The following is a 130,189-nucleotide window of genomic DNA, read 5'->3' on the forward strand; positions in this document are numbered from 1 at the left end:
GTCATTTAAATAAAAATTTTATCATTGTTTTTTGTGTGTGTGCTGGTACTAGGCCTGGGAGCTGTCTTTTAGCTAATTTTCCACTCAAGGCTGTCACTACCATTTGAGCCACAGATCCTTTATTGACTTGGTGGTTAATTGGAGATGAGTCTCACAGACTTTCATGTCCAGGCTATCTTGGAGCTGCTCCTCAGCCTCCTGAGTAGCTAGGATTACTGGCATGAGCCACCTGGCCCACACTTGGATCTTACTGTGGCTTGGTAGATGCCCCCCAGTACTGCTTGCTTCTATGTTTCCTGTGCTGTATACTTCCCTGAGTCAGGAGGGCAAGGTGTTTTTTAATAATGATTCTTAAGATTTTGTTATTACGAAGGTGGTGTACAAGGGGCTTACAGTTACATAAGTCAGATAAAGAGTACATTTCTGAGGCTGGGAAAGTGGCTCAGTGGTAGAGTGCTTACCTTGCATGCATGAGGCCCTGGGTTCGATTCCTCAGCACCACATAAGCAGAAAAAACAGCACACGCTGGACCCTCACCTGCCAAGCTGCGCGAGCAGGCCGAGGTACCACGCCGCGGCTGTGCTGACCAATCGGCGTGCGCTGCGGCTCCCTGCTCGCTCCTGATAGGCTTCGGCGTCCGTCCGTAAAGGGGCGGGGCCGTGGCAAGGAAGAGCTGTCCAATTGGCACACTCTGCGCTCCCTGAGCTCTCGCGATAGGCTCCGGCGTCTGTCTGTCAGGCGGGTTTGGGGCGGGGTGGGGACAGTGGGGGCGGCGGCCGGACGGGCGCTGAGTTCCGGGCGCGCGGAGACCGTTGGGTGAGGCGATGCGGGCGCGGGCGCGGGCGTGGGTCCGGGTCCGGGTCAGGGTTCGGTCCGAGTTCCGCGCAGGTCCTGGCCGCGCTTCGCGGTGGAGTCCGGACCGGGGCGGCGGGCGGGAGGGCGGGCCCGGGGCAGCCGCCGTCCGGGGGATTTCTCAGAGCCGTGGAGCCGGAAACTGAAAGTTCGCGACGCCCGAGGCCGGCGGCGGCTCGGGCTCGGCCTGGGGCCACGCCTGGGGTCGTCGCTTGCGGGGCCACGGCCGGGAGTCCGTGGCCCCGGGGTAGCGCGCGGAGATCTAGTGACGGCCGCGGGCCCGGGCCCTGCCTGCGCCCTGCTGCCTGCCTGCGCCCTGCTGCCTGCCTGCACCCTGCTGCCTGCCTGCGCCCTGCTGCCTGCCTGCGCCCTGCTGCCTGCCTGCGCCCTGCTGCCTGCCTGCGCCCTGCTGCCTGCCTGCGCCCTGCTGCCTGCCTGCGCCCTGCTGCCTGCCTGCGCCCTGCTGCCTGCCTGCCTGAGCCCTGCCTGCCTCCTGCCTCCTCCCTCGAGCCCTGCCTGCCTCCTGCCTGAGCCCTGCCTGAGCCCTGCCTGCCTCCTGCCTGAGCCCTGCCTGAGCCCTGCCTGCCTCCTGCCTCCTGCCTCCTGTCTGAGCCCTGCCTGAGCCCTGCCTGCCTCCTGCCTGAGCCCTGCCTCCTGCCTGAGCCCTGCCTGCCTCCTGCCTTCTGCCTGAGCCCTGCCTGCCTCCTGCCTCCTGCCTGAGCCCTGCCTGCCTCCTGCCTCCTGCCTGAGCCCTGCCTGCCTCCTGCCTCCTGTCTGAGCCCTGCCTGCCTCCTGCCTGAGCCCTGCCTGCCTCCTGTCTGAGCCCTGCCTGCCTCCTGCCTCCTGCCTGAGCCCTGCCTGAGCCCTGCCTGCCTCCTGCCTGAGCCCTGCCTGCCTCCTGCCTCCTGCCTGAGCCCTGCCTGCCTCCTGCCTCCTGCCTGAGCCCTGCCTGCCTCCTGCCTCCTGCCTGAGCCCTGCCTGCCTCCTGCCTCCTGCCTGAGCCCTGCCTGCCTCCTGCCTCCTGCCTGCCTCCTGCCTGAGCCCTGCCTGCCTCCTGCCTGAGCCCTGCCTGCCTCCTGCCTGAGCCCTGCCTGCCTCCTGCCTGAGCCCTGCCTGCCTCCTGCCTGAGCCCTGCCTGCCTCCTGCCTCCTGTCTGAGCCCTGCCTGCCTCCTGCCTCCTGTCTGAGCCCTGCCTGCCTCCTGCCTCCTGCCTGAGCCCTACCTGAGCCCTGCCTGCCTCCTGCCTGAGCCCTGCCTGCCTCCTGCCTGAGCCCTGCCTGCCTCCTGCCTGAGCCCTGCCTGCCTCCTGCCTGAGCCCTGCCTGCCTCCTGCCTCCTGTCTGAGCCCTGCCTGCGCCTGGACTGCCTCCTGTCTTGCCTCCTCTCCTGCCTCCTGCCTCCCCACTGCCCCCTGCCTGTGCCCTTTCTGTGCTCTGTCTGCCCCCTGCCTGTGCCATGACTGCCCTGCCTGCCTCCCCATTGCCCCCTGCCTCTGCCGTGACTGTGCCCAGCCTGCCTGTGCCTGGCCTGGGCTCTGTCTCCTCTCCCCATTGTGAACCCGGATATCTCAGGCCTCTGCCACGCCCCTAGACCCCTCCTCACCCCAACCCCAGTCATCTCCCTGGCCCACTGGCTTATGGCTCTGTAGCTGTAGACTCAGGTCTCTTCCTCCTGCAGGACTTGCTGGAGCCTGGGCTCCCCTGCACACGAGCCCCCAGCTGCACATACCCCTTATCTATGCCCTTTCCTTTCTGCTCTCCAGCCCCTCCCTGCTCTCCAGCTGTTTCTCTGCAAACTGCCTAAATGTCCGGGGTCAGTCTGGCCCCATGGCTTCTTCCCCAGGTAGAAGCCTGTGAAGTAGGGACCAGGACAGTCTCTCTGGGCCTGGATGTGCACATGATGAGTGTTGGAGCACCCAGGTGGTTGCTGGTACACAGACAGGCTGGGATCCAAAGGCAAAGCGGAGGGGCTGACTGCCAGGATGATGACCCGGCTGTGGTGGCAGGCTCTAAATACATTTGACCACTTAGATGATGGCAGGATCAGGGTCGATTTGAATATGCAGCTTGCTGACTGGAAGTCATCAGTCCCTGGCTCCCAGACTCCCCAGAGGGCACATACAAGGGCCACATCTCACCAGTGAGGGCTGTGGTAATAAGTGATCTGAGTGTGGGTGGGTGGGCGCATGCGTGTGTGGACGCGAATGTGCATGTGGTCCTGGAGCTGGTCCTGGCCTCTTTTGCTCAAGGCTAGTGCTCTTCCACTTGAGCCACCACTTCACTTTAGCTTTTTTTGGTAGTTTAGTGGAGATGTGACTTTTCCCGTCCCTGCTAGCTCCAAAGTGCAATTCTCAGATCTCAGCTTTTTTTTTGGCTGGTGGTGGGGCCTGAACTCTGGGCCTGGGCGCTGTCCCTCAGCTCTTCAGCTCAAGGCAGGCTAACACTCTACCACTTGAGCTACAGCGTCACTTCCAGCTTCTTCTGCTTATGTGGTGCTGAGGAATGGAACCCAGGGCCTCATGCATGCATACATGCAAGGCAAGCGCTCTACCACTGAGCCACCTTCCCAGCCCAGATCTCAGCCTCTTGAGTAGCTAGGATTACAGGTGCAAGCCACTGGTGCCCAGCTGAAGTTAGTTCTTAGATAGAGGCTCAAGTAATCCAAAATTGCTGTTTGAATCTGTGTGCGCTCACACACCTGTGTCAATACTGGGGCTTGAATTCTGGGCTTGGAAGCTTTCCCTTCATTTTTTCACTCAAGGCTAGTGCCTTACCACTTGAGCTACAGCTCCACTTTTGCCTTTGGAGACTGATTGGAGATAGCCTCATGGATTTTCTTGTCTGGGTGACTTAAATAGCAGTGCTCAGATCTCAGCCTCCTGAGTAGCTAGGATTACAGGTGTCAGTCACTGGTGCCTGGCTTTGACTCTTTTTAAAAATAGCCTTGTTGCCGTGTACTTTACACAACATAGCATCACTGTGGACTGGATTTTTTTTTTCTTTTCTTTTTTGGGGTCCGGTCGTGGGGCCTGAACTCTGGGCCTGGGCGCTGTCCCTCAGCTCTTCAGCTCAAGGCTAGCACTCTTACACTTGAGCCACAGCACCACTTCCGGCTTTTTTCTTACGTGGTGCTGAGGAATCGAACCCAGGGCCTCGAGCATGCAAGGCAAGTGCTCTACCACTGAGCCACCTTCCCAGCCCCTGTGGACTGGATTTTAAACAAGAAGAGCCTAAGGATTGTTCTTCATCAGCCTTTGTGAGCAGGCGGAATGCTGGGTGTTTTCATCTAAGCAGGTGGCTAAGTGCTCTCTTCTCTCCCGTCCCCTGGGGAGGCCCGTCGCTGGTTCTTTTGCCTAGTATTGATAGCTGCCCCTACTGCCCTTCCTGTTGTCCCTTCTCCCAGACCTCTGTCACCGCAGGCTTCATGGTGTCTTGCTGCCCAGGCTTTTTGCCTGCCCAGCCACACATGCAGTGTGGGGGCCATGTCCACCTTCCCAGCACTCCTGATGCCCAGCAGGAGCCCGGGAATGCCCACGTCCTTGCCGTGAGTACAGTGAAGGCCGCCTTCCTGCCCCAGCCTTGCTGGCCCCTTGCATGCTTCAGAGTGGGCATATTCATAATATTCCTAAGGAATATTTAGACTACACCCAGATGTTCGTTTGGAGTTCCTGAAGCCATAGCTGCTCACCTGTAGCTGTCATTTTGTGACTTTTGCAGCACCCAGAGAGTCTCTTCCAACTTCCCCTCTGATATTTTACTTCTCATCCGCTCCCAGGGTCAGATTTGGGCTTTGTGTCTGACATGGCTCATTGTCAGGAATGGAGCACAGGTTCAGTGGCAGGAAACTGACAAAGTGTATAGAGGGGAGCAGGATCTGGAAAGGAAAATTGTCACAGGCCCCACACATGGTTCAGGCTAAAGTGCACAGCCTCCTGTCAAAACCTGCTCTTAGGTGGATGTGGTGGTACATGCCTGCAATCCCAGCAACCTAGGAGATAGAAGACAGAGGACTATGAGTTCAAGGCCAGCTCTGGCAAAGTTATTGGGCTGAGGGCATGGCTCAAGTGGTAGCGCTCTTGCCTAACAAGTATGAGGTCTTGGTTCAGTGCCCAGTACCAGCAAAGCAAAACAAATCCCAGAAAGCAGCAAAAGTAAAAGCTTATTCTTGCCAAATGTGATGACACAAGCCTGTAATCTAGGCTCTTAGGAAGCAGGAGGACAAGTTCTCAGCCATCCTGGACTATATAATCAAGTTCCAGGCCAGCCTGAGCTGTACAAGGAGACCCTGTCCCAATCCCTCCCGCTTGCCCAAACCACTCGAGATTTCTGTCAGTGTTAATATAAGGAGACTATTGTAGAGAAACAGGCATGGGGGTACAGTAATTACAGATTTCACTGTTCTTTGTAGTCGTTGAGAATCAAGACTCCAGTGTATACTTTTGCTCACTCATGCTGTCTTGGGGCCAGACGTGAGTGTGTGTGTGTATACATCGCCTCCAGCCTCGCCTGAGCTGCCTCTCCTCCCTCAAAGGTTACCACCTTAGCTTCTATCCCAGATTAGTTTTGCCTGTCCTTGAACCCTGTATAACTGAATGCTGTTTTATTAACCACATCATTAACTAATGCTGTCCTAAGTATTCCTAAATATGGCACTTAGCACAAGTGCTGTGTGGTTTGCCTCTGGAACAAATGTAATCAGGGTGCCTGTGAGAATATACACTGTATAATGGACAGCTCGTCCAAAGGGGGCAGGATTGTAGTGTTTTTTTTGTTTTGTTTTTGTCAGTCATGGGGCTTGAACTCTGGGCTTGGGCGCTGTCCCTCGCTTCAGCTCAAGGCAAGGGCTCTACCACTTGAACCACAGCGCCTTCCGGTTTTCTAGTGCTTTATTGGAGATAAGAGTGTCACAGACGAGCCGGGCGCTGGTGGCTCACGCCTGTAATCCTAGCTACTCAGGAGGCTGAGATCTGAGGATCGCGGTTCAAAGCCAGCCCGGGCAGGAGAGACCGTGAGACTCCTATCTCCAATAAACCACCAGAAAACCGGAAGTGGCGCTGTAGCTCAAGTGGTAGAGCGCTCGCCTTGAGCTGAAGAGCTGAGGGACAGCGCCCAGGCCCAGAGTTCAAGCCCCACGACCGACAAAAAAAAAAAAAAAAGAGTGTCACAGACTTTCCTGCCTGGGCTGGCTTGGAACCTCGATCCTCAGATCTCAGCCTCCTGAGTAGCTAGGATTACAGGCGTGAGCCACCGGCACCTGGCTTGAGGCAGGATTGTTGTAGTAAAGCTGACCTAGAACCTGCAGGACTGCGGTTCACTTCGGGGCTGGACATTAAAGTCACCTAACCTTTCACCCCTTAGTGTGTGCTGAAAGGTGGAGCCGAGGCCATCTGACCCTCACAAATGTCCACACCTGCAGTGGCTGGGGTGGCTGCCTGCACGGAGCCTCATGTGCTGTGCATGGCAGGCAGCCCCACCTGGCCAGGCCTGAGAGCCTGTGTTGGTGCAGGCGGCACTGCATTGTCTGTGCAAGCTGAGGCTTGTCCTCGGCTTTCTCACGTAAGGCTGGCTATTCTAGCGCTGGAGCCACAGCTCCGCCTCAGCTTAATGGATAAGTCTCACATACTTTTCTGCCTGGGCTGTCTTCAAACTTCAGTCCTCAGATCTCAGCCTCCTGAATCTAGGCTTACAGGCTTGAGCCACTGCTTACATTGGTTTTAGTATTGGGTTTTGTTCTGTTTTGGCATAGTACTGTCAAGTTTTCATGATGTATTTTAGTAGTCTTTTTTTTTTGGGGGGGGGGGGTCTGGTCTTGGAGCCTGAACTCTGAGCCTGGGCCTTGTCCCTCAGCTCTTCAGCTCAAGGCTAGCGCTCTACCACTTGAGCCACAGCACCACTTCCAGCTTTTTTTTCTTTTTGCTTATGTGGTGCTGAGGAATCGAACCCAGGGCCTCATGCATGCAAGGCAAGCACTCTACCACTGAGCCACCTTCCCAGCCCTTAGTAGTCTTTTTGTGTGTATTTGCCAGTACTGAACTCAGGGCCTCCTGTTCTTGCTAGCCTTTTCCGCTTGCCTTTTTCATTCATGGCTGGGGTTTTACCCCTTGAGCCATGCCTCCAGTTCTAGCTTTTTGCTGCTTTTTCTTTGTGTTGTCGGTCATGGTGCTTGAACTCAAAGCCTGGATGCTGTCCTTGAGCTTTTTTGCTCCACGAATGCTCTACCACTTTGACCACAGCACCACTTTCAGTTTTCTGGTGGCTAATTGGAGATAAGAGTCTCACAGACTTTCCTTCCCAGGCTGGCTTTGAACTGTGATCCTCAGATCTGAGTCTCGTGAGTTGGATTGCAGGTGTGAGCTACTGGCTCAGTACAGTCTTTCTTGAGACTCAGATCCAAGTTTTAGAAGGCCTTTTTGCACTGAGAATCTCAAAGTGCAGAATGGGCTGTGGTGGGTCCCTGGGGTCAGTTACCTGATGGCCGTAGTGACCCCAGCTCCTCTCTGTCTGAGTCAGCAGCAGGGGTGCCTCTCCACTGATCCATGTTACTGACGGCAGGATGGCAGGGGCAGAGTTGGAGGCCCTGCCCTGTGTGTGATTTCTTTTTTTGGGGGGGGGTCTGGTTGTGGGGCCTGAGCTCTGGGCCTGGGCGCTGTCCCTCAGCAATTCAGCTCAAGGCTAGCACTCTACCACTTGAGCCACCGTGCCACTACCGGCTTTTTTTTTCTTTTTGCTTTATATGGTGCTGAGGAATTGAACCCAGGGCCACATGCATGCAAGGCAAGCACTCTACCACTGAGCCACCTTCCCAGCCCCTTTGTTGTTGTTGGTTTTTTTTTTTTTTTGGGTCCGGTCATGGGGACTGAACTCTGGGCCTGGGCGCTGTCCCTCAGCTCTTCAGCTCAAGGCTAGTGCTCTACCACTTGAGCCACAGCTCCACTTCCGGCTTTTTTCTTTTTGCTTATGTGGTGCTGAGGAATCGAACCCAGAGCCTCAAGCATGCAAGGCAAGCGCTCTACCACTGAGCCACCTTCCCAGCCCCTGTTGTTGTTTTTTAACCACTCAAGTTCCTCTTTTTTTTTTTTTTTTTTTTTTTTTTTGTGGGTCGTGGGGCTTGAACTCTGGGCTTGGGCGCTGTTCTTGTGCTCTTCAGCTCAAGGCGAGTGCTCTACCACTTGAGCCACAGCACCACTTCTGGTTTTCTAGCAGTTTATTGGAGATAAGAGTCTCACGAACCTTCCTGCCCAGGCTGGCTTTGAACCTCAATCCTCAGATCTCAGCCTCCTGAGTAGCTAGGATGACAGACATGAGCCACTGGCGCCCGGCAAGTTCCTCTATTTTGACAGGAGTTTAGCTTGATGAATGGAGGAGTTAAGGGGAAAGCCTGTAAGAGGCACTGCAGGGAATGGAGGAAGAAGGTCACCAGTTCCTCCCGTCCAAGCATAGCTGTCCTCAGGTTGCAGTCCTGGATTTCTTTTTTTTTTTTTTTTTTTTTTTCTTTTTGGGTCTGATCATGGGGCCTGAACTCTGAGCCTGGGCCTTGTCCCTCAGCTCTTCAGCTCAAGGCTAGTGCTCTACCACTTGAGCCACAGCACCATTTCCGGCTTTTTTTTTCTTTTTGCTTATGTGGTCCTGAGGAATCGAACCCAGGCCCTCATGCATGCAAGGCAAGTGCTCTACCACTGAGCCACCTTCCCAGCCCCTGTCCTGGATTTCTTTACATTCTGGGTTGTTTTTGTTTTTGTTTTGGTCAGTCATGGGGCTTGAACTCTGGGCCTGTGTGCTGTCCCTCAGCTCTTCAGCTCAAGGCAAGTGCTCTACCACTTGAGCTACAGTGCCACTTCCGGTTTTCTAGTGGTTTATTGGAGATAGGAGTCTCACGGTCTTTCCTGCCCGGGCTGGCTTTGAACTGCAATCCTCAGATCTCAGCCTCCTGAGTAGCTAGGATTACAGGCGTGAGCCACCAGTGCCCGGCTATGGGTTGTTTTTTGTTGTTGTTGTTTTTGTTTTTTCTGTGGTTCTGTCATTCCTAGCTCTATATTCTATTCCCTTCTTATTTTATTTTTATTTATTTATCTTTTGTTGGTTGTGGGGCTTGAACTTGAAGCCTGGGCGCTGTCCCTCAGCTCTTCAGCTCAAGATGAGCCACAGTGCAGTTTTCTGGTGGTTTTTTTTGGAGGTAAGAATCTCATGGACTTTCTTGCCCAGGCTGGCTTCAAACCGTGATCCTCAGATCTCAGCCTCCTGAGTAGCTGGGATGACAGGTGTGAGCCACTAGTACCCAGCTAGGGAGATTTTTCTTTTTACATCTTCACAGGTCTGTATGTTCCAGTCAGACTCTTCTACTACACTTCTTGCCCCGTCTCCCTAGAAAGCATCGCCAGCAGGTTTAATTGTTCCTTTTTTGGGGGTGGGGGTGGGCGGGGAGGTCCTAGGGCTTGAACTCAGGGCCTGGGAGCTGTCTCTGAGCTTTTGTGCTCAAGGATAGCGCTCTACCACTTGAGCCACAGCTCTACTTCTAGCTTTTTGGGGTGGTTAATTGGAAACAAGAATCTCCTAGACTTTCCTGCCTGGGGTGTTTTCAAACCACAGACCTCCGATCTCAGCCTCCTGAGTAGCTAGAATTACAGGTATGAGCCACTGGTGCCTGGCTTTGTTTCGTTTGTAACAGTTGGAGATCATGCATTTCCACAGTATTCAGCCTCCTTCCTCCGCCTGGCCAGCCCAGCCCCCTCCTCATCCCCCCCTCTTCTGTTTTTGAGACCTGTGGACATTGCAGGAGTTTGCTCAGAGCATCCTGAGAGCTGCTGCCTTGTCTCCACAAGGCTTCCCTAACTCACTGTTCTGAGTGCCAGGTGTCTACACGTGTTTGTTGAGGGAACAAACAATAGCAGTGCCATTGTCCCTGAGCACGTGGGACTGGCTCAGTGCTTAGGACTACACTGATGTGCCCCGAAAGGGACTGTGTGGAGTCACACAGTCCTTTTTATCTCCAGGCGTGTCCTTGGGTGCCTGAGGTCCTTCGTGAGCACCAGGGCACAGACGTGTGCGGTGTGGGCTGAGGACGGTGTGTGTAAGGAAGGGCCCAGCGCTGTGGGGGTTGGGGGCAGAGGACAGCAGTAGGGCCCGCACAGTGGAGGGCCCTCGGCTGGCTTCCCTCTGAACGTAGCTGGACTCTGGGTGAGGGGCGCATTTTGCGTGGCTGTGGAGGAGAGCAGGGGCGGGGTGGCTGCAGTCTCTTCCAGTGCGTCTGGCTGATTGGGAATATTCAGAGCCTCTGGGGCTGCAAGTGGCCCAGTGATGGAGAAGCCCACTTTCTGGGAGAATGTCCAGAGCAGAGGCCAGGGAGTAACGGAGAGACCTCAGCATCCAGCCTCCCAGCTCCATCTGGGCTTGGCCGGTCACGCCTGCCATGAGAGGTCTCACTTCCCAAGCCAGCAGCGCTGGACCCAGTGCCGCAGTGCCGTGTCAGCCTGCCCGGTCCTGAGGGCCTGCGGCCTGCGCCTGTGCTCTGGCGGCTGACCGGGCCCTGAGCCCCATGAGGACGCTCTGCTGACTTGAACCTCGGGAAGACAGCAGGCCAGGCAGCCCAGTGGCCCGCATCCTCTGCCCTCCCCTCTGCTCAGGAGCCTACAGCCAGACAACAGGCACTTCTGTTCCATGTTCCCAAGGCACTCGCTTGCACATACGTGTACACACATATGCACCCATGAGCTCTCCTTCGGGGACTGAGCTCCCTTTTTTGGTCATGGATAGCACGGAGAGCCCCCCAGCTGTCCCCTTGTCCAGGACTAGCCTGCTTTTCTCTGTGAAATATGGCTCAGTTCCTAATCGAGGCTGGGAAGGAGCCCTGGCAGGAAACGGTACGGCCCCAGCCGGGGGGGGCGGGGGGGCCACGGCGAGCACGAAAGGAGAAGGGAGGCTGTCAGGTGGCGCAGCACACTTCAGGAGCTAAGTCTTACTCCAGTCTGCAGTCAGTGCTGGGCAGGATCGCGGGGTGAGCCTGCTTGTCTCCTTGCAGGTACCATGCTACATCTTGGGGACATCCGGGCCTCTCCACGTCCACACTACCATCCAGTTGTGTTTCTCATTCAAGTCTGCTCTCCTGGCACCCGGGACACAATGCCCCTGCCCTCGTGGGCCCGGTGCACAGGCACTGGCCTCACTTCAGCTAGGAGCTCCCAGACACGGGGGAGGGAGGCAGGGAGGTGGAGGAGGGAGCTGAAGCCCCAGGCAGAGGCCTAAGGTCGTAATTTGGAGATCTGCAGTTGGCTGTCTGCTCTGCTCTCTCTCCCTGTAGAGGAGGTATACTTGTGGCATCCTTTTTTTTCTTCTTTCTTCTTTGGTGCTAATTTGGGGGCTTGAACTCAGGACCTGGGCGCTGTCCCAGAGCTTTTCCAGTCAAGGCTAGCACTCTACCACTTTAAGCCACAGTGCCACTTCTGGTTTTCTGATGGTTAATTGGAGATAAGTCTCATGAACTTTCCTGCCTGGGCTGGCTTTGAACCTTGATCCTCTGATATCAGCCTCCTGAGTAGCTAGGATTACAGGTGTGAGCCACCAGCACGAGGTGAGTTATGGCATTCTTAGGCCTTAATGGATATTGCTGGCGGATCTGAGACCGGATTTGTGTCTTTGAGGAGGATACCTAGCATGCAAGGTGGCTGTTGTGCTCTCTCTGCTCTGTCAGAAGGTCTTAATGTCCTTGCTCATCAGCCTGAACCCTGAGCAGCCCTCTCTTCCTCCTGGTGCACGTGGAAGAGAGAAGCCTGCTGTGTGATCACTTTGGAGGTGGACAAGGAAGCCAGTCTGTGCTGGAGAGTGAGGAGGGGTCCTGGAGTGAGGAAGAGCAGGATGGGCATGGGTGGAGGTAGCCCCGCTGGCTGGGCTGGCCGTGATTCGCAGCAGCAGGAATGGGCCATAGGAGTGAGTGTGCTGGCGAGGATCGTCAGGGCGGGGCCAGCATGCAGAGGGACTCTGCAGCTGTGTCCAGTGTGGAGCAGGTGGGGAAGAGGACAGCAGATGGGGAGCTCAGTGTCTACAGACCAACTGGCTGGGTCCCCTGCCACATGTGGCCTTCTCATAGTGTTCTCTAGGACCCCAAGGAACTGGAAGGTGGGCTTCTACCCTGCTAGCTTCCTGTGCTGTGATGTAGAAGTCACCCTGTCCCCAGAGTGGGTGTTGAAGGAACCATGGGCTCAGGATGGAGGACGCTGGCCACCGGTGCTGGCAGGAGGGCTCTTAGCCAGGGCGCATGCCAGCGGTCAGGAGCCTGATGGTGTTGGTTGCCACCCTTGCTGTGCCTCTTCCCACACGTGAAGCAGGAGACTGGACTAGTCTGTTACTGGGGCTGCCCAAGTTCTGGAGTCTGTTTTCTCAGCCCCTCGTCTGTAGGTCCGTGTCTTAGCCCAGACTCCCATCAGTTGCCTGCTGGTGGGCTTCATTTGCTTTGTTTTCTTCTGGAGGATTTATCCTGAATGGAGAAGTGACGGGCCTGTGCTCTTCCCTAGGGCTTTGTGGTGTGTGGGGGACCAGTTCTCATGGCTGCAGCCAGCGTGACACCCCCTGGCTCCCTAGACCTGCTGCAGCCAGGCTTCTCCAAGACCCTCCTGGGGACCAAGCTAGAGGCCAAGTACCTGTGCTCAGCCTGCAGGAACGTGCTACGGAGGCCCTTCCAGGCCCAGTGCGGCCACCGCTACTGCTCCTTTTGTCTCTCCAGCATCCTCAGGTGCGCAGGGCCACCTGCTGGGGCGGGGGGGCGGGGCTGTGAGAGCAGCACTGACCACAAGAGTGGCCCCAGGAACTAGTCCTCCCTGGCTTAGCACAAACCAAGAGGGTAAATGAATCACTTAGCATACTGGTTTTGGACATGTGGAGTCAAGTGCACAATATCAGTCGGGGTAGTCCCAGTTGGCAATGTGGCACAGGAAGAGACGCGTGGCCCCTCCAGGCTGCTCTGTGTGGCTGGGGTGTCACCTGAAGCCATCTGCTGAGTGAGTGCCTGCCGTGAGTGGTGGGAGAGGGTGAGCCGCCTGCCCACCCGCAGCGGGCCTGCGGCGGGGGGGGGGGGGGGGGGGGGAGGACAGGCACTCCCAGGTGTTTCCCCGGCATGTCTTGGAGAACAGGCATCTTGCTCACAATTAGAAGGAAGGGACTGAGGCAGCTCAGCCATAGAATGCCTGCTTGGCATGGGTGAGACCATGTTCAATCCCTAACTGGGGTAAAGGAAAAAGAAGAAAGAACGACTTGGCCTTGGCAATTCAAGTCCCCTCCCCCAAAACTTTTTCAGTATTTGCATATTCTTATCTGTTTGAAAGCATTCAAATAGCATACAAGTGACATATGCTTGTTGGTTTTATGAAAGATGGTACGGAGTTGGGTTGTGGACTGAGCAGATGGTGTCAGTTTTCTCTGCAGCAGATTTTGCAGTGGGTTTCTTTTTCTTTGTTCCCACCAGCTCTGGGCCTCAGAATTGTGCTGCCTGTGTCCATGAGGGCATCTACGAAGAAGGCATTTCTATTTTAGAAAGCAGCTCGGTAAGTGCAGTGTCTTGAAGCTAAAATGTCAGAATGCACAGAAAATGTTTTGAAGTTTTCATCAATACTGGTGAGGCTAGAAATTGCCTCTTAGCAGACCTGTTACTGTGCTGGACATTGACTTTGAGCAAACGTGAATATTTAGGTTTATAGAAATGGTACCAGAGTAGATGTGACATTTAGCGGGGCAGGTGGGGGGGGCCCGTCCCTCAGAGTCATCCCGCCTGTGCCTCTCAAGCCTGCCCACGGCAGCGTGGGTCATTCTTGGGGTGTTCTTGGTGGGGCTCGGGCTGGTATAACCCTAGGACAATCCTCTCCCCAGGCCTTTCCAGATAATGCTGCCCGCAGGGAGGTGGAGAGCCTGCCAGCCGTCTGTCCCAGTGATGGGTGCACCTGGAAGGGGACCCTGAAGGAATATGAGGTAAAGATGGGGTGTCTGCCCTGGCACGGCTCACTCCGCAGCCTGCAGGCGGCTTGGGGGCTGAGTCCCTAGCCGCAGAGGCTCTGCTCCCTGGAGCAGTTCCAACCTGGGCCCTGCTCTGCCTCATGTTGCTGGGAGCGGCCTGAGCCTGGGGTGGAGGAAGAGGTGCGGCAGGTGGTGAGGTGGAGGACTCATCCAGAGCCTGGCCCTCCCCTCTGCGCCTCAGTTTTCTCAACACACCGGGTGTGGTAAGGATGGGAGGTGCAGGGTACTGCCCAGAGGGGGCGCCGCGCCCGCTCGGTAGCAGGTGTCCGGGAGTGGAGGGCACACCACCTTGGCGCTGAGAACTGCGTCTTCCATGCTCGGCGGGGTTTTTCTGTTACTCCACAGGGGTCTCTTACTGTGAACACGGCACACTTGTCTGTGGTCACGGAAAGTGTTTTGGCCAGCAATAGAGGTAGCCAACCTTGTGGGATTCGTCTGTGCCAGCCAGGCTGGCTTGTGCCCTGTGCCAGAGTATTGGGAATGTCAGCCTGAGCCTCGTGTCTCCTGTAGACATCTGCAACTAAACCTGTAGCCCAGGACAGAACGGCTAGCTCAGGCTCCTGCCGTCTACCACGGTATTTGCTCTTCTTTCTCCTCTCAATAAATGACCTTCAAAAAGTTGACTTAAGCCAGCCCCCAGTGGCTCGCGCCTCTAATCTAGCTACTCAGGGGGCTGAGATCTGAGGATTGCAGTTAAAAGCCAGCCTGGGCAGGAAAGCCCATGAGACTTTTTTTGTTTTGTTTTGTGTTTTGGTCAGTCGTCAGGCTTGAACTTTGGGTCTGGGCGCTGTCCCTCAGCTCTTAGCTCAAGGCTAGTGCTTTACCACCTGAGCCATAGCGCCACGTCAGGTTTTCTAGTGGTTTATTAGAAATAAGAGTCTTGGGCTGGGAAGTTGGCTCCATGGTAGAGCACTTGCCTTGCATGCCTGAGGCCCTGGGTTCGATTCCTCAGCACCACATAAGCAAAAAGAAAAAAGCCGGAAGTGGCGCTGTGGCTCAAGTGGTAGAGTGCTAGCCTTGAGCTGAAGAGCTGAGGGACAGTGCCCAGGCCCAGAGTTCAGGCCCCACGACCGGACCCCCCCCAAAAAAAAAATAGAAATAAGAGTCTCATGGACTTTCCTGCCTGGACTGGCTTTGAACCACCATCCTTGGATCTCAGCCTCCTGAGTAGCTAGGATCACAGGCGTGAGCCACCGGCGTCCAGCCAAAAAATGGTTTCTTGAACAGATGCTTGCACAGGAATGTCTGCAGCAAGCAACACCATTCAGTGGCCTAACAGTGGAAACAGCCTTCCCTTCCTGCCACATGGGATCCATCCACAGGGCAGGAAGGGAAGTCTTGACGCCCACTGTGGTAGGTAGGTCCATGGTGATGTCCATGTGCTGGATCAGTAAGCCAATCACAGAGGGCTCAGTCGGCTCAGTCCTCAGATCTGTAGAGATAGCTGTAGAGTGGTGGGGGTTGGGGACTGTTGGTGGGTGCAGAGTTGTAAATTGGGATCTGGAAGTGGGGAGGGACCTGGATGCCATCCCACGGAGCTGTAAAAAGCTGCTTGCTTGGAACCCTGGTTCCCTGCCTAGCGGAGGTCCCAGGCCAGGGCCCGGGAGACAGGTGCCTTTGTGCCCAGGGGGTGTGAGGCGGACCCTGGGGAATGGGGACTGGAATGACTGATCTTGTTAAGTGTGGCCGGCCAGACTTGGCTTGTTGAACCGCTTCGTAGTCTCAGGCCCTGGGTTTCATATCACCAGAGCGCACCTTTGGCTGTACCTGGGGCAGTGTAGAGCTGTACCTTCCCCTGGCATCCTGAGGAGACCGCCTGGGCTGGTGACGAGGGCTCCCCCGGGCAGGTGCAAGGGACCGAGGGCGGGCACCCTATGGCAGTTTCTAGCTTCAGTCTCTGGGTTCCTCTGGGGTCTCTTCCTCCTGAAAGATGTGGTCCTTGAGGTCAGGAGCTGTGTGGGCCTCTGGCTGAGGGCCAGGGACTGCAGCCAAGCCATGTTCCAGGCATGCAGGGCGGAAAGTCCCTGGCTGCGCCCTTTGAGCACTCTGGAAAGTCCCTGAGAAGAGTTGCGGGGGAGGGGCCGGGCTGGGGGAGCGGCTCTGCTGTGACCTGATTCTGCTGGTCAAACGTCTAGCTGGGGGCGAATGGCGCTGGCGGGCGCGCGGACATTGGAGGCAGCTGGCGCCACCTCTGCAGAGTTCCTGCCTGGTCTCCTCTTGCTGTGTCCACATCTGTTCACTCTTGGACTATTTCTGTGAAAACCAGTGCTAAGGCTAAAGATTTTTTTCTTTGTATTTAAATGGAAAAGTTTGAAAAAAATCGTATTTGGGTTTTGGTTTTGTTTTTCCTTTGTGGTAATGACTTTCCTTCCAAGAATGGAATTGTTTGTCTGTCTGTTTCTGTGTGTGCTAGTTTGGAGGCTTGAGCTCAGAGCCTGGGAACTGCCTCGGAGCGTTTGAGTTAAAAGCTAGCACTCTAGCCGGGCGCTGGTGGCTCACGCCTGTAATCCTAGCTACTCAGGAGGCTGAGATCTGAGGATCGCGGTTCAAAGCCAGCCCGGGCAGGAGAGACCGTGAGACTCCTATCTCCAATAAACCACCAGAAAACCGGAAGTGGCGCTGTAGCTCAAGTGGTAGAGCACTCGCCTTGAGCTGAAGAGCTGAGGGACAGCGCCCAGGTCCAGAGTTCAAGCCCCAAGACCGACAAAAAAAAAAAAAAAAAAAAAAAAGCTAGCACTCTACCACTTGGCCACAAGCTCACTTCCAGCTTTTTTGGTAGTTAATTGAAAATAAGAGTCTCACGGACTTTCCTGCCCGGGCTGGCTTTGAACCATGATCCTCAGCTCTCAGTCTCCTGAGTAGCTAGGATTACAGGTGTGAGCCACCATCACCCAGAAAGAAGAGAATCTAGAACGTCTCTAGATTACCTGTAAAGAGTCTCTAGTAGAACAGGTTCTGTGGTTGATTCCTTGGGCTGTGGGTAGAGTGTGTGGGGCCGAGGGCATCCAGGCCTGTGCCAGTGATTGCACCAGCGAGTTGCAGCCGGCATTCCTGGGAGATTCGAAGTTGCAACAGCTGTGTGTGCTTAAAACATTACACTTCATTTCTAGTGGAACAAATACCAGTTTCTCTGAATTGTTTCTGCTGGGGTTGGGACTGAAGTTCATTATCTGAATGGAGCAATGCGAGTATATCTGCTGCCCACCTGTCCTGGGTTCAGCTGGGGATTTCCAGTGTCTGGGTTCCTTTTAGGCAAATACAAGCTATCATGCCATTGCATATGGATATATATATATATATATATATATATATATATATATATATGTGTGTGTGTGTGTGTGTGTATATATAATATATAGATATAGATATTAGTATAGCAGATTGAACACAGGGATGTGTGCTAAGCAAGTGCTCTACCAGTAAGCTATATGCCCAATCTTTAGTCTTGAAATTTTTTTTTTTTTTTTTTTTTTTTGCTAACCCGGGAGTTTGAACTCAGGGTCTGAGCCCTGTCCCTGAACCTTTTTTTTTTTTTTGGGGGGGGGGTCCAGTTGTGGGGCCTGAACTCTGGGCCTGGGCGCTGTCCCTCAGCTCTTCAGCTCAAGGCTAGCGCTCTACCACTTGAGCCACAGCGCCACTTCCAGCTTTTTTCTTTTTGCTTATGTGGTGCTGAGGAATCAAACCCAGGGCCTCATGCATGCAAGGCAAGCGCTCTACCACTGAGCCACCTTCCCAGCCCCGTCCCTGAACCTTTTTATGCTCAAGGCTAGCACCCTACCCCTTGAAGCGTAGCACCACTTCTTACTTTTTTTGAGTAGTTTATTGGAGATAAGAGTCTCACAGACTTTCTTGCCCTCACTGGCTTTGAACCACAGTCCTTAGATCTTAGCCTTCTGAGTAGCTAGGAGCCACAGGTGCCCATCAAGTCTTGAGTATTGTTAAAGTTTGTTGTTTTTTCTGTCTGTTATGGCTTGAAGTCAGGGCCTGGGCACTGTCCCTGAGCTCTTTTGCTTAAGGCTAATGCTCTACCACTTGGAGCCACAGCTTGACTTCCAGTTTTTGAGTGGTTAATGGGAGACTTTTCTGCCTGGGCTGGCTTTGAACCACAATCCTCAGATCTCAGCCTCCCGAGTAGCTAGGATGACAGGCGTGAGCCACCGGCGCCCGGCTGCCACTGGCTTTTTCTGTGTATGTGGTACTAAGGAATCTAACCCAGGGCCTTATCCATGCTAGGCAAGCATTCTACCACTACGCCACCCTCCAACCCCAGCTAGTAAAGTTTTAAAGAATACTTCTTTTGTTTTTGTTTGTGGAGCTTGAACTCAGAGCCAGGGCACTGCCCCTGAGCTCTTTTGCTCAAAGCTAGCTCTCTACAACTTTGAGCTACAGCATTACTTCCTAAAGAATACCTTTTTGTTGTTGGTAGTGGTCATGGGGCTTGACCTCTGGGCCTGGGTACTGTCCCTGAGCTCTTCAGCTTAAGGCAAGAGCTCTACCACTTGAGCCACTACACCGCTTCTGGTTTTCTGGTGGTTAATTGGAGATACGCGTCTCATGGACTTTCCTGTTTAGGCTGGCTTTGAACTGTGATCCTCAGATCTCAGCCTTCTGAGTAGTTAGGATTATCGGTGTGAGCCACGATGCCTGGCTAGAATACCTTTTTATTTAGCTATTTGTGCTTTGTTTTGTTTTTTGTTGTTTTTTTTTTTTTAACTCTGGGCCTGGGCACTGTCCCTCAGCTCTTCAGCTCAAGGCTAGCGCTCTACCACTTAAGCCATAGCGCCACTTCCAGCTTTTTTTTTTTTTTTTTTTTTTGCTTTATGTGGTGCTGAGGAATCAAACCCAGGGCCTCATGCATGCAAGGCAAGCCTCTACCACTGAGCCACCTTCCTGGCCCCTTGTGCTTTGGTTTTTACGTGCCATAAACTATTAGGCACCAGTCAGTCCTGGGACCGGCCCCTCTGGCCTGCTGCGGTGAGGTGCTTCTAGCTCCTGCGCCTCCAGGCTTGGGATCAGGGCTTCTGTCTGCCCACAGAGCACTGCCCTTGGGCACAAGGGCGCTTCTCCCCCAAGCAGCGGGCACCCCTCATCCGGCCCCCACCCCCAGCTTCCCAGCACTTGAGCAAGGACCCTTCTCCTTTCTGCTGGACTTCTCCATAGTCCAGGAGTTCCTGACCTGCAGCACTGACCCTCCCAGGGGGCCCTACAGAGGACCCCCTCCCAGCCCCAGCAACTCACTTCCCCACCCCGCCTGAGGACAGCCTGTGTCCCTGAGCACGCCTTTGCTCCTGCCCCAGGCCTCATCCTGCACTCACTGAGCTGAGCTGAGCCAGGCCTGCTGGCTGGAGGTTTCTAGGGAGTGAGGGGTTTCCAGGTGTGGGGAGGGCGGTGGGGCTGCACCACACCGCATCCCCCTGGGGTGCTCAGCAGAGCACCAGCCATCAGGACGCCAAGTGCTGTGCGCTCTTCACCACAGCTTCCAGAGCCAACTCACAAAGCTCCTTCACCTCTCATCCCTCTGGCAACCACTCTTCTCTCTCTGCCGGCCTTCACCTCTTGCTGTGTTGGTTTCTTTTTTTTTTTTTTTTTGGGGGGGGGGTCCGGTCGTGGGCCTGAACTCTGGTCCTGGGCGCTGTCCCTCACCTCTTCGGCTCAAGGCAAGCGCTCCACCACTGAGCCACCTTCCCAGCCCATGCTGTGTTGGTTTCTGACCCGGCCCCGGCCCCCGCCCGTGGCTGGGCTGGAAGGCCTCGGGGGCTGTGTGGTCTCTTCCTGTTCAGCCAGCCAGTGCAGCGCCCTCTGCGGGCAGCAGTTCCCTGCTGCTGTCTGAGCACATCCCGGATCTGCACTACCTTCCTGGTGCCTGTCACCCCGTTCCGTTCGTCACTGCCGTGGCTCTCCAGCCTCAGTCTGTTTCACACAGCCTGATAGGACTTGAAGGACTCTCTCCTCAGATCTCAGCCTCCTGAGTAGCTAGGAGGACGGGTGTGAGCCACGGCGCCCGGCTTGAAGGACTCGTTCTTGTGGGCTCTCTGTCCACACCCCTCGTGGTGGGCAGCGCCCGGGAGCCTGGCTTCCAGGGTCCTGATGGGTTCACTCACTTTCCCTCCGCATCCTTGTTTCTGCTGCCCTGGATTTCCCTGAGATGTTCTATGGGCCTACTTTGTCTGACCTTTATCTGCAACTTGGGGTACCTGCCTTCCTTGGCTCATGTTTTGGGTGCCTTTTCCTGCATAGTTTCACGTCCACCGAGCTGTGTCTCCTGGCCCGTGAGGGCTTCCCCGCGTCGGTGGGATGGATAGGGGGACGTGTGAACACTCACGGCCTGCCCCATCCTCGTCCTTGTCCGCTTGCGGCCCGGGGGCTCCAGGCAGCCTCTCCTTGCTGCTCCGGTTGCCCCTGCCTGTTCCCACACATAGATCTCTTCAGATGCCTGGCCGTGTTTGTAAGCAGCTCTCCTGAGCCCGGCACGGGCACCCTGGCCGTCCACGTCTTGTGATTCCTGGCGACTCTGCCCAGGATTCCAGGTGCTGGAAGCAAGGGTAGCCACTTCCATCCGTCTCTGTCTCCGGCACACTCTGCTTCCCACACCGCTGCCCCTCGGCAGGACTGGCGGGACCCTCCGCACAGCTGGGGCACGCCGTGGGTTCTCAGTTGGGAGCTGGCGTGGAGGGCTCCGACACGGCGTGCGTTCAGCTGCTCGGAAGCAGGGCGGCCTTGGGGGGCAGTGTCCACGCAAAGACCAGCTGCAATGGCATAGTCCCTTGGCTTCATCTGGGGCAGGCAGAGTCACTGTCAGGGCAAGAAGAGGGGGACCCACTCCCCTGTCTGCCCCTCTGATCTGTCTGTGGAGCGAGGTCTCGGTATAGGTGGCAGGAGCCCGTGGCATCTGCGTGCGCACTGCAGACACCTCCTCCTTTCGCTGCCAGAGCTGCCACGAAGGACTCTGCCCGTTCCTGCTGACGGAGTGTCCCGCCTGCAAAGGCCTCGTCCGTCTGTGCGAGAGGGAGCGCCATGCTGAGGAGGAGTGTCCCGAGCGGCGCCTGCGCTGCCCCCACTGCCAGGCCCCCTGCAGCCACGCCGGCATGGAGGTACACCGCCTGGCCCCGCACACCTGCCACCTCCCAGCATGAGCCCTGCCCAGAGCGGGGGGGGGGGGGGGGGGGAGCGGGGAGGGACTAGCCTTTCACCACGCGAAGTCACGCAGCACCGGGGCTCACGCCTCTCACCCAGCTACTCAGGAGGCTGAGATCAGAGGATCACAGCCCAGGCAAGAAAGTCCAGAAGACTCTTTATCTCCTTAACTACCAAAAAAAAGCCAGAGGTGGATCTTTGGTTCAAGTGGTAGAGTGCTAGATTTGAGCAGTAAAACCCAGGAACAGCACCTAGGCCCCCCAAGTTTAGGCTCCAGGACCAATACTTTAAAAAGTCTTATTACCTGGACACAACAGCCCATGCCTATAATACTAGTTACTTGAGAGGGTGAGATCAGGAGGATCCCATGTTGAGGCCAGCCAGGGCAAAAATGTCATCAGGACCTCCCCTCAGCCAGTGGAAAGCTGGTTTGAACAGCTTGGTGCAGTGACATACTGAGCGGGCCAGCTGTGTGGGAGGTGTAAGTGGGGGGATTGAAAAACAATGAAAGCAAAAAAAGACTCAGGTGTGGCTGAGGTGGTAGGTCACATGCCTAGTGAACTGCAACCACCAAGAAGCCCACCAAAAGCACAGTTTAGAAAAGTTTACACGTGGGGCTGGGAAGGTGGCTCAGTGGTAGAGCGCTTGCCTTGCATGCATGAGGCCCTGGGTTCGATTCCTCAGCACCACATAAGCAAAAAGAAAAAAGCCGGAAGTGGCACTATGACTCAAGTGGTAGAGCACTAGCCTTGAGCTGAAGAGCTGAGGGACAGCGCCCAGGCCCAGAGTTCAGGCCCCACGACCAACAAAAAAAAAAAAAAGTTTACATGTGCAGATGGTGAGTGAGGAAGGTCCTGCGAAGCCCCAGCTGGAGTGGGCAGTTGGTAAAGAGGGTGACTGGTGTGGGCATGAACAGCTCAGAACCTGTTCACTCCTAAAGGGCACAGAGTTCGTGCTTCTGACCACTCCTAGCTTTCCATTGCTGTACCATGCCCCCGAGATACTCCTGCACCAGGTCCCTGAGATAGACACTCACCTCCTACACCAAGCACCTGAGATAGACACTCACCTCCTACACCAAGCATCTGAGATAGACACTCACCTCCTACACCAAGCACCCAAGATAGACACTCACCTCCTACACCAAGTACCCAAGATAGACACTCACCTCCTACACCAAGTACCCGAGATAGACACTCACCTCCTACACCAAGCACCCGAGATAGACACTCACCTCCTACACCCCCACCTGAGATAGACACTCACCTCCTACACCAACCACCTGAGATAGACACTCACCTCCTACACCTAGCACCCGAGATAGAAACACCTCCTACACCAAGCACCCGAGATACATACTCACCTCCTACACCAAGCACCCGAGATAGACACTCACCTCCTACACCAAGCGTCTGAGATAGACACTCACCTCCTACACCAAGCGTCTGAGATAGAAACTCACCTCCTAAACCAAGCGTCTGAGATAGACACTCACCTCCTACACCAAGCACCTGAGATAGATACTCACCTCCTACACCAAGCACCCGCGATAGACACTCACCGCCTACACCAAGCACCCGAGATAGACACTCACCTCCTACACCAAGCATCTGAGATAGATACCTCCTACACCAAGCACCCGAGATAGATACTCACCTCCTACACCAAGCACCCGAGATAGACACTCACCTCCTACACCAAGTACCTGAGATAGATACTCACCTCCTACACCAAGCACCCGAGATAGACACTCACCTCCTACACCAAGCGTCTGAGATAGACACTCACCTCCTACACCAAGCGTCTGAGATAGAAACTCACCTCCTAAACCAAGCGTCTGAGATAGACACTCACCTCCTACACCAAGCACCTGAGATAGATACTCACCTCCTACACCAAGCACCCGAGATAGACACTCACCGCCTACACCAAGCACCCGAGATAGACACTCACCTCCTACACCAAGCATCTGAGATAGATACTCACCTCCTACACCAAGCACCCGAGATAGATACTCACCTCCTACACCAAGCACCCGAGATAGACACTCACCTCCTACACCAAGTACCTGAGATAGATACTCACCTCCTACACCAAGCACCCGAGATAGACACTCACCTCCTACACCAAGCATCTGAGATAGACACTCACCTCCTACACCAAGCACCCGAGATAGACACTCACCTCCTACACCAAGCACCCGAGATACTCACCTCCTACACCAAGCACCCGAGATAGACACTCACCTCCTACACCAAGCACCCGAGATACATATTCACCTCCTACACCAAGCACCCGAGATAGACACTCACCGCCTACACCAAACACCCGAGATACATACTCACCTCATACACCAAGCACCCGTGATAGACACTCACCTCCTACACCAAGCACCCGAGATAGACACTCACCGCCTACACCAAGCACCCAAGATACATACTCACCTCCTACACCAAGCAACCGCGATAGACACTCACCTCCTACACCAAGCACCCGAGATAGACACTCACCTCCTACACCAAGCACCCGCGATAGACACTCACCTCCTACACCAAGCACCCGAGATAGACACTCACCTCCTACACCAAGCACCCGCGATAGACACTCACCTCCTACACCAAGCACCCGAGATAGACACTCACCTCCTACACCAAGCACCCGAGATAGACACTCACCTCCTACACCAAGCACCCGAGATAGACACTCACCTCCTACACCACGTACCTAGATAGATACTCACCTCCTACACCAAGCATCTGAGATAGACACTCACCTCCTACACCAAGCACCTGAGATAGACACTCACCTCCTAGACCAAGCACCTGAGATAGATACTCACCTCCTACACCAAGCACCTGAGATAGACACTCACCTCCTGCACCAAGCACCCGAGATACATACTCACCTCCTACACCAAGCACCCGAGATAGACACTCACCTCCTACACCAAGCACCCAAGATAGACATTCACCTCCTACACCAAGCACCTGAGATAGACATTCACCTCCTACACCAAGCACCTGAGATAGACACTCACCTCCTACACCAAGCATCTGAGATAGATACTCACCTCCTACACCAAGCACCTGAGATAGATACTCACCTCCTACACCAAGCATCTGAGATAGACACTCACCTCCTACACCAAGCATCTGAGATAGACACTCACCTCCTACACCAAGCACCCGAGATAGACACTCACCTCCTACACCAAGCACCCGAGATACATACTCACCTCCTACACCAAGCACCCGAGATAGACACTCACCGCCTACACCAAGCACCCGAGATACATACTCACCTCCTACACCAAGCACCCGCGATAGACACTCACCTCCTACACCAAGCACCCGAGATAGACACTCACCTCCTACACCAAGCACCCGAGATAGACACTCACCTCCTACACCAAGCACCCGAGATAGACACTCACCGCCTACACCAAGCACCCGAGATAGACAGTCACCTCCTACACCAAGCACCTGAGATAGACACTCACCTCCTAGACCAAGCACCTGAGATAGACACTCACCTCCTACACCAAGCACCTGAGATAGACACTCACCTCCTACACCAAGCACCCGAGATAGACACTCATCTCCTACACCAAGCACCCGAGATACATACTCACCTCCTACACCAAGCACCCGAGAAAGACACTTACCGCCTACACCAAGCACCCGAGATACATACTCACCTCCTACACCAAGCACCCGCGATAGACACTCACCTCCTACACCAAGCACCCGAGATAGACACTCACCTCCTACACCAAGCACCTGAGATAGACACTCACCTCCTACACCAAGCGTCTAAGGTAGACACTCACCTCCTACACCAAGCACCTGAGATACTCACCTCCTACACCAAGCACCTGAGATACTCACCTCCTACACCAAGCACCCGCGATAGACACTCACCTCCTACACCAAGCACCTGAGATATACACTCACCTCCTACACCAAGCACCTGAGATAGATACTCACCTCCTACACCAGGCATCTGAGATAGACACTCACCTCCTACACCAAGCACCTGAGATAGATACTCACCTCCTACACCACGTACCTAGATAGATACTCACCTCCTACACCAAGCACCTGAGATAGACACTCACCTCCTACACCAAGCGTCTGAGATAGACACTCACCTCCTACACCAAGCGTCTGAGATAGACACTCACCTCCTACACCAAGCATCTGAGATAGATACTCACCTCCTACACCAAGCACCTGAGATAGATACTCACCTCCTAACCAAGCACCTGAGATAGATACTCACCTCCTACACCACGTACCTGAGATAGACACTCACCTCCTACACCACGTACCTGAGATAGACACTCACCTCCTACACCAAGCACCTGAGATAGATACTCACCTCCTACACCAAGCACCCGCGATAGACACTCACCTCCTACACCAAGCACCTGAGATATACACTCACCTCCTACACCAAGCATCTGAGATAGACACTCACCTCCTACACCAAGCACCTGAGATAGATACTCACCTCCTACACCACGTACCTAGATAGATACTCACCTCCTACACCAAGCGTCTGAGATAGACACTCACCTCCTACACCAAGCATCTGAGATAGATACCTCCTACACCAAGCATCTGAGATAGACACTCACCTCCTACACCAAGCATCTGAGATAGATACTCACCTCCTACACCAAGCACCTGAGATAGATACTCACCTCCTAACCAAGCACCTGAGATAGATACTCACCTCCTACACCACGTACCTGAGATAGACACTCACCTCCTACACCACGTACCTGAGATAGACACTCACCTCCTACACCAAGCGTCTAAGGTAGACACTCACCTCCTACACCAAGCACCTGAGATACTCACCTCCTACACCAAGCACCTGAGATACTCACCTCCTACACCAAGCACCTGAGATAGACACTCACCTCCTATACCAAGTACCTGAGATAGACACTCACCTCCTACACCAAGCACCTGAGATAGACACTCACCTCCTACACCAAACATCTGAGATAGATACTCACCTCCTACACCAAGCACCTGAGATAGATACTCACCTCCTACACCAAGCATCTGAGATAGATACTTACCTCCTACACCAAGCACCCGAGATAGATACTCACCTCCTACACCAAGCACCCGAGATAGACACTTACCTCCTACACCAAGCATCCGAGATAGACACTCACCTCCTACACCAAGCACCTGAGATAGACACTCACCTCCTACACCAAGCATCTGAGATAGATACTTACCTCCTACACCAAGCACCCGCGATAGACACTCACCTCCTACACCAAGCACCCGAGATAGACACTCACCTCCTACACCAAGCACCCGAGATAGACACTCACCTCCTACACCTAGCACCCGAGATAGAAACTCACCTCCTACACCAAGCACCCGAGATAGACACTCACCTCCTACACCAAGCACCCGAGATAGAAACTTACCTCCTACACCAAGCATCTGAGATAGACACTCACCTCCTACACCAAACATCTGAGATAGACACTCACCTCCTACACCAAGCACCTGAGATACTCACCTCCTACACCAAGCACCTGAGATAGACACTCACCTCCTACACCAAGCATCTGAGATAGATACTCACCTCCTACACCAAGTACTCAAGATAGATACTCGCCTCCTCCACCAAGTACTCAAGATAGATACTCACCTCCTACACCAGGTACTCAAGATAGACACCTCCTACACCAAGAACCTGAGATAGTCATATTCTACACCAAGCATCTGAGATAGATACTTACCTTCTATACCAAGTACCCAAGATAGATAGCCCTGAAGACAAGTTCACTTTAGCTCACCTTATGTCTGAGAAGAGAGAGAGAGAGAGATGAGGGAAGTGAGGTCCATGGTGCTCTCAGGGCCACCCCCTCAAAACCTAGAGCACTCCCCCCGGGCACTGCCCCCCAAAGACTCCCGTGACCCTCACCATGGGTGACTAAGCCTTTCTCACATGGGCCTTTGAGGGACACTAAGCCCAGCCGTAGCAACAAGTAACAGTAAGTGCTTGTGCATCACTTCCTGTCTTACGCTTCCTGTGGTCTGCTTATGCCTTCCTGCTCATAGAGTGACGTTGGGATTTACTGAAGACAGGCTCCCTCTCTGTGTTCATTGATGTGTCTCTGGGGTCACCCAGTCTGTGATGCTCCCCAGGGGTGGCGCTGTCACTGGGGCTTGCCTCCTGCTGCCCTTGCCGACTCCCCTAGGTATCCTCAGGGTGCTTCTCCGTCACGTGCACAGACCAGCGCCCGTCGCGGCTCAGGCGCTGCACCGCGCGCGGTGGAGCTGGAGCTCGTGTGCACGCCCGCGCAGCCGTGTGCATGCCTGGGGAGCTGTCAGCAGCCGGGGCCTGCTTAGCACAGCCATTGTCCCTCTCCAGTCAGGGGTGGCAGCGTGGTGACACTCCCTTCTTCAGGCTTCTGCAACGGCTCTGTCCTGTGTGCCCTGTGGTGGATGAGGAAGGAAGCCATCAGGTCTGAAGCTCTGGGGCCTGCAGGTGGCCACCCCGTGTTCTCCAGAGAGCACTGGCAGGGGCCACAAGTGTACCAGCTGCCCTGGGGTGTCAGCCCTGTGCGTCCCTGCCTCCCCTGCCCTGGGCCGCAGCTGGCGCCCTGCCTTGTGCTCTGACAGTGTCTCTTTTAGGCACATCGTGACATCTGCCCTGAGTTCCCACTGGCCTGCGACGGCTGCGGGAAGAGGGTCCCTCGGGATGAGGTAAGGCGGCTCTTCCTGTCTCTGAAGACTGGGTGCTGGGCGTGCTGGTGGTGGAGAGTGTGGGGCGTAGTAGGAATGGGTTGTGACCTTGTGCCCAGAGGGCAGCAGCATGAAGCAGAGGTTCCCTGCCGCTGGGCTGCAGGCAGGGTAGACGTGACGTGCCTGGTAGTGTGGCCATACTCGTGGAAACCCAGGGCCTTATGCACGCAGGAATAGCTCCACCCCAACATGTGATCATCCTGAAAGTTAAATTAAACGCATTGTTACTGATCTTGAGCTGAGAGTGTTGCAGCAACACATCTTCGTTCTGTGGAATCTGGCCCTGCCTGGACAGAGCCTGTGCCGCCCCCTGGAGGAGCTGTGCGGGACTGCATGCAAGAGCGTGCCCCTGGGCTGGGGGGCTGAAGGGGCAGGCGGCTCCATACTGCTCTGGACGTTGGGGTGAGGGTGACGCTGCTGGGGGGTGGCTTGTGCTCAAATGACAGCAGGCTGAGCCTTCAGCACGGGCTGCCTCCTTGCCTGGCTTCCGCTCAGGTTGGGGTCACTGTGCGGTGGGCAGAGGGGCGGGGCTTTCCTCTCCCCGTCGCAGGAGCCGGGTCCAGGCCGTGCTCTCCCTGACGGCCGTGTCCTTGCTGGGGACGAGCTGCCGTCCGTGCCAGGTGCCCTCTGCACCGGCGCGTGGCCGCGTGCTCTCTGTGGAGTGGAGTGGTGGCTGGTGTCTTTGCTGGCGGCCCTGTGCACCATGCCTGCGTTGGGTCTGGAGTGTGGGCCCGTCCCCCTCGAGGCTGCCCTGTAGTCATGGTTCGCTTCCTCACAGTGTGGACCTGACCACTTGTGACCTTGGCCTGCTGGGCTGGGGGAGAAGGGCCAGTGTTGAGGACTTGTTCTGTCCTTGCTTCCCTGGCTGACGCTGCCTGTGTGTGTGCACTGGCCCTGCAGCTCGTGTGTCTGCCAGGCTGCCTGGTGCAGGGAGGTGCTTGATCCTACTGGGCTGACCCCTCTCCGTGAACTTCTTGCTTGAGAACCTGCCAGGCTTTGGGGCCTGACCACGTTCTTGAGACCGAGGTGCCAGGATAACACTTTCAGTCGGCACGGACACCCTGTCACCCTGAGCTGGTGCCTGCACCCTCACCGCCTCACTTAACCACCCCACTGCCGACGGCACGGGCGGCGGGTCTGTCAAAGCTGTGGAAGTGGTTCTGTCCTCTGGGAGTGAGGAGGCCCGTCTCCACGAGGCCAGCATCTCTTGTGTGAACTCCAACCTGGTCCATGGGTGGGGTGGGAAGGGGCCTGGCCGACGCCCGCCCTCACGCCCATCTTCCTCCCCGCCAGCTCCAGGACCACATCAGGACATGTGGCAAATGCCCCGTCCCCTGCAGATTCCACGCCGTAGGCTGCTCCGAGGTGGTGAGTTCGGGGCTCCATGGGCTGGGTGGGCTCTGGGGCTGGGTGGGCTCCATGGACTCTGGGGCTGGGTGGGCTCTGGGGCTGGGTGGGCTCCGTGGACGCTGGGGCTGGGTGGGCTCCGTGGACTCTGGGGCTGGGTGGGCTCTGGGGCTTTGTGGCTCTGTGGGCTCTGTGGCTCTGTGGGCCAGGTGGGCTCTGTGGCTCTGTGGCTCTGTGGTTGGGTTGGCTCTGTGGCTCTGTGGCTCTGTGGGTTCTGTGGCTCTGTGGGTTCTGTGGCTCTGTGGTTGGGTTGGCTCTGTGGCTCTGTGGGTTCTGTGGCTCTGGGTTCTGTGGCTCTGTGGGCCAGGTGGGCTCTGTGGCTCCATGGACTCTGTGGCTCTGGGTTCTGTGGCTCTGGGTTCTGTGGCTCTGTGGCTCTGTGGTTGGGTGGGCTCTGTGGCTCTGTGGTTGGGTTGGCTCTGTGGCTCTGTGGGTTCTGTGGCTCTGTGGGTTCTGTGGCTCTGGGTTCTGTGGCTCTGTGGGTTCTGTGGTTGGGTGGGTGCTGTGGACCGCCTCTGTCGGGACGACGGAGGACACCTAGTGGAGGAACTGGAATAGGTGGGGAGATGGCAAACAGACAACTCACACACAAGAGGAGTGGATGCTGAGTGCGATTTAATGCGGAGGATAACAAACTTTTATAGCAAAAGTCTCCACGAGAAAGGACAAAAGGTTACACGATCTTGCTGCAGGGCTTCATTCTTGGGTGGTCACCAGCTGGTCGCCTGATAGGCACTTGTTTCCAGCTTTACCTCTATTTTTAAGAAATACAATGGGTTTCGATGTTTATCACCAATTAACCATTACTTTTTTCTATAGAGGCCTTACCTGTCCCATAAGATCTTTCCTGTTCCTTCTTTAATAGTAAGCACCAAGGAGGCCTAGATCTAGCAAGTCTCTTAGTAAATGAAAGAGAGTAATAGGAAGTTCTTTCTCCTAAGTAGTTTTCCCAGCAATTGCCATCCTTATCATACACACCTGTAAAAGGCTATGGATCTGGGGGAAGTCTCTGGGGTCCTCTAGATAATGGAGGATCCCACCATTTTCCTCTGATAAGCCATTGTCATCTTTTATCTACCAACCTTTTAGGAATCTTATTTAGCTTTTGGTCTAAATATCCCTCTACATCTTTCTTATCTACAGGATATCTATGTGAATCTATTGTATATGTTTTTATGATTAAAGGAAAGTCCCCAGTAGCCATACATTCTTTCTTTTCTAGCCATGCCTACAGCTTTTTGTAAATCTCTTACAAACAATTCCTTCTGCTGAAGTGACGTCATGAAACCCCCAAGACTTTTATATTTACTTATGACTTGTCTACTAGCCTCCATAAGAGGGGCTTTCAGGGTAGCACTTAACTCTGGTGAGTTAGTCATATTCTCAGGACACTCATCAGATGCTGGAGTCGTCAACACTCTTAAGAAAGAGCCTTGAATAAGGGAACGTTGAACATGAGTAAGTACAATGAGCAGCAGGAACAGTAAAAGATTAATAGGCGCTCTTATACAGTGAAGAAAAGAAAAGCAGGGACAGAAACACATCTTTCCCAGGGGCTTGCCAGCCTTTCCAGGAGGTAGGCCTCTTTGAAGCCCCATTCTCTGAGGTAGACTTCGGTGAAGTCCCATTCTCAGAGCTAGGTCTCTTTGAAGCCGCATTCTCTGAGGTAGACTTCGGTGAAGTCCCATTCTCAGAGATAGGTCTCTGTAAAGCCCCATTCTCAGGTCTGAAAGCAGGTTTCCCATGCTAAGCAGACTCCACCGGAGTAGGCGTGGCAGGTGGGCTCTGTGGCTCTGTAGGTTCTGTGGGTTCTGTGGTTGGGTGGCCTCTGTGGCTCTGTAGGTTCTGTGGCTGGGTGGGCTCTGGGTTCTGTGGCTCTGTGGGTTCTGTGGCTCTGTGGGTTCTGTGGCTCTGTGGGTCCTGTGGCTCTGTGGGTCCTGTGGTTGGGTGGCCTCTGTGGCTCTGTGGGTTCTGTGGCTCTGGGTTCTGTGGCTCTGGGTTCTGTGGCTCTGTGGGTCCTGTGGTTGGGTGGGCTCTGTGGCTCTGTGCGTTCTGTGGGTTCTGTGGCTCTGTGGGTTCTGTGGCTCTGTGGGTTCTGTGGCCGGGTAGGCTCCGTGGGCTGGGTGGGCTCTGTGGCTCTGTGGGTTCTGTGGCTGGGTGGGCTCTGTGGGTTCTGTGGCTCTGTGGCTCTGTGGGTTCTGTGGTTGGGTGGCCTCTGTGGCTCTGTGACTCTGGGTTCTGTGGCTCTGGGTTCTGTGGCTCTGTGGGTTCTGTGGCTCTGTGGGTTCTGTGGCTCTGTGGGTTCTGTGGCTCTGTGGGGTCTGTGGTTGGGTTGGCTCTGTGGCTCTGTGGGTTCTGTGGCTCTGTGGGGTCTGTGGCTCTGTGGGGTCTGTGGTTGGGTTGGCTCTGTGGGTTCTGTGGCTCTGTGGGTTCTGTGGCTCTGGGTTCTGTGGCTCTGTGGGTTCTGTGGCTCTGGGTTCTGTGGCTCTGTGGGTTCTGTGGCTCTGTGGGTTCTGTGGCTCTGTGGCTCTGGGTTCTGTGGCTCTGTGGCCTCTGTGGCTCTGGGTTCTGAAGCTCTGTGGGTCTGTGGTTGGGTGGGCTCTGTGGCTCTGGGTTCTGTGGCTCTGGGTTCTGTGGCTCTGTGGGTTCTGTGGCTCTGGGTTCTGTGGCTCTGTGGGTTCTGTGGCTCTGTGGGTTCTGTGGCTCTGTGGGTTCTGTGGCTCTGGGTTCTGTGGCTCTGTGGGTTCTGTGGCTCTGTGGCTCTGGGTTCTGTGGCCTCTGTGGCTCTGGGTTCTGAAGCTCTGTGGGTCTGTGGTTGGGTGGGCTCTGTGGCTCTGGGTTCTGTGGCTCTGTGGGCTCTGTGGCTCTGTGGGTTCTGTGGCTCTGTGGGTTCTGTGGCTCTGTGGGCTCTGTGGCTCTGTGGGTTCTGTGGCTCTGTGGGTTCTGTGGCTCTGTGGGTTCTGTGGCTCTGGGTTCTGTGGCTCTGTGGGTTCTGTGGCTCTGTGGGTTCTGTGGTTGGGTGGGCTCTGTGGGTTCTGTGGCTCTGTGGGTTCTGTGGCTCTGGGTTCTGTGGCCCTGTGGGTCCTGTGGTTGGGTGGCCTCTGTGGCTCTGTGGGGTCTGTGGCCGGGTAGGCTCCGTGGGCTGGGTGGCCTCTCTTCCCTGTTGTGTCTTGCTCATCACAGCCCCAACCGCTGCGTGCTGTCCTCTGCCCAGGTGGAGGTGGTCCTCTAAGCCGACTGCTGGTGCCTTTGCTGTGAGCCTAGATACTCAGTGGGCTGAGAGCTGAGGACTGAGGTTTTGTTTTGTTTTGTTTTGTTTTTTTGTGGGCTGAATTCTGGGCCTGGGCACTGTCCCTCAGCTCTTCAGCTCGACGAGTGCTCTACCACTTGAGCCACAGAGCCACTTCTAGCTTTTTTCTGCTTATATGGTACTGAGGAATTGAACCCAGGGCTTATGCATGCAAGGCAAGCACTGTACCACTGAGCCACCTTCCCAGCCTTTTTGTTGTTGTTGTTTTTGGTCATGGGTCTTGAACTCTGGGCCTGGGCGCTGTCCCTGAGCTCTTCAGCTCTAGGCAAACGCTCTACCACTTGAGCCACAGCGCCACCTCTTGTGGGACTCTTATCTATAGTTAACCACCAGAAAGCCAGAAGTGAAGATGTGGCTCAGATGTTAGACTGAGTCCTAGACCTAAATACCAGCAAAAATAAAATAAATTATAAAGTAAGGAAGTTATACAGGAGGCTTTTAAAAAGACGGTGGCAGCAGAAAAAGCCGAAAGTGGTGCTGTGGCTCAAGTGGTAGAGCGCTAGCCTTGAGCTGAAGAGCTGAGGGACAGCGCCCGGCTCAGAGTTCAGGCCCCACGACTGGACCAAAAATAAAAATAAAAAAATAAAAAAATGAAAAGACAGTGGCAGATTGGACACTGTCATGTAGACAGGAAGAATAACAGGCCGCACTGTTGCTCGGTGCTCCTGCATCCCGGAGCTCCTACATCCCGGAGCTCCTGCGTCCCAGAGCTCCTGCATCCCAGAGCTCCTACATCCCAGAGCTCCTGTGTCCCAGAGCTCCTGCATCCCAGAGCTCCTACATCCCAGAGCTCCTGCATCCCGGAGCTCCTGCATCCCGGAGCTCCTACATCCCAGAGCTCCTGTGTCCCAGAGCTCCTGCATCCCAGAGCTCCTACATCCCAGAGCTCCTGCATCCCGGAGCTCCTGCATCCCGGAGCTCCTGCATCCTGGAGTTCCTGCATCCCAGAGCTCCTGCATCCCAGAGCTCCTGCATCCCAGAGCTCCTACATCCCAGAGCTCCTGCATCCTGGTGCTCCTTGTCCCTTGGTGTATAAGGCCCTGGGCTGTCGGCATCTGGGCCAGCATGTGCTGTGTGTACCAGCGCTATGCTGTATGTACCAGCGCTGTGCTGTATGTACCAGCTCTGTGCTGCGTGTACCAGCTCTGTGCTGCATGTACCAGTGCTGTGCTGCGTGTGCCAGTGCTGTGCTGTGTGTACCAGCTCTGTGCTGCGTGTACCAGTGCTGTGCTGCGTGTGCCAGTGCTGTGCTGCGTTACCAGCGCTGTGCTGCGTGTACCAGCTCTGTGCTGCGTGTACCAGTGCTGTGCTGCGTGTACCAGCGCTGTGCTGCGTGTACCAGCTCTGTGCTGCGTGTGCCAGCGCTGTGCTGCGTGTACCAGCGCTGTGCTGCGTGTGCCAGCGCTGTGCTGCGTGTGCCAGCGCTGTGCTGCGTGTGCCAGCGCTGTGCTGTGTGTACCAGCGCTGTGCTGCGTGTGCCAGCGCTGTGCTGTGTGTACCAGCTCTGTGCTGCGTGTACCAGTGCTGTGCTGTATGTACCAGTGCTGTGCTGTGTGTACCAGTGCTGTGCTGCGTGTGCCAGCGCTGTGCTGTGTGTACCAGCTCTGTGCTGCGTGTACCAGTGCTGTGCTGTGTGTACCAGTGCTGTGCTGCGTGTGCCAGCGCTGTGCTGTGTGTACCAGTGCTGTATGTACCAGTGCTGTGCTGCGTGTACCAGCTCTGTGCTGCGTGTACCAGCGCTGTGCTGCGTGTGCCAGCGCTGTGCTGCGTGTGCCAGCGCTGTGCTGTGTGTACCAGTGCTGTATGTACCAGTGCTGTGCTGCGTGTACCAGCTCTGTGCTGCGTGTACCAGCGCTGTGCTGCGTGTGCCAGCGCTGTGCTGCGTGTGCCAGCGCTGTGCTGCGTGTGCCAGCGCTGTGCTGCGTGTGCCAGCGCTGTGCTACGTGTGCCAGCGCTGTGCTGCGTGTGCCAGCGCTGTGCTGCGTGTGCCAGCGCTGTGCTGCGTGTGCCAGCGCTGTGCTGCGTGTGCCAGCGCTGTGCTGCGTGTGCCAGCGCTGTGCTGCGTGTACCAGCGCTGTGCTGCGTGTGCCAGCTCTGTGCTGCGTGTGCCAGCGCTGTGCTGCGTGTGCCAGCGCTGTGCTGCGTGTGCCAGCGCTGTGCTGTGTGTATCAGCGTCTCGCTCTTGCCGTTTGTTTGCAGGCGGAGGCTGAGGACCTGCAGGAACACGAGGCACAGCGGCTGCGAGAGCACTTGGCACTGCTGCTCAGCTCACTGCTGGAGGCCCGCGCGCCCCCGGGGGCGCCCAGCCAGCTCGAGCCAGAGCTGCTGCAGCGGTGCCAGGCCCTGGAGCGGAAGATAGCCACCTTCGAGAACATCGTCTGTGTCTTAAACCGGGAAGTGGAGAGGGTGGCCATGACCACGGAGGCCTGTAGCCGACAGCACCGGCTAGACCAGGACAAGATTGAAGCCCTGACCAGCAAGGTCTGCACCTGTGGATGAAGCTGGCCGTGTCCACGCCCTCGAAGGCTCTGACCACTGCGTCCCTGAGGCCTGTGCTCTAAGATACCGCTGGGCATCACCAGGGCCGGGGCTGACGCCTCTTCCCGCTGGCCTGGCACAGTGCAGCTTCTGGGCCCGTGTCTCCTAGTGTCCATGCAGACCTGCAGCACACACCTTACCTGGGGGCTGAACCCAGGGACGCCTTAGGAGGCAGTGGAAATAGGCAGCCTCTGGAGACTGGCCAGTAGGGTGTGGGCTCAGGATCCACAGCATGGGGTGGGCACGAGCACCCTGTAAGAGCAGAGTGGTCTTGCCCGCAGGTCCAGCAGCTGGAGAGGAGCATCGGCCTCAAGGACTTGGCCATGGCTGACCTGGAGCAGAAGGTCCTGGAGTTGGAGGCGTCCACCTATGACGGGGTCTTCATCTGGAAGATCTCCGACTTCGCCAGGAAGCGCCAGGAAGCTGTAGCCGGCCGCACGCCTGCCATCTTCTCCCCAGGTACCCACAGAGCTCCCCACCTGCCTGCAGCCTGCTTTCCACCCAGGGCCCACATGGGGTGGCTCCCAGCCCAGGGCGGGCATGTTTCCTGACAGCGGACACAGAGCATCTGCCTCTCTGAGGTGAGTTGGGTAATGTATGACCTCTTAGGCAGGTAGGATTGGACACAAGAAACTGGTAGGTGGCAGGCTGGGTTACAGAGTGTCTTCATTGGCTTGGGGAGGGGCGGGGTGTGTGAGTGGCAGTAGAGTGGGTGGCAGGGGTGGACCAGCACAGCCATTGCTCTTAGATACCAGTTTTTGGGGTTTGGGGTTTTTTTTTTTTGGCAGTCATGGGGCTTGAACTCTGGGCCTGGGCGCTGTCCCTGCGCTCTTCAGCTCAAGGCAAGTGCTCTACTGCTTGAGCCACAGCGCCACTTCTGGTTTTCTGGTGGTTCATTGGAGATAAGAGTCTCATGGACTTTCCTGTCCGGGCTGGCTCTGAACCACGATCCTCAGATCTCAGCCTCCTGAGTAGCTAGGATGTCAGGCGTGAGCTGGTGCTCGCCGAGGTGTCAGCTTTACGGTGCTGGGGGCTGAGCTGAGCTGGCTTGCCCTGCTCCAGGCTGAGCTGGCGTCTGCTGGCGTCTGCTGGCGTCTGCTGGCAACAGCGGCCTGGGCTCTTCTCTCATTCCGGCTCCTCTGGGGGCCTGCGCCCCCCCCCCGGCTGCCGGGGCCTCCCGCCCCCTCCCTTCTGTCTGCAGAGGCCACTCACTGCAGCGCCAGGCCCTTGCCGTGGGCTGGGTCAGACTCCTTTCCCCGCTCCCTCATTTGTTCCAGACGCTTGGGTGCGTCTGTCTGGCGAGCCCTCGAGTGCGCGTTCTTGTGCGTGTGCCTGGGGGTGTGCTCTGGGATGGAGGCCGAGGCGTCGGAGGGTCTTCCCTGGTCTCCTCACGTGGCAGGCCCCCACACCCTGCCTGGCCTTTACCTTCCCTCGCACGTCCCCAGCCTTCTACACGAGCAAGTACGGCTACAAGATGTGTCTGCGGGTGTACCTAAACGGGGACGGCACGGGGCGCGGCACGCACCTCTCCCTCTTCTTTGTGGTGATGAAAGGCCCCAACGACGCCCTTCTCCGGTGGCCCTTCAACCAGAAGGTGTGAGAGCTCGCAGGCCGGGGCGCGGGCTCGGCCCGTCCAGCCCGGGCGTGCCCGGGCGTGCCGGACAGCGGTGCTGTGGCACGGGTGCTCCAGGGGGAAGCTGGCTCACGGACCCACTGGGACACAAGCGCCAGAACAGTCCCCAGCTGCGGGCTCGGCAGGGGCAACTGAGCTGAAAGCCGGGGTCTGCCGTGGCTGAGGACTTGGAGCTCCCAGTCCAGGGTGGGAGGACGGCCCCTTCCCTGCCTTCCTCACTCCGTGCCGGCTATGGCCCTGCTGCTGGCGGAGGAGAAAAAGCAGTTGGCAGAGGACAGAAGGCTCGGGGCCCGGGCTGGGCTGAACATGCCTCAGGACCTAGCGAGAAAGGTGTCTGTAGATGAACCCTGCACTCAGGCAGCAGAGCTGAGTTCTAGCAGGGGTTCTGGGTGCCCATTGGCAGGCGGTGCCCATCAGATGAGACAGAGTGGCTGGCGTGCCCAGATGCGGTGGGGGCCTGTGGCAGCCCGCCAGGGGCTGCCCGCGGCCTGAGGTTCGGGAGAGAGCCGTGGAGGGGCTGCCCGCGGCCTGAGGTTCGGGAGAGAGCCGTGGAGGGGCTGCCCGCGGCGCTGCGGTGCTCAGGCGCAGCCCCTCCCGGCTCCCCTCCTCACAGGTGACGCTGATGCTGCTGGATCAGGACAACCGGGAGCACGTGATCGACGCCTTCAGACCTGACGTGACCTCGTCCTCCTTCCAGCGGCCCGTCGGTGACATGAACATTGCCAGCGGCTGCCCTCTCTTCTGCCCCGTGTCCAAGATGGAGGCCAAGAACTCCTACGTACGCGACGACGCCGTCTTCATCAAAGCCATCGTGGACTTGACAGGGCTCTGACCGCCCCAGCCAGAAACAGCTGCGCAGCCAGAGCCCGCACTGGGCAAGACCCTGCTGGCCAAGGCGCCAGAGGCCTCGCCTGTGACCAAGCGCCCTGACACGGCGGAAGGAGCCGCCAGCAGGTTCCCAGCCGGCAGAGACCGTGGAGGCCCTGGAGGAGGTCCCGCACAGGCCTCTCGCCGCTCCCCTCGCCGGCCTCTGTGCAGGGAGGGCCGAGGGCAGCCAGAAAGTGGCCCTGCTCCCCTCTCGGAGACCGTGGGATGGTAGTGGGTGCTGCTGGGGAGAAGGGCCTGTGCCTGCAGAGTATGGCCCTAGAAAGAAGGGTGCTGAAACCCGGTGCTCACGGGCTGAGCTTCTGGCCAGCCTGTGACCAGCGCAGGGCTTGCTCAGCCCTCACCGTCAGGCTGAGGAGAAATCGTTAAATCGCCTCGCTGTCTTGGGTGTGGCGTCCGCCTGACACCAGGCCTCAGGTGGCTCCCACCTGGGCCACGGCAGCCCCCTGCCCTCTGCCCTCCTCCACCCACAGGACCGCTCTGTCCTGTCCCCGTGAGCGCCCCAGGCACCTGTGGGAGCAGCCGGGGCACACTGCAGTGTGCTCAGGGTGAGCAAGGCCTGTGCCCTGCGCGTGTGCAGGGGCGGCCCAGGGTCCTGGCAGGAAGGACCGGGAGGAAGCCGGGGCTCCCGCTTCCTTCCGCTGGCCGCTTGGGCATCTTCAGAGGTCACCTGATGGAACGAAGAGCAAGACCGTCCCCACGCAGGACTGCCGCAGCCCTGTTCTGCCTGGGCGTAAACTTGGGGGTGGTGTCTCCGTGTAGCAGTCGCACACAGAACGGCGGGCGGTTGACTGACCACTCACCCCGTGTGCTGGGCTCCCAGTGGACTTCCACTGCTGCAGGCATACTGACAGAGGAGACATCATCTTTCTCCTGAAAACGGTCTTCAAGTTCTTGAGGCCTTCCTGGCCCGCTGGCCCGCTGGGATGGAAGGTGCTGCCCCGTGCCAGGCTGTACCGGCCCTCGCGGCTGTCCTTGGCCTCCGTTGGGCTGTGTCCGGGTGTGCGTGGTCGCTGCTTGGGTTGCTGACGGTCTGTCATTTTGCTCATTTTGGATCTCTCCTGCTGTCTTCAGCTGTGAATGTTGGGTTTCCTCCAGGCTGGTACAGCTGGGTTGGATTTGTGAACTCTGTGTTGTAGAAAGGTTCTAAAGTTAGGATGTGGCCAGTTAACACTCTTAAATTTTGGTTTTCCATATAGTGGGTTTCTGAGTTTGGGAATTTATTCATGCCAATACTGGGGTTTGAATTTAGGGCCTTGCACTCTTGCTTAGGTTTTTTTGCATAAGGCTAGCACTCTATCACTTGAATCACAGATCTACTTCTGGCTTTTTGCTGGTTAATGGAGAGAAGAGAGTCTCTGACACTGTCTTTCCCAGGCTGGATTCAAACCATGATCCTCAGATCTCAGCCTCCTGAGTCGCTAGTATTACAGGCACGAGCTATCAGTGCCTGGCTTGAAGCTGGTAGATCAGACATCATCTTCATCCCCTTAGAAAGGATGGGAAGGGTCCGAGAGGGTAGGTAGCTCAGTGGTAGAGCACATACTTGGGCCCTTGGTTCAATCCCCAGCACCAGAAGAAATCAAAAGTGGAACTGAAACTTGTCACTCGCTCACAGGAACGCGGTCAGGGACAGCCACCGCGGATGGAGCCCCTTGCAGCTGGCACTGCTGGTGAGGCGGGCGCCCCACGCCCTGGCACCTGCAGGGACCCAGGTCAAGAGAATATGCTGAAAAGTGGGCGCGTGCCCCGGCCCCAGTGCCATGTGAAGAGCAGGCCCCGGGAAGCGGCATCTGCACCGACACTCCTGGGGGAGCGTCCCAGGGGACGGAGTCTCCCAGAAAGACCCCACGTGCAGGCCGCACCCCAGGGGGCGTTACGTACACAGACAGCTGCAAGTTTCCAGATCTCACAGACTGGCACTGGCACTCTGGTTTTAGGACATGTCAGCCCCTGTCCCGTCGCTCTTCCAGACAGCCGGGAACAAGTGTCTGGATACCTGTGTCACTCACTTGGGCTTCAAGCTTCATCAGCAGGATAGCATAGATCAGATTGTGTGTGTGTGTATGCGTGTGCTGGTACTGGGGCTTGAACTCAGGGCCTCACATTCTTGCTTAGCTTTTTTGATAAAGGCTAGCACTCTACCACTTAATCCTCACCTCCACTCTGGCTTTGTGCTGGTCAGTTGAAGAAGAGTCTCAAGTTGGTGTGTCTGGACTGGCTTCGAACTGCAGTTTTGAGGTCTCAGCCTCGATTATTGGTGTGAGGCACCAGCGTTGGCTGGCGTGGCTTTTTCCCTCTCAGCCGGTGCCCTACCCCTGTGCCACACCTCCAGTTGGCAGTTTGCTAATAGGTGGAAATAATCTTTCTGGTTTGTCTGTCTGGACTGGCTTCCGACGGCGTGAGCGCCCGTGCCCGGCAGGACTTGTCTGAGTGGCTAGGCGACACTGCATGTGTGGGGGACACTTGCTGACTGGTTGGCCTCCTGGCGGGCATCGGTGCCGTCTCCATCCCTGCTGCTGTGGAGACGCTGCGCATGTGCTCCACGGCTCCCAGGACTCGCTCCCTGGGAGCAGAACTGCTGGTTGTGCATTTCGTTTTCTAGAAATTGTCAAGTTCCGCTAGGTGAGGTGGTGCAGGCCCGGAACCCCCGCCCCGGGAGGCGCGAGGCCAGACGTCTCCCTGGCGAGCCTCGGTCTCCCTGGACACTCTTCAGACTCCCTGCTGCGGGGCCTGCACTCCGTCAGCAGCGCCGCCGTCTGCTCTCCCGCACCTCACATCACTCGGAATTTCAGTTCTGTCATACTGGGAACACTGGTCATTTTCAAGCATCCGGTGGCTGGGCCAGTGTGTGGTGATCTTTGCTCACAGATCCTCTGCTCTGCCTCCTGGTGGTGGTTGTCTTGAGAAAAAAATGCCCTTCAGCACTCTGTTGCTTTGTGTCTCAGACATTTTCTTCCAATAGAAGCATGGCACGGCGTTGCTAAGCTGGTCTTGCTCTGGCTTCAAACCTCCGGGGCCACCGTGCACTGCAACGAACCCATTTGATTTTAATTATGTATTTATTTAAAAGATAAGGTCTTGCAGAGTTGGTCTTAACATGTGTGTGTGTGTGTGTGTGTGTCTGTGTGTGCGCGTGCACACACACCAGTCCTGGGCTTGAACTCAGAGCCTGCACACTGTCTCTGAGCTATTCTGCTCAAGACTAGAGCTCTGCCACTTGAGCTATAGCTCTGCTTCTTACTTTTTGGTGGTTAATTGGAAGTACACGGACTTTCCTGCCCAGGCTGGCTTCAAATTGAGAGCCTCAGATCTCAGCCTCCTGAGTAGCTGGGATTATAGGTGTGAGCCACTGGCACTGGGTAGAGGCCACACAACTGGGATTGCGGTCATAAGACATCATGCCCAGCCCACTACTTGCCTCTTTTGCAGTCTGAGGCTGGGACTGAAATTGGGTACTTAATGCCTTTGCTTATCCGCTAGTGTTCTACCAGTTGAGCCACACCTCCAACCCCCTATCGCCCTGTCCGGATATCATGGTTATAGTAACTCAGGTTCCTCCAACTTTATTTTTAAGTTTCAAAACTGCTTTAGCTATTATTTGTTCCTCTGTGAAAACATACAAGTTTTAGAATCATCTTACCTATATCTATTTTTCAAAACTCCTAATAGGCCTATACAGTGGTTCCCTCCTGTAATGCCAGCCACTTGGTTTTGTTTGTTTTTTTAACCAGTCATGGTGCCTGAACTCTGGGCCTGGGCACTGTCCCTCAGCTCTTCAGCTCAAGGCTAGCGCTCTACCACTTGAGCCACAGAACCACTTCCAGCTTTTTCTGCTTATGTGGTGCTGAGGAATCGAACCCAGGGCCTCATGCATTCAAGGCAAGCACTCTACCACTGAGCCATCTTCCCAGCCCCAATGCCAGCCACTTGGTAGGCCGAGATCAGGAGAGTCACATTTTGAGATGAGCCTGGCAAAAAGTCTGCTGGCCTCCGTCGGCTGGGTGTGGACAGCCACAGTAGGAACTACAGATAGGATCATGATCCAGGGTAGCCTAGGCAGAACGTGGGGCCCTATGCAAAAAGTACTCCAAAGCTAGGTGCTGTGGCTCACGCCTATAATCCTAGCTACTCATAAGGCTGAGATCAGAGGATCAAATTATGAAGCCAGGCCTGGCAAGAAGTATGAGACTTTTATCTCCAACTAACCCCCAGAAAACCGGAGGTGGCGCTGTGGCTCAAAGTGGTAGAGTGCTAGCTTTGAGTGCAAAAAGCTCACGGACAACATCAGGCCTGGAGTTCAAAATCCACAACTGTGCACTCGTGCGTACACAACAGAGTAACCAGAGCCAAAAGGGCTGGAGGTATGGCTCAAGCAGAAGAGCACCTGCCTAGCAAGTGTGAAGTCCTGAGTTCAAACCCAAGTACTGAAGAACAAAGTTCCTGTTGGGCCTTCGTTGGAATTGCATCAAGTCCTCTCTTAGTGTTACTCTAAGTCCTCAGCCCGTGTGCCAGCTTGCCCTTCCCACCCAGCTATACCTCTTGGTGCTTCTCTAGTTAGGCCTGTGTGTGGTGTGCTGGTCTCTAGCTCCGGGGTAGGAGGTTTGCTGCATATGAACGAAAACAGCCGTGAGAGTTTGTTTTGCTTTTCCACCCTGGACTTTCTGCACACCCTGTTCCCCTGGCCCAGTCACCCTGGGCAGAGCCGCTCGGGCGCGTCCAGTGTTCCCGCTGTTCAGTGTGATGTCACTGGGCCTTTTGTTGCTCTGTTTTGATGCCACTGCCAGGCTGAGCCAGTTCCCTTCGCCATCACTGGTTTTGTCAACTGCCTTTTCTGTGTCACGTGACATCTTCTGTACTAACCACAGTAGTTGGTCTGTAGAGAGGAGCCAGCCTTGCGTTTCTGGAGTGGGCCCCACTCAGCCAGGGCCGGCTGCTGCTTTCATAGCATGCTGGGTTCCATGGCATTTTCTAGAGGGCCTCGCTCCTGTATTTCTCACGTGGGTGTGTCTGCAGTTGTCTTTTTGTTCCCTAGTCCCTTCTTACTTGTGGTTTCCCTGGCTAGAGGCTATTATCTTCATTTAACTGATGTCCAGAAATACGAAGTGGAAAACCCTAGAAATAAGTCGAAGGTTGCTGGGCGCTGGTGGCTCACGCTTCTAATCTTAGCTATTCAGGAGGCTGAGATCTAAGGATCGAGGTTCAAAGTCGGCCTGAGCAGGAAGGTCCTTGAGACTCTTCTCCAATAAACTACCAGAAAAATGGAAGTGGTGCTGTAGCTCAAGTGGTAGAGCACTTGCCTTGAGCTGAAGAGCTAAGGGACAACGCCCAGGTCCAGAGTTCAAGCCCCATGACCAACAACAACAACAAAAGTCAAATGTTTAAACTGTACCATTCTGAGTAGCATGATAAAATTCCTCACTGCCCTTTACCACCTTCTGTCTGCTGCACCAGATATGTGAGTCTGTACCCCGCTGGACAGGCTGCACTGTAGATGCTGCACTGGCCTCCCTCGGGAAGGCTAGCATGGGGTTTGAACTCAGGGCCTCGTGCTTGCCAGGCAGGCACTCGGTCACGGAGCTCAGGGCTCCTGCCCGCCAGGCAGGTACTGTGTCACTGAGCCACACCTCCAGTCCTTGGTTGCACTGGTCACTTTTGAGATTGGGTTTTGACTTTCCCCAGGTGTACCTAGGCTTTGATCTGCTATTTTAGGCTTCTCGTCACAGCTCGACTTCTGTTGAGTCTCCCAGACACCTACCAGGCTGGCCTGGAACCTCCTTGTACCCTCCTGTCTGGCCTGCCTTGTAGCTTAGTGTGGCATGCACAGCTGCTGGGGGGAGGGGCCTTGAACATACACCTGCCTGGGTTGGCCTCCAAGTCTGTGTGTGTGTGCGTGTGCATGCGTGCGTGTGTGTGTGTGTGTGTGTGTGTGTGTGTGTGTGTGTGTGTGGTCACAGGGCTTGAACTCAGGGTCTGGGTGCTGTCCCTAAGCTTTTTGTGGAAGGCTAGCACTCTGTCACTTTGAGTCACAACTCTACTTCCACTATTCTGGTGGCTAATTGGAGGTGTCTCACAGACTTTCCTGCCCTGGCTTTGAACCGTGATCCTCAGATCTCGGCCTCTTGTGTAGCTAGGATTACATGTGTGAGCCACTGGCACCTGGCTCCAACCACCATCTTACCATCCTCCAAAGTTGCCAGGGTTCCAGGCATGAGCCACAGTGCTCTTCTCCTTAGCTATCATACGCCATGGGGGTTTGTGCCCTGTCATCTTTATTTTACCAGAGATGGGCCCAGAATCTGCCGTCCTGGTGCAGAGACAACCGATCTGCCAGAGAGTGACGGGCAAAGGTGCAGCATCTGAGTATTTGTGAACAGAGCATGGCATTTATCGCCTGTGGTCTCAGGACAAGCCCTAGTGGAAAGAGGGACCCTGCTGTCTGACAGAGCTGATGGCAGGAGCGACCCGGTTGGTGTAAAAAGCACCTTACCGCTGGGATGTGGCTTTGGATCTGGGCAATGGGCGGAGTTGCGAGAATCTGGAAGGAGCCATGGGGACGTCCAGACAGATGTTTTTGGCAGTGGTCAAGTAGCTGTGAGCAAGACTTCAGTGGGGCTACTCAGCTCAGTAATGGAAGCAGCAAGGTGCTAGAAATGGGGCGGGGGGGGGGTGGTCCTGTCACAGAGGGCTGGCACCATGCAGCTGTGCACACATGCCCAACATCTGTATGGGAGGGAAAGAATCAGCAGCAAAGCACTCTGGATACTGGATGGTTTCTTTTACCTGCATAGATAGCAAAGTGGGAGCATAGGGAATTACTTAAGCACAGGATTTATCATTAGAAAGGTTCATAGAAGACCCTTAGCCTGCTGTGTGGTAGAGAAGGTAGGACATTGCCGGGGCACATCTCGGGTGTCTGCTGTGGACAGCTGCCTCCAGGACAGCACAGGGGAGGCCTGGAGAGCGGGGGTTTGCAGCTGAGGCAATTACAAGCTCTGCGTCCCAGAGCACCCAGGCCACGGCGCAGCGAGGTGGAGGGGGCTGGCCCTGCCCTTTGAGAAAGTACTGGTGTCCCCGGGCACTAGTTCTTGTTTATTGTTTGGTCATGGGGCTTGAACTCAGGGCTTGGGCGCTGTCCCTCAGCTCTTCAGCTGGCAGGCTGAAAAGGCAGGCACTCTACCACTTGAGCCACAGCGCCACTTCTGGTTTTCTGGTGGTTCATTGGAGGTAAGTCTCGGACGTTCTTCGGGGCTGGCTTTGAACTGAGATCCTCTGATCTCAGCCTCCTGAGTAGCTGGGATGACAGGAGGCGTGAGCCACAGCGCCCGGCTCAGGCACTAGCTCTTGCTGCGCAGGGCGTGGGAGCTGGGCTGGAGCAACCTCGCCAGATGGTGGAGTCTGTTACCGGCAATGGAGATGTGGCAGGTGTTGTGGGTGGGGCCATGGCAGAGACAAGGGCAGTGTGAGCAGAGCCCTCCTTCACCCCACCTGTGCACACCAGCCTGGGCGGGCTGCATACCCAGCCCAACCCGAGTCCCTGTGCCGGCCGAGCCCAGCAAAGCTGTGAGTGGCCGCTGCGGCCTCGTCCAGAAGAACGTGGAGTCAAAGCTTACTCCCTAGCTGCAGGACGCAGCAGGGCTTGCCCTGTCAGTTTGGACTTGGGAGCTGTTCCTCTTCTCCGTCTGGGATGGAATGGCCCCGGTGTCCCAGCCAGACCCAGTTCTGACCTTGGGACTTTGAGCGACCGACGTTGGAAGGGGTGAAGGGCTGGGGCTCTGGGTGTGAAATGGGTGCAAGGGTTGTAGGGATGAGGCCCAGACGTGAAGGGTTTCTGGGCTGGTCCTGGGGTGCCGCCCGCGGGATGGAGGATGAGTTCTGTGTCCTGTGTCCCGTTCCCCTCCCCCCCGCCCCCCGCAGTGAGCCAGCAGGGCTCTTACCACCTGCCAGCACCAGGGGTTTGGATTTCCAGCCTCCGCAGCCAAGAGCCAGCACACTTCCAACCATCATAAATTACCCAGTAGAGAGTGCTCAGAGCAGCAGAAGACCAAATATGTCTCCAAACGTCTGTCCCGACACCACGGAGCAAGGATGTTCAGGGTGATTGGATCCTTAGGGCCCAGCCCTTCACGGGGCCGGAAGTGCCCTGTCTGCAGCATTTCCGTCCTGGGTGCAGTCCAGAACCTGAGAAAAACTTAACGGTGTTATGGCAGCACAGCAGACTGAGGCCAGGGCCAGCTCTGACCCAAGCCGTAGTCAGCCTCGATGCTTGCTCTGCATGTGGGAAGCAGCTGAGCTGGGAATGCTGGGTCGGAATGCCCTGCACACGGTGACACACACTTAAGAGGATGAGATTTTTTCCCCAAGATGATGATGTTGAAGCCTGGCCTCCGGGGCCTCAGGACACAGCCTTATTTGGGACCAGAATCCTCACAGCCATACTGGGTAAAGCCATCCCAGTGGTCCCCCCCCCCCCCCCCGCAACCTCCAGAGCAGCTAGGACTCGTCAGGCAACATCTGTCTTTCCCAGGAAGCTGCTCACGCAGTGCTACCTCTGGGGCAGCGCATTTGCACTTGTTGAACTCGTGTTGCTTTATGTGGAGAAGCTTCCTTTGGGCCTAGGTCCCTGGCTTGGGGCTCCTGCGTGCCGGTTCACCGTCCTGTTGGCAGTGTGGGGGTCGGAGCCCAGGGCTTGGGGCACTCGGGGGCAGCTCTGCCACTGAGCCGAAGCCCAGCCCTTGCAGAGCCGTTTCCTCTCTCGCTCTCCTAAGTGTCTGGCGGCGTTGTGGCTCAGCTGTCCTCCCGTGCCCGGGTTGTGGCCCAGGTGGATGGCTGTGTTCTCCGTGGGGCCCCACTCCCCACTCCTGCCCTTCTGCAGTCAGCAGGGCCCACATGCTGGGAGGCCCGACAGCCTCTGCCCCCTGCCCCAGACATGCCCTGCTGTGGACTGTGCCCTCCTGTGTGGCCTCGTGGGTCTCAGACGCTCGACGTGAGCTCCCGGTGCTGACTGCACCCAGCCTCCTGTCCGCTGTCGGCCAGGGCCAGACGCTGAGCTGGAAGCTTCTCCCCGCCATTACCAAAGGGCCCACGCTGATGAAGCTGGCAAGGCGGGCTTCCAGAACATTCCAAAGGCCGGCGGTCTAGTGAGAGCTGCTTTCCTTCAGCCTGCGCCTTCCCCTGCCTGTACTACCCCCCCCCAGCTCTGCCCACCCGCAGCCCCAGCCCGGGAGTTTCTCCCTGCATCAGCTGAGCCCTCCAGCGCGGGGCCAGGCAGCGTCCCTCCCCTTCCCCATAGCTGTGTGCTCAGGCGCACGTGCCAGCAGGCATCCCTGAGGTCAGAGGTGCCTGCCTGGGCCGGTATCTTCCCCTCTGCCCCGCACCGTGCCTAGGCCCCGAGACCAACACGTCAGCAGGGCGGTGGGAGCCAGGGACGCCCGGGGCCTCTGCAGACACACTGGGTACGGTGGGCTGTCGCCAACTGTTTATTCAGGGCCTCAACCAGGTGAGGAGCGCACATGCAGCGCACGGGGCCTCCCTCACTGGTGCACGGGCCAGGCCCCGGAGGCAGGGTGTCTGCGGCACACAGGGACCCCCGCCCCCCACGGTGCACAGACCAGAGCCCGAGGTGGGGCATCTGCAGCCAACAGCAGACGCTCAGGCGGAGGTCAGCTTAGGCTGTGCGCTTCTGGCCCGGGGAAAGGGGTGGGGAAGAAGCAGGGCCTCCAGGGTCCTTTGCAGCCGCTCTGGCCAAGTGGCCACCACGGGTTCTCTGGTGCTGCCCACCCTGGCTGCCCCAGTGCTGAGCCTGCCGGCTGAGTGAGCAGATGGCGTGTGCTAGTGCTGGGGTCTGACCGACCCCTTCCTAAGGTGTGTCTGCCGTGAGCTTCTCCGCCTCCCGAGGCGTCTTCAGCGCCTATGACCGGTGAACCAGGAGAAGAAGGGGCGCGGGCGCGGGCGGGGCGCGTGGAGGATGCGCACGGTGCGTGGCGAGCGCCAGGCTTTGATGGTGGCGTCGTCGCTGGCCGTCAGCAGAAGCTCCTGCTCCTGGGGGCTGAAGGCCACTGAGTTGACCACGTCCTCATGCCGCAGCTTGGCCAGGCAGATGTTGTAGTGGCGATCCCAGATGTAGCCGTGCCGATCCTCAGCTCCACTGCGGGACCACGGTGGGGTGAACCTGCTACCCCTGCCACAGGTCTACTCAACCCCGAAGGCCTGGACGGCACCCTCTGCCTCGCCCCCTCCCCCCCAGCTCTACCCAGCCCCGAAGGCCTGCCCAAGCCCACACCTGGCCACGAAGTCCCTGCTGACGTCCAGGAAAATGAAGAAGCACTCGTCGTTGGGGGTGTAGGCGCGGTGTGCCCGCAGAGCCCGCTTCACCTCCCGCATGGTCTTCAGGTCAAACACCAGCAGGTCGATCTCCTCCGCAATGGGCGGCGGCTGCATGGGGTCAGCCACCACGGAGCCGGGGGGCCAGGCGCGGCTGTTCACATACAGGTACCTGAGCAAGGGCACAGCTCCGAGTGGGTGTGCTGCGCCCGAGACACCAGCCCACCTGCGTCTGGGGACACCGGCTACCTGTTGTCTGGGGACAGGCCCATGCCGATGATGTGCCCACGCACATCAATGACGTGGTCCAGGGCATCGAAGAAGGCGTCAGAACCCCGGCCTTCGCCCAGCACTGGCCCTGCCGTGGTCATCTGGTGGGGCAGGATCTGCTTGATTCCTGGGAAGGCCAGGGTGAGAGGCCGCTGGAGGGTCACTGCCAGGACCAGGTCCCGAGGCTCCCCAGGCGCTCACTGCACCTCTGCATGGGGGCCTGGCCTGAACCGCAGGTGATCAGCCGGTCACTTACTGGCCCCCGGCCTGCCGGCCCCACAGCCGAGTGCTCCATGGCCAGGGCCGCATCCTGGGGTCAAGTGGACGGTCCACATTGCCCGTGGACTCCAGCCCGGCCGAGGGCTGTGGGGACTGGGGGGGGAGGGGGGGGAGTCCCACGCCACATTACCGATCTGGTGTGGTGAGTAGGTGAGGCAGCCGGTAGTGAAGATGAGGTACTTGTTCCTGGCGTCCGCAGCGCTGGGCTCGGGGGGCTTGGTGCGGCCCTGGGCTAGCAGCTCTGCCACCCTGGTCTCCAGCATGCGCTCCGACAGCTGCGGGGCCCCGTCCAGCATGCCGTCTAGCGCATGACGCAAGCCCTCCTTGGCACGGCCAGGACCACGCAAAGTCGGCTCAGCCGCTTCTTCCTCACTGTCCCCGCCCAGGTCAAAGACGCGGCAGCAAGGTGCAGCCCGGTCACCTGCATCCAGCAGGAGGTCAGGGCTGTCGAAACGGCTGCAGTCAGCCACCATCACTGTGCGGATGGTGCTAGCGTTGAGATTCTGGATCTTGAAGAGTCGCTTCACCACATTGACATTCTCCGACTCCACGTCCTGGGCAGGGTACATGCCAGTAGGCCCAGGACGGGTGGGCACCGGCTAGTCCGTCCCTGCCCTGCCCCCTCTGCCTCTGTCCTCCTCCCTCCCTGTCCCCCTATCGTCTCCATGCCCTGACCTGGAAGGCATTGTTGAGCCACAGCACGGAGCAGGAGGTGATGTCTCCAATGCGGTGCAGATTTCCCGAGATCAGGCTGGTTTCCGTGAGCCAGCAGCCAAACACATCGTAGGGCTTGTTTCGCACACGGGACAGCAGGGCGAAGGAGTCTGGGGGGAGGCCAGGGCTGGGCAGGCTGCCGGAAGGGCCCCGTCGGGCTGCCCAGCCCGAGGCCCAGGCTCACCTAGGCTAATGACTGCGATCTCGCCCGAAGAGGAGTTGTGGGGCCCCAGAAACACCCCCGAGGCGAGCAGCAGCGAGTCGTCCTGGTTGAACTGGGAGAACTGGGTGTAGCTCCAGTTGTAGGGCCTCATGTCCGCACTGTGCAGCAGTGAAATCGTCAGGTCGTTGCTCCAGATCTGTGCCAGGGAAGCCAGCTGCTGAGCGCCTGGCCAGGCCTCGCGGCAGTGTACCCCAGTGCCCCTCCGATGCAGGAAGTTCTGGCCCTCACGGAGGCCGCCACAACCGCCCTGGGGTAGAACTTCCTCTGCTCCCTTGCTCGCTGTCCCCGCTCCCCCTCACCAGCATGGAGGCGGGTCGTGGGGGAAGGCTCTGGTGGACTCATCTTCTTTACCCTTGGTTTGGGCCCAGCTGCAGTGTCTGCCCACCGGGCCCCGCCACTGACACAGAGTTTGTGGCTCTCTCATCTCTGGCCTGTCCAAGCTGAGGTGCCTCGGTGGGATACCCTTACCTTTACAGTGCAGTCCTTGGAGCAGGAAGCAAACTGGTACCCCGAGTGCGAGAAGCTGAGGTGCAGGACCTGGTCGGTGTGCTCCTTGAGCGTCTGCACCTCCACACAGGGCACCATGTCGTAGAGCCGCTGGAACTCCTCATACCAGGACGTGGCCGCTGTGGGAGGGGCAGCATCAGTGCCCAGCCCAGGCCTTCCTCCCGTCCAGCCCCCGGAACCAAGGCCCTGGTGCTTCTGGATCCCACTAGGTTCCCATCAGCCTTCCGTTGGGGTCATACCCTCCCCGCTCAGAGAAGCTCCCCTCCCCACCTGCAGTAACCCACAGGTGAGGCAGAGCCTCAGGGTCACAAGCCGGGGCCCCGCTTAGGCTGAGGTGTGAGCGGGGCGGCGGGCCGTGCTGCCCTGTGGCCCTGGGCTGGGGTCAGCCCTTGCTTCCTGCAAAGCCAGAGGCTCGGGCTGGGTCAGGCGCACCTGGGTGGCGGGGCACGTCCCGGGCCACCTGGTAGTAGCGGTAAAACTGCTCCCTCCACAGGAACTCGTCGCGGGACACCGCCTGCCACTGGCGGCACACCAGGCCGGCGGCCAGCACGTCGGCGGGGCTCAGGCTCAGGAAGATCTGGTAGATGAGGCTGTCGGGGAGCAGGGGCGAGCCCCCCTCGGCCATCGTGACATTCTGCCCGGGCGGCCCTGAAACCACCAGCGGCCGCTCTGAGCCCCGGCCCCGCACCCCCAGCCCCGGGGGGCCCACAGGCCGCGGCTACCCTTCCCGCTGCCCCATGGCAACCCGCCGCGGGCCGGCCGCGGGCTCCCGGACCTCCGAAGGGGGCTCCGGCGTGGGCCTGGCCTCCGCCCCGGGAGTCGTCCGGGCCGGGCTCGGGGAGCGCAGGCGGGCGGCGCCGGCGCTGACCTGGCCACCCCGGGGCTCCTGACCACGCTCCGGGGACAGCTTGGCCGCGAAGCGGGGCGGCGCGCCGACTCGCCGAGCGCGGGCGTGGGCAGGCCGGTGGCGGCGCGCGGGTCCCGGCCGCGAGGGCGGGCGCGGGGCGCGGGGCGCGGGGCGCGGGCACGGCCGGAGCGGGGCGGACGAGGCCAGCACGGGCCCCGGCGGCGGGGCGCGGGGCGGGCGACGCGGGGCCGGGACTCACCGCGGCGCCTCCGCCCGCTGCGATGCGCCGACCCGCTTCCGCTTCCGCCGCCGCCGCTCCGGCCGCCGCTCCGCGTCTCTATGGTAGAGCCAGTCCGACGCCTCGAGCGCCGAGGCATCGATGACCGCGGGGCGCTGGGCAACCGGCGTCCGCCCAGGCGCTTCTTTGTGCGCCTGCGCGCGCCGGGGCTCGCGGGAAACAGTGCCCCCTGGCGGCCCGAAGAGGAAGCGGTCATGCACCTGGGCCTGGGGGTGGGGGCAGCAGCAGGTTCGAGACCACCCTCCCCCGATCCTCCCCGTCACCCTCCCCCAGTTCTCCCCGCCCCCCCCTGCGGCCCCCGCTGTAAGGACCAGCCACCTCCAGGAGAGGTGGGGCCAGGGAAGGCGCCAGGGGACATGGAGTCCTGGAGTCCGAGGTCAACGTGATTCACCTGGGACCTGGTGTCTGTCCTTGCCAAGGCTCCACCCTGGCTCGAGACAGGGCCGGATTTCCGGGGTGGGGCGGGGCTTGCACTGGCCTGGTCAGCGCCCTCTGACCTCGCTGCCCTTCGCCTCCCTGTCGGGCTTCTGACGTTGACCCGGCTGCCATGCTGCCCCGGTGGGCCTTGCTGGTCTTCGCCACGCTCCTGCTGGGTGGTGCCCTGGGACGGAGGGCCAGGAAGCCCCCAGGGCCTGCCCAGGCCATCTCAGCCGTCCAGCCTCAGGCCCATTTCCAGGCTCAGCAGGTAGAAGCCAGGTGGGGGGGGGGGGCGGGAGGGGCTGCCCAGCTTTGTAGGGTGGGGTGGGAGCCTCCCCTCCCCTTCCTCCCTCCCCCGGCCCCAGGATCCTCCCTCCCGGTCCCCAGGATCCTGAATCTCCCCCCCCCGCCCCCCTCCCCGCCACAGTTTGCAGGAAAGTGGTTCCTCGTGGCCGTGGGCTCCGCCTGCCGCTCCCTGCAGGAGCAGGGCCACAGAGCTGAGGCCACCGCACTGCACACAGCTCCGCAGGGCGCAGCCATGGTCGCCAGCACCTTCCGAAAGCTGTGAGTCCCCGCGTGGCCCTCCTCCCACGCCCCTCCCACCCCTCCCACCCCAGCCAAAACCCAGCGTGGATGGGCCGTGCGGCTCCCCCTGGGTTGGGGTCTCCGAGCCTGGGCACCTCCTTTGCCCCCTGCTCTCCAGGGATGGCATCTGCTGGCAGGTGCGCCAGCTCTACGGAGACACCGGGGTCCCCGGCCGCTTCGTGCTCCCAGGTGAGGTGGGAGCGGCGGGCAGGGGCGGGGCAGAAGGCCAGGCGAGGCGGGAGGGGTGACGTCCTCACCCCTGTGCCTCAGCCCGGGGGCCCCGGGCGCCCGTGCACGTGGTCGTCGCCCACACGGACTACCAGGGCTTCGCCATCCTGTTCCTGGAGAGGGCCGGGCGGCTGGCGGTGAAGCTTTATGGTGCGTGTGCTGGGGCTGGGCTCTGCCACGGGCAGCAGGTGTGGAGCGGGACCGGGCGGGTGGACCGTGGGCCGGTCTGCGCCCTCTGCCCAGCGCACTGCGGCCTGCCGAGCCTCTGCCGAGGCTCAGCCTCATCTGCCCACAGCCCGCTCTCTGCCGGTGAGTGACTCTGCCCTGAATGAGTTTGAGCAGCAGGTGAGGAGGGCCAACCTGACGGAAGACCAGGTCGTGTTCTTCCCCACGTACGGTGAGTGCCCTGTCCCTCTGCTCTCCGCGACCCAAGCCCGGTCCCTTCCTCATCACCGCCTGGGCCCCCAGGTTTCTGTGAGGCCGCAGACCAGTTCCACGTGCTGGACGGTGAGTAGCTGGCAGGGAAGGCCGGTGGCCACAAGGAGAGGCTTCCAGCCGCCCCTGATGAGCCTCCTGTCTGCTGCAGAGGTGAGGCGGTGAGGCTGGAGAAGCTGCCCACAGTGGACCCTGCTGACCCCCTCCATGACCCCTGCACCCCTGCGCCGGCCAGCCAGGGGACCCACTGCCTGCCCAGAGAGCTCTGTGACCTGGGGCTTCTCAGTAAACCTCAGCCATGGTCCTCTCTGTGTCCTTTCTGTCCATCTGGACAGGTGCTCCCCCTGCTGGTGGGGAGGGGAAGCGAGTGGCCTGGTCCCTTGGCTGCTTGAGGAATCCCTCCCCCTCCCCCTCCCCCTCTCTCCTTCCCTCTCCCCCTCCCCCTCCCCTTCCCCCCCCCAACCTCTCAAACTAGGGTAGAAAGGCAACCACCTGGAGGCACCAGAGCCCTGCTTTCTTCCCCAGGCCTCAGTTTCCTTGCTCTGCAGCTCTGTCCTTCTCTGATCCCGCTGTCTGGGTGCCTAGTACTGTAGCCTGTCTGGGCCTGGGCCCGGTGCCCAGGCCTTGTCTGGAGAGGGGCCCCGGCTGTCCCTTGACCCGGCCTGGAGGCTGCGGAGCTGGAGACAGGGCCCAGGGCCCAGTGCAGGACGGCGGGCGGGCCGGGCGGGCTGTCAGGGAGGCCAGGCCCAGGGAGGCTTTGCCGCTCTGGACACAGTGCCCAGCTGGGCTGTTCTGTGGTGCATCCTGGGAAGATGGAAGGCTGCTGTCCGGGGATCTTGCCTGGTGAGGGCCGCGGGAGGAGAACCCACACCTGGGTGGACAGGAACGCGCTGGCCGCTCTCTGGTTCTCGAGGCCATTCGCAGAGGCCGGCCCCGAGAACGGGGGAGCACAGGGCCCGGCACTGCTCACAGTCCAGCGGCCATCTGTGCCGTCTGAGCGGCCAGAGAAGGCCGGTGCCCGAGGGCCCGCGGGAGCTGTGGAGGGTGTGCGTCCCTGTGCTCCGATGACACTGACACACGCTGGCCCGCGCTCCCGCGAGCTCCGGGAGCCTGCGGTGAGGGGCGTGGTCAGGCGGAGGGCAGGCTGCCGGGCCCAGCTCGGGGAAGGCAGAGGGTGAACAGCCACCTCTGGACGTCCAGCGAGTGACCGCCCCGCGCAGCCCCACCGAGCAGCATTGCGGCCATCTCCTCGGGCAGTCCCCAGCCGTGCCTGGGCCCTGGGGGCCGGAGCCCCACCCAGGCCGGGGACCTGGGGGGGTGAGGGCAGGGGTGGGTCAGCGGAGTCGGTGGCCAGGGCTGGGAGATACTCTGTCATCTAGAAGCCTTGTGGGCCTCCACCGTGAGACCCAGCCCCATGAGCTTCGTTGCCAGTGGAGTGGCGGGGGGGGGGGGGGGGGGGGGAAGCTGGCCCTCCTCCTCCTCTAAGGTGAACCACAGCCTCGGGCGGCCCCGCCCCGCCCGCGCCCTCCCCACCAGCCTGCCAGGGCCCGGCTTCATCAGGGGCTCATCCTCCTGCCGGGGACACTTGACCAGCTCTCAGTCCCTCCCGCGGCTCCGGCTGACTGCAGGTCCGGTCCTGCTGGCGCCCACACACTCCGGGCCCTGGGCGCCACCCCGGGGCTGGCAGGCCAGGCTCTGCGGGCAGCAGCCCATGGGCACCGGGAACAACCAGCCATCTTCCGGGGTGGGACGTCAGTGGCACGAAGGGCCGAGGGGAGAGCGGAGGAGGCCGGAGGCGGCAGTGATGGCCCCAGGCTGGCCAGCGGGCCCGCCCCCTCACACCCGCCTCTGCGCCACGCACCCTGACGGAGCTCAAGGCCGCCACACCACGGAGGAGGAGGAGGAGGAGGAGGAGGAGGGCTCCCAGAGGCCCTGCCCGTCCACAGGAGTCCCCGTCCCTCCCCGTCCCTCGGGGCCACAGCTGCTGGGATGAGCCCCCGCGCTGCCCTGTGGCTGCTGCTCGTCCTGCCAACAGCCGTGCAGGGCCAGACGCCCAGCCCCCTGCCCACCTTCACCCCGATGAAGAGCTTCCACCACGACCAGGTAGCGTCTCCCGGGGGGCAGGGAGGGGGTCTGGTGGCCACCACCAGGGCAGAGGCTCCGGCCCAGCTCCGAACCGGGACCTTCCCACCACCTGGTCCCCCTGTGACCCCACCGCTCCAGCTCCCTGCACCTGTGGGGAGACGGGGCCGCCCGGCCTCCGCCAAGGGCCTGCGGCCTTGCCAGACCCAGGGCAGGCTCTAAGAGCTACGGGGGGGGGGGGGGGGGGGACAGCCTGGACAGCGGCCGCCTGGGAGGGGTTGGCCTGGCTGCCGCCCCGCCCTCACCGGCCCACAGTTCCAGGGGGAGTGGTTTGTCCTGGGCCTGGCGGGCAACAACTACAGGAAGGAGGACAAGGCCCTGCTGAAGCCGTACATCACCACCATCGTGCCGGACGACAAAGGCCAGCTCCAGGTGTCCAGCGCCATGAAGCGGTGAGTGGGCCCGAGCTGCGAGCCGCACCGCCGCCGGCCCCAGTGCCAGGGCTGCCCGTGGGCCTGCACAGGCCGCCGGCAACAGCCTGTGGGTGCGCGGCAGGGAGCCACCCCTGGGTCCCAGGGCACGCCCAGCGTGGCTTTCAGCCCTGCTGGGTCCCGGGCTTGGAGCTGGACCCTGCTTCCTGTCCCAGCCTGACCTCTTCTCACATCACAGCCTGGCCTCTGCCTGTCTGTCTGTCTGTCTGTGTTCTTGGTCACGTGCTCCTCATGAGCCAATCACTGTGTCCACGGCAGTGGGCACTCTGGTGGGCCTGCCTGGGAGGATGCTGCCCTCCCCCCAGCCTCCATGGCCTTCCTCGCTCACCTGACTGGCTGGCCTGGAGGGGCCCAGGTGACCTCTGATTCCAAACGACAGTCTGCAAAGGGACCATGGGCCTCCAATCTGTGATCTCAGGAGCCAGGATCATAAGCACGCAGCACCACACTCCATCGATGGGTTGACATTTGGGTCCCGCTATTTTTTTGCCTGGGCTGGCCTCAAACATCAGTCCTCCAGATCTGATTCCAGAGTAGCTGGGATTACAGGCATGAGCTACTAAAGCTCAACCTAGAGTTTGCAGCTTTTCATCATCTCAAAGGAGAAGGCAGGTGCAGATAGCTCCTTTATCTTTCTCTATTCTTGCTAAAGGAAGTGATGGAAGGAGAGTTGGCTGCTTTTACTTCCCAGCTCTGTTTCAGTATCTGAGTCTATCTCTCTCTAGTATTTATTATCTTTTATTTCCCTTTCACCTAATCTATCGCCCTCTTGCTCACCTAGAGGCAAGTGTGCAGGGAGTGTGGCTCCGGTGGCAGGAAGTGTCAGGCTGGCTCAAGCCCCTGTGCCTCCCCAAACAAAGAACCCCAAAAATCTAGTCTGCTCACATCCATGATCCTAGCTACTCAAGAGGCTCAGACCTGGAGGATTTCAATCTGAGGGCAGAGAAAAGGCCAGAAGACTCATTTCCAAAATAATAAGCAAAAAGCCAGGCTGGAGGTACGGCTCAAGTAGTAGAGTGCCAGCCTGGGAAGCCAGGGAAGTATGAAGCACTGAGTTTAAATCCAGTACTAGAAGAAAAAGAAAAGCAAGCACATTCCTTCTAGAAGCCCCGGCAGTGCTGGGTTCCTTCCCTGAGCCTGGGCGAGGGGCGGGCAGGGTGGCCAGCTGGCCCGCCGTGGCCGCTCTGCTCCCTGGGCTCACCCCAGCAGCCTCGCCGGGAGGGAGGGGTGGGCACAGGGCAGGTTTATTAGCCAATGGCGCAGCCCCATGGATCGGGGGCTCTGTGCCAGCCCAAGGAGGACCTGCCCTGGATGGACATGGGCAGGGCTCCTGGAGGGGCCTGTGAGCCCCTTGCTCCCGGTCTGGGGGCTGGGGACCTTTCGGAGGAGCTGCCAGGCAGCCTGGCCAGCCTCCCCCCCACCCGCTCAGCCCGCCGCCCTCCCCCCAGGGGCAAGCGCTGTGACACATGGTCCTACGTGATGATCCCGGCCCAGCAGCCCGGCCAGTTCACCATAGAACACAAAGGTGAGGCGGACGCGGGTGGCAGGGCCAGCTGGTGGGCACGCGGGCGCGCGGGCCTGGCAGCAGGGGCTGGACCCTTGTGCCTGTCCGGCCCCTAGGCTCCACGGCCGACCAAGAGGACATGCGGGTGATAGACACCGATTACACCAAGTTTGCCTTGATGCTGTCGCTCAGGCGGACTGGCAGCCGGACCGTCATCCGGGTCAGCCTCCTGGGTGAGCCGCTTCCCCTGCCCTGCTCCTCCCTTGCCCCTCCCCTGCCCTGGTCCCTGCCTCTTCCCTGCCCCTGCCCCTGCCCCTCCCCTGAGCCCTGCCCCTCCCCTGCCCTGGGCCCTGTCCCTCCCCTGAGCCCTGCCCCTCCCCTGCCCTGGTCCCTACCCCTCCCCTGAGCCCTGCCCCTCCCCTGCCCTGGTCCCTGCCTCTTCCCTGCCCTGAGCCCTGCCCCTCTCTTGCACCTGCCCTGCTCCTTCCCCTGCCCCTCTCCTGATCCCTGCCCCTGCCCCTCCCCTGCCCTGCCCCTGCCCCTCTCCTGAGCCCTGCCCCTGCCCCTTCCTTGCCCTGCCCCTCCCCTATCCCTGCCCCTGCCCCTCCCCTGAGCCCTGCCCTGCCCCTCCCCTGAGCCCTGCCCTGCCCTGCCCCTCCCCTGCCCTGCCCCTCCCCTTCCCCTGTCCTGCCCCTGCCCCTCCCCTTCCCCTGTCCTGCCCCTCTCCTTCCCCTGTCCTGCCCCTGTCCCTCCCCTCCCCTGTCCTGTCCCTCCCCTTCCCCTGTCCTGCCCCTCCCCTGAGCCCTGCCCCTGAGCCCTGCCCTGCCCCTCCCCTCCCCCTCCCCTTCCCCTGTCCTGCCCCTCCCCTGAGCCCTGCCCCTGCCCTGCCCCTGCCCTGCCCTGCCCCTGCCCCTCCCCTGCCCTGCCCCTGCCCCTCCCTTGCCCTGCCCCTGCCCCTGTAGGGGCTGAGGCTCCCTGAGCTTGGTGGGGCAGCTCTGGGGCCATAGTCCATCCCCATCTGTTGCTCCGGCTGCAGGCAGAAACTGGAACCTGCCTTCCAGGACGCTGGACAGGTTTGCCTGCCTGGCCTTATCCCAGGGCCTCAAGAAGAAAGACTTCATGTTCCCAGACATGACCGGTAAGGGCTTCTGTGGCCCGAGGGGCCTGGATAAAACCAGCCCTGGACAAGGCCTGTGGGCCCAGGGAGTGGGGTGGGGGTGGGGGAGCTGCTCCGGGGGGCCACGGATGAGGTGCGGATGACTGAGCCCTAGCACCCGACCACGGAGCTCAGCCTGAGCCTAGCTGGAAGGACCGGAAGCTCTGGGTCTCCTCCAGTGCCTCCTTTTCCCTGGAGACCCTCACCCCAGGCCCCTGGCCGAGGCTACCCCGTCCCCACCCCGGGCCCCTGCCCTGGGTCACCTCCTTCCTACTCTCTTGACCTGGGATGTGCCCCTCCCCTGCCCTGGTGCCCAAACCACAGGGGACTCGGGTCATCCTGGGAAGCCCCTGGGCCCCTCACAGCCTGGGGTACCTAGAGGAGCCCCTGAGAGGCCAGGGCCAGGGCATCAGGGCTGAGTTCTGTGCCACTCTCCTGCAAGGGCTGGAACCCCCAGAACCCCTCCTCCTTTATACCTGCTGAATCCCTCTCTGCTGCTTTCCCGCCGGGGCCGGCTTCAAACCCTGGTCCTCAGATCTCAGCCTCCTGTAGCTAGGATGACAGGCTGAGCCACTGGCACTGCACAGCACCTGCACACAGGCAGGCAGCGATGCGCACACCCCTGCTGTCACGTACACTTGGACACACATTGCACTCGTGCGTGGCAGATCTAGAGCTGGAACTCAGGGCCTGGCTCTGTCCCTAAGTTTTGTGCTCAAGGCAAGGACTCTACCACTTGAGCCACAGCTGTACCTCTGGTTTTCTGGTGGTTAATTGGAGATAAGATCTCACCACAGACTTTCCTTCCTGGGCTGGCTTTGAACTGTGATCCTCCATCCAGCCTCCACCAGTGCCTGGCTTTCCTCCTCCTCCTCCTCCTCCTCCTCCTCCTCCTCCTCCTCCTCCTCCTCCTCCTCCTCCTCCTTCCTCCTCTTCTCTCCTCCTCCTTCCTCCTCTTCTTCTCTCCCCCTTATTTTCTTCCTTTCTGTGCCAGTCCTGAGGCTTGGAATCAGGGCTTGTGTGCTAGCCTTGAGCTTTTTTGCTCAAGGCTATTAGGTTTTGTCATTTGAGCTTCAGTTCCACTTCCAGCTTTTTGGTGAGTTAGAGATAGGAGTCTCACAGACTTTCCTGCCCAGGCTGGCAGGTCTCAGCCTCCTGAGTAGCTGGGCTGGCAGGCATCAGGCGTCGTTGCCAGGGGCTTTCTTTTCTTTCTTGCCCCTCATCCTGCCCTACTTCCAAGTCCCCCCCTTTGTCCCTCCCAAGCCTCCCCTGGGCTCTGCCTCTTTTGTCCTCCATTCCAACTCTGTCCTCTTCCACCAGATTGGTTACCGCACCCGGATGGCTGCTGAAGGACACTGCCCGGCCTGGCCTCCCCCTCCTGCGCCCTCAGCATGAATAAACACCCTGTGCCTAGGACCCCGAGTGTGGCACTAACTTTGGGGTGGCCGAGAGGCCATAACCGAGGGTCCGGCCGGTCCTGCAGGGCCTTGAGGGCTCCTCCCCTGAGCACCCCATGCTGGCGCCCCCCCCACTGTGTGAGCTCAAATCACCTGACCCTGCAGAGCGCGGGGCTGACGCCGCGGAATGCAGCAGCATGCCAGGGCTTGGCAGGCTGGAGAGGCCAGGCCCCAGACGTGGAGGGCCCCCAGGCTGGCATGGGGGGGGTGGGGCCTGGCTTCCTTCCATGGAGCTTGGGGGTCACGGGCTCCCCCGCCAGGCTCCAGGAGCATAGGGAAGCTTTTCAGAAATAGCCTTACAGAGTCACGAGCTACACAGCATGAGCTCAGATGCCATGCCCAGCCCAGCTGAGCCCGGCCCAGTGTATGCGCCTGTGTGCTGGGTGTCTGCACACTGACCCCGCTGGCCCACTGCAGCAGCCCGCTGCTCGGCCATCCCAAGTCTGTCTTACTGTAGCCTTACCACGCACCAGGCCGGAGAGGCCACTGGTGGTCCAGAGCCGGCCATGGAGGGGATGCTGCAGTAGCAGACCACGCTCAAGCAGACAGCACGAGGCAGTCCAGCTGGGTCTCGGGGGAGAGTCCTCTACAGGTAGACCCTCCCTTCCCGGGTGGCACTTCCTCGAGGAGACACATGCACATTCTAGAATGGTGAAAGGCTCCCCAGGGAGATCACGCCGACACGGGTCCCACACACAGGAAAAGGAGTTTAATGTCAGGAAACCGACAGGCCACCTCGCAGGCTGGGAGAGTTTTACAGGGCTGGATGCATGTGGGTCTGAGAGTGAGAATTCCACCATGGCGGAGCTAAGGTTTATGGTCGTAGCTGCACAAACAGGAGTTGCTGTAGTGGGGGGCTGCCTGTCGTTAGCAATTGCAGCTGCCTGCTTTGAAAAGGGCTGTCAGCTAATTTCAGGGAAGCGCCTATGTCACCTGATTTCAGGGAAAGGCCATCCTTTACCACAAGGCCTAAGATGGCAGAGTGGCTCCTCAGATGGTGGAGGTTAGGCTGACATTCCTCCCTTTTCTGTTTATTTTTGGCGGGAATACCATGTTAGGGTGTATAGACGAAGGTCTGTCTTCTGTAACTGCTTCCTTCTGGGTAGTGGGTGGAGTTACATGGGTGAGAAGCAGTGTATTGTCCCGGGAACATTTGACTGACCGTCTGGTTGGTGTAGGCTCTTGCTCTTTCTGTGAGGAAGTTTGTAGACATCTGGAAATGTAAAATTAGAAGTTTGCAATAGTCGTCATTTGGATCTGAGGTGAGAGAGCTACTTGGGAACACAGAGGTAATGTCCATTTTCAAGGTGACTACCTCCTGAAGTACAGGCCTGTTTTAGTTCAAAAGAAAGAGTTACAGGACTACTGTGTCCTGTAGAGGGGCACTGGGCTGAGGGGCCTGCCTGTTTGGAGGTGGGTGTGATCATGTAAAATTGCCAGGCATATGTGTTATGTGTTTGGGGCTCTGCTCGAGTATGGGCCATGAGCTGGAAGGCTCCCAAAAGGCTGAGGGCAAGGAGAAACATTACAAGAAATAGAAAAAGGTAAGGGAATGAATATGAAAGTGAGGGAAGGTATATATTTCCTAAGGGGTAAAGTCAGATAAATCATCTTGCAAATGTAAATCCTGAGCCAAATCTAGGAGATTGAGAAGGGTAAGAGGTCCAGGGTAGAAACGGTAGTTGGTCCACAAAATATGGAGAAATTAGCTGGGTACTGGTGGCTCATGCCTATAACCCTAGCTACTCAGGAGGCCAAGATCTGAGATCACAGTTCAAAGTCAGCCCAGGCAGGAAAGTCTTGAGACTCTTATCTCCAATAAACCACCAGAAAACCAGAAGTAGTTCTGTGGCTCAAGTGGTAGAGCGCTAGCCTTGAGCTGAAGAGCTGAGGGACAGCCCCCAGGCCCAGAGTTCAGACCCCATGACCGGACCCAAAAAAAAAAGAAATTAAAATTGGATGACTTGGCTAGTTCGGTTAGTTCCTATCTCCTGCTTTCCAGGTGGTTCTGGAAGTGGTGGCTCATGTCCCTAGCTACTTCTGACATCTGGCGGCTGGGTAGGGGAGAGCATGGTAAGCCGGTTAAGAATAAGCGTCATGCCAAGCACTGGTGGCTCACACCTGTAATCCTAGCTACTCAAGAGACTGAAATCTGAGAATCTAGGTTGAAAACCAGCCCGGGCAGGAAAGTCCGTGAGACTCTATCTCCAATAAACCACTGGAAAACCAGAAGTGGTGCTGTGGCTCAAGCGGTAGAGTGCTCGCCTTGAGCTGAAGAGCATAAGGACAGCACCCAAGCCCAAAGTTCAAGCCCCACGACCGACAAAAAAAAGAATAAGCGTCAGAAGCTGAGGCTGGATTGGAGTGGTTAAGGGCCTGACAGGAGGCCTTGGTAAATGTCTGGATGATAAAATGTATATGGAACACCCAGTATAAGTAGAAATAGCAGGTAATATAAGTTCTTGCCTACTTAAAAGATAGACAGGAATGGGGATTAGATAGGCATGCTTATGAACCATTGTTTCTTGATCTCCTGGCTCTGGGTAATTTTGAAAGAGCAAGCACAAAGTGACTCCATTTAGGATCTGAAACCATCCCCTCTTATCTGTGCAGTGTTTCCCAACTGCCTCTGGGTAGACTAGCTCTGTCCTGGTGGGTCTAGGAGGTCTCCTCTTCTTGCTGGAATGATGCTTTTTGGCACTTTTGCTCGTTGCTGGGATGGCATGTCCCACATGGGGGGCGGGGTGACATTAAATGAGAGTCCTTGACAATGGCCCCTTTCATTTCCAATTGAAGCAACAAGGAGATCAATAGAAATAGTTTTTAAGCAGAGCGTACATGGACCTTACTAAAAATAACGTTTGAACAATAAATGTTGCAGAGAATAAAGTCTGTAATGACAAAACTCGGTAGACATAATGAAAGTTTTAAAATAGCAACTGACTAACCAAATATAGTACTTTAGGATAGTAAAGATTGAAACCATGTCACCTCTGTAACCAAGGTGGCTTAAAAACAGTAACTGATTAAATAATTTAGTTATTTTAATTATATATAACACTCTAGGATGATAGTTGAGATAAAAAACATTGTAGGTGTCACTAAGCCTTTGGAATACAACAAAAAATGTAAAAGTTGGTGTTCTCTTAGCTCTGTATCCAAGTTGGTACATACTTAGAGGACAGACATTAGACACATTTGATTTTACCCAAATCAGATGAGCTTCTTTGGGCTTGAGTTTTATTTTTTTTTAATTTAATTTAATTTTATTTGTGAACATACTGTACAGAGGAGTTACAATTACATGGGCAGGATAATGCGTACATTTCTTACCAAGCATTGCAGCCTCCTCCTTTGTTTACCCTTCACATCCCTTCCCAGCCTCCCCCCTCCCCCCCATCCCAATCCTTCTCCAACCCCCCCTTCCCCCCTCCCCCCCCCCCCGGGCTTGAGTTTTAAAATTGTGCATTGTTTCTTTTGGCTGAGGAGCCAGGTAAGTCTTGGTTACCTTAGAATTGCAGGATCACTCTTCTTAAGGCAATTTACTGTTACACTACCCAGAGCCGGGCTGCCTAGGCAGAAAATTTTGCTACGTTTTTAGTCCAATCCCAACTTTCCTTCTTCCTTGTCAAGGAGTTAGGCTCACATTCTAAGTATAATTGATTACCAAGAGGCTGTTTTATAATGTTTGTCACAAGCAGCACAGGTAATAGCTACAATTAAACTAAAAAACCAAATCATTTCAGGAAATATCAAAATTAAAGAAATATCAATATTTAAGAGAAAAGCATTTTAGTTTTCTAGAAGACTTTTTTTTTTGTAGGTCATGGGGCTTGAATTCCGGGTCTGGGTGTTGTCCCTGAGCTCTTCAGCTCAAGGTGAGTACTCTATCACTTGAGCCACAGCACCACTTCCAGTTTTGAGAGTGATTTATTGGAGATAAGAGTCTAATGGACTATCCTGCCTGGGCTGGCTTCTAACTGCAATTCTCAGATCTCAGCCTCCTGAGTAGCTAGGATGACAGGCGTGAGCCACCAGCTCCTGGTTCTCTGTTGTTGTTTTTTTAATATGACAACTTTTTGTTGTTGTTGTCTTTTTGTGGTTATGGGGCTTGAACTCCGGGCCTGGGCACTATCCCTCAGCTGTTCAGCTCAAGGCTAGCGCTCTACCACTTGAGTCAAAGTGCCACTTCCAGCTTTTTCTACTTATGTAGTGCTGAGGAATCAAACCCAGGGCCTCATGCATCCAAGGCAAGCACTCTACTACTGAGCCACCTTCCCAACCCAATATGACAGTTTTTATGTCTTAAAATAAGATTACTTTGAACATGTTTAAATGCACAGACACACACTTGTGCACAAAAAGTTTTAAGATATGCTTAGGTTTGAAAAATAAAAGTTGGACATAAGCTGGGTGCCCATAGCGCTTTAGAATCACATGGTCAATGCTTGAAAAACAGACTACAATAAACAAAAGACAAGGCAAAACTCAAGACACAAAACTTTTACTAACAAGCAGAATTTCTTACAGATAAATAAGACCTAGAGAGCCAAGAACAGAGACATCTTTGCTAGCAAAGCACATTAGATGGGCAGGCCTCAGTTTCCAGGACCTGTGAAGAGAGGTGGCAACTTTGTTAGCAAGGCACATTAGTACATGAATTGATCACAGAACACTTCCTGGATGGGTAGAGGAAGGTGGGGAGCCCACGACGTGGCCAGGATGGCTAATTTATTGAAGACTTGGCAGAGCTCTGTTGAGTAAGCAAGAAAGCAGACAAGCAAAAAAAAGAAAGAAAGAAAGAAAGAAAGCAGACAAGCATAAAGGAAGGGACACAGAGACAGTTTTAGAGAGACAGAAAGAGATAAGGAAAGTTACCTTTCTAGAGGAGATGGCTGGGAGGCTTAGGAGACAGAGATAAGGATAGGTAAAGAGAGCAAAGAAAACCTGAATGTATGGAGATTGACCAGTTACCATTGCCTTGGGAGAAACTGTCTAGATCTCTGAAAGTATTGTAATGTGGCCAGACTAGAGAGGCAGTCTGGTGAGGATCTGGGGAGTCCATGAGGACATGGAGGGAAGGAGCTCCGTCTGGGGGTGCTGGGGCTATCCTCAAACTTCTTTAGCTAATTGATAAGCAAACTGAGAATGGAGGAGAACCATGCCTGCAGGAGTGGATGGGTCAGTGCCCGTGACGCGGTGGAGGGTGTCGAACAAATGGCTCAGCAATTTTACTGGGACACTGAGTTACCTCCCTCAGCTTGTCCTAGCCGTCAGGGCTGTGGAGGAGGCAGAGAAGCCTGCCGCTCCTAAGGGTCTGGTGGGGTGATCAGGCTGGTAATTTCTCCTTGGGCTGGAGCAAGGGACTGTTTTCTGACCAACAGGTTTTTGGTGGTTTTTTTTTCCAGTCCTGGGGCTTGAACTCAGGGCCTGGGCACTCACTGTCCCTGAGCTTCTTTTGCTCAAGGTTAGCACTCTACCACTTGAGCCACAGCACCACTTTGGCTTTTTCTGTGTATGTGGTACTGAGGAATTGAACCCAGGGCTTCATGCGTGCTAGGCAAGCACTCTACCACTGAGCCACCTTCCCAGCCCCAGGTTTTTGATTAAGGTATTTAAACTTCTATTTGGGACAGGTCAGAGAGAGAGAAAGGAGCTGAACGTGATCAGGGCCTTTAGTGCCTGTCACCTCCTGAAAGGGAAAGAGGTGTGGTGGCGTTGGTGACTGGTGAGCATGGAATCGGGTGTGAGGCAGAGAGAGAGAGGAAGGAGGAGAAGAGGAAGGTGGACATTTATAATGTGCACAAGCAGATGCACAAACAAGCAGAGAGGTGGGACACAGTAACTGTGAGTGCACTTTAGGACAGACAGACGTTTTAGCTAAGAGAACTCAAGCCAGGTCCCTGCAACTCAGCCTGTATCTAACTCTTTTTTTTGTTGTTGTTGGTGGTGGTGGTGGTCGTGGGGCCTGAACTCTGGGCCGGGCACTGTCTCTCAGCTCTTCAGCTCAAGGCTAGTGCTCTACCACTTGAGCCACAGCGCCACTTCCGGCTTTTTTCTTTTTGCTTATGTGGTGCTGAGGAATCGAACCCAGGGTTTCATGCATGCTAGGCAAGCGCTCTACCACTGAGCCAACTTCCTAGCCCCCTGCATCTAACTCTAAAGGGCACAAGCAGAGAGGTGAGGCAGGGGGTGAGGAGGGGAGCGGCCTGCTGAACCATGGGAGGCCGGGTGGAGTGAGAGTGGGGGGGGAGTTAAAGGAAGGAGGTGGTGGTGCAGTAGGGTCTGAGGGAGGAGGCGGTGTAGGTGGAGGAGGGGGGCCAGGAGAGGGGCAGTAGGGTGGGAGTTTATTGGCCAGGTCAAAGGTGAAAGTATTGAGAGGCTTTGAGACTAGAAGAATTTGGCAGGGAAGCCGGGCGTGCAGAATGGGCTTAGAGGAAAAAGGAAAAAGCTTGTATGAGGGACTCTTTCAGTTTTACCACGTGCACACAGAAGTGACAAAGGTCCCGTAAGGTGCGGGGGTCAAACGTGCCGTTATGGCCACTTGGAGCCATGGTCGAGTATATAGAGGGGACAAATGTGGTTACACAGCCAAATAAGCCCGGAAGGCTTGAGATTGGGGGTGAATTTGAGGGGGATGAGGTTGTTGGGGAGCCACAGCGGATGTGGGGGGTCCCTCCCACCGTGAGGAGCCGGAGAGAGCAGCCTGCGAGGGACAGCAGGTGTCCCCAAAAGTCTCTGGTGTGTGAGTGAGAAGGAGCGGGGGGGGGGGGGGGGGAGTCCTCACCGCATTCCACATGTCCAGGCAGAGGCCCAAGAGGGAGGCCCAGAGCCTGGCAGCAGGGCTTCGAGAGGTCAGGAGAACTTACTCACCAAGGAAGGGCAGCTGATGCGAATGGCCGCTCCTGGACGCGAGGATGGAGCGCTCAGATGGGCAGAGTACCTCAGGAGAGTTTCGGAGGGGAGAGGTTCCGGAAGCAGCTTGGTTCCCCGGGAGGGGGAAGGCAAGGTAGAGAGAAAGCCCTAACCGGGAGATCACACCGACACGGGTCCCACACACAGGAAAAGGAGTTTAATGTCAGGAACCCGCGGGCTGGGAGCGGTTTACAGGGCTGATACACGTGGGCCTGAGAGCGGGAATTCCTGGCGGAGCTAAGGTTTAGCCGCACAAACAGGAATTGCCTGGGGGACGAGTCTGTTTTGAAAAGGGCTGTCTCCTGATTTCAGGGAAAGGCCATGCTTTACCATGAGGCCTAAGATGGCAGAGTGGCGCCCAACATGGAGGGGGTTAGGCTAACAAATGGTACTGGGACCAGCAGACCGGAGGCCGGAGCCTGCCTGGTAACGCAGCCCAACCTGGCCACCACTCAGGTAGCCGCTGGCAGGGCCACGTGGCGTCTGTGCATGGTCCAGCATTCTGTTGTGTATCTGTTCAGCAAAGGGAGGCCTCTGGCATCTGTTCTACCCCAGATTCCAAGATGGTGTCGACCAGGGAGAAGCTACACAGGTCTGTCTTAGTGGCTATGTGGAGGAGGTCTCTGGCCTTGGGCTGGCCTTCCTGCCCCTTGGTGTCCACACAGCCTCAAGCATTAGTACCGAGGGGGCTGATGCCTGGGACCAAGCCCGGAGCGTAAGCTACCCCGTCCACAACCCAGAAGGGCCAGGCAGGGCTGCCAGGCAGGACGCGAGGTCCGGCCAGGACCACTGAGTCACCGTGGGGACAGAAAGTAGGGTTGGCCCAAAGAGAGGCTCGTGCCACCCCACACAGGGGCAGGCCCCGGTCGCGGTCCACCAGACACTCCCAAGGTTGAAGCCAAGGGACGGCTGCACGGCATCAGCATGGCAGTCCCCCCCAGTGAGCACGCACCTGTCCCGCTGGCCATCTGCCCACCCCAGCCACTGCACTGTGCCAGCCCTGGACTTGAACTCAGGGCCTGGGCACCGTCCACTCACTTTTCTGCTCAAGGCTACTGCTCTACCACTGGAGCCACAGCTCTACTTCTATTTTGGTGGTTCATTGGAGGTATGAATCTCACAGACTTTGCTACCCAGGCTGGCTTCAAACTGCAGCCCGCAGTGCTCAGCCTCCTCAGTCACTAAGCCAGGCTCTCATTTATGGGGCTATGGAAGGCCCTTGCCAGCGGCCCGTCCTCTCCCACGGTGAGACCGCCCTGCACAGCTGTGAGCTGGCAGTGTCTGCAGAGCGCCCCCGGGGCTGTGGGTTTTCTAACAGGCAACTTAAAAGATGTTTTTGCTGGGCCCGTGAATTAACAAAAAGTTGGACTCTTGGCACCTGTGCTCTTCAGGCGGAGCCAGTCTCTCCTGAAGTCATTTTACAATCACCTTGGGCTCCAACAATGAAGATTCACTGATAAGCATGGTGTGACCAGAGGCGAACTTCCCAAACTTCCCGTTGGACTGGAGTACCTTCTTACCATCTTCAAGAGAACCGGACACCCTCCACTCCTTCAGAGACAGACTGAGTTGGTGGTGAGCGGCCCACACCTGTGGGGGGGACTGTTTCATCTCTGCAGACTTTTCTCACCCCTGCGCCGAACTCTTCCTATTTAACCTGATGCCAAAGTCTACACGCCCAACCATGGCTGTAGACGCCCTGATGTGCTGCCTTCCCATGCCGCCATGCACTGAATCTCTTTCCCTGCTCAGTATTTGGCAGAGGGGGACAAGCGGCTGAACCTAACTTGGGACTCCTGGAGTTCGGAGCTGGCGTCTCCCAGCCCAGATTCAGCCTCACAGTAGCTGCCAGGACGCCCTGCAGGGCCGGGAGGAGCTGGGACAGGGCCCCAGCGGCCTGGGCATGCTCCGCTCTGCCCCGGGTACTCTGGAGGCCGAGGGAGAGCAGGAACACGGGGCTGCCTGGACACATACCCCACCGTCTCCCCCCTGCTCCTGAGGACCCTATCCCCGCCCCCCCCCCCCCCCGCCCCGGAACACTGCTTGCCCTGAGCTGAGGACGCCTTGCGCAGCCAGGCCTGAGACACAGGCTGTCCCAATCCCAGGCCACACCTGGGCCTGCTCAGGCAGAAAGACTCCCAAGGGCCTCACGCCGCTGAGCGCGCAGGCCCGGGGCTCTGGACCAAGCCCCCCTGCAGCACAGGGCCCAGGGCCCAGGCTGGGCTCCAGAGCCTGCGATGGGACAGCGTTGGACTCCCGGTCCAGGCATGAGGGCAGCGTGGCCTCTGTCCCCAGCCCAGACTGTGTCCCCAGGGCATGGCCCCAGGAAGAGGAGGGCAGGATGGGGTCACTCGGGCTGGCAGAGAAGCCCCCCGCCCCCGTGGTCCTGGTGCACAGTTCCGGGAGCAGCCCCGCTCTGCCTTTGAGGGATGGCCTTGCTGACCTCGCCTGGCCTGGCACAGCCCAGGCCCCACAGGAGGGGTCTCAGGACCTTGGCCACTTTTTGTTTTTGCTGGTCCTGGGCTTGAACTCAGGGCCTGGGCACTGTCCCTGAGCCTCTCTGCAATGAAGGCTAGTGCTCTACCCCTCGAGCCACAGCACCACCTCTGGCTTATTCTGTGTATGTGGAACTGGGGAATGGAACCCAGGGCTTCAGGTGTGCTGGGTGAGCACTGTACCACTGAGCCACCTTCCCAGCCCTTGGCCGTCCATTTGTGTTTGAGCCTGCTGGGTTTGGCGAGGAGTGGTATGGAGGGTGGCCAGGGGCAGTGGGGCAGGAGGGGCTGAGGGGGAGGGGCTTCAAGGGGGAGGGGCTTAGAGGGGGAGGGAAGCTGAGGGGAGGGGCTTTGGGTAGGCGGGGCTGAGGGGGAGGGGCTTGGGGAAGAGGGGCTGGCAGCCCCTGGAATGTTTGTGGGCAGTGCATGTTCAGCGTGCTCAGGCAACTTAGGGAGACCCAGCATCAGTAATAACAAGGACTCGGCGGGGCTCGGTGGAGCACAGGCTTTTTTAAATCATGAGGGTGGAACCACGTAGTATGCACTCTTTTTTTTTCGGCTCTCCCTCTTTTTTCCCCTTTAGACATAATCTCACTCTAGCCAGGCTGATGCACACTGAGGTCCTCAGCCTCAGCCCCCCAAGTGCTGGGGTCCAGCTGTGCCCCACTATACTGACTGCTGGCTTCTTCTACTCAAAAGAACTATCCGGTAACCAACATACACCACGGCTGAGTCTCTGCTCCACGCCTTTTTCTTGCTGTGTAGCACTGTCCATCCATCATTCACCTGGAGAGGGAAATGTTGGTTGTTTACAGGTTTGGGTGGGACAAAGAAAGAGGGTACATATTTACAAAGAGGACTGGGATGGGGTCCAGGAGGTACAGCGCTTGCCTAGTGGGAGCAAGGTCCTGAGCTCAAACCCAAGCACCGCCAGAAGGAGGAGAAAAGAAAGAAGGGAAGCAAAAGAAGAAGGAGGAGGAGAGGAGGAAAAGGAGGGAAAAGAGGAGGAGTAGAAGGAGGAGAGGGGGGAAGACCAGCTCAGTATCCTTAGCCAGGTGTGCATGGCTCACACCTGTCATCCTAGCTACTCAGGAAGCTGAGATCTGAGGATAGTAGTTCAAAGCCAGCCCGGGCAGGAAAGCCCTTGAGACTCTTTGCTCCAATTAACCACAAAAAGCTGGAACAAAAGTGGTAGTGCACCAGCCTAGAGGGAAAAAAAAAGCTAAGGGAGAGCACCTAGGCCCAGAGTTCAAATCCCAGTCCTGGCACGACAACAAAAAGATGACAATGATGACAGTGTGGACCCAGAACACACAAGCCAGGGGGACAGGCAGAACTGAGTGGGACCTTCTCTCTGGAACCAGCCCTGACCCCCAACCTTGACCCCCAGCCCTGACCCCCAGCCCTGACCCCCAGCCCTGCCTTCCCAGCCCTGACTCCCAACCTTGGCCCCCAAGCCCTGCCTTCCCAGCCCTGACCCCCCAGCTCTGACCACCAACCTTGACCCCCCAGCCCTGACCCCCCAGCCCTGGCCCCCCAGCCCTGGCCCCCAGCCCTGACCCCCAGTCCTGACCCCCAGCCCTGACCCCCAGTCCTGACACCCTAGCCCTGACCCCCCCAGCCCTGACCCCCAAGCCCTGACCCCCAGCCCTGACCCCCAAGCCCTGACTCCCAGCTCTGACCCCCCAGCCCTGACCCCCAGTCCTGACCCCCAGCCCTGACCCCCAAGCCCTGGATCCTTCCAGTCTGCTCCAGCCTATGGTTCGCGGGCAGGCCTGGCATGGTTCACGGGCAGGCCTGGTGTGGTTCATGGGCAGGCCTGGCATGGTTCAGGGGCAGGCCTGGCGTGGTTCAGGGGCAGGCCTGGCATGGTTCGCGGGCAGGCCTGGCGTGGTTTGCGGGCAGGCCTGGTGTGGTTCACGGGCAGGCCTGGCGCGGTTCACGGGCAGGCCTGGCGCGGTTCGCGGGCAGGCCGGGTCCACATCGCTGCAGTCAGCGCCCAGGTAGGTGGGCTCATGGTGTCCTCCTGGCGGCATGGGAGCCAGGGCAGACGGGGCTGCGTGTGGAGAGGGTGCGCGTGGGGGCTCCTGGGCTGCAGCAGAGCCGGCATGTGTGTGCGCAGTGCATGTGCGGGCCGCGCACACACGCACGCACACAGACCCCTGCTCTGCGACACTTTCTCTGTTGTGTCTCTTGGGCCTGGCAGGGCTGGCATCACAGGAATGCTGGGGGGACGGTTGGGGTTTGGAGGGCGGGGACGGGGTTTTCTGCCCCAGCACTGCGGAGCTGGGCTGGCGCAGCCCCTTCCCACGGGTCTGTGCAGAGCACAGGGCCGGGGTCCTCACACGCACCTGGCCGCGGCCTGGAGGCCGGCCCGGGACATGTGCTGCTGCCCAGTGTAGGACAGGTGCCAGTGGCGGGGCCAGGGGGCCGGTGTGGCAGAGGCCCACGTGGCAGGCAGCGTCGCGCGGGGTGCGGAGGGCCAGGACACTGGCCGGGCGCTGGCAGGCTGACCGGAGGCCAGCGTGCGCCTTTCCCTGGAGCCTCAGTGCCTCTGAGCAGACGCGGCCCCCGCTGGACGCGGCACTGCCCACCGTGGGGTCGCCAAGGCCTTCTCCCGCAAGCCAGGCAGAGAGATGGCCCCAACCCAGCCACGGGTCAGGACCCAGGGCAGTCAGCTGGAGCCAGACAGCCTCGTGCTCCGCCGCGGGCGCCTCGCCCCCACCCCCACCGCGCTCTCCTGCGGGCGGCCCGCGTCCGCGTCCCCAGCCGGGGTCCTGCAGGGCGGCAGCAGCGCAAGGAGCCGCTCGTGCCCGGCCAGTGGCACTAGAAGCGTCCCTCGTTCTGTCCCTCTGTGGGGACAGCCACTGGCCACGCTGACCTCAGCTGGATTACCCACGCTTCCCAGCGCAGGCAGGGTCTGGTCAGCTCCCCGCTCAGTCCTGAGAGGCAGGGAGGGTACCGGGCGCACGGGTACGAGATGAAGGCCCTGCTGCTGCACAGGAGGCTGGGTGAGGGACTGACCAGAGACGGGGGGGGGTGGGACAGGGGGGCTGGGAGGACCACACGTGTCCCCCGTCCCTGCACTGAGCGTCTCTCCTGCACAGGGTGGTGCTGGGAGTTGCGGGGCTGGAAGAGGACGAGGTCTGGGAGCCGGGTCCCCGGGAGGGGCCGGAGCTTCTACAAGGGGCTCAGCTGGCCGCTGGGCAGCACGGGGGGGGGGCGGGGGGGCCTCCAAGAAACCCCAGAGGCAGGGTCCCAGCTCCGATTCCAGCCCCCACCACAGGAGGGGTGGAGGCAGCCAGCGGGGCTTTGTTGGGACAGCTGCTGACCCTCCCCAGGCAAGGGCCAGCTGGCCATGGGGTGTCCGAGTCCTCACCCCAGCGAGTTCTTTACCTTGGCCTCAGAGCAAGCCTCTCCTCACCACTGGGCCTCAGGGCGGAGGGGCCTGGGCCTGGCCTGGCCGCACTCCCTCCCGGGCAGCTCCCTCCGGGCCTCGGCCCGGCTCCTACGCGGGATGAGTAGATTTCTCCCTTCCACCCTTCCTGCCACACCCACCGCCCCATCACCAGGATGCCCCGCAAACCCCACGAGGCGGGGTCCAGCCCTCGACCAGCGCTCCTCTGACCCGCCCGGTGGTGAGGACAGATCAGGGAAAACCATCCCATAGAGTCCCACACAGCCCAAAATGCCTGCGCGTCCCCAGTGGATCTGCACAGAGAGGGAAAAGGGGGGTCTAGGTGTGGCTGGTTTGTTTTTCATGGTGCTGAGGATGGGGTCTCTCCCCGGCCCGGGGAACTCAGCGTCCCCCTGTAGATTTAATAACTGTGCTGAGACAGCCCGGGGAGCTGGTGTGGGGTGAGGGCACACCTGTACTTCTTCATTCTCTTTGCAAATCTGTTCATTAGTCAGGTCAGTCTGCATTAGCCTTTGGCCTTGATTCTTCTACCCAAGTCTCCTGAGAGATGGTGCTACAGGCCTGAGCTACCCTACCCAGTGTAAATGTCCTTTTCCTTTTTTTTTTTTTTCAGTCATGGGTCTGAAACTCTAGACCTGGGCATGGTCCTTTAGCTCTTCAGCTCAAGGCTAGGGCTCTACCACTTGAGCCACACCACCACTTCTGGTTTTGATGGTTTATTGTAGATAAGAGTCTCACAGACTTTCCTGCCCGGGCTGGCTTTGAACCTTGATCCTCAGATCTCAGCCTCCTGAGTAGCTAGGATGACAGATGTGAGCCACCGGCACCCAGCTGCTTTTTTTTTTTTTTTTTTAATTGAGCGTGCTTTACTTGTACAAGAGAAGTTCCATTCTGACACATGTGTTCCCATCAAACTCAGTGTCTGTCACTCTTCCTAGACATCTGTTTTTAGATATTATCTGGGTGCACACAGTGTCCACTGCACCTCGATCTTGCTGCTCCTGGACCTCGAGAGAGGAGGGCCCAGGTCCAACCCTCGCCAAAGCACCCAATCTTCACAAACTCAGCTGGGAGCACAGAATTCTCTGGGCAATTTCCCATGGCACATATGCCCCTGCTCTCTTTGATCACCTGAAGGCATTTGTTTGTTTTGTAATCCTGCTATTGTTGATCTGTGGCAATTGTGGGACATAAGCAATCCGTCCAAGCTCCGATCTCTGTGGTTTGTTTTGTTTTTACCCAGCAGTCAGCTTTTGGCTTTGATCCACCACAGTTTATTTTCTATTTAATGAAAGCTTTGTTCTGGCTGGGGAGCCGCCCCTCAGTGTACCCGGGTTTTGGCAGCCAGAGCTCTCTTCAGGGCTGGCTCTGAGTGCAGTGCTCGGTGTACAGCGGCCCTGGGGAGTGGCCCTCACTCCTCCGGGGATGTCTCTGTCTGTGGGAGTGGTGGGGGCCCTGTGCGTGGCTCCCCAGGCCGTGGACGGGACCGTGCGGGCTTGTGGGGGAAGGCAAGGTCCCTAGGCCGCTCCCACCTGCCGGGCCCAGACCCGTCATTCACTGGGGCAGCGTCCTAGGGTGGCCCCCGTCACCCCCCCCCGCAGAGCCTGGGGTCCCAGACCCCTGAGCTGAACCCAAAGCCCCTGTGCGCAGACCCCACCCCCACCCCCGGCGAGTGCCCTGAGCCGGGGCAGTCCTGGTGTGGTCAAGACCAGGGGTCCCGGGGCTGGGAAGGTGGCTCAGTGGTAGAGCGCTTGCCTTGCATGCCTGAGGCCCTGGGTTCGATTCCCCAGCACCACATAAGAAAAAAGCCAGAAGTGGTGCTGTGGCTCAAGTGGTAGAGTGCTAGCTTTGAGCTGAAGAGCTGAGGGACAGCGCCCAGGCCCAGAGTTCAGGCCCCACGACTGGACCAAAAAAAAACAAAAAACAAAAGACCACGGGTCCCAACTGCCCAGCACTGGCTGACCAGCCTGTGCTCCAGGCCACCCTGGAGGACACCCCACCCGACCTTCCCCTGCACATACCCCACCCGACCTTCCCCTGCAAGCGCCCCACCTGACCTTCCCCTGCTCACACCCCACCTGACCTTCCCCTGTGCACACCCCACCCGACCTTCCCCTGCAAGCGCCCCACCCGACCTTCCCCTGCTCACACCCCACCCGACCTTCCCCTGCAAGCGCCCCACCTGACCTTCCCCTGCAAGCGCCCCACCCGACCTTCCCCTGCACATACCCCACCCGACCTTCCCCTGCAAGCGCCCCACCCGACCTTCCCCTGCAAGCGCCCCACCTGACCTTCCCCTGCAAGCGCCCCACCCGACCTTCCCCTGCTCACACCCCACCCGACCTTCCCCTGCAAGCACCCCACCCGACCTTCCCCTGTGCACACCCCACCTGACCTTCCCCTGCTCACACCCCACCCGACCTTCCCCTGCACATACCCCACCCGACCTTCCCCTGCTCACACCCCACCTGACCTTCCCCTGCACACACCCCACCCGACCTTCCCCTGCAAGCGCCCCACCTGACCTTCCCCTGCACATACCCCACCCGACCTTCCCCTGCAAGCGCCCCACCTGACCTTCCCCTGCTCACACCCTACCTGACCTTCCCCTGCACACACCCCACCTGACCTTCCCCTGTGCACACCCCACCTGACCTTCCCCTGCTCACACCCCACCTGACCTTCCCCTGCAAGCGCCCCACCCGACCTTCCCCTGCACATACCCCACCCGACCTTCCCCTGCACATACCCCACCCGACCTTCCCCTGCACATACCCCACCCGACCTTCCCCTGCACATACCCCACCCGACCTTCCCCTGCACATACCCCACCCGACCTTCCCCTGCACATACCCCACCCGACCTTCCCCTGCAAGCGCCCCACCCGACCTTCCCCTGCAAGCGCCCCACCCAAGCCTCAGCCTGTGGGGCAAGAGTGTGAGCATGTGCCCACCTCCTCCAGGCAGCCTCAGGACAGGGGTACAGCCTCAGGATGGGGTGTATCTCAGGGTGGGGTGTATCTCAGGATGGGGTGTAGCTCAGGATGGGGTGTAGTGTCAGGATGGGGTGTAGTGTCAGGATGGGGTGTAGTGTCAGGATGGAGAGGCAGCAGAGGAGGGGAGGCAGCTGGGCAGGGGAGGCAGCTGGGCAGGGAATCTGGGAGCTGGAGGAAGGTGGAGTAGGGTGGACAGGCCTGGCCAGGACAGGACTTCCTGTGGGGTGGTCCTGGCTGGAGGCCCGAGTCCTGACCCAGGGCCTCAGTCCCTCACCCTCAGTCCCTCTGGACACCAGAGCCTGGGTTTGGTCCCCTCTCACTCTGTCCCATTCCAACCCCACAAGGCAGAGCCCGGTCCGGGTTTCCAGCTGGTCAGTCTGGCCTGGGCAGCACTGTGGGGCCCCACGCCAGGGCCATGCTAGGGTCCTCCAGCGGGGGAGCACGGGCAATGCCGGCATGGTGGGAGGCCCGGTCAGAGAGGGCTGAGCCTGCGACAGGCACACACAGAGCCCCCGCCCCGGGCTGGACCAGACAGGGGTTCTGGCCCACCCACAGGACGCCCCACAGCAGAAGCCTGCCAGCCTCGGCTGGCACGCCCGGGCTTTCCCACATTCCTCTTCCTGTCCCCGCCCCGTTCCCACCCCCCGGCAGACCTCAGAGCTGCCCTTGGGTCAGACTGGAAACCAGGGGCAGCCCAGGGACAGGGTGGGGTCCAGGCCACATTCCCGCCTGCTCAGCTCAGGTCATGGACCGGCCTGAGTGGGCAGCACACAGGGCTGCCCCAGGGCTGCGTGGAATTGTGGGGAGTTCCAGGGTTCTCTGGAGATGTTGACTCTGAACCCCACTCACGTCGGCTTCCGTGGGCCTCCCTCCCCAACACCAGTGACAGCAAGAAGCCTTGGAGCCACACCGCAGCTGCGGATGCCCAGGACCCCGGGCAGTGGGGAGGAGGCCGGGGGCAGTTCATGTCCACCCGTGGGTCCCTGGCTAGGGAGGAGGCCTCAGAAGCCAGGAGAAGCCCCTCAAAGGCCTGCCCCGTCCACCCAGATCTGTGTCCTCCCCCCAGGGGTGTCTAGGGCCAGGGCCGAACACCAGCCATGGGGAGCCGGCCCAGCCCACTGCATCTCAAGCCCCTGCTGGGCAGGTTGAATTCCTTGGCTGTCACTTCCCTCCACCCCCTGCCCTGCTGGCCTTTCAGGGCCACGTTCTTGGGGGCACAAACAGGGCTTTATGCTCCCTGGTGGGGTAGCCAGGACTGGAGAGAAATCGAGAATGGAGTATGGGAAGGGGTGACCGGGTCCCGGAGGAGAGCAGCACTGAGGGGCAGGCAAGGTCCCGGCCAGCTGTGTCTCTGGGCTGACCTCCCAAGGCCTCCGCCTCACCCCTGCCCCCGTGAGACGAACAACAGGGCGCAGAGCCTCTTACATAAGCGGTTTGTGGGAGATGAGGCTGCAGCTGGGACCGGCTTCCCCGCCCCCAGGGCATCACGCGCTCCAGAGGGCAGGCCTTGGGCCTGGCCCATAAAGAGGGGTCCCCCGTGCCCGCTGCTCCTCTGGCTCAGCCGCCTCCTTGGTTGCCCCACAGTGCCAACCCCAAGCCCAGGACACCTGCCCTGCTTCAGCAGAATGGCCGCCAGGAACGTGCTGTGGGTGGGCCTGGTTCTACTCGGGGTCCTGGGGGGCCTGCAGACGCAGGCCAACGACCCGAACTCTGTGCAGCCCTACTTCCAGCCTGACAAGGTGAGGGTTGCCATCCCAGACCCAGGACGTATGAGGCCCTGGGGAATGGATTCAGTGGGGGCCGGGTTGAGGGGGGTGAAGTCCCTCTGGGCCTGACTGAGGGCTCCCCGCACGGAGGCCAGCGCCGGGACCAGCAGAGCCGCAGGAGGATGCGCAGCACGGCTGACTCAGCAGTCCTTCCCTGCACCGGGCCCACACCCCACCCCACACCCCCATGCCTGACCCCGGAGCAGGTGGCCTGGGACGGAGCAGCCCACGCGGGCACAGACGCAGCTCGGGGAGCTATGCCGAGCCAGCGCCCCTCCCTCCTCGGCTGACCAAGGGGGGCGGGAGGTGCCCAGGGACACTGGCGAGGCGTCGCACGAGACGGGATAGGGGACCCTCCTCCCGAGGAGGGGCGTGGCGGGGGGCAGCCAACAGGAAGTGAAGCAGAGCTGAGGCGGTGGAAGTGGGGTCTGTCCAATCTGTGTCTTGGCCCTGGAAGGCAAAAGAAAAGGAATGGAGCGGGGCTGGGGGCGGGGGGCCCGGCCAGGGGGGTCTCGGCCACGCTGGCACGGATGCCCCCCGCAGTTCCTGGGCCCCTGGTACAGCGTGGGCCTGGCCTCCAACGCCAGCTGGTTCCTGGAGAAAAAGAATGCGCTGTCCATGTGCCAGACGACGGTGGCGCCCTCCGGGGACGGCGGCCTGAACCTCACCTCCACCTTCCTCAGGTGGGACGCAGCCCCGCAGCCCCACCCTGTCCTGCGGGGCTGGGGATGCCCGAGGGCCTGACCTTTGACCCCGGGTGATCTGCCCACAGGAAGAACCAGTGTGAGACGCGGGTGGTGCTGCTGCAGCCCACGGCGCACCCCGGCCAGTACACCTACCACAGTCCTCGTGAGTGAGCCGCGAGCCCCCCCGCCCCGTGCCCCGACCCCAAGGCCCGAATCCACCCGCCACCGCGTGGGTGTGGGGGCAGAGGCCTCCCCGGGGAACTGCTCCCCCCGCGTGTCACCATGCCCTGCCAGGCCTTCCTCCGTCCAGACGGAGCACACGGGAATGCCCGGCTCCTGCCGTGCCCGGCAGTTTCCGCCTCAGGCCCCGGGGCCTTCCCGCTCCCCGCTGGAGACGTGCCCCGCCCCCCCGCCCCGGAGCCCCGCCACCAGAGCCTGCCCTGTGCTTCCTGCCCTTTCTCGCAGGATTTGTACTTAGGGGACGCGGTTCTGCGGCCGTGCGGGCAGGAGCGGGCTGGCGGCCGCACTCCGGGGCCAGGGAAGGCCGCGGATGGCCCAGGGAGCTTTCCGAGGAGCGGAGGGCCTGAACACCCCCTGCCCACCCGCCCGCCCGCCCGCAGCCACACACCGCAGCCCGGGCGCCCTGCCTCCAAGCCGGGCGGGCGAGGGTTTGAGGGCGGAGCACTCCAGGCAGGGTGCTCTCTTGGGTTCTCAGACTGGGGCAGCGTCCACTCCGTCTCGGTGGTGAAGACCAACTACGAGGAGTACGCCATGCTGTTCAGCAAGGGCCTCGACGGCCCCCACCAGGACTTCCGCATGGCCAGCCTCTACAGTGAGCCTCCCGCCCACGGGCACCCCGGCTCCCAGGGGAAGCCCCCCACACAGGGTGGGAGAGAATGGACACCCACACACACACCCGCATCCTCCCTTCCCTGCCAGGCCGCACCCAGACCCCAAAGGCTGAGCTGAAGGAGGATTTTGCTGCCTTCTGCAAGTCTCAGGGCCTCACAGAGGACACCATTGTCTTCCTGCCCCAGCCCGGTGAGGGGGAGCAGGAATTACAGCAGATTAGAGCAGTCCTGCCTGGAGCCGGTGGGGTCAGGCTGGGGGAGGGGTGCCCTTCCCACCATGGGGCCCGGCTGGGGAGGGAACCAGGGCTGGGGTTTGTGCCAGGCCTCGTGACCTCTGCTTGCAGCCATTTTCACGCTGAACTGCCTCCCTGGCACCAAACAAGCAGGAGTTGATAGAGCCCAGCTCTCAGGGTCTGGGACGGGCGGGGGGGCTCCCCACCATTGGGAGGGATGGGAAGTACTGGTGGGACCTTGGGCCCCGGCCTGGACACTGATCAGGCCTCTGGGCTTCTTTCTCCACAGACAAGTGCATCAATAAGCAAGAATAGGAGAGCCAGACCACCAGGTAGGAGCCACTCACCCGCCCGGCTTCTATGCACCGCGCGGAGACGGGGCCAGAGCCCGCAGCAGGCCAGGGATCCTGGTTCCAACCTAGAATAGGCTGATGGTGGCCCAGTGGTCTTGGAGTAGAGGGTGCGGTGCCCGAGGCTCCCCCAGGAGGGCGGGAAGCCGCATAGGGAGCAGAGGGCGCTCTCGGGGCCAGGCTCTGGAGGGTCGGTCCCGGGGTGGCCTGCACCGCTGACCAGGTCCTGCTCTCCAGCCAGCTCACTCGCCCACCACGCCTTCGCTGCTCTGCTCCTTCCTCGAGACCCCGGGCTCCCACAGCGCCTCTGTCCCCCAGCTTGGCCCTGGCTCTGAGGAATAAACTCTGGAAGCAAGTCAGACGCTGGCTCCTGTCGTGCCTGTCCACCAGCCTGGGTCCCACTGGGATCATCATCCCACGGCGGGGGCTGCTGGCCCCGGCCCAGGAGGGGCTACTCCCGCCCAGGGCTGTCCCGCCCCCAGGCTGTGCCCTCCCCGCGGCCCTCCCCTCCAGCCGCTGCCCAGCCACAGCCAGGCTGGCTGGCCAGGCTCTCAGAGTCCACCGCCCAGCGCTAATCCCCGGACAGCTGTCCACCCCACTCTGCCTCCCATCCTGAGCAGGAAAGGCCCCAGGGAACTTTAGATCCCAAGAATTGTTCAGATACGGGATTAACACCCTCAGATTGGCAAAGATAAGCTTTGGGGGGAGAAGAAGGAATACTGGCTGGAAAGGTGCCCACGCGCCTGAGCCTCCCACCTAACGGGCAGACAGTGCTCTGGCCACCCCACCCACACCGCTGCCCTCAGCGCTCCGGCCCCCTGGCCCTTACCTGGGCTCCAGTGTCCACCTCTGCCCCTCACCGGAGCTCTGCCCCCATGCTGGCTGGCCACTGCCCAGTACCCCTTCCTGACCCCCCTGCCAAGCGGCCATGCTCAGGTCCTTGTCCATATTCCTTGTAGTTCAAATTATTGGGCCAGACACAGGCAGATCTCACCAGATTTCAAGGCTGAACTGTAAGAGTGGCCTCTGGGTAGCCTTCCTGAAGGAGGAGGCCTGAGCTGTGTCTACTTTGATATCCCAGAGGGGTTCTGGAGGCCCGAGAGGAGCCCCTGGCCTAGAGACTCCAGGAACATGCGCTCCCAGCCACCAAGCTCCTGGACCTGCCCACAGGAAGCACAGGGCCTGGGGGGGGGGGGGGGAGGAAGCAGCTGGGCCAGGTGCAATTCAATAGGGAGCCTATCGCAGTGGGCTGGCCCGGGCCTGTGGCCAGCCCCCTCGGGGCATCTGAGGGGCACAAAAGCCACTGGGAAGACGTGCTGCCTCAGCTCCTGCCCTGGTCCAGTGCTTGAGGATCCGGTATGATGTGGCAGGTTCTGATGGTCAGCTCCCTCCTTGCCCTGCTCCAGGCCTCTCCAGGCCGGGCACAGGTCCCCATCCAGGACAACTTCAACGCTGACCAGGTGCGCCTGTCCCCTCCTCCACCCTGTCCTGCTCGCTTCTCTGTCCCACGCTCCTGTCCACACCATTTTTTTTTTGTCAGTCCTGGGGCTTGAACTCAGGGCCTGGGCGCTGTCCCTCAGCCTTCAGCTCAAGGCCAGCGCTCTAGCACTTGAGCCACAGCACCACTTCCAGTTTTCTGGTGGTTATTGGAGATAAGAGTCTCACGGACTTTCCTGCCTGGCCTGGCTGTGAACTGTGATCCTCAGATCTCAGCCTCCTGAGTACCTAGGATGACAGGCGTGAACCACCAGCGCCCAGATCCCACACAGTTTTTTTTGACACAGGCCTCACGAAAGGCCCCCTACATTTGCCCCATTCCACTGAGTGTCGGGCGGATGGAGGAGCCCAGCCTTTGCTCTGTTAGCTGCCACTGCCTGCAGCCCCACGGTGGGACTGGGGAGACCCTGTTACAGAGACTCCAGCTCTCTCTGGCTCTGCCAGAGAAGCAGCCATGTGGGTTCAGGACACAGTGGGCCCAGAGGCCAGCCCAGGGCAGTCTTCTGGACCTCCTCCTCTGCTCCGCAGTTCCAGGGTACCTGGTACATTGTTGGGGCTGTGTCAGATGACCAGAGTTTCCAGGACTCCAAGGACGACATGAAGATGCCCGTGGTCCTAGTGACCCCCTTGGACAACGGCGACCTTGCTGTCAAGTTTGGGTACCCCACGTAAGTGACCCCACCAGCCTATGAGTTTGGTCTAGAAGGAGGCCAGTGTGAGACCAGACCAAAGCCAACAAGAACCGGAGGTGTGGCACACAACGGAGGCAGACCGGGCTCCTGACAGCCGGGCTGCGGAGGCCTGAATAAAAGCCACGGTGACCCACGCCCCCCAGGTTCCCAGGCAGAACTGAACCTGCAGCCGGGGCCCGGGGGTGGAGGGAGCATGTCTGGTGTTGCGCCTGGAGGAAGGCTGGAGACACTGTTCCCATGGAGCACCCGCCTGCCTCCGCTCAGCAGCGCTGCCCTGTCATCACGCCACGTGCCCTCAGAGGGCCACCACGGGGGCACAGGGCCCCGGGGAGGGCAGTGGCTGGGGAGGGCAAGGCAGGCCCAGGGCCTGAGCACCCCCAAGGTCCCTGCTCAGGAGTGCGGCTCTCCCAGGCCTGATGGCAGATGCCAGAAGTTGGACACGACCTTCACCAAGGGTGCTGTGAATGGGCAGTTCAGCAACCCAGGTGAGGGCGGGGTGCAGGTGGCAGAGGGGGTAGCAGGGAGGGAAGGGCACGTACCACACTGCCAGTTGGCAACTGGGTTGGGACTGTTTGGGCGGGGCTTCTGAGGGGCTGGGACTCAGCGAGTCTCATGCCCCCAGCCATGGCCCAGACGGACATTCGCGTGGCCTCCACGGACTACGAACACTTCGCTGTGATGTACTTCCAGACGCAGAAGGCAGACGTGACGAGCACCTGGCTGCAGCTTTACGGTGCGCAAGCCGTTCCCGGCCACCAGGCACAGACCTCTTCCCCCAACCATGCCTGGACCTGGTCTGGAGGGGGTCCTGCACCCCCAGACAGTCTGCTCCCTGCAGGGGAGGGCAGTGTCTCCCAGGCACCTTCCCGGAGCAGGAGTGGCTGTGGGCCTCGCTCAGCCCCGTCCCCTGTGCTCACCCGCCTCCTTGCCCCAGCCCGCACCCCGGAGCCCCGACCCTGTGCTCACCCGCCTCCTTGCCCCCAGCCCGCACCCCGGAGCCCCGACCCTGTGCTCACCCGCCTCCTTGCCCCAGCCCGCACCCCGGAGCCCCGACCCTGTGCTCACCCGCCTCCTTGCCCCCAGCCCGCACCCCAGAGCTGTTTCCCGAAGGTGCACAGAAGATGCAGCAGCTGGCACCTCAGTTGGGCCTGAGCCCCAGCCAGGGCGCCCTGCTGCCCAAGTCCGGTAAGTGCTGCCCCCTCCCCAGCACAGGGCTGCAGGTCTGACAGGGACCTGAGGGTCACTCTGCTGGCCCGGGGCCGCCACAGGCTGTCGTCTGGGCCAAGGGGGGGCAAGAGGATGCCCAGGCCTTTACTCCAGGGAGGGCATCACCTGCTGGGAGGCTGGAGGGACGGGGAAGGGGTAGAGATGGTGCCTGAGGCCCTCTCTCCACAGAGGAGTGTGCGGGAGCGCTGGCCTAGGTGAGTGTATGGGGGGGGAGGAGGAGGCGGCCCCTCCCTGCCTGCTGGGGGGGAGGGGAGAGCTGCTGAAAGGGCATGCCGCACTGGGTGGGGCTTGGTGATGGGTTGCGAGGCTTTGCTTGTGGGTGGGGCTTGCTCGTGTGGGCGCGGCCTCGCTGGTGGGTATGGCCTGCGGTAAGGAGGCGCGGCCTCGCTGGTGGGTGTGGCCTGCGGTAAGGAAGGAGGCGCGGCCTCGCTGGTGGGTGTGGCCTGCGGTAAGGAGGCGTGGCCTCGCTGGTGGGTGTGGCCTGCGGTAAGGAGGCGCGGCCTCGCTGGTGGGGGTGGCCTGCGGTAAGGAGGCGCGGCCTCGCTGGTGGGTGTGGCCTGCGGTAAGGAGGCGCGGCCTCGCTGGTGGGTGTGGCCTGCGGTAAGGAGGCGTGGCCTCGCTGGTGGGTGTGGCCTGCGGTAAGGAGGCGCGGCCTCGCTGGTGGGTGTGGCCTGCGGTAAGGAGGCGTGGCCTCGCCCCACCGCCCGTGTCTTGCAGCGCTGATCAGCCCCGGGAGCCCCGTCGAGTGCCGCCTTCCCCAGAGAACCCCCCATTTCCACCCCAAGCACAATAAAAGGTCTGCGAAAGCCAGCGGCCGTGTGTGTTTCTTCCGGGGAGCGAGGAGAGTGGGTGACGGGGCCCGAGCCCGGGCCTCCGGGAGGGGCCGAGCCGCGGGCTCGCAGGGGCTCGGCCCCCACGGCCTGGTTCCCACACGGTCCGCGTGCCCGCCCGAGGCAGGCGTTGGGCCTGCAGGGGCTGAGTGCCTCCCCCACTCGACCCCAAAGCCTCCCCCAAGAGTGGAGGGACGCCGACTGGAGGGGAACAGATAAACGAGTGTGATTGATTAAAAAACCAAAACAAAAACTTGGGGCGCGCGTGGCCTGGGTGGTAGAGCGCTTGGGCCCGAGTTCAAATCCTCGTACCTCATAAATAAACAAGGGAATCATCCGTTCTGACAGGCTGTTTGCTCGGTCGGGCCCGCTGAGCAGTCGGGGATGTGTCCCCCTCCTGCTGCCCCCGCAGCCCCTCCGTGGCCCCAGCCAGACTGCAGACACCACCGACAGCGGCCCCGTGGGGGGGTGGGGGGGGCAGACACCACCGACGCGGCCCCGTGGGGGGGTGGGGGGGCAGACACCACCGACAGCGGCCCCGTGGGGGGGTGGGGGGGCAGACACCACCGACGCGGCCCCGTGGGGAGGGTGGGGGGGCAGACACCACCGACAGCGGCCCCGTGGGGGGGTGGGGGGGGCAGACACCACCGACGCGGCCCCGTGGGGGGGGCAGACACCACCGACAGCGGCCCCGTGGGGGGGTGGGGGGGGCAGACACCACCGACAGCGGCCCCGTGGGGGGTGGGGGGGCAGACACCACCGACAGCGGCCCCGTGGGGGGGGGCACGGCCAGAGAGCCGCGGTAACTGCGCAACCCCCGCTCCGATCCTGGGCAGGGCACCATTACCTGCCCCAGGCTCTGCTGAAAGAAGCCGCCGGAGCCTCGGCTGTCACCCTGGCCCATCTGTCTTCCACTCGGTTTCCACTGGGCCAGGAGAGGAAGCCAGAGAAGGAGCCTCCAAGGGCAGCAGCAGGAGTTTAAGGCAGAGAGGCCTGGCACTCAGCCTCCAAGGCTCTGTTCCGTGACTCGGATTTGACCGGGAAGATCCCCTTCTGGGGTGGACCGACCCCAGGCAGTCTCTCGCCCCACCCCTGTTCAGCCCAGGACTTCCCACGTCCTGCACCACCACACTCCAGCCACACGGAGGCAGTCCTCTGCCAGTTCTCCATCCAGAGTCCCAGAGATGGCCTTAAAGTCAGATGTTTTCCCTTCTGCTCAGAATCACCCCTTGTGGGTCGCAACTCACCAAGACCGAAGCATTGTAGTTTGGGCTTTCGGCTGGCCTGATGAGTGCACCTGCAGCCCCAGCACTGACTGCGGCCTTTACACATGAAAAGCAGACACTTTAGCCTCCCAGGCTCCCTGTCGTTCATTCATTCACATCCATCTGTGTCTGTCTGTCTGTCTATCTATCTATCCATCCATCCATCCTCTGTTTATTTAGACTGAGGAGTGAACCCAAGGTGCAAATGTCATGACCCCAGCCTGTATTTTACTGTTGAGCTAGAGTCTTGCCTGGGCTGGCCTTGAAATCAAGATCCTCAAGCCTTGAGCTCTCAGGTAGCTGGAATTACAGACAGGCTTCTCCTTACCTGGATTTATCTGCATACCAAGACTTGAATTCAAGGCCACTCTCCCTTAGCTTTTTCACTCAAGGCTGGTGCTCTATCGATTGAGCCACACTTCCACTTCTGGCTTTTTGCTTGTTAATTGGAAACGCGTCTGGAACATTTTTCTGCCTAGGCAGAACTCTGATCCTCAGATCTCAGCTTCCTGAGTAGCTAGGATTACAGGTGTGAGTTGCCAGCACCTGGCATATACTACTATTTTAAGGAATCAGGGCCTTACTATGCTGCTCAGGCTGGTCTCAAACTTTCGGATTTAAGCTCTGGCCTCAGCCTCCTGAGTGGCTGGAACAACAGGCGTTTGCTGTGTTGCCCAGCTCACAATATTTACTGGGTAGTTGCATGCCAGGCTGTTTAAATACTGGAGTTACAGATGGGCTCTGAGAATAAAACAGGAATCCCTGCTATCCGTAGCCTCATGAGTGATCAGCATGAAAAACTCTTGATTTTTTTTTTTAATCTTCTGCTGGGTAACAAATTACCCCAGAACTTAGCTGCCTAGAACAACTACTGTGTTATCTCAAGTTTCTGAAGGTCCAGGGGCTGGGCCCTCTAGCAAAGGGGCTTCGGGGGCCTGTGATCTCCTGGAAAGTTCCACAGGGGTCTGCCTCCAAGCTCCTTGCCTCACCTCAGAGGCTTGGTGCTTAGCTAGTCTGAGGTCTTCCTGGGCTGTTCTGTGTCGCGGTGAGCAATTCAAGAGGATTTGCTTGGGCTAGAAGCAAGTCATTAGGCACAGCTAAGGGGAGGGGCATCACAGAAGAGTACAGGACAGGTCACCAGACAGACTGCTGCCTCCACTGAGCTAAGAGGTACTTTGGACAGTAACAAGCAGGGAGAATAAGTAATAAAACGGAAGAGAGGAGCAGGGAGTTTGGCAGAGTAGAACTATTCGGTGTGACCAGAGAAGGCCTCTCTGAGGTGTTTTCTGCTCTTTTTTTTTGTTTTTGTAGTAGGGCTTAAACTCAGTCTTGAGCTCTCATTCGGTTTTCTGACTCAGTTTATGCTCTACCACTAGAGCCAAGCCTCCAGTCTGAGAACACGTTTGAGTCAGGAATGGATGGAAAAGAATGTGTGGGTCTGGGGACAGAACCGCATGTGGGAAGGCTCCAAGAGGAGGCTCAGCAGTGTGCCAGGGGGCCGCGGCGTGGGCGCGGGCGGGCTTGGCTGGGGCACATCAGGATGTGAGCGGCTTACAAGCTCACTGCCTGCTCCTGGGGCCCCCTGGCTGGTGGGGTCCCCTGGCTGGTGGGGTCCCCCTGGTTCCTGGGGTCCCCTGGCTGGTGGGGTCTCCTGGCTGGTGGGGTCCCCTGGTTCCTAGGGTCCCCTGGCTGGTGGGGTTCCCTGGTTCCTAGGGTCCCCTGGCTGGTGGGGTCCCCTGGCTGGTGGGGTCCCCTGGCTGGTGGGGTCCCCTGGCTGGTGGGGTCCCCTGGCTGGTGGGGTCCCCTGGTTCCTAGAGTCCCCTGGCTGGTGGGGTCCCCTGGTTCCTAGGGTCCCCTGGCTGGTGGGGTCCCCTGGTTCCTAGGGTCCCCTGGCTGGTGGGGACCCTTGGCTGGTGGGATCTCCTGGCTGGTGGGGTCCCCTGGCTGGTGGGGACCCCTGGCTGGTAGTCCCCTGGCTGGTGGGGTCTCCTGGCTGGTGGGGTCCCCTGGCTGGTGGGGACCCCTGGCTGGTGGGGTCCCCTGGCTGGTGGGGTCCCCCTGGCTGGTGTGGTCCCCCTGGCTGGTGGGGTCCCCTGGCTGGTGGGGTCCCCTGGTTCCTGGGGTCCCCTGGCTGGTGGGGTCCCCTGGTTCCTGGGGTCCCCTGGCTGGTGGGGTCCCCTGGGGTCCCCTGGCTGGTGGGGTCCCCTGGCTGGTGGGGTCCCCTGGTTCCTGGGGTCTCCTGGCTGGTGGGGTCCCCTGGTTCCTGGGGTCTCCTTGCTGGTGGGGTCTCCTGGCTGGTGGGGTCCCCCTGGTTCCTGGGGTCTCCTGGCTGGTGGGGTCTCCTGGCTGGTGGGGTCCCCTGGTTCCTAGGGTCCCCTGGCTGGTGGGGTCCCCTGGTTCCTAGGGTCCCCTGGCTGGTGGGGTCCCCTGGTTCCTAGGGTCCCCTGGCTGGTGGGGTCCCCCTGGCTGGTGGGGTCCCCTGGCTGGTGGGGTCCCCCTGGCTGGTGGGGTCCCCCTGGCTGGTGGGGTCTCCTGGCTGGTGGGGTCCCCTGGTTCCTGGGGTCCCCTGGCTGGTGGGGTCCCCCTGGCTGGTGGGGTCCCCCTGGCTGGTGGGGTCTCCTGGCTGGTGGGGTCCCCTGGCTGGTGGGGTCCCCCTGGTTCCTGGGGTCTCCTGGCTGGTGGGGTCCCCTGGTTCCTGGGGTCTCCTGGCTGGTGGGGTCCCCTGGTTCCTAGGGTCCCCTGGCTGGTGGGGTCCCCTGGTTCCTAGGGTCCCCTGGCTGGTGGGGTCCCCCTGGCTGGTGGGGACCCTTGGCTGGTGGGGTCTCCTGGCTGGTGGGGTCTCCTGGCTGGTGGGGTCCCCTGGCTGGTGGGGTCCCCTGGCTGGTGGGGTCCCCTGGTTCCTGGGGTCCCCTGGCTGGTGGGGTCCCCCTGGCTGGTGGGGTCTCCTGGCTGGTGGGGACCCCTGGCTGGTGGGGTCCCCTGGTTCCTGGGGTCCCCTGGCTGGTGGGGTCCCCTCGTTCCTGGGGTCCCCTGGCTGGTGGGGTCCCCCTGGCTGGTGGGGTCCCCTGGCTGGTGGGGTCCCCTCGTTCCTGGGGTCCCCTGGCTGGCGGGCTTCCGCTCTCTGGTCCCGGCGCAGCAGCTGCTCCCAGGCCCGCCGGGCTGGGCCCCCCCGGTGCCCGCAGGTCTCTCCTCCCGGCGTGCGTGACCCGCGCGCCGCCCCCGACCGCCCCTCACGCGGCGTCTGCCTTAGGCTTGCCGGGATCGGCCCGAGGGAGCCTGGCGGCGGGGCCGAGGCGCCGAGGGCGCGGCGCGGGACCGTGCGCGGGCGGCGCCAGCCCCGCCGCGGAGGGGTCCGGGCACCGGAGGCGCCGACACGGAGCGCGCACCTCCGCAGGCCCCGGCCCGAGCGCGGCGAGCCGGAGACCCACAGCGCCGGCCGCCCGCGCCCACCGGCCGCGCCCCGCCCCGCCCCTTCCGGGCCCGCCCCGCCCAGGAAGTCCCGCCCAGGAAGTCCCGTCCTGAGCACCGCGCCAGCGTCTGTTCCTCCGCGCAGGCGCGCCGCGTCCGCGCGGGGTCGAGCTGTCCCGGCCCGGCCCGGCCCGCGCCGCGGGACCATGGTGCCGCCGCTGCTCTGCACCTGGCCGCCCGGCTCCGGGCCGCCCCGCTTCGTGTGCTTCTGCGAGCCGGGGGCCGGCGGGGACGGGGGCGGCGGGGACTTCAACCTCTAGTGAGTGGGGCCCGCGGAGGGGGGTGTGGGAAGGGGCCGCGCGCGCTGACCCCCCCCCCCTCAGCGCGCTGACCCCCCCGCAGCGCGCTGACCCCCCCGCAGCGCTCTGACCCCCCCGCAGCGCGCTGACCCCCCCGCAGTGCGCTGACCGCCCCGCAGCGCTCTGACCCCCCCCCCGCAGCGCGCTGACCCCCCGCAGCGCTCTGACCCCCCCCGCAGCGCGCTGACCCCCCCCCCCCGCAGCGCGCTGACCGCCCCCCTCCCCCCCCCCCCCCCCCCGCAGCGTGACGGACGCCGCTGAGCTCTGGAGCACCTGCTTCTCTCCGGACAGCCTGGCCACCCTTGTGTGTAATGGCGCCCCACACCCCGCGGGGCCACCGTCAGGAGGGGACCCAAGGCTCTCGGACGGGCCAGCACCCCCTTGCCCTCACTGGAAGTTGTGATCCTAAGGCTGGGCTGGAACCCTGAGGGCTGCGGGGTCGGGCAGGTCTGGGCGTCCCAGGCGTCCGGTGACGAGTCTCTGCCCTTCAGAAAGCCCGCTTTGGCCTGAGTGGGACCGAGGACATCACCTCCCGGTTCAGGTGAGCCCCGAGCTGGAGGAGGGGTGGGTGTGGAGAGGGGGCCAGGCACCGACTGGCCGCCTCTCCTCCAGGGCAGCCTGCCGGCAGCACGGGGTGACCGTAAGCCTGCGGGATGGCAGGGCGTCCCTGACCATTTCGGGGGGGCCCTCCACACTGGCCTTTGACCTTGCCAAGGTTCCGGGGCCTGAGGCAGCCACCAGGTTGCAGATGCTGACTCTGGGCCTGGCAGAACGCGTGTGCAGTCTGGAAAGGCAGCTCGCAGGTAGAGTGGGCTTCTTCCTCACCTGTACCTTACTAGGGTCCCTGTTTGTGCCCTGCTTCCTCCTGGCGCTGAGCAGGTGCCCACCGGCTTTCTCCCTAGCTGTAGAAGAGACAGCTGCCAACCCGAGGAAGAGCCCTCGAGCCGCAGGACCTCAGTTCTTCCCCCCAGGTACAGTCCGCCATCCTTCCTCTGCAGCTGTCTCCCAGCAGCTCAGGCTCCAGGGAGAGCGTCAAGACCCCACCTGTTTTCTCCCAGATTCTGATCCACAGAGAGGTGGCTCTGGACCTGGGGTCAGGAGACGGTGTCCAGGGGAGTCCCTCATCAACCCTGGCTTCAAGAGGTATTTCCCACCTGTCCCTGCCAGCCTGGGCCCCGGTCCTCTCCTCCACACACGCCCCCCCCACACTGCTCCCTCTACCCTCCCAGGAAGAAACCAGCTGGTGGAGTCAACTTTGACGAACTCTGAAGGTGTGGCCTTGCTAGGAGTCTGCTGTGAGGGGGGCGGGGGAAGCCATCAGCACCAGAGACTACTTCCACTGGCCAGTCCTGCTTCTGGGCAGGACTGCAGCTGCCCCACCGGTCTCATTCCTGTCAAATAAACAGCTACCTGGGAGGGAGACGCTAGCTAGACTCTGATTTGGGGGAGTTGACCTGGGATGGAGACGCTAGCTAGACTCTGATTTGGGAGAGTTGGCCTAGGAGAAGGGCCCAGAGGCCCCCTTTGACCAGCTCTGGGCATGGAGCCAGTCTGTCAACAGGTGCAGCAGGTCCTCAGCCCCCTGGAGGAGGCTCTTCCAGGCTGGACCTCTTAACCCTGTCCAACTGCCCCTGCATGGCCAGGTGGGGCCAGGGCTCCCCAAGGGCTTGGAAGTCTGCACTTCCCCTCCAGGCCCTGTTCAGGCCAGGCAGGGCCACTCAAGTATGCACTTCTCAGTCCTGGGCAGATGTATGATGGGAAGGTGCGCCAGGCAGTGGAAAGCCCCTACTGGCGATGGGGCTGGCCACTGGCTGGGGTGGGGCTGAGGAATGCCCGGAACCCGGAGGTTGGACTTGGGGCGCTCTGCTCCCCACCCTCTGGCCACACAGGGCACCCCGCCCTGGCTTGACTGGTTTGGGAGCCTAATCCAGTCCCCCAGGTCCATGGCACCCCTGTGCTGGCTGACTGCAGGAGGCCCTGGGCCCAAGTGCCAGCCCCCGAGGGAGTGAGTGCCCCGCCCACTCCGCTCCACCCACATCATCCTGCACTGTCATCCGCCCGGTTTGCACCATGGGGCAAAGGTGGTGTGACTGCCACCTCTAGCCACTCCGGCGTTCAGGACACATTCACTGGGGACCAAGATGCTTTAATGGGGCTGTACATGAGCAGGCAAGGGCCGCAGGTGCGGTGGGGCACTAGCGGGCACGCACTGCAGGCCGGTAAGCTGCCAGGATCTCCTCGCTGTGCGGGCATGTGTACTTGAACTCCCTCTCCTGCAGCGCACTGTCCAGGTAGCGGCGCAGGCCGCACAGCTCCGCGGGGATGGGCGCCTGGCGGAAGTGTGTGCACACGGTCTGCGGCGGGTGGGCAACGCGGGCTGCATCAGGGCCTCGAGAGCGCCTCCCCCCCACACCCCCTCGCACCTGAGCCCGGCTCACGTCCACAATGTGCAGCTTGGGCAGCAGGCCGCAGTCAGCCAGCGTAAGCTGGTCCCCGTCCAGGAAGCGGCGCCGGGACTCGCGCAGCTGCGGCTCCCGAGCTAGCTCGTGCTCCAGCGGGGCGCGCAGGTAGCTGTCCAGCCGGGTGAGGGCGCGCAGCAGCTGCTGGTACAGAGCTGGGGCAGGAGAACCGTGAGGACCCTGCTCGGGACGCACCCCGCCGCCCAACCCCGCCAGGCCTCACCATTGTCCTGTGCGGGCACCGGGTTCTTGATGAACGCAGAGAACTTGTGGAAGACATCGCTGCCGGCAGTGTGGGACTCGCGGTAGCGGGGCGCCAGGTGGGGGAAGCTGCGGAGGTGGGTGGTGTCAGGGCTGGGGTCGGGTCCCGTGTGGGTCCAGCCACCCTTCCTGGGCCTCCTCTTGGCCCTCCCACGCCCTCCGGCCCTCACTCCGGAGGCCCCAGCGTCTCCTCCAGGAACTCCTCGATCTGCAGAGTGTCGGTCTTAGCCTCGCCGTCGTAGAGGAGGATGGGCAGCTGTGAGCCCGGTGCGAAGTCCTTCAGCACGTCCAGCGCCCTGTGAGCACCAAGCAGGAGGGAGGCGGCTGCCAGCCGTGGGCAGGGGGGGGGAGCGCAGGGGCGGGGTCTCACCTGCGAGTGTCCACGGTGGTGAGGGTGAAGGGCACTCCCTTCAGGAGCAGGACCATGAAAAGCCGCTGGCAGGAGGGGCAGTGCCCCACACTCTCGCCATCCTCGCTGGCCTGGGTGGGTGGAGCCGGGGTTGGACTGGGAGCAGACCCAGGAATCCTGCCGCCCGGCTGGGTGGGTCCTGCCTCCCACTGCCGGTGGGTCTGGAGCCGTGCCAGGGCCGGCATAATGGGGCACAGCCTCTCCAAACTCCAGAGGGCCTTGGCTGGCTCCCTGGGCCGTGGGCAGGGCCCAGGGAGCCCTGAGGCAGGTAGACCTGGGCCTGAGGCCTTGGCCCTAGAACCCTGGGCAGAAGCCAGACCTCCAGAAGGCTCCGGGTCCCTGGGCTGGTGGCAAGGGTCGGTCTGGCAGCACACCCGTTCCTCAGCTCCAAGTGTGGGTAGGAGGCGAAGGCTTGAGTTCCCAGCCAGGCCGGCGTTGGCCTTGAGAGCCAGGGAACTGTCGGCCAGCCCTCCTTTCCCAGCATGGGGATGAGTCTCGGAGGCCCGCTCCTCGCTGCCCCCCTCTCCAGGGACATTCGTCCAGGAAGCCTGGGCTAGCAAGCCAGGGCCGCCCCATTGGGGTGCCTCCTCCTCCAGGGTGCCTGCTCTACTCAGCCTCTGGGGGCTGCCCAGCCCAGCCCACCACCTAGGAAAGGAAAGACCCCTTTCTACCTGTACCAGAGAGCACTGCTCCCCCTGCCCGCCCCTCCCACCAGCCCCTGCCCAGCCAGCCTGCCAGAACCTTCACAAACAGCTGCAGCTTGGTAGTTTCGGCCATGGTGGGAGCTGAGCCCGCGTCTTCGCAGTGCCAGGCACTGGGCGGGACCTTGGTGCTCTTTTAAGTCGGGGTGCCCCGCCCTCCCGGTCCCGGGCCCGCCCTACATTACTCGGTGGTGCAGGGCTGGTTCTCTGGGAATGTCCCAAGCCCAGGGGAGCCAGGCATAACTGGCCGTGGTGGGCTGAGTCCTGGGGCTGGCGGTGGGCATGGAGACCAGAGAGCAGGTGTGCTGGGCACGTGCTAGAGGAGGGAGGGCAGGAGAAGCCAGGGGCCCAGGGCCAGCGGGAGGGGCAGCTGGAGTCCAGCCACCCACCATGAGCAGTCCCGCCCAGGACTTGCTCTCACCACAGCAAATGCCCCTTTGCAGAAGGCCCTTAGGACAGAAAGCCAGGGGCAGACCGGCAGCAAATGACTGGCTCGGCCTTCGCGTCCGTTTCCCTACCCTTGTCAGGACCTGGCTGGGAGTCAGGTCTGGCAGGAAGCGATGCGCCCGTCCATCCTGGGCTCTGTGCAGCAGGGCCTGCTGACCAGAGCGGACACAGCTGCCCGGGCCTGGTGGGCAGACAGGCCTGGCTTTGGTGGGACAGGCGTGACAGTGGACTCACGTCCCGTTCTTTGCAGAGGCTCAGGCCGGGTTTCTTACCCTAAATTTAAACCACTACAGTACAGGAGGGGCAAGGACAGCCCTCGGCCAGGAGGCGGCCCTCGGAAGCCCTGCTGTTCCGCGGAGCCCACATCAGTGCTCCTTCGGGGTTGCCTGTGTGCCCGGGCCTGGTGCCCTCCAGTAGCCACAAGCAGACCTGGCCTGGCCGTCTTCCTCCCCCGCGGGGGTGGGGTGGTGCTGCCACGCCTGCCCACCCACCCGCTCCTCTGCCTGAACCTGAGTGTGCGGCTGGCGGCCCCGGCCCCGGGCTGGCCCGGGCACCCTTCCGTGCCAGGTCTGCCAGGCTGGTTCTTGCACCTCACCGCAGGCAGAGCTCCCAAACACCGGCTGTGTGTGCCTCTGGCATGCTCAGGGCCTCAGTTTCTCCTCCCTGCCCCAACTCCGAAGGCCAGTTGTTTGGCTGCTTTTTTCTGGCCCACTAGTTTATACTATGTCCCTGACAAACAGGCCACCACCATAAGAAGCCTAAGGCCCCTCCCTCCCTTCCCCAGCCCCCCCTCCACTCACCCCTCTCCTCCCCTCCAAGCAGCCACCCACCCCTCCTCCAGCTGTTACAAATGAGGGAAAACAGGACCTGGGAACTGTCACTATGTGCAGTCCCAAGCCACTGCCCACATGAACCTGGACACAGGGCCCAGGCAGGGTGGACTATGGGTCCTGCTTTTGCTGTCTGTCCAGCCATGCAGTATGTTTTCTGACATGTTTCTAGTAAATGTTTTAAAGAGCTGAAAAATGTCAAAAATAAATAAAGGTGCCAGAGGCTCACACCTATAATCCTAGCTACACAGGAGGCTGAGATCTGAGGATCCCAGGTCAAAGCCAGCCTGGGCAGTTAAGTACATGAAACTCATTGCCAATAAAGAAAACCACAAGTGGTGCTGTGGCTCAAGTGGTAGAGCACTAGCCTTGAGCTGAAGAGCTGAGGGACAGCGCCCAGGCCCAGAGCAAACTCTATGACTGACAAAAAACAAAAACAACTGGGAGCTAGGCACTAGTAGTTTATGCCTGTAATCCTAGCTACTCAGGAGGCTGAGATCTGAGGATCTTTCCTGCCTGGGCAGGAAAGTCCATGAGACTCTGACCTCCAGTTAAACTACTCAGAAAAGGCCAGAAGTGGTGCTGTGGCTCCAGTGGTCAAATACTAGCCTTAAGCAAAAGAACCTCAGGGACAGCACAAGCCCTCAGTTCAAGCTCTGGGACTTGGGCGCACGCGTAGCACACACACACACACCACACACGCGGCACACATACACACGCGTGTGCACACACGCACACACACAGAGCTGGACCCATGGCCCAGACAGTCCAGTCTTGTTCTCAAACCTACCTCCCTGCCTCCCACCATGTTTGGGGCACTGGGCTGGGTCGCCCAAGAACTGCTGGGTAGCTCACTGATGTGGCAGAAACTGCCTGGGCAGAGGTCTCTGTTCTAAAGGGGAAGCCGGGGGGCCGGCACTGTGACAGGCATTTGCACAGGGCAGAGCTCTTCAAGAAAAGCACCTAGAAGCAGTGACACCCATCCCAGCAGTGAGCAGACCCAGCACAGAGGGGCCGCCTCCAAAGAGCCTATCCCCAAGGGGCTCTCACCCTGAGGCCGGGGAGGGCCTTGGGGGCCGCCTTCACTCCCCTCTGCGGGACCCAGTGGGGCTCCGCCATCTGCTGGCCAGTCCACACTGCTCCCTACTCACCAGGACCAGGTGCCAGTGCCCTGGCCTGGACTGCAGCCTCCAGAGCTGGGAGAAAGAAACTCCTCTTGTTCCCAAGTGCCCAGCCCAAAGGAGTGAGACAGGGTCCTTGGCTTTGGCCCAGGCGTTGGGCAGAGGAAGTGGGGATAAACTCAAACATGGACAGGACAGATCAGGACACAGGTCACCTCAGAAGGCTCCTTTGGCTGAGTCTCAGGCAGTGTGGGTCTAAGTGAGAGAGTAGAGCCAAGCACTGTGAGTCCCGTTAAAACTCCATCTCAATAGAAGTTGTCTGTGTTGATATGCACCTGTCATCCCAGCCTACAATGGTGAGCCAAAGTCCAAACTCAAGCCTGGGCAAAAATGTGAGCCTCTATCTCAAGAAAAACCAGGATAAAAAAGGGCTAGGGATATGACTGAAGTGGCAGAGTGCCAGACATAAGCAAGCAACCCAGTATCGCACTCACAAGAATTTAAGGTGACTGTATGATTACTAATATGTGTGTGTGTGTGTGTATTTGTGTGTGTGTGTGTGTGTGTATTTGTGTGTGTGTGTGTGTGTGTGTGTGTGTCAGTCGTGGGACCTGAACTCTGGCCTGGATGCTGTCCCTCAGCTCTTCAGCTCAAGGCTAGCGCTCTACCACTTGAGCCACAGCACCACTTCCAGCTTTTTCTGCCATCCCCTCCCTAAGTGACAGGGTATGAGCAATGGACTAGTTCCACAGTCAAAATGCATTATCAGCAGATGCTTGTGGCTCACGCCAGTAGCCTTGCTACTCAGGCTGAGATCTGTGGATCCTAGTTCAAAGCCAGCCCAGGCAGGAAAGCCTATAAGCTTTTTTTGGGGGGGGGTCCTGTCGTGGGGCCTGAACTCTGGGCCTGGGCGCTGTCCCTCAGCTCTTCAGCTCAAGGCTAGTGCTCTACCACTTGAGCTACAGCGCCACTTCCGGCTTTTTTCTTTTTGCTTATGTGGTGCTGAGGAATCGAACCCAGGGCCTCAGGCATGCAAGGCAAGCGCTCTACCACTGAGCCATCTTCCCAGCCCCCCAATAAGCTTATTTCCAATTAGCCACACACAAAAATGGCCAGCAGTAGAGTTGCGGCTCAAGTCATCGAGCGCTAGCCTTGAGTAAAAAAGCTCAGGAACAGCACCCAGCCCAGAATTCAAGCCCAGGACCCATGCTCGCACATGTGTGTGTGTGTGCACACACATACACACACACATACACAGCTGGTGAGAGGATGCCTTAAGGATCTTCACAAAGTCTGTAGCCTAAAGACACTCACCATGTACACTGTCCAGGTCTCTGGGGCAGGAGTTGGCATGGCGTGGCTCAGCAGGGTCTAGCCGGGCACTAACCCAGCTACACATTCCCTTCTGCATCGCAGGGTCCTCTTAGCTCCTGTTATTTCAGGATGAAGGCCCTACAACTGGAGGCCACTACAGGGTGGAGGCCAGTCCCTCCATCAGATCCTAACACACCCGTCCCTCCAGGGACCAGCCTTGGGCCAGGAATCTCCAGCTCCACAGCCCCAGCACAATCCGAAGCCCTGGTCTACCTGGCCACACCAGCTCTCTCCTCCCTCCCCACCACTCATCCCCTGAGCTGGCCCTGCCCAGAGCCCTGGGCCTTGGGGGACCACGCGTGCCGCCTCTCCCGTCTTGGACCCTTCCCTTAAGCATGTCTGTCTCGACTGTAGTGCCAGCCTGGAGGTTATCTTCTCTCCCTGGTCCTCCAGGAGACGGAGACAGCCCAGCACACACAAGTACAGCACGGGCCCTGGTCTGGGAGAGGCAGGCTGGGCCGGGCGGCAGCAGTGCCAGGGCAGGGGCTAGGTGTTCCACGTGCTGTCGGTGCCGCACACAGCAGGGTTGGGACAGGGCTTCCATCAGCCCACAGAGGCTCCACCCCAGAGCAGGGGAGGGGAGGGACGGGGAGGCAGGGATAACCTGTTTCTGCTTCCCCTCCCACACCTTCCCGGGGCAATGACAGAGCTGACCCAGCTCACTAGACCATCTTCATCCCAGCTCCACGGGCTTTTTTGCTTATTTATTGAAAACAAACATCTGTGCGCTATGTGCAGGTCCAGCCCCCAGGTGGGTGACGGGCAGGGGCCAAGCTGGAGGGGAGAGCAAAGACAAGTGGAGGGGGGAGGAGTGGGGATGGACCCCACACCTGGCCGGTAGGGCCCGTTCTCCACTCCTGCTACTCTGCCAGGGCCACAGGAGCCCTCCCCGCCACATCCAGGGCTTCTGGGGGTGGCCCCAGCAGCCCAGCTGCAGGCTGGGGAAATCCCTTCTGATGCTGCCCGCCGCTCCAGACCACAACAAGCCTCTTGCATCAACCATCGATGTAAGAGGCCAGTGGAGGATACCAGCCCTGACCAGCCTCGGGGCACCGAGGAGAGGGGTCAGGCGGTGCGCCTGGGCAGCCCATGTCACCCTGGGAAGGTGGGCAGAGCTGGGCAGGACACGGGCCAGGCCAGGCCCCAAGGCTTTAAGGCAAAGCAGGGTGAGGGTGTGCAGCCCAGGGCCGGGCCAGCCTTTGGCACAAGTAGGGGAGGACAGCCGCAGTAACCACAGGGCAGGGCCAAGGAGGGCGGTGGGCTGGAGGAGGGCGAAGAGCCCCTTGGTCCTGCATGTTCCTTCCAGGGCCTGCAGGTGTGCACGGGGAGGAGGGAGGGCCTCAGCCACCGCTGATTTCTGTCCCCAGCATGTCCTGACTCAGTGCCAGCTGTCAGCAGAGGGTGTCCGTGTTGAAAGAGAGCTGGGCCTAGTGGACAGCAACCAGGGCAGGCTTGAAGAGACAGCATCTCAGCTCCCGCGGGGCTTGAGGTGCATGCAGTCTGACCTCTGGCTTCTGGCCTGGACGGAGCCCCCACAGCCCAGCCTCTGGCCTTGAACCCGGACCTCTACCCAGGCTCCTCTCCTCTGTCTCCTCCGAGCACACTCCTAGTATCTGGCTTCTCTGGTGGCCTCTCTAGTGTCCACTCTGTTTCTATGTCTCCAACATCCATAGACTCTGATCCCCTCTTCCTCCTCCCACCTCTGATCAGGTTCTCCAAGCTTCCAGCAAGTTCTGCATCTGGTCTCTTCTCCTGCCATCCTGTCTACTAGGGACTTCAGAACATGCAAGTCCCTCTCTGTCCCCAGCCCATGGACAGCAGGTATGGCCTGGTCAGTTCTTCCCACCGTCCCTCCGCATGAGGCCCTGCACGGTCTGGTTCCGCTCACCCGCTCCTCCTCGAAGCTGATGAGGCCCTCATCCTCTGTATCCAGGTCCTCGGGCTCGCCCGTCACCAGCGCCCGGAGCTCCGTGGGGGCTGGCCGGGGCCTCAGCAGGCTCAGCAGGCGGCCCAGGGGCGACCCCAGGGCCGAGGGAGGCTCGGCCTCCTGCTGCTCCAGGTTGTCACTCTGCTTCTTGGCAAAGTTCACAAACACCTGAGGGGCGGCAGGGGGCCGGAGGGGGCGGGTGAGGAGGGAGCGGAGGAGGGGGGCTGCGACCCTGGACGCCAGCAGCTGCCCTCACTCACGTTGTCCAGGGTGGTCTGGCTAACTGAGTAGTCCTCGATCCCCAGCACGCCCACCACCTGCTCCATCTTGCTGAACACCTGAGCCAGCGAGACGTGCTCTGACTTGAGCTGGTACTGCACCTTGGTGTGGTGCCGCTCCTGGGGAGGGATGAGGCAGGGGGGTGAGGCGGGATGAGGGGGGTCCTGGGCCAGGGCCCCCCCTGCGCCCCGAGGCAGCCCCACCCACCTTCAGCACAGCCTCTGGGAAGTTCCGGTTGAAGAAACACACGACGTCCTTCACGTTCTGGCTGCACTTGGTCCGCACCGTGATCATGTAGCCATCTCCGAACCTGGCCGCACACACCCATGGCCGGGAGCCCTGTGCGGCCGCGGAACCCCCCCCCGCCCCAGGACACCAGCCCTGGGCCTCACCTGTTCTTCAGGTGCTGGATGCTGCCCAGACAGCGCAGACGCCCATTCACCATGATGGCCAGCCGCGTGCACAGGGCCTCGCACTCCTCCATGCTAGATGGGCAGACAGAGGCTGGCACCAGCAGAGGCTGCAGGGGACGTGGCGGGGGCGGGGGACACCCACCTGTGCGACGTCAGCACCACCGAGCGACCCGTTTTGATGAGGTCCAGGATGAGGTTCCACAGGAAGCGCCGGGCCTTGGGGTCCATGCCAGTGGTGGGCTCGTCCTGGGGAGGGCTTGGTCAGCACCGCTCTCCGTGGTGTGGCCACCAGGAAGGCTGGACGGGGGCGACACAGGCTTACCAGGAAGATGAAGGCGGGGTACCCGATGAGCGCGATGGCCGTGGACAGCTTCCGCTTGTTCCCGCCGCTGTAGGTGCCCGCGGGCTTGTCGGCGTACTTGGTCAGCTCCAACTTCTCCAGAGCCCACTTCACCACCTGGCGGGCGGAGGGCAGCGCGGGGCTCACCCAGGGCGTCCCGTGCACGCGCAGGCCTGTGACGCCCCTCCCGCTCCCCGCTCCCCACCCAGCTCCCCAATCCTCTCCCCCCACTCCCCCCGCTCCCCGCTCCCCCCACCTCCTCACTCCCCCCCACCTCCCCACTCCCCCCCACCTCCCCACTCCCCCCTCACCCGGGCCTCATCCTTCCAGGGGATGCCCCGCAGGCGCGTGTACAGCTGCAGGTGCTCTCGGGCCGTGAGCTCGTCGAACAGGGCGTCGAACTGCGGGCAGTAGCCGAGGCTCTGCTGCACCTGGGGCAGCTCCTTCAGCACGCTGAGGACACAGGGCCGTCAGCACATGGGGGGCCCACCGCCCCCCCTCCCGGGCCCCACCCGCACCTGTGCCCGTTGATGAAGGCCTCGCCTCCTGTGGTGCTCTCGTCTCCCGTCAGCATCTTGAAGGTGCTCGTCTTGCCCGCGCCGTTGACGCCCAGGAGGCCAAAGCACTCCCCGGGCCGCACGCCCAGGCACAGGCGGTCGACGGCCAGGATGCGGCCGATCTTCCGGGACTTGTACACCTGCCCGGGGAGCCTGCCCACTCAGTGGGGCCGGAGGGGGGGGCGGGCAGCCTGCCCCTCACCCGCCCTGCCCACTTGCCTGGGCCCCCTCTGCTGCCCCCACCCCCACCCCGCAGCCTCGGGGCCCACCTTGGTCAGGTTCTCAATCTTGACCATGTCATTGTCTGCATCTCCACGAAGCACCCGCTGCCGTTCGGCGGCCACATCCACGTCGTCCTCCACAGGCTTGGTGGACACAGGCATGCGTCTAGAGGACATGGTGAGCGGGTCCAGACAGCACGCCCACCCCAGCGCCCGCTCAGCCCTCTCTGCCGAGGGCGGGCAGCACCAGGCTGGCCCCGCCCTGCCCGGCACCCCACTCACGGAGGCTGCCGCAGGAAGTTGTACTGGCACATGATCGTGAGAAGGAAGCCCACCACGCCCTCGACGGTCATGGCCACCAGCCCTCGTGTCACGATGTCCCACTCGAACGGAGACTTCATCTTGTCGAACTGGCCTGCGGGGCGGCGGGCTTAGGGGCTGCACGGCAGAGCCCGCAGCATCCCCACATCAGCTGTTCTGGGCATGGGCTGGGGCTAAGCTCCAGAGGGCCCCGGTGGAGCCCCGCACCCCCGTGCCTGGCCAGGGCTCCTCACCAATCTTGGCATAGTACTCGTTGATGTACTCGTTGTAGGCCATCTCCATGAGCCCGTGGCCCAGGTTGTAATTGGGGAAGATGAGGAAGCAGCTTTTTAGGTAGCTGTTGACGGCCTTCAGGTCCTGGGGGCGGGGTTCAGGCTCAGCACAGCTGCGTCGGGCAGCGGACTCCCCCGCCCCCCACCCCGCCCCCACCCACCTTGTCGTGCTCAAAAAGCTGCAGCAGGAAGGTGGCCACGGTGGCTGTGATGCCGATGAAGAGGTTGATGACGATGAGGAACACATAGGCCGAGCTGGGGACCTCAAACCAGAAGGAAGCTGGGTACATGATGGGCGTGATGGACCACCTGGGGGCCGGCGGGCAGCATTCACTGGGCAGCCCCGGCCTGCCCACCCCTGTCTGACCTTCCGCTGCCCCAGACCTGCCTGCCCCTGCCCCCACCCCCTGGCCTGCCTGCTCACCCCTGCCTCTTCCACCACCCCCAAGCTGCCTGCCCTCAGACCCCTGCCTTTGCCCCTTCCACCACCTCTTACCCATAGAGTAGGAACAAGGAGAGCACAGCTGGAAAGTTGGTGGGTGATGTGTAGGCCGGAAGGTCAAAAACAAACAGGATGATGACACAGCACGTAGCCGGGACCAGGTAGTTAAGCTGCCGAGACAGGGGTTGCAGCTGAGGGATGGGGCACAGATGGGGTCAGGGTCAGGACATGGCCGTGCAGGGGACATACCATGTCCCACACGTAGTTGGCCAGCCAGTAGGTGACAGGGTTGCAGCCACTGACAAACTGTAGGTGCTTGGCTTTGGTAGACTTTTCAGCGACCAGGAAGACCACAAAGCTGGCCGGCACGAAGGACATGGCCACGATGATGAAGATGGCTATGACAACATCGGTGCCCTGCAGCCTGGAGGGAGGAACGCTCAGCCCCACGGGGCAGCGGGACTCCAGCACCCGCTTCACCGGCCCGGCCCCGCCCCGCCCCGCCCCACCCCACCCCACATACAGGTAATCCAGAGAGAGGCTGGCGCTTGTCTTATTCATGGGGTGGTTGGTGACAGTGATGCCTGAACACACAAAGAACAGCCTCAGACCATCAGCCCCCTTGCCGCTCCACCCTGCCCCCCTCTCGGGGCCCCCCTCAGCCAGCCCATCCCGGCCCCCCGCTTCCACCAGGCCCACGGGGCCCCAGCGCACCATAGGCTGCGGGGTTGCCCTTGCCCTTGGGCAGGTTGGCCCGCAGGATGGCGTTGTTCAGGCTGTTGAGGTAGGTGGGCATGCTGTGATAGCCCTTGTTATTATAGAGCACCTGTGGAAAGACAGGGGTGCATAGAGGTCCACGGGCTGGGGGTCACGGGGGCAGGGCTCGATGCCACCCGTACAGCCCCAGGACAGCAGCTCACCTGCGCCGCCCTTCGCACTGCAATCTTCCGCACCATTGGTGGGGCCCGGGTGCCAAAGGAGGCTGGGATGGACTTGAGGACATTGCCGAAGGTGAGGGCCCCATACCTAGAGGCGGGAGGGGGCATGAGGCCCAGCAGGCGGTGGCTGGCCACCTTCACCCCGGCACTCACTGCTCACCGGTGCAGCCGGAAGCGGTCGGAAGTGAAGAGTAGGTATTCGGAGACGTTGTGGCCGGTGATGTCCATCAGGATGTCACCTGTGACCACCCGCATCTGGGGCGGGTGTCCGCCCACACTGCTGGGGCAGGAGAAGCCCGTGCCCTGAGCAGAGCAGGTGCAGCGGACAGGCTCCCGCACCAGGCGTGGCAGAGACGGTGCTGACGTCCACGTCTCTGTGGACACAGCACAACACATTGAGACACGAGCCGTTCACAGCCTCTGCCGGGACCCAGCAGCCCTCCAGGAGCAGATACCTGGCCCGGTGGTGGGTGGCAGAGAGGCGTTCCAGGCCTGTGGCAGGTCCTCGTCCGAGGACATGGGGGAGTCGGACGGGGCAGGAGAGGGTGGGGGCGGCACGAAGTTGGACAGCGGCAGCCCCTGGGTGAAGGACTCCAGGCACATGCCGTCAAAGAACCGGGCGGCCAGCAGGCGGGACTCTCCACTGCTCAGATTCACCGTTGGCCCCAGGGAGCCATTGGCGGGAGACTTGAGCACACAGGTAGCGCCTACACCCGAGGGCAGCCGGAAGGTGCTCACCAGCTGCTGGGGGCTGGCGTCAGGTGACAGCCGCAGTCTTGGGGTATGAAGGTGAGTTAGGGACTATTGGGCTCACCTCCCTCCCCCACCCCAGCTGCTGCGCAGCCCCCGCCCACGGCCTCACCGGTACTCCCGGCGCTCCTCATTGGCATAAGGGATGAAGTTGCCACGGGGCTGGGTGTAGTTGTGGTACTGGGAGGGTGACAGGACCAGTGGCGGCAGGTCACCTAGAAGGAGCACAGGAACCCTGAGCAGGGCCCCGCTTCCCTCCTCCCAGTACCAGTCTGGGGTCTGACAGAGGTCTGGCAGAGGGTGCAGACCAGGACTCATTAGGGCCAAGCTGCCCCACTGGCCCGGCCCACCTTGCCTTGGACCAGAGGCTGGCTCCGCCCCACCCTGTTGGCTCCGCCCACCCTACCTTGGACAAGAGGCTGGCTCCGCCCCACCCTGTTGGCTCTGCCCACCCTGCCTTGGACCAGAGGCTGGCTCCGCCCCCCGTTGGCTCCGCCCACCCTACCTTGGACCAGAGGCTGGTTCACCTTATCCTGCCGGCCCCACCCCTTACCTATCTCAGGGACGGAGAGCGCCACGGTCATGGCCACACAGACGAAGAAGGCAGGCAGCAGGATCTGCGAGCACAGCGCTTTGGAGTTGCGGCGCGCACAGTGGAAGCGCTTCACCAGGAGCCCATGGAACTGCCGCACCTTCAGCCACCAGCCCTCCAGCTTGTGGCTGCCCTGGCCCACCCGTGTGAGGGCCTCCGCCTCGGCCTCTGCAGGGAGACGGAGGCCGGCAGCTGCCCCGCCTGCCCTCTGCTGCCCTCTGCAGGGGCGGAGCTGCTGCCCCACACTGCCCTCCCCAGCTGCCACGACCTCCCCCACCTTGCAAGCTGACATTATCCGGGTCCTGCAGGTTATCAAAAAGGGGGCGGTAATCGCCGTAGACATCGGCGTGGCCAGCTCCCTCGTCACCGCGGGCAGAGCCCACGGAGGAGGCTGACTGCAGGGACGCCTGTGACTGGGCCAGCTCTGAGCACCGGGCCAGGTTGCCAGCTTGATCCCCGCACACTGGGCCCTCGGCCCCAGGCAGCACATCCTTCCTGGACTCCTTCACGTCTGCCACAGAAGAGGGGCCAGGGAGAGAGGAAGGGAGTCAGAAGGGCTCAGAGCCACCTGCTCCCACCCCCACTTGCCCAGCACCCCGGTTCTTGCTGTCTACCCAGGACCCTAGCCCTCCTGACCTGACCTGTGGCCGCCATTCCCTGTCACCCGGGACCCTGTGCTGGCTGTGAGGAGGCCCGGTCCCTCTCTCCCATCCGGGATGGCTGTGGGAGGCCGGGGCGGTGTGAGGCCCGGCTGACTCTCACCCGCCTCACTGTTCTCCAGGGACTGGTCCTCCTCAGACACTTTGAGGAACACCTCCTCCAGCGTCGTGTCCATCAGCCCGAAGCTGCTCAGGTGTAGCGCGTCCAGGCTGTGCTCTAAGTGCTGAGAGGGGCTGGACTGAGTCCTGAGCGGGTGGACGGCCCCCCTCCCCCGCCGCTGCCCGGCCCCAGCCCCGCTCAGCCCTCACACCTGGAAGAGACGCTCGAAGGCCCCCTTCTTGGCGGCTTCACTGGGCAGGATGTAGGAGAGCTCGGTGCTGGTGTCTGAGACCAACAGGCAGGAGGCCACATGCTTGCGGATGAACTGGGACACCTGGGGCTCAGAGCAGCTACTCAGCTGGGCCCGGCCTGGGGGGCTGGAGGCCAGCCCTGGCTCTGGGGACGGAACGGGACAGGGGGACTCACTAGGAGCTAAAGAAAAGATTCCGGATGAGACCCCGGCCAGGTCAAGAGGGAGCTGGGAGAGGGGGTGCAGCCCTCCCCGGTATCCAGGGCGTGATGGACCAAGGGTCCCAGGGAAGGCGGTCCTCAGCACAGACCTTGGGGAGCGCCAGGCTCAGCCGGACGCTTGACCAGAGTGAGGCGGTAACCATCGCCATAGGCGCCCTTGAGGAAGAGCGGGGAGCCGCAGCACCTGAGCTTGCCGTGGGAGACGATGGCGATGCGGTCCCCCAGCAGCTCGGCCTCATCCATGTGGTGTGTGGACAGGAGGATGGTGCGGCCTGGAGCGGGTCACATCCTGGGTAAGGGGTGTGGCGGTGGGCAGGCCAAACACCCTGTCTGTGCCAGCCTGGCACCCCGCTCACCGGGCCTGTACCCCCATCTGTGCCAGCCCGGCACCCCGCTCACCAGGCCTGTACCCCCATCTGTGCCAGCTTACCGGGCTTGTACTTCAGGATGAGGTCCCAGATGGCCCGGCGTGCATAGGGGTCGACACCCGCAGTGGGCTCATCCAGGATGATGGCACGGGAACCCCCCACGAAGGCAATGGCCACCGAGAGCTTGCGCTTCATCCCACCAGACAGCGTCTGCACCAGCGAGTGCCGCTTGTTGGAGAGCTCCAGGTCCTCGATCATCCTAGGGACCCAAGAGGTGGGCGAAGCACAGCATCGGGCATCCAGTGGCAGCCCCCCCACGTGCCTCATCCTCCCCCCACCTCATGCTCCCTACCCCACACCCACACCCCATCCTCCATCCCACCTGCCCCCAGCTCCACCCACTTGTCCATCTCCTTGTGGACCTCCTCCTGTGCCATGCTCTTCAGCCGGGAGTAGAACCAGAGGTGCTCTTCCACCGTGAGACGGTCAAACAGCACATTGTGTTGTGGGCACATGCCCAAGTTTTTGCGGATTGCATCCATCTCCGTGCGGATGTCATGTCCGTAGATGGTGGCTGACCCCGACGTGGGTGGGAACAGGCCGGTCAAGATGGACCTGGGCGGGTGGACAGGGTCACGACCCCACCACCAGAGGGGAAGCCATCTACCCCCGGGTTAGGGTCTCCTCTCGCAAGACACTCACATGGTGGTGGTCTTGCCCGCCCCATTGTGGCCCAGGAACGAGACCACCTGGTTCTCGTAGAGGTTGAGGCTCAGCTTGTTCAGGGCCAGCTTCTTGTCATTCTTGTACACCTTGGTGAGCCTGTCCACGCAGACCACCAGCGGCAGGTGCGTGGGCTCCTCCTCCATGCCACGTGTCTCCTCTGCACCAGGGCTGCAGGTTAGCCTGCAGGGCTGGGACCCCAACCTCCGCCCCGGCTCAGCCCCCACGCCAGCCCCGCCTCACCAAAGCGCCGGCTCTCCATGGCGCAGGCCTGGTCCTCCTCCATGATGCTGAGGCGGGGCGCGCGCACCCAGGGCCAGCTCCACTCCCACGTCTCCGTGCGCCCACTGCCCAGCCAGTAGGACTTCTGCAGTGGGAAGTACCAGGGCCGGGGCAGCCCGTACATGCCTGGAGGTCGGGGAGGGGAGGTTGACCTAGGCCCGGGGAGGGGACCGCTCACCCCGGGGGACATGTACCACCCATGCGGTCTCCCCCAACGTTCAGGAGGAAGCCCAGCCTCCCCCCCAGCTGGGGGCTCTTCTCCAGCTGCTCACCACCTCCACGGACCATCAGTACCTGGGTGCACAGCCTCGATGTACCATGTGAGCACGCCGTAGACAACAGCGTCCACCATCAGCATGGTGACTGCCAGCAGGAGGTTGAAGTCATCCCCTTCCACCGGGGACTGGCTGAATGTGTGCCACTGGATGCCCACACCAGCCACCTCGTACAGCGCAAAGTATTTGGAGCCCAGGCCAAAGGCTGTTGTGGACATCAAGGACTGAGGAGACAGTGGTATCAGTGGCGAGCTGAGGGGTGGGCACCCTGGCCCAGGCTGGGCACCCTGGCCATGACCCCCACCCAGCCCCGGGCCGGGCACCCTGGCCATGGCCCCCACCCAGCCCCGGGCCGGGCACACCGGCCATGGCCCCCACCCAGCCCCGGGCCGGGCACACTGGCCATGGCCCCCACCCAGCCATGACCCCCACCCAGCCCCGGGCTGGGCACACCGGCCATGGCCCCCACCCAGCCCCGGGCCGGGCACACCGGCCATGGCCCCCACCTAGCCCCGGGCCGGGCACACCAGCCATGGCCCTCACCGCAATGCATTTCTCGAAGGCAGTGATCTTATCATGTGCCACCTCCTCACGGATTGCCACATACATGTAGGGCACGTAGCTCAGGAAGTAGATGATGCCGCCACAGGCTGAGGCCAGCTTGGCCTTGGAATACAGCACAGACACCAGGAAGCTGGGAAGGCAGCCACACAGCCTTCAGCCACGCAACGCTCAGCACGTGGCCCGGGGCCCCGAGCTCACCCCTGGAGCCCAGGATGTCTGGGCGAACTCCCCCCTCTCTCCCAGCACTCACCAGAACATGATGGTGGCCACGGCGTAGACAGCCAGGAAGAGCCAGATGATGGCCACATGGCTGTGCATGAGCACCTGGCCGTACTTGAGGATGGCAGTGAGCGCCGTCACGGAGATGGACAGCTGCACAAAGCCTGTGATGAACCAGGCCACCCAGTGCACCGCGTTGTTGAGGCCCATTGTCTTCATCACCTGAGATGGGGCGCAGACGGGCGCCGTGGGGCAGGGGTGCCGAGGACAGCCCTCCCCCCCGCCCCCGCTCACGGCTGAGGGGTGCTGCAGGCACCCAGGCCCCACCTCCTTGAGCCGGTGCTCCTTCTCTGCCACAATGTGCTGGATGGTCATGGCCACTGAGTAGACCCAGGAGATCACCATGCACAGCGGCATCATGTGCTCAATGACAAACAGGAAGCTAGGGAGGGAGGTGTGAGGGGAGCAGGCGTGAGGGGGGCAGGCAGGCGGGCAGATGGGGAGGGGGCACATTGGGGGGGCAGGCATAAGGGGGCAGGTGTTGAGGGGCCAGGTGTTGGGGGGGCAGGTGTTGAGGGGCCAGGTGTGGGGGGCAGGTGCTGAGGGGCCAGGCGGTGGGGGGGGTCAGGTGTTGAGGGGCCAGGCGGGGGAGGGTGGCAGGTGTTGAGGGGCCAGGCGAGGGAGGGGGTCAGGTGTTGAGGGGCCAGGTGGCGGGGGGGGGGGAATGCAGGTGTTGAGGGGCCAGGCGGGTGGGGGGCAGGTATTGAGGGGCCCGGCGGGGGGGGGTGCTCACTCATCCCGGGTGTAGCAGGGGTATGGGAACATCTGCACGTAGTTGCCCGGCTCCACCACGTCATGCCCCACGAAAGTGTTGATGATGGCGCGCTCCATCATGTCTGTGAGCAGGGGTTGTCAGGGGCCGGCCAGGCCCCTCCCCCGGCCCCTCCCCTCTCCCAGGGAAGATGGGTGCAGCTCAGCACTCACCCTGGATCCAGACAAAGCCGTAGAGGAAGTAGAAGCGGCCGCCCGTGTTGGGCCCCGGCCGCCAGTAGGCCCGGCGGATCTCGTTGGTCTTCTCCGTGAAGCTGGAGTTCTGCCGGATCTTGTAGTGCACATGCGGGGGGAGGGAGCCATCTTTCCGTGTCTGGAAGATCACACCTGGGGACAGGAGGCTGCAGGGCTCAGAGGAGGGGCTGGGCAGGGCCATGCAGGGGTGAGGCTGGGGGGGGGCAGTGAAGCACTCTGGGAAAATAGGAAAGGATTGGAGGGGAATGGGGTGTGGGGTCAGAGCAGCAAAAGGCTAGAGCAGAGCAGGGCCACAGGGACCAGACCAGGGCAGAGCAGGGCCTGGGGGCACCAAACCAGAGTAAGGTAGAGTTAGAAAGGGACAGAGGTCGGGGCTGGGAAGGTGGCTCAGTGGTAGAGTGCTTGCCTTGCATGCATGAGGCCCTGGGTTCAATTCCTCAGCACCACATAAGCAAAAAAAAGAAAAAAGCCGGAAGTGGCGCTCTGGCTCAAGTGGTAGAGCACTAGCCTTGAGCTGAAGAGCTGAGGGACAGCACCCAGGCCCAGAGTTCAGGCCCCACGACCGGACCCAAAAAAAAAAAAAAAAAAAAAAAAGAAAGGGACAGAGGTGGAAGACAGGGCAAGGGCCAAGGAATGGATGGGTAATGGGATGTCTGTGGGACCAGGCAACAGGAAAGTGGGTCTGGGGTGGGGGGAGGAGCAGAGGGTGGGAACCACAGCGAGAGGCTGCTCACTGGCAAACACGGTGACGTTGTCCTGGTAAGCCTGGTTGAGTGTATAGTTGACAATGCTCTCCTCGTCAGGAAAGCCCTTGAAGATGTCCACACTCACCTGGGGAAGGGCGTCATAGGACGTCAGCCTCAGGCAGGGGACTGGATCACCAGCCCGGCCATGGGCCGTGGGCAGGGACTGGATCGCCACCCGGCCCTCTGCCGTGGCAGGGGCTGAATTGCCCGTCGGCAGGGACTGGATCACCCACCCGGCCGTTGGCTGTGGGCAGGGACTGGATCACCCGCCCGGCCGTCAGCCATGGGCAGGGACTGGATCGCCCGGCAGTAGGCTGTGGGCAGGGGATGATCGCCCACCTTGGACATGAACTGGACCCAGCCGCAGGCTGCGTTGTCAATCGTGTCCAGCTGCTGCAAGAGGGCTGTGCCATTGGGCAGGGAGAAGTTGCCCTGGCGCAGGGCAGGCGGCAGCTCATCCAGCGACAGGTTCAGGGCTTCTGGGTGCAGCTGCAGCTCTGTCACATACTGTGGGTGATGAGCGAATACTCAGGCGGCTGCTTTGCCACCCGCCCAGGGACAGGGCGACTGGCATCTGCTGCTTCCCCCCTGCCCAGGGCCTGCAGTACCTGCTGTAGCCAGTGCAGGTGCTGCTGCAGCCTGCCCTGCTCCAGGAAGCTGCGGATCTCCGCAGAGATGTTGAGCCAGACCTGGGCGTAGTGGGTCACGTTGCCCACAAAGGCAAAAGTCTCGTTGGCCTGCAGAGAAGGAGGGCTTGGGGCGTGCGGAACAAGCAAGTGTCCCATCCTGGGTGGGCATTCTCTGCTCCCTCACCTTCAGAAGCCACTGGCTCTTCCCCAGCAACTGCCAACCCTGCCCTGGCCACACTTCTCTGCGCCCCCATCCCCAGCCCCCACCGGGAGCTCAGCCCGGAAGAGCCTCACTTCACTCAGCAGCTGTGCCTTCCCAGTTCCCCCCTCAGACTCTCCCAGGGTGTACCCTGACATCGGGCCCTCAGGTGAGGGCCTTCCATCCGTGACCAGCCTTTCCAGCCATTTTCAGCTGTTGTAAGCAAGGCCTGTGCCTGGGCCCGGATGCTCCTCCGCCGCTGCCTCCACACACACCCCTCCTCTACCAACACGGCCCTCCCTCCTCCAGCCCCTGCTCACGCGTCTGCAGGGAAGGCACGGCTCGGGCACCTCACCTTGAGGATGACGCGGTCAGCCTCGGAGCCAGCTGGCGCGTATAGGATTTTGGGGTTGCTGGTCATGAGGTGCACGAGCAGGCCCAGGTTCCGCTGCTCCTTGCTCGTGAAGCCCAGGGAGCTCATGTTGCCCCTCCGCAGTGCCTCTGGCTCAATGGTGCTGGGGCAGGGGCAAAGACAAGACTGAGCTCAGTGGCGTGCAGGGGGAGGGAGGAGGGGAGCAGAGGACACTGGACATGGAGTGGGCGCCAGTGTAGTATTCACACACGTGGGGTCAGGTGCCGTTCCCTCCCCTTTTCCCTCTCCCATGTGCCCTTGCCACTGATTCTTTGCTCCCCTACGGCCGACCTACCGGTTGTTGCCACATAAGATGGGCTGCAGGCCAGCCCAGAGCTGCACGAAGGCCGAGCACTGGCCTTGAAGCGTATCTGGGGCGACGGGGGCTGCCGCGGCTTGGGTGCTGTCCTCGGCAGTGATGTTGGAGCCCGTGCCAGGCCCCGGCCCAGTGCCGTTGGCCACCCCACCGCGGCTGCTTGCGGGAGGCGCCAGGGTACGGCCAGTGCAGGCGCCCTGGGGCAGCAGCAGAGCCAGGGCGGACAGGACGTCCACATCCTGCAGAACCTTCTGTGCGTCCAGCAGGTCCCCGAGAAGAGCCTGCAGGCCCCGTGGGGATGGCGCCCGCGGCTGGGAGTCTGAGCTGTTGGGGGCATCCAAGCCCAGCTGAGGGGAGACGGGCGTGTGGGACAGGGCAGGCTAGGAGGAAAGGGGAACTGGTGGGGCGATTCTGTGGGGGACTGAGTTCAGAGGGAGTTCAGGAAATGAGTGCGGGCTGTGGGAAGGAGAGCTAGAAGGCCTTTGGCCTGGAGGAAGGGGACTGCTGGCTGGGAACTGGAAAGCCAGACTCCGGTGGGGGACAGGCAAGGTCCCCAAGGCATGGCTGGAGGCATGAGATGGCCCGCGGAGCCCTCCCCCAGCAGCCTGGGACCAGGCCCCCGCCAAGGGCACCAGGAAGCTCCGGTGTGTCCAGCCAGTCGGCAGACCTGCTGGCCAGCTGCAGGCAGGCCTCACCTGCTGAGCAATCTTGGCCACGTCCAGCTGGTTCCGGAGCACTGCAGCCAGCTCTGTGAAGCGCTGGGCGCGGGTGCCGGCCTGCCCGCTGCAGACCACATCTTGATAGCCCTGCAGAGCCGTCTGCCGCCCCTCGGGCATGGCAAGGATCCGGTCCAGCCCCCCAGAGCCCAGGGCACAAGTGAGCCGCTCCAGACGGGCAGGAGCCAGCAGCAGCTCCTGTGGGGGAGACGGGGCAGCTGGGGCCGCACGGGAACTCCGTTCCAGCCAAGAGGTGACTGAGGACTTGGCCAAACATGGGGCCAGGGTGGGGGCCGCCTGGCTTCCATGGCATGGAGGGTGGGCATTCACCTCACCTTCCTCCCCTGCTCCCCATGCCTGCCACAAATTACCCAGGGGCCGCAGCTCCCACCGAGGCGGGCGGCAACCCCCTCCCCCCCCCCCCCCGTCAGGGCCCTCACCTCCATCCGGAACAAGGGTTCGCTGCCCGGGTGGCTCCAGGGCTCCTGGCCCCTGAGGAAATAGGACTCCCCGTCCAGTACGGGTAAAGGGCCGAAAAGCAGACGGTAGACCTGGGGAGCGGGGGGCACAGCTCGGGCACGGGCTCCAGAGCCAGGGCTGACATCACAGCCCCTCCCTGACCGGGGCTGAGGGGAGGGGCCATGAGCGCACAGGGCGCGGCCATGCACCTTGGCCAGGACCCATCTCACCTCAGAAGGGTCCACGCGGGCGGCCAGGAGGGCCTGGGCCGTGCCATTAGGCAGCGACAGGTTCTGCATGAGGAAACGTCCGAGCTCCCGTGGGTCTCTGGCCACCGAGTCCAGAGAGAAGGAGGCCACTGCACAAGCAGGACAGGACAGGACAGGACAGGACAGGACTGAGTGCTTGCTCCCCCTAGTGGATGTGCCCCAGAGCCACAGCTTGGCAGCGGTGGCAGGCAGCTGGGCCGGGCCTGCCCCCAGCTCTCAGGTGGGGGCTCAGCACCGTGAGTGGCAGGGAGCCGGGGCAGAAATTCTGCCCGCAGAGCTCAGGCCCTCCCCCCACAGAGCGCACCTGCAGATCGGTCCGGAGAGCTCCCCCAGGTGCCTGGGCCCGAGCTGAGGGCTTCCAGGTGCTGGCGCAGGGCCTCCAGCTCCAAGCCCAGGTTGGGCCGTGCTGGGTCAAACAAGTTGCCCTCTTCTACCACACGGTTGAGGCGCTCCAGCAGCTGGGTGACCCTGCATCACCAGGGGGTCACCTCAGGATGGAGGGGGCAGGGGGCACCACGGAGGGGCAGGGGGCTGGGGGAGGACAGCGGGCACTGAGGAGGGCAGGGGGCTGGGGAGGACGGCGGGCGCTGAGGAGGGCAGGGGGCTGGGGAGGACGGTGGGTACCTGAGGAGGGCAGGGGGCTGGGGAGGACAGCGGGCACTGTGGAGGGGCAGGGGGCTGGGGAGGACGGCGGGCGCTGAGCAGGGCAGGGCGCTGAGGAGGGCAGGGGGCTGGGGAGGACGGCGGGCGCTGAGGAGGGCAGGGGGCTGGGGAGGACGGTGGGCGCTGAGGAGGGCAGGGCACTGAGGAGGGCAGGGGGCTGGGGAGGACGGCGGGCGCTGAGGAGGGCAGGGGGCTGGGGAGGACGGCGGGCGCTGAGGAGGGCAGGGCGCTGAGGAGGGCAGGGGGCTGGGGAGGACGGCGGGCGCTGAGGAGGGCAGGGGGCTGGGGAGGACGACGGGCGCTGAGGAGGGCAGGGCGCTGGGCACTCACGTGGAGTTGGCATACTGCAGGAAGCCAAATTCGTCCCGCTGGCCATCAGGACACAGCGACTGCATGACGGGCAGGATGCCGGCAGACGTCAGGGGTGCCGCTGTGTAGAAGGCTGGGCAGGGAGAGCGGTCAAGAATGGGGAGGGAGACAGAAGCGGAGAGCGGATGTGTAAGGCCCAGTCAGAAAGGAAAAGCACCTTCAGGCGGGAGACAGAGCGCCCGGCCCCAGCTGTGTGAAGGCTAAGAGTTCCGGCGCGATGGCACTGCAGGTCAGAGGTCCTGCCGGCCGTCCCTGGAGCTCCCAGAGTAGGCCAGAGGCCCCACCCCCAGGATAGAACCGCAGGTGCAGCACTGTGCCGGATCGCCCAGGGGAACAGGAGGCCTCCACTGGACAGTGACCTCTGACCTCTCAGGCCGGCTGTTAGCAGAGTGAGTGCAGGGACCCACAGGCGTTTAGCTAGCTCAGGCACTCTACCCTTAGAACTCATGGCCAGGTGACCCAACAGTGTCCCGCTGGCTTGGCCGGTGTGTGAGCTGGCCCACGCAGCCCGGCCCCATTGCACCAATCCCCCCCCCCCATCGTGGCCCCACTCCCGTCCTGAACCAGCTGTTTCTGGCCACAGGCTGGGGGTTCTGAGGACCTGGCCATGGAGGGCAGGCTGTTAGTGCAAGCAGAGGGGGTCCAAGCCGCACCAGGAGGACCCGCCAGGCCATCCCACGGCTGCCGCCTGGGCAGCAAGGAGAAGGCGGCCGCTCACTTACAGACTGCATGCGGGCCGGCCGAGGAGGACAAGAGACCATGCGGGTGGGGACGGGTCAAAACAGAACAGAGGAGACCAGTGAGTACCAGAGCCCACGGGGTCAGGCTCTATCGTCACTGGTGGCTACCACGGCCAGCCATGACCTCCACAGACCTGCTGGGAGACGTGGCGGGGCCGCCCAGGGAACAGGCCCTGCGCCACGGTCTCAGGCATCCGGGAGCAGAGGACACGCACGCTGGCGTGCACACCCAGCACACACGCCTGCCCTCACCACCCGCCTGCTGGCCCCCACCCACACCTACGCCTCACCTTCCTTCACTGAAATGGTGGGTTTCTTTTGCCGCAGCCCCAGGAGGATGAAGAAGAGAACCAGCGGGATGAAGATCTCGAAGGCCAGGACCCACTGGAAGGGGCAGTCCACGTAAGGCCACCTGTGCGGGGGGCCGGGCTTCCCCACTGCCCACCTGGCTGTGCTGGGGCCGAGTCCCTCCCGGTCTTCCTGCTCAGCAAGGTCCACATACTTCCCAGGGACTAGGGAAGGTCAGCACAGGTTCCCCAGTGCCTGATCAAGTCCAGGCCCAGGTTTTGGCTCCACCCCAGGCACCAGGAGCAAAAGCAGTGTCAGTCATCACCAAACCTGGTCTCTTGACTCCAGCTTAGATTCTACTTACCCTTCCTGGAGTCACCTGCCCACCAAGGAGGCCTGGGACAACTGACCCAGCGGGTCTTCCACCCTGTCCCATGCACCTGCCTGCTTCACCTCTCCCTCTGTGGCAGGGCTGCCCAGGACCTGGGGACCTTGAAGGCCATGTCTGTACCATGCAAGGGCCTTGGGCAACCTGGCCCAACTCTGACGTGCCCAGTCCCTGGGCAATGGTACCCTGCTCTGCCCTGGCCTCTCTGCTACTCAGGGCTGGGCTGTAAGGTAAGCCCTGAGTGATCAGCTGAGTGGGAAGCGGAGACCCCAGGACCTTAGGGCACCTCCCCCATTTTCACCTGGAAAATGAATGAGTCCACAAGTTCTCCCCCCTCCCTGCCCCCTCAGGGAGGGGAAGGGCCAGGAGAGCTCTGGGGGAGCCCCAGCAGACCAGCCCTCCAAATCCACAGGACAGAGGGCCCCTGCCCGAGGCCAGCGCCCATCCCCAGCTCTGAGGCACCAGGCCTCTATTCCCTCACCCCCACCGGAAGCCAACGTGGGAGCCCCCTAAGCAGGGCTGTGGGGCCAGGCCCAGCCTGGCCCTGATTGTGTCTGCTGTGCTGACAATAGCGCTCTGTGATCTGGAACACCATGTTGTGTCCACACCCCACGCCTGCCCCAGCCCGTGCCAGCCTCCACCCCCTCTCCAGCCAGGACGGAGTCCAGGGCTAGCTGAGGAGGTGCGTGTGCACCCAGGGCTGTGGGACAGGCCTGCACAGCACACTGAGGGAGCGGGCAGCTGGAGACAGGGGTGAGGGTCCAGGAGCCAGCCCTGCCCACGCCTGCCCTGCCACCGGGCACCTCCTCCCCTGACTGCAGGGCAGGCCAGGCTGCCTCCCCGTTGCTATAGCAACGGCGGTGCACGAGCTGCTGGGAGGAGGAGCATCCTGGCTGGCAATCGCCACAGGGGCATCTGGTTACAGGCAGGCAGCACAGGTCCAGCACCACCTGGGTAACAGTGGGCGGCCAAAGCCCAGGCCCTCAAGCTACGTGCTCCACAGCCTCAAGGCCTGGACGCACCCCTGCACACAGAGCCCCGGCCGGCGGCCCTCCCACCTGCCAGAACCCGAGGGTGACGCTGGACCCCACCACCACAGCCACTCTGGTGACGATATGTTCTTTACCTTGTGCAGCCGTGGCCCCAGGACAGACCCCCATCCAGCTAACAGGGAGGGGCGGTCCATGCTCAGAGAGACACTGAAGCACAGCACTTAGGAGAAGGAAGCATCCTGGGCCCCTTTCAGACGGGGAGCTCTGCTCCCAGCACAGTACAGGGCACAGGGCGTGTAGTGCAAAGATCCTGCCCATCCTAGCCTGGCCCTCGAGGCCAGCTCCGAACCCGTGACCCTTCCCGAGGTGGCTGCTCGGGGCAGCCTGCTGCTCCTCTGCCCCGGGGAGCTTGGGCTTCCTGGAGGAAGACATTCACCTGAAGTGGCCCTGGCCAGGGCTCCCCATGTCCCAAGAGCCTCTGAAGTGCCCGGGGGAGAGGGCAGGCCTGGGAGGGTCCTCCTGGGCGGTCCAGGGGGAGGGGGTGCTGGAGACTCCAAGCCTCTGCTCCTCTCCTGGATGTGGGGCCACGTTGTAGCACCTACTCCCTAGAGCCTTCTTGACAAGCACCCTGGGGCTGACTAATGTATGACCACATGCCCCCCCCCAGCCGCCTCACACAGCCAGGGCTGCAGCCTCACCCTTGAGACCCACACTGGCCAGCCTCGGGCACGCTGGGCAGGGACTGCACCCAACACTGGCTCTGGGCCAGGGCCAGGTGCCCAGAGCACTGCCCGCTCTCGGTGATGACCGCCACCCCTCAAGGAGGAACATGGGCAGGAGCCGTGCACCCCGGGGAGTCCCAGGCCCAGCACAGGGTGCCTCCTCCACCCTCCCAACGGTTCCAGAAAACACCAGGGCTCTCAGACACCCAAGCTGGTCAAGGCCTCTGTGGCCAGTGTGCTGCCCCTGCCCTCCCAGGGGCCGAGGCAGGGAGGCCCGGTAGAGCCCTGGGCCTGCCCTGCGTCCGGCGTCCCCGCGGCCTGGCCAGAACTGAGGGCTCAGTGTCAGACCCCACACAGGGCTGCGCGGCCTCTGGAGAGGCTGGGGCACGGGGCATTGCACGGGCTGGAGGCCTGGCCTCAAAAGACAGACAAGGTGCTTGGGCAGGATTGGCAGAGCCTGGTACAGGGATATGCTGGGTGACAGAAAGGGTTGTGGAGGGGAGGGAAGAGGGTGGAGGAGGGGGAGGGGAGGGGAGGGGGAGGAAGAGGAGGAAGGGGATGGGGAGGAGGAGGGGGAGGAGGGGGAGGAAGAGGAGGAAGGGGTTGGGGAGGAGGAGGGGAGGAGGGGGAGGAAGGGGATGGGGAGGAGGAGGAGGAGGGGGATGAAGGGGATGGGGAGGAGGAGGAGGAAGAGGAGGAAGGGGATGGGGAGGAGGAGGGGGAGGAGGGGGAGGAAGAGGAGGAAGGGGATGGGGAGGAGGAGGGGGAGGAGGCGGAGGAAGAGGAGGAAGGGGATGGGGAGGAGGAGGAGGAGGGGGATGAAGGGGATGGGGAGGAGGAGGGGGAGGAGCAGCAGCGCAGCCGCCTCCGCTGCCGCCTGGACCAGCCTGGGCCTCGGGCGCGGGCCCAAGGGCAGAGGGGCGGTGGAGGGATGGCGGGCCGGGCCGCTCCCGCTGGGGCCGCAGAGCCCGCGCCGGGCTCCGTCCGGGCCCCGTGACTCAGCCTAGTGCCGGGCCGTCGGCGGGCGCGGGCGGCGCGCGGGCCCGGAGCCCCGAGGCTGCAGGGGACGGGGGAGGGGGGCCGCGGGGCGCGAGGGGCGCGGGGCGCGAGGAGCGCGGGCGGGCGCGGGGCGTGAGGGGCGCGGGGCGTGAGGGGCGCGGGGTCCGCGGGGCGTGAGGGGCGCGGGGTCCGCGGGGCGTGAGGGGCGCGGGGTCCGCGGGGCGTGAGGGGCGCGGGCGGGCGCGGGGCGCGGGGTCCGCGGGGCGTGAGGGGCGCGGGGCGCGGGGCGCGGGGTCCGCGGGGCGCGGGCGGGCGCGGGCTCACCGGGCTCCGGCGCTTCAGCGTCACGTTCTTCCACAGCAGCAGCTGCAGCTGGTGCAGGAAGCCCATGGCGGGGCCTCCGCCGCCTCAGCGCCGCGGCCCGCTCCTCCGCGGCCCGCTTGGCATCGCCCGCGCGGGGCGGGGCGCTCGGCGTGCGGGACCGGCTCGGGCTGGCTCCGCCCCGCGGCCGCGGCCCCGGCGGCTCGGCCCGCGCCCGCCGCCCGCCCGCGCTTAAAGGCGCCGCGCCCGCGGTGGCCAGGCGCCCGCCAGGGGCCGGCGGCGCCCGGCAGGTGTCCGCCAGGGGGCGCCCTCCGGGAGGCCCGGGGCCCTCAGGGGTCGGGGCCCTCAAGAGTCCGGGGTCATCAGGGGTCATCAGGGGTCGGGGTCGTCCGGGGCGGGGGCCATCAGGACGGGCAGTGTCGGCCCGCGGCGTGGTCAGCAGGCCCCCGGGCGTCTGCGCGGATTCCTCTAACTCACCCCTGCCAGCCTGGGGCCCTGGGGCGCGGGTAGGCACCCCTCCCGCGCTGCCCAGCCGAGCCCCCACCCCACAGGAGGCCCCACAGGGGCCGAGGCGGCCACTGTCCCGCGCCATGCCCCAGGCTTGGCTGTGCCCTGACCCCCCTTGGCTCCTCCCTCCTCCCCCATCCCTTCCCCTCACAAGGGATTTTGCTTGCTAAGCAGGTGCTCTACTACTTGAGCCCTGCCTTGTGGGTCCTTTTCTGCTCTTTTTTGGGGGGGGGGTCCGGTCATGGGGCCTGAACTCTGGGCCTGGGCGCTGTCCCACAGCTCTTCAGCTCAAGGCTAGCGCTCTACCACTTGAGCCACAGCACCACTTCCGGCTTTTTAAAAAAAAAAAATTTCTGCTTATGTGGTGCTGAGGAACCAAACCCAGGGCCTCAAGCGTGCAAGGCAAGCACTTGACCACTGAGCCACCTTCCCAGTCCCTTTGCTATATTTTTTTAAGACCGGGTCTTGGTTCCCCCCCCCCCACACACACCTTTGGTCATGGGGCTTGAACTCTGGGCCTGGGCGCTGTTCCTCAGCTCTTCAGCTCTGGCCAGCGGTCTACCATGTGAGCCACAGCGCCACTTCTGGTTTTCTTGTGGTTAATTGGAGATAAGAGTTTCAAGGATTCCCTGCCCAGGCTGGCTTTGAACTGCTATTCTCAGATCTCAGCCTCCTGAGTAGCTAGGATTACAGGCGTGGCCACCGACACCCAGCTAGAGTGAGGGATTTTAATTGGTGGGTTTCAGGTAGACAAGCTGGAGTTGTCTGGGGGCAGGGGTCGTTGTATGTGGTCTACAGAGATTGTGAGCCCCAAATGGTGTGTGGAGCTGCCGGTGCGGAGGGGGCTGGGTGCCAGGCAGACCACGGGACAGCCCCCAGGAAGAAGCAAGAGGTTGAACTCAAAACTACCAAGGGTGACAGAGCCCCGATTCTCATCTGAGGAAGCTAAACATATTCAACGTGGCGCCAAGGCATCAAAAGCTGTGACAATTCGCTCGCTAAGGGCCACGCCCTGTGACTGCACATGGAGACCGCTGCTCCACTAGGACGCTTGTCCCTTTCCAGCCAGGGAGAAGACAGGAAGGAATCTAAGGACTGTCCAGTCCTGGGGGGCCAGGGCGTGTGGGGAGGGCTGCCCCTTCTGAGCATGGCTTGCTTGCCTTCACATCGGAGGTGAGCCCAACGCACGCACAGGGAGCCTGGGGTCATCAGTTCTGCAGAAGGCCCCGGGACACCTGCTGGAGCCCCGCCCAGGACAAGACGCAACACCCCAACCTAAGGCTGCAAAGGCGATTCCCCAAGTGGCCAGCAGAGGGAAGCACAAGGCCAGCAGCCCTAGACCAAGGAGGCCCCAGCAGTTGGTTTAAACGGCTGCTGACCGGCTTTGGTTTCCCACATGTGATAGGAGGCAGGTAGGGCTGTGTGATTGCCAGTCCAGAATGCACAGAGGTCTCTGGGGGGAATAAAAGACCCCTCCTTTCTTTCTGCAACTCTCAGATCCTTCTTAGAGGAGAAGGGACATAACCTGGGCAGATGAGTGAAAGCACCCCCAGCCCCCAACCTGAGGGCACTTCCTTCTCCCTAATTAGCCCATGGGGCTGTGTCAGAGCAGGAAGCCGCTGGCAGGCCTTTCCCACAAGACACAGAGGAAGGGGGGGCTTCCTGCCTGCACCCCACACACACACTGCAGGGACAAGCCAGTGCCCACACCAGCCTCAGGAGCTCTCTGGGGCTCCTGCCCAAACCCCCACAGGCTCACCAGTGCCTCTCCACACACGCACACGCACACGCACACGCACACACACACACACACACACACACACACACCCCTCACCGCCAGAGGGGCTCCGTGTCACAAAACAAGCCTTGTCTCACCAGACACCCCCCAATGTGAGCCCTGTGAAATGGGGTCAGGGAATACGCAGCTCTTGGTCAGGTTCTGCTTAGCAAAGCCCTTCCGCAGAGGCAGGGCAGGGCCCGTGACAGCAGCCGGCAAATGGGGTCAGAACCAGGAACCCGGCCGCTGAACGGAAGGAGACAGGCACGGGCGAGAGGGGCTCTGCCCCCTGCAAGCCTGGACCCGGGAGACTGGAGTTGGTGTGTTTATTGTCGCCTGACTCCCGCTAGCTCCATGTCCTCAGGGCCATCCTCCCTGTACTTTGGAGACAAGCGGCCGGTACCCCCAGACTCCCTCCCTGCTAGGACCTTCCCCCCCACACCCCAAATCGCAGCTCCAAAGCCCGCTGACCTCCTCCTCTGGGCAGCCCCCCAGCCCCCCACCTCACCCCCACTTAGCTTCCTGGTGGGACCCCAGCTCCCAGTTGGCCCCGGGGAGACGGGTCCTGTGGTTTGATCGCAGCATCCGGCCTTTCCTGCGGCACTGGCGGGAGCTTAGGCCCGGAACCAGCCTTCGAGGTCCTCATAGACCTGGCCGCGGGGCAGGCGGGGATAGAGGGCACAGATGGCGCAGAAGCGTTCCCGCCAGTCCCCGAGCAGCCGCACCCGGAGTGTGTGCCGCCAGGCAAAGAAGCGGCCATAGCGGCTCTCGTTCATGCCCGTGAGGAACGCGGCCAGCTCGCGGGCGGAGCCGAAGTCGTCCACGTGTATGAAGGCCTCTGGCGGCACGAAGGCCTCGTACGTGGCCCGCGGGGGCCCCAGCACCACGGGCACCGAGCCCGCCGCCAGCGCGTTGCGCCACAGCTTCTCCGTGATGTAGTCGCGGTGCTGCGAGTTCTCGAAGGACAGATAGAAGCGATAGCGCGCCACCGTGGGCAGCAGGCAGCTGGCGCACAGGGGCCGCCCGCTGGCGCTCCCGAACACATCCACCCGCAGGTGGGGCGCCAGCTGCCGGTACAGCCGCGCCCGCCTCTGCCGCTCCTGGAAGTTGCTGACCACCCAGGCGGCCATGCCGCTCTTGGGCGGCCGGGGCGGTGTGGGGCCCGTGTGGGGCTCCAGCCGGCCGTAGGGCACGAAGATGTCCGAGTCGCGCCGGTAGCTCAGCACCCAGTTGAAAATGCCCCGGAGGCGGCGGAGGCCGTGCGTGTGGCTGGGGGACTCCATGGAGGCCCAGACCCAGGGCTGTCCGGGGGGCCGCCCGGCCAGGGGCAGGTGCGCGCGCCGCGTCTCCAGCTCCCGGTGGTGGAAGACCACGGCGTCCGCGCTGGCCAGCAGGCTTCGGTTGGTGCTCAGGAGGCAGCGGTCCACGCCGTACCGCGTGCAGGTGTCACCGGGCAGCTCTGGGGGCCGGTCCGTGAAGGGCCAGTGCCAGATGAGGATGGTGACTAGCGGCTGGGGGGCGGGGGGACCCCCGGGGACCCAGCCCACCAGCCACAGGATCCAGAGGGCCGTGAGTACGGTCCCCCCAGCCAGGCCCCCCCAGCCCCGGAGCCTCCAGGGGGCTGAGCCCTGCAGTGGGGTGAGTGGAGAAGCCAGGTCAGCCCGGCCCGGGCCCAGGCCCCCCCAGCCGCCTCCCGGCCCAGTCAGCCGAGCCAGGGCCAAGGCCCCCCCAGCCGCCTCCCGGCCCAGTCAGCCCGGCCCGGGCCCAGGCCCCCCCAGCCACCTCCCTGCCCTGGGCCCCGGGGACTCACACTCACCAGCATGGTTCATCCACACCCGGCCCGAATCTCACCCAGAAATCTGAGCCTCTCAAATCACAGCAGCCTCTCTAGTAGAGGGGCCCCACTGAGCCTCTGTCTGGAAGCTCTCTTTTTATCTCCCCATGGTGCAAGAGAAGTCCAGGGTTTCCCCGCCCCTGCCCTGCCCCTGCCCACCCCTGCCCTGCCCCTGGGGCACCAACTCCCTCCTGCCCCCCAGCTACTGGGAGTGAGGATGGCTACTGGAAGGAGGCCGTGCCAGGGCCCCTGCTGCCACTGGCCTCCAGAGAGGACCAGTTATGCGCACAAGAGAGGGGTTGGGGGCCCACCTGGCCCTGGGCCAGGGAAGACCACCGTGTAAGCACCCTGAGCAGAGGCAGCCCCCTCCCCAGATGGGCACCGCAGCCCCGGGCACCAGCACAGAGCAGGTATGCTTCCCCAGGAGGCCGCAGGGCCCCTCCCCATGGCATCGCCCACTTCCCTCATTCACCCCTGCCACCTGGCCCTGAGAACTGAGAACCTCGGGTTCAGATGTGCTGTGCTCAGCTGACAACAGGACAGTGAGGTTTCCAGTGGGGCCAGCCCCTCCCCCACCACCTCTGGGAGCTGCCTCATCCCAAGTCCAGACCCCAAACAGGCGCCCATCCTGGGGTCCCGGAGCCTGCAGCACATGCTGTGAGGCCCTGGGCTGCATGGCCTGGGAGTGGGGGGCCTCTCCCCACCCTAGGTATTGGTGCCCCCATGCTGCCCCCGAGGGGGCTTTCCAGGCTGGAAGGGGAAGGAGTCTGGTGGCCCCGACTGCCTGGCGGCAGCGGGGGACAGAGAGCTGACTCTGGCTCCAGGAACAGGAAGGCCGGCCCTGCCTGAGGTGAAGCACCTCCCCTCCCCCTCCTCCAGGTCCAGCCTGGGGTCACCGCAGGGTCAGGGTCTTCCCTTGGACGGCCTTGATCTGGAGCTGCAGCACGCAGGAATGAGCCGGCCGGCCGGTTTCTCAGTCACCCAGCATCGGCCCACCGCGCGCTGGCCACGAGCCTGCCCCCACTGCTGCCTAGCGCCCTGCGTGGGCATCCAGGGCAGAGCCCCGGGCTCGGAGAGGAGCTGCCGTCAGACCTGCTGCCCGGCACCGTCTCTCAGGCTGCCTCGCTCCCGGGTCCCCAGCCACGGCCTTGCCCCAGGACAAGGCTGCCGTTGGTACAGGAAGCAGACGGCCGGTAGCACACCACAGCGGGAGCGTGTCCGTTCGCGCCCTCGCGGGCACCCTGCCCGCTGTGGCCCAGCATGTCCTCTGGCTGCGGTGGAGAGCTTGTGCAATGCCTAACCCGGGCGGGGGGTGGGGCGTGGGAACTGTCAGGTACCCCAGCCGGCCTGGGCACTGACCCCGGAGGCTGGCCACAGAGACAGCAACTGCGCCAGCCGGGATGGCCCTCCTGGGGGCCAGCCCACCTGACATTTTGGGAGATGACCACAGTGGCATCTATACCCCGGGCATTCCCCCCCCCCAACCACCACGGGCAGCCTCAGGGGAGACACACCCTAACCTCAAGCCTCGTTCCACCCCACCCCACCTCTCCTAAGCCGGCCGGGGGACTGCAGGAAGGAGGCCGTGCTGCCAACCTGGGGCCACCAGCTTCTGGCTGTCAGAGCCTGCTGTCCTTCCTGTTTGTGCAGCTTGCCAGGCTGCCTGGGGCCCATGCCACCCCTTCCCCACCCACAGCCGGCCCCCTTCCTGGGTGGCCTTGGAGAAGCCCCCCCCATCAGGCTGCTCCCCGCCCCCCCCATGGCAGCTGAGGTTGGCAACAGGGGCCCCTGACTGTGAGAAGCTGCCAGCTGGGAAATGGGTCAGAACGAAAGAGGCAAAGGGGTGAGAGGGTATGAGTCAAAGGGGAAGCGGGGCATCTCCACCACTGCCTGCCCCGAGCCGGGCCTCCCAACTCAGAGGGCCCTTGGGACGAAGGTGGGCGCCGAGCCCGGGCCCTGCAGCCCGCAGCAGCAGGGTCAGAAGCCCCAGGTCTACCCCAGAGGCTGCAGAGGCACCGGCCAGTGCCAGCTGGAGACGCCACCAACCCAGGGACCCCATTCTAGAAGGAAGGCAAGTCACCGGCCTGATGACTGCTCCCTGCGCTCACGGCACCCGGGTGGCAGTGGGTGAGGGACATGCCCAGCCTGAGGGCATCTTGAGGAACCAGCTACACCCAGCGGCCTGCCTGACCTGCTCCCCCAACACTGACTTCAGCAGGCCTAGTGCAGATGAGTGCCAGGGCGCCCCCTGGTGGCTGTGGTCTGGCGCCACTTGCTCCAGCCAAGAAGGGAGCCTGGGCGTAATTAGGGTTAGGATTGAGGCTCACCTGGGTGAGGGTTTGGGGCCGAGGTCCTCACACCTTTCTGGGCTCACCTTTGTGGAAAGTAGGTGCAGTGAGGAATGGGCCCTTGGGGGCCTCGGCAGGAAGCCAAGAGGCAGCCCGGGCAGGGCAGGGAGCCAGCTGGCGTGGGGAGTGGAGGGCAGGGCCCAGAAGAGCTGGGGTGCTTTGCAGGCCCAGCCCTCTCTGCCATCCTTTCCTACCAAACCTGCAGAGAGCGGGGAGGCATCATGTGCTTGGCCCCATACGGCTCCCGGCCAGCCCCGGGAGGGGCAGGCGTACTGTCCAGGCCCCCTGCCATACCCCACGCTCTGCGTGTCCTTCTCCACTCCACACCGACACATCCCTTCGTGCCCTGTCGCCGGTGGGAGGCTGGGCCAGCCTGAGGCCCACGCAGGGCGGCAGAGATGGCAAGGAGGAGGATGCCACCTCCCAGGGCCGAATCTGGGGTTTCTGCTTACCAGGGTCTTGCCCCAGGGTCAAGCGGGGCTGGAGCCTCTCCAGATGGGGGCTATCCAGGCCGGTGCTGGCATCTGTGCTCCGGGAGGCGCCAGGCAGCCCCACCAGGCTGAGGCAGACACATCCTGCTGAGCTTCCTCTAATGAGAAGCAGCAGGTGGAGGAAGAGCTGGGCTGCTTGGGAGAGGGGGCCAGGCAAGAAGGCCAGGTGGAGCCGGGTGCCAGTGGCTCAGGCCTGTCACCGCAGCTACTCAGGGGGCTGAGATCTGAGGATCGCGGTTCAAAGCCAGCCTGGGCAGGAACATCTGTGAGACTCTTATCTCCAATAAGCCACCAGAAAACCAGAAGTGGCGCTGTGGCTCAAGTGGTACAGCACTTACCTTGAGCTGAAGAGCACAGGGACAGCGCCCAGGCCCAGAGTTCAAGCCCCACGACCAAAAAAAAAAAAAAAAGAAAGCTCAGGTGTGGGGTGAGGGGCAGGCCTGTAGGAGGCTCAGGTGGGGGGTGAGGGGCAGGCCTGTAGGAGGCTCAGGTGGGGGGCAGGCCTGTAGGAGGCTCAGTGGGGGGGCGGGCCTGTAGGAGGCTCAGGTGGGGGGGCAGGCCTGTAGGAGGCTCAGGTGGGGTCAGGTCTGTAGGAGGCTCAGGTGGGGGGGCAGGCCTGTAGGAGGCTCAGGTGGGGGCAGGTCTGTAGGAGGCTCAGGTGGGGTCAGGCCTGTAGGAGGCTCAGGTGTGAGAGGCAGGCCTGTAGGAGGCTCAGGTGTGGGGTGAGGGGCAGGCCTGTAGGAGGCTCAGGTGTGGGGTGAGGGGCAGGTCTGTAGGAGGCTCAGGTGGGGGGGGCAGGCCTGTAGGAGGCTCAGGTGGGGTCAGGCCTGTAGGAGGCTCAGGTGTGGGGTGGGGGTCAGGCCTGTAGGAGGCTCAGGTGGGGGGGGCAGGCCTGTAGGAGGCTCAGGTGGGGTCAGGCCTGTAGGAGGCTCAGGTGTGGGGTGGGGGTCAGGCCTGTAGGAGGCTCAGGTGTGGGGTGAGGGGCAGGCCTGTAGGAGGCTCAGGTGGGGGGGCAGGCCTGTAGGAGGCTCAGGTGTGGGGTGAGGGGCAGGCCTGTAGGAGGCTCAGGTGAGGGGCAGGTCTGTAGGAGGCTCAGGTGGGGGGTGAGGGGCAGGTCTGTAGGAGGCTCAGGTGTGAGGGGCAGGCCTGTAGGAGGCTCAGGTGTGAGGGGCAGGCCTGTAGGAGGCTCAGGTGTGGGGTGAGGGGCAGGCCTGTAGGAGGCTCAGGTGAGGGGCAGGTCTGTAGGAGGCTCAGGTGGGGGGGCGGGCCTGTAGGAGGCTCAGGTGGGGGGGCGGGCCTGTAGGAGGCTCAGGTGGGGGGGGCAGGTCTGTAGGAGGCTCAGGTGTGAGGGGCAGGCCTGTAGGAGGCTCAGGTGGGGGGGCGGGCCTGTAGGAGGCTCAGGTGGGGGGGGCGGGCCTGTAGGAGGCTCAGTGGGGGGGGCGGGCCTGTAGGAGGCTCAGGTAGGCTAAGGGCTGAGGTGAGACCAACCTCTTACTGGTGTTAGGCAAGGTGCCTCTCCGCAGGGGCTCCAGGGCAGGACCACAGGTGAAGGGCAGGGGCAAATGATCCTGGCAAGGCCAGCCCAGACTCCTCACTCCAGACTGGGGGCTCCAAACCCCCTGAGGATCCCAGGGCTTGGAAGGAGGGCAGCTCTGAGGGAGTTTGGGCAGAATTAAATGACTCTCTGAATTGGCCTGGGGCAGATGGGGGCCAACAGACAGGTGGGGTGCAGTGCTGGGCTGGCCAGGGGTAAGTGGCAGAGAGGAGACCCTGCCGCACTTGCCGGGTCAAAGATTGTGGGCAGGGGCCCCAAGAACAGGCTGGGGAACACCAAAGCTGAGAAGATGGGACTAGCAGGAGGCTGCTCTTGGACTCCAGGTCAGGCCAGCAGGGGTAACCCTGGTGACCCCAGTACAGGTCCTAGCATTCAGGGGACCCCAGCTCTGGCTGCAACCCCACTAGCAAGATATGGACTGAGCGCCAGGCCCTCTGTGCACTGGAGAGAGGCCTCCTCCCTCTGCGGCTGCAGGGGCGCTGCTCAGCCCCTCCTTCTCCACCCCTGGTCCCCAGAGGGGACCAAGCTCATACTAAGGGCCAAAGGTCACAGTTGAGGGGTGAGGATAAAGCAGAGTTCCTGGTCTGGGGAGCTCTGGTTCCCAAAACATATTGCTTGGAACAATCCAGCATCTCTGTGTACAGTTCACCTTATTTCCATGTTTTTCCTACTGGTTCTGCAGGGTACTGCTCCCAAACCAGCCACCACTGCCCCACTGCAGGCCTGTCTGAGCCTGGATCCTGTGTGTGTGTGTGTGTGTGTGTGTGTGTGTGTGTGTGTGTGTGTGTGTGTGTGTGTGTGTGTGTGTGTGTTGGAGCTTGAGCTCATGTCTGAGCCTGGATCCTGTGTGTGTGTGTGTGTGTGTGTGTGTGTTGGAGCTTGAGCTCATGTCTGAGCCTGGATCCTGTGTGTGTGTGTGTGTGTGTGTGTGTGTGTGTGTGTGTGTGTTGGAGCTTGAGCTCATGTCTGAGCCTGGATCCTGTGTGTGTGTGTGTGTGTGTGTGTGTGTGTGTGTGTGTTGGAGCTTGAGCTCATGTCTGAGCCTGGATCCTGTGTGTGTGTGTGTGTGTGTGTGTGTGTGTGTGTGTGTGTGTGTTGGAGCTTGAGCTCATGGCCTGAGCACTGTCCCTGTCCCTGAGCTCTTTTGCTCAAGCTAGTACTCTACCACTTACTTTGAGCCACAGCTCCATTTTTTTTTTTTTTTTTTTGTGGGTCGTGGGGCTTGAACTCTGGGCCTGGGCATTGTCCCTCAGCTCTTCAGCTCAAGGCGAACGCTCTACCACTTGAGCCACAGCGCCACTTCCGTTTTTTATGGTGGTTTATTGGAGATAGGAGTCTCACGGTCTCTCCTGCCCGGGCTGGCTTTTGAACCGTGATCCTCAGATCTCAGCCTCCTGAGTAGCTAGGATTACAGGCGTGAGCCACCAGCGCCTGGCTCACAGCTCCATTTTGAGGTAAGAGTCTTGCTGGGCGTCTGTGGCTCACACCTGTAATCCTAGCTACTCAGGAGGCTGAGATCTGAGGATCTCGGTTCAAAGCCAGCCCAGGCAAGAAAGTCCGTGAGATTCTTATCTCCAATAAACCACTAGAAAACTGGAAGTGGCGGTGTGGCTCAAGCAGTAGAGCGCTCACCTTGAGCTGAAGAGCACAGGGACAGCGCCCAAGCCCAGAGTTCAAACCCGATGACTGACCAAAAGAAAAAAAAAAGTCTCACCAACTTTCCTGCCTGGGTTGACTTCAAACCCTAATCCTGAGATCTGCACACCAGCAACCAGCCTGCTGAACTGCTTTGCCATGACTATTCCCCCTCCCTGGGTCAGACTGGCTTGGTTCTGAACCCTGGCTGGAGCTGGCCCAATCTGGGCACTTGTGATGACATGGTGTTGTTCTTCAGTTCGTTCCCACCCCCCCCACACACACACCTTGATCCTCACATGGGGAGTGGCAGACCAGACCCCAGCTGTAGACACTGAGGGGCTCTACCACCTAACTTCCTCACCAGGCCTCCTGGTCCAGCGGGGCGTGTGCACTCGCCACTCAGGACTCTACCTGGTATGTCCCGGATAGACACTGCAGGACCCAGATCTCCTTGTGGTCCGTGAAACTCACAATGTCTGTCAGGTACCTTTCCTGCTGTCTGCCCCAGGGACAGAAGTGTTGAGTGCCCACATCCAGTGTATGCAGACTGCCCCGTTTCCCAGACCCCTGCTTTCTGGGCCAGTCCTTGGGCTTGGGTTTGTTTTTTGCTCAAGGCTAATGTTCTACCACTTGAGCCACAGCTCCACTTCTGGTTTTTTTGGTAGTTAATTAACAGAGTCTCACAAACTTTCCTGCCTGAACTGGCTTCCAATCATGATCCTCAGATCTCAGCATCTTGTGTAGCTAGGATTATAAATGTGAGCCATGGCACTAGGCTCTAGCCCTTTCTATCACAATGAATTGGAACCTTCCAGGGAGTAAGAGGCAGTTGTGGGCTGAACCAGCCTTGTAGTTCATCCTTACCTTCCCTATTCAGGGACAGAAATATGGGGAAGGGGTGAGGGCCACTAAAAAGGTGGGCTGGCCAGGGGCCAGTGGCTCACGCCTGTAATCCTAGCTATGCAGGAAGCTGAGATCTGAAGATTGCTGTTCAAAGCCAGCCCGGGCAGGAAAGTCCATGAGACTCTTATCTCCAATTAACCTCCAGAAAACTGGAAGTGGCGCTGTGGCTCAGGTGGTAGAGTGCTGGCCTTGAGCTGAGGAGCTGAGGAACAGCGCCCAGGCCTGGAGTTCAAGCTCTATGACCAAAAAAAAAAAAAAAGTGGCCTGCCCACTCTCCAGTCTCCTTAACAAGGTCTTCCCAAGAGCTCCAAAGGCTGCCCTCTCTTGGGGAGCAGGAGGCCCGGGTCCCCCACTCCAAGGCCATCGTCCTCCAGTGGAGGTGAGCGGCTAGGGATGAACGGCATCTACAAGCACAGGTTTGAAATGGGCTTTAATTGGCTTCTGTCTCCAGAACTTCCCATCCTGCCTAGCCACCTCCCCGGGCGGAGGGGGGGGTGGGGTACAAGGCGGCACGGGTCTCCTAGCACAAGCGGGGATCTCCTCGGGCCTCCCACAGCCCCATCCAGGCGGAGGCCCGGCCTCTCTCCCGCCGCGCCACGGGCGCGCAGGCGGCTGGGGCCGGGTCACTGCAGCGGGGATGGCGAGTGTCCGCCCGGGAGGGGCGCGGACAGCGAGGCGTGGTCGAAGAGCGGGTTGCGGACCTCCATCTCCCCGGTCTGTGAAGGCGCTGAGTCAGGGCGCGCGCGGGGCTGCGCAAGCCCCGGCTGGGGGACCTCCCGGCACTTACCGGGGCCAGGCCTGGACACTCGTACACCGTGAAGTCCCCATCCTCGTTCTCCTCGTCCGACGCTGAGTCCAGGTCCTTGGGAGGCCCCTTATGCCTGGGTGAGGGCGGGACCGCTGGTCTGCGGGCCGTGGGGGCGGCCGGGGGCCGGGGCTGTGGGGGGGCCGGGGCCGTGGGGGGGGCCGGGGCCGTGGGGGGGGGCCAGGGCCGTGGGGGGGCCGGGGCCGTGGGGGGGGGCCAGGGCCGTGGGGGCGGCCGGGGGCCGGGGCCGTGGGGGGGCCAGGGCCGTGTGGGGGTCCAGGGCCGTGGGGGGGCCGGGGCTGGGGCCGTGGGGGGGCCGGGGCTGGGGCCGTGGGGGGGCCGTGGCCGGGGCCGTGGGGGGGGGCCGGGGGCTGGGACCGTGGGGGGGCCGTGGCCGTGGGGGTCCGTGGGGGGGGCCGGGGCCGTGGCCGTGGGGGGGCCGTGGCCGTGGGGGGCCGTGGCCGTGGGGGGGCCGTGGCCGTGGGGGTCCGGGGCCGTGGGGGGGGCCGGGGGCTGGGACCGTGGGGGGGCCGGGGCCATGGGGGGGGCCGTGGCCGTGGGGGTCCGTGGGGAGGCCGGGGCCGTGGGGGGGCCGTGGGGGGGGCCGGGGGCTGGGACCGTGGGGGGGCCGGGGCCGTGGGGGGGCCGTGGCCGTGGGGGTCCGTGGGGGGGCCGGGGCCATGGGGGGGCCGTGGGGGGGGCCGGGGGCTGGGACCGTGGGGGGCCGGGGCCGTGGGGGGGCCGTGGCCGTGGGGGTCCGTGGGGGGGCCGGGGCCATGGGGGGGCCGTGGGGGGCCGCGGGGGGGGCCGGGGGCTGGGACCGTGGGGGGCCGGGGCCGTGGGGGGGCCGTGGCCGTGGGGGTCCGTGGGGGGGCCGGGGCCGTGGGGGGGCCGTGGGGGGCCGTGGGGGGGGGCCGGGGGCTGGGACCGTGGGGGGGCCGGGGCGGCCCCGGGCACGGGGCGGGGCGGGCTCACCGCTCCAGGCACAGCATCTGCTGCCGCTGGTGCTGGTAGTGGTACATCTCTGCACTGTGCGCCAGCCGCTGGTCCCCGGGCTGCGGGCGGAGGCGGAAGGGCCCGCTGAGGGGCGGGGCCACCGCGGACGGGGCGGGGCTGCGGTCGGGGGCGGGGCCAACGCGGGCGTGGTCCTGGCCGCGGAGGCGGGGCCAGGGAGGGGCCACCGCGGACGGGGCGGGGCCGTGGGCGGGGCCAGCAGACCGCTCACCGAGATCCCGGGCGTTACAGGTGAGCCAGGTGCCTTGGCAGTGGAGTAGTCTGCCTTCTGAGTCAGGCGGATCTCTCGCTGCAGCCTGCAGGAGGTGGAGCTGAGGTCATGGACTGGCCCTGGCGCATGCTGGGCCGGCCCGGCCCTGCCCTGCCCGCCTGCTGCTCACCTGCACCAGCACAGGGCCGCAACGGCGAAG

At 61.3% G+C, this 130,189-nt stretch overlaps 10 protein-coding genes across 23 annotated transcripts in view; 5 read left to right on the forward strand and 5 right to left on the reverse strand.

Annotated features, from left to right (window-relative positions):
* The first annotated feature begins 769 nt into the window (after positions 1-769).
* Traf2 (TNF receptor associated factor 2) lies at positions 770-38,733 on the forward strand. Of its 2 annotated transcripts, none has more exons than XM_070015112.1 (11): positions 770-816; positions 12,355-12,572; positions 13,302-13,380; positions 13,703-13,801; positions 20,776-20,937; positions 27,652-27,723; positions 29,056-29,130; positions 34,679-34,960; positions 35,299-35,476; positions 36,463-36,611; positions 37,264-38,733. In XM_070015112.1, exons 2-11 carry the CDS (start codon positions 12,385-12,387, stop codon positions 37,480-37,482), a joined length of 1,503 nt encoding a protein of 500 aa, XP_069871213.1. In that variant the 5' UTR covers positions 770-816; positions 12,355-12,384; the 3' UTR covers positions 37,483-38,733. The 2 variants fall into 2 exon arrangements, with proteins under 2 accessions (XP_069871213.1, XP_069871214.1); XM_070015113.1 differs by lacking the exon at positions 770-816 and adding an exon at positions 12,153-12,238.
* An 8,258-nt stretch (positions 38,734-46,991) lies between these two features.
* Positions 46,992-50,818, reverse strand: Fbxw5 (F-box and WD repeat domain containing 5). Of its 3 annotated transcripts, none has more exons than XM_070015114.1 (9): positions 50,627-50,818; positions 50,284-50,499; positions 49,813-49,970; positions 49,306-49,480; positions 49,083-49,231; positions 48,538-48,961; positions 48,108-48,255; positions 47,818-48,030; positions 46,992-47,682 (listed from the first exon to the last, which is right to left on the reverse strand). In XM_070015114.1, the coding sequence occupies exons 2-9, from the start codon at positions 50,474-50,476 to the stop codon at positions 47,439-47,441; spliced, it is 1,704 nt and encodes a 567-aa protein (XP_069871215.1). In that variant the 5' UTR covers positions 50,477-50,499; positions 50,627-50,818; the 3' UTR covers positions 46,992-47,438. The 3 variants fall into 3 exon arrangements, with proteins under 3 accessions (XP_069871215.1, XP_069871216.1, XP_069871217.1); XM_070015115.1 differs by having other exon boundaries at positions 50,720-50,810; XM_070015116.1 differs by lacking the exons at positions 49,813-49,970; positions 50,627-50,818 and having other exon boundaries at positions 50,284-50,304.
* A 495-nt stretch (positions 50,819-51,313) lies between these two features.
* Positions 51,314-52,965, forward strand: C8g (complement C8 gamma chain). Its single transcript, XM_070015117.1, has 7 exons — positions 51,314-51,681; positions 51,841-51,977; positions 52,117-52,187; positions 52,269-52,376; positions 52,522-52,623; positions 52,695-52,733; positions 52,813-52,965. The coding sequence occupies exons 1-7, from the start codon at positions 51,544-51,546 to the stop codon at positions 52,824-52,826; spliced, it is 609 nt and encodes a 202-aa protein (XP_069871218.1). The 5' UTR covers positions 51,314-51,543; the 3' UTR covers positions 52,827-52,965.
* Positions 52,966-54,304: 1,339 nt separating this feature from the next.
* Positions 54,305-79,419, forward strand: LOC138822329 (prostaglandin-H2 D-isomerase-like). Of its 4 annotated transcripts, none has more exons than XM_070015120.1 (12): positions 54,305-54,764; positions 55,065-55,195; positions 56,683-56,759; positions 56,855-56,971; positions 57,775-57,876; positions 76,759-76,913; positions 77,484-77,623; positions 77,713-77,789; positions 78,342-78,458; positions 78,566-78,667; positions 79,000-79,042; positions 79,298-79,419. In XM_070015120.1, exons 1-11 carry the CDS (start codon positions 54,651-54,653, stop codon positions 79,023-79,025), a joined length of 1,158 nt encoding a protein of 385 aa, XP_069871221.1. In that variant the 5' UTR covers positions 54,305-54,650; the 3' UTR covers positions 79,026-79,042; positions 79,298-79,419. The 4 variants fall into 4 exon arrangements, with proteins under 4 accessions (XP_069871221.1, XP_069871220.1, XP_069871222.1 ...); XM_070015119.1 differs by having other exon boundaries at positions 54,310-54,764; positions 55,059-55,195; XM_070015121.1 differs by lacking the exons at positions 54,305-54,764; positions 55,065-55,195; positions 56,683-56,759; positions 56,855-56,971; positions 57,775-57,876 and adding an exon at positions 59,841-59,943.
* An 868-nt stretch (positions 79,420-80,287) lies between these two features.
* On the forward strand, positions 80,288-83,286 carry Lcnl1 (lipocalin like 1). Its single transcript, XM_070015123.1, has 7 exons — positions 80,288-80,520; positions 81,086-81,225; positions 81,661-81,734; positions 81,872-81,982; positions 82,333-82,434; positions 82,645-82,670; positions 83,194-83,286. The coding sequence occupies exons 1-6, from the start codon at positions 80,419-80,421 to the stop codon at positions 82,668-82,670; spliced, it is 555 nt and encodes a 184-aa protein (XP_069871224.1). The 5' UTR covers positions 80,288-80,418; the 3' UTR covers positions 83,194-83,286.
* Positions 83,287-88,088: 4,802 nt separating this feature from the next.
* Paxx (PAXX non-homologous end joining factor) lies at positions 88,089-89,758 on the forward strand. Its single transcript, XM_070006888.1, has 7 exons — positions 88,089-88,298; positions 88,582-88,642; positions 88,830-88,879; positions 88,951-89,141; positions 89,241-89,309; positions 89,397-89,481; positions 89,568-89,758. Exons 1-7 carry the CDS (start codon positions 88,186-88,188, stop codon positions 89,605-89,607), a joined length of 609 nt encoding a protein of 202 aa, XP_069862989.1. The 5' UTR covers positions 88,089-88,185; the 3' UTR covers positions 89,608-89,758.
* A 717-nt stretch (positions 89,759-90,475) lies between these two features.
* On the reverse strand, positions 90,476-92,429 carry Clic3 (chloride intracellular channel 3). 3 transcript variants are annotated; one of them, XM_070006918.1, is made up of 6 exons: positions 92,209-92,429; positions 91,429-91,538; positions 91,229-91,354; positions 91,021-91,127; positions 90,777-90,952; positions 90,476-90,668 (listed from the first exon to the last, which is right to left on the reverse strand). In XM_070006918.1, exons 1-6 carry the CDS (start codon positions 92,242-92,244, stop codon positions 90,534-90,536), a joined length of 690 nt encoding a protein of 229 aa, XP_069863019.1. In that variant the 5' UTR covers positions 92,245-92,429; the 3' UTR covers positions 90,476-90,533. The 3 variants fall into 3 exon arrangements, with proteins under 3 accessions (XP_069863019.1, XP_069863003.1, XP_069863011.1); XM_070006902.1 differs by having other exon boundaries at positions 90,476-90,692; XM_070006910.1 differs by having other exon boundaries at positions 90,762-90,952.
* Positions 92,430-96,607: 4,178 nt separating this feature from the next.
* On the reverse strand, positions 96,608-117,021 carry Abca2 (ATP binding cassette subfamily A member 2). 3 transcript variants are annotated; one of them, XM_070015125.1, is made up of 48 exons: positions 116,911-117,021; positions 113,488-113,581; positions 112,419-112,530; positions 111,730-111,893; positions 111,387-111,514; positions 111,138-111,248; positions 110,677-110,895; positions 109,961-110,328; positions 109,609-109,768; positions 109,034-109,162; positions 108,765-108,932; positions 108,414-108,510; positions 107,638-107,811; positions 107,447-107,549; positions 106,981-107,095; positions 106,685-106,875; positions 106,414-106,564; positions 105,890-106,094; positions 105,557-105,721; positions 105,293-105,473; positions 104,993-105,205; positions 104,653-104,849; positions 104,312-104,494; positions 103,963-104,147; positions 103,755-103,875; positions 103,270-103,503; positions 102,954-103,160; positions 102,513-102,615; positions 102,106-102,425; positions 101,811-102,024; positions 101,633-101,738; positions 101,427-101,538; positions 101,236-101,296; positions 100,962-101,136; positions 100,767-100,882; positions 100,432-100,579; positions 100,232-100,355; positions 99,960-100,092; positions 99,726-99,843; positions 99,418-99,596; positions 99,211-99,352; positions 98,882-99,016; positions 98,702-98,805; positions 98,539-98,631; positions 98,354-98,456; positions 98,128-98,265; positions 97,829-98,035; positions 96,608-97,367 (listed from the first exon to the last, which is right to left on the reverse strand). In XM_070015125.1, the coding sequence occupies exons 1-48, from the start codon at positions 116,974-116,976 to the stop codon at positions 97,332-97,334; spliced, it is 7,308 nt and encodes a 2,435-aa protein (XP_069871226.1). In that variant the 5' UTR covers positions 116,977-117,021; the 3' UTR covers positions 96,608-97,331. The 3 variants fall into 3 exon arrangements, with proteins under 3 accessions (XP_069871226.1, XP_069871225.1, XP_069871227.1); XM_070015124.1 differs by having other exon boundaries at positions 103,963-104,183; XM_070015126.1 differs by lacking the exon at positions 116,911-117,021 and adding an exon at positions 113,059-113,182 and having other exon boundaries at positions 103,963-104,183; positions 113,488-113,564.
* Positions 117,022-119,702: 2,681 nt separating this feature from the next.
* Fut7 (fucosyltransferase 7) lies at positions 119,703-121,146 on the reverse strand. 3 transcript variants are annotated; one of them, XM_070006948.1, is made up of 2 exons: positions 121,008-121,146; positions 119,703-120,650 (listed from the first exon to the last, which is right to left on the reverse strand). In XM_070006948.1, exons 1-2 carry the CDS (start codon positions 121,018-121,020, stop codon positions 119,806-119,808), a joined length of 858 nt encoding a protein of 285 aa, XP_069863049.1. In that variant the 5' UTR covers positions 121,021-121,146; the 3' UTR covers positions 119,703-119,805. The 3 variants fall into 3 exon arrangements, with proteins under 3 accessions (XP_069863049.1, XP_069863040.1, XP_069863031.1); XM_070006939.1 differs by having other exon boundaries at positions 119,703-120,819; XM_070006930.1 differs by having other exon boundaries at positions 119,703-120,819; positions 121,002-121,146.
* A 7,227-nt stretch (positions 121,147-128,373) lies between these two features.
* Positions 128,374-130,189, reverse strand: part of Npdc1 (neural proliferation, differentiation and control 1) — a 5,579-nt gene continuing 3,763 nt past the window's right edge. For both annotated transcript variants that reach the window (XM_070015128.1, XM_070015127.1), the window contains exons 5-9: positions 130,160-130,189; positions 129,991-130,075; positions 129,741-129,820; positions 128,748-128,841; positions 128,374-128,676 (exon numbers count right to left, since the gene is read on the reverse strand). The exon at positions 130,160-130,189 is cut by the window's right edge and continues 37 nt beyond it. In XM_070015128.1, coding sequence (XP_069871229.1) covers positions 128,584-128,676; positions 128,748-128,841; positions 129,741-129,820; positions 129,991-130,075; positions 130,160-130,189 — 382 coding nt within the window. In that variant the 3' untranslated portion in view covers positions 128,374-128,583. The remainder of the gene's footprint in view (positions 128,677-128,747; positions 128,842-129,740; positions 129,821-129,990; positions 130,076-130,159) is intronic.

This window comes from Dipodomys merriami, unplaced genomic scaffold (assembly GCF_024711535.1).
Source record: "Dipodomys merriami isolate MVZ:Mamm:240054 unplaced genomic scaffold, mDipMer1.0.p SCAF_11, whole genome shotgun sequence".
In the NCBI taxonomy this organism is placed as follows: Eukaryota; Metazoa; Chordata; class Mammalia; order Rodentia; family Heteromyidae; genus Dipodomys; species Dipodomys merriami.

Coding starts and splice junctions, on each gene's coding strand:
- Traf2 (XM_070015112.1), top strand. CDS start 12,385: ATGGCTGCAGCCAGCGTGACACCCCCTGGCTCCCTAGACCTGCTGCAG. Junction 12,573..13,301: donor TGTCTCTCCAGCATCCTCAG/GTGCGCAGGGCC, acceptor TGTTCCCACCAG/CTCTGGGCCTCAGAATTGTG. Junction 35,477..36,462: donor GCCTGCCATCTTCTCCCCAG/GTACCCACAGAG, acceptor GCACGTCCCCAG/CCTTCTACACGAGCAAGTAC.
- Abca2 (XM_070015124.1), bottom strand. CDS start 116,976: ATGGGCTTCCTGCACCAGCTGCAGCTGCTGCTGTGGAAGAACGTGACG. Junction 103,876..103,962: donor CCTTCGAGCGTCTCTTCCAG/GTGTGAGGGCTG, acceptor AGCCCCTCTCAG/CACTTAGAGCACAGCCTGGA. Junction 98,457..98,538: donor ATCCAGCACCTGAAGAACAG/GTGAGGCCCAGG, acceptor GTGTGCGGCCAG/GTTCGGAGATGGCTACATGA.
- LOC138822329 (XM_070015119.1), top strand. CDS start 54,651: ATGAGCCCCCGCGCTGCCCTGTGGCTGCTGCTCGTCCTGCCAACAGCC. Junction 55,196..56,682: donor GTGTCCAGCGCCATGAAGCG/GTGAGTGGGCCC, acceptor CCCTCCCCCCAG/GGGCAAGCGCTGTGACACAT. Junction 77,624..77,712: donor CTCACCTCCACCTTCCTCAG/GTGGGACGCAGC, acceptor ATCTGCCCACAG/GAAGAACCAGTGTGAGACGC.
- Clic3 (XM_070006902.1), bottom strand. CDS start 92,244: ATGGCCGAAACTACCAAGCTGCAGCTGTTTGTGAAG. Junction 91,355..91,428: donor ACCACCGTGGACACTCGCAG/GTGAGACCCCGC, acceptor TGGTGCTCACAG/GGCGCTGGACGTGCTGAAGG. Junction 91,128..91,228: donor GAGACGCTGGGGCCTCCGGA/GTGAGGGCCGGA, acceptor CCACCTCCGCAG/CTTCCCCCACCTGGCGCCCC.
- Lcnl1 (XM_070015123.1), top strand. CDS start 80,419: ATGATGTGGCAGGTTCTGATGGTCAGCTCCCTCCTTGCCCTGCTCCAG. Junction 80,521..81,085: donor ACAACTTCAACGCTGACCAG/GTGCGCCTGTCC, acceptor TCTGCTCCGCAG/TTCCAGGGTACCTGGTACAT. Junction 81,735..81,871: donor TGGGCAGTTCAGCAACCCAG/GTGAGGGCGGGG, acceptor TCATGCCCCCAG/CCATGGCCCAGACGGACATT.
- Paxx (XM_070006888.1), top strand. CDS start 88,186: ATGGTGCCGCCGCTGCTCTGCACCTGGCCGCCCGGCTCCGGGCCGCCC. Junction 88,643..88,829: donor CGGACAGCCTGGCCACCCTT/GTGTGTAATGGC, acceptor TCTGCCCTTCAG/AAAGCCCGCTTTGGCCTGAG. Junction 89,142..89,240: donor TCTGGAAAGGCAGCTCGCAG/GTAGAGTGGGCT, acceptor CTTTCTCCCTAG/CTGTAGAAGAGACAGCTGCC.
- Fbxw5 (XM_070015114.1), bottom strand. CDS start 50,476: ATGGCCGAGGGGGGCTCGCCCCTGCTCCCCGACAGCCTCATCTACCAG. Junction 49,481..49,812: donor CCAAGGACTGCACTGTAAAG/GTAAGGGTATCC, acceptor TCCCTGGCACAG/ATCTGGAGCAACGACCTGAC. Junction 49,232..49,305: donor GATCGCAGTCATTAGCCTAG/GTGAGCCTGGGC, acceptor GCCTCCCCCCAG/ACTCCTTCGCCCTGCTGTCC.
- C8g (XM_070015117.1), top strand. CDS start 51,544: ATGCTGCCCCGGTGGGCCTTGCTGGTCTTCGCCACGCTCCTGCTGGGT. Junction 51,682..51,840: donor CCCATTTCCAGGCTCAGCAG/GTAGAAGCCAGG, acceptor TCCCCGCCACAG/TTTGCAGGAAAGTGGTTCCT. Junction 52,624..52,694: donor CGTGTTCTTCCCCACGTACG/GTGAGTGCCCTG, acceptor CTGGGCCCCCAG/GTTTCTGTGAGGCCGCAGAC.